Source organism: Hyperolius riggenbachi, chromosome 9 (genome assembly GCF_040937935.1).
Source record: "Hyperolius riggenbachi isolate aHypRig1 chromosome 9, aHypRig1.pri, whole genome shotgun sequence".
Classification (NCBI taxonomy): domain Eukaryota; kingdom Metazoa; phylum Chordata; class Amphibia; order Anura; family Hyperoliidae; genus Hyperolius; species Hyperolius riggenbachi.
This window is the reverse complement of record NC_090654.1, coordinates 29,841,752-29,985,930: the sequence shown is the minus strand read 5'-3', so window position 1 is coordinate 29,985,930 and position 144,179 is coordinate 29,841,752. Positions and strand designations below refer to the sequence as shown.

The following is a 144,179-nucleotide window of genomic DNA, read 5'->3' as shown; positions in this document are numbered from 1 at the left end:
TTTCTGGTGTCTGCTGCCCACATTACGATTTTCAGGTGTCTGCTGCCCACATTATGATTTTCTGGTGTCTGCTGCCCACATTACGATTTTCAGGTGTCTGCTGCCCACATTACGATTTTCAGGTGTCTGCTGCCCACATTATGATTTTCTGGTGTCTGCTGCCCACATTAGGATTTTCTGGTCACTGCTGCCCACATTACGATTTTCTGGTGTATGCTGCCCACATTAGGATTTTCTGGTCACTGCTGCCCACATTACGATTTTCAGGTGTCTGCTGCACACATTACGATTTTCAGGTGTCTGCTGCCCACATTATGATTTTCTGGTGTCTGCTGCCCACATTATGATTTTCTGGTGTCTGCTGCCCACATTATGATTTTCTGGTGTCTGCTGCCCACATTACGATTTTCTGGTCACTGCTGCCCACATTAGGATTTTCTGGTGACTGCTGCCCACATTGCGATTTTCTGGTGACTGCTACCCACATAAGGATTTTCTGGTGACTGTTGCCCACATTGCGATTTTCTGGTGACTGCTGCCCACATTACGATTTTCTGGTCACTGCTGCCCACATTAGGATTTTCTGGTGACTGCTGCCCACATTGCGATTTTCTGGTGACTGCTACCCACATAAGGATTTTTTGGTGACTGTTGCCCACATTGCGATTTTCTGGTGACTGCTGCCCACATTGCGATTTTCTGGTGACTGCTGCCCACATTGCGATTTTCTGGTGACTGCTGCCCACATTATGATTTTCTGGTGTCTGCTGCCCACATTACGATTTTCAGGTGTCTGCTGCCCACATTATGATTTTCTGGTGTCTGCTGCCCACATTGCGATTTTCTGGTGACTGCTGCCCACATTGCAATTTTCTGGTGACTGCTGCCCACATTGCGATTTTCTGGTGACTGGTGCCCACATTACGATTTTCTGGTGACTGCTGCCCACATTAGGATTTTCAAGTGTGTGCTGCCCACATTATGATATTCTGGTGACTGACTGCTGCCCACATTAGGATTTTCTGGTGACTGCTACCCACATTACGATATTCTGGTGACTGCTGCCCACATTAGGATTTTCTGGTGACTGATGCCCACATTAGGATTTTCTGGTGTCTGCTGCCCACATTATGATTTTCTGGTGTCTGCTGCCCACATTATGATTTTCTGGTGTCTGCTGCCCACATTACGATTTTCTGGTGTATGCTGCCCACATTAGGATTTTCTGGTGACTGCTGCCCACATTGCGATTTTCTGGTGACTGCTGCCCACATTGCGATTTTCTGGTGACTGCTGCCCACATAAGGATTTTCTGGTGACTGCTGCCCACATTAGGATTTTCAAGTGTGTGCTGCCCACATTATGATATTCTGGTGACTGACTGCTGCCCACATTAGGATTTTCTGGTGACTGCTGCCCACATTACGATATTCTGGTGACTGCTGCCCACATTAGGATTTTCTGGTGACTGATGCCCACATTGCGATTTTCTGGTGACTGCTGCCCACATGGCGATTTTTTGGTGACTGCTGCCCACATGGCGATTTTCTGGCCCACATTACGATTTTCTGGTGAACACTGCCCACGTTACGATTGTCTGGTGAATGCTGTCCACGTTACGATTTTCTGGTGAACGCTGCCCACATTACGATTTTCTGGCCCACATTACGATTTTCTGGTGAACACTGCCCACGTTACGATTGTCTGGTGAATGCTGTCCATGTTACAATTTTCTGGTGAACGCTGCCCACATTACGATTTTCTGGTGAACTCTGCCCACATTACGATTTTCTGTCCCACATTACGATATTCTGGTGAACGCTGCCCACATTACGATTGTCTGGTGAATGCTGTCCACGTTACAATTTTCTGGTGACTGCTGCTCATGTTATGATTTTCTGGTGACTGGTGCCCACATTACGATTTTCTGGTCACTGCTGCCCACATTAGGATTTTCTGGTCACTGCTGCCCACATTAGGATTTTCTGGTGACTGCTGCCCACATTGCGATTTTCTGGTGACTGCTACCCACATAAGGATTTTCTGGTGACTGTTGCCCACATTGCGATTTTCTGGTGACTGCTGCCCACATTACGATTTTCTGGTCACTGCTGCCCACATTAGGATTTTCTGGTGACTGCTGCCCACATTGCGATTTTCTGGTGACTGCTACCCACATAAGGATTTTCTGGTGACTGTTGCCCACATTGCGATTTTCTGGTGACTGCTGCCCACATTGCGATTTTCTGGTGACTGCTGCCCACATTATGATTTTCTGGTGTCTGCTGCCCACATTACGATTTTCAGGTGTCTGCTGCCCACATTATGATTTTCTGGTGTCTGCTGCCCACATTAGGATTTTCTGGTGACTGCTGCCCACATTGCGATTTTCTGGTGACTGCTGCCCACATTGCAATTTTCTGGTGACTGCTGCCCACATTGCGATTTTCTGGTGACTGCTGCCCACATAAGGATTTTCTGGTGACTGCTGCCCACATTAGGATTTTCAAGTGTGTGCTGCCCACATTATGATATTCTGGTGACTGACTGCTGCCCACATTAGGATTTTCTGGTGACTGCTGCCCACATTACGATATTCTGGTGACTGCTGCCCACATTAGGATTTTCTGGTGACTGATGCCCACATTAGGATTTTCTGGTGTCTGCTGCCCACATTATGATTTTCTGGTGTCTGCTGCCCACATTATGATTTTCTGGTGTCTGCTGCCCACATTACGATTTTCTGGTGTATGCTGCCCACATTAGGATTTTCTGGTGACTGCTGCCCACATTGCGATTTTCTGGTCACTGCTGCCCACATTGCGATTTTCTGGTGACTGCTGCCCACATAAGGATTTTCTGGTGACTGCTGCCCACATTAGGATTTTCAAGTGTGTGCTGCCCACATTATGATATTCTGGTGACTGACTGCTGCCCACATTAGGATTTTCTGGTGACTGCTGCCCACATTACGATATTCTGGTGACTGCTGCCCACATTAGGATTTTCTGGTGACTAATGCCCACATTGCGATTTTCTGGTGACTGCTGCCCACATGGCGATTTTTTGGTGACTGCTGCCCACATGGCGATTTTCTGGCCCACATTACGATTTTCTGGTGAACACTGCCCACGTTACGATTGTCTGGTGAATGCTGTCCACGTTACGATTTTCTGGTGAACGCTGCCCACATTACGATTTTCTGGCCCACATTACGATTTTCTGGTGAACACTGCCCACGTTACGATTGTCTGGTGAATGCTGTCCATGTTACAATTTTCTGGTGAACGCTGCCCACATTACGATTTTCTGGTGAACTCTGCCCACATTACGATTTTCTGTCCCACATTACGATATTCTGGTGAACGCTGCCCACATTACGATTGTCTGGTGAATGCTGTCCACGTTACAATTTTCTGGTGACTGGTGCCCACATTACGATTTTCTGGTGAACTCTGCCCACATTACGATTTTCTGGTGAACTCTGCCCACATTACGATTTTCTAAAGGCCCACATTACGATTTTCTGGTGAACTCTGCCCACATTACGATTTTCTGGCCCACATTACGATTGTCTGGTAAAATGCTGCCCACTTTACAATTAATTTACAGTGAAACGCTGCCCCATTATGATTATTTGGCACCTATGGGGGGGGGGCCCCATCCAAATATTCGCAGTGGGGCCCAGTGATTTCTAGTTACGCCCCTGCATACAGGACAAGAGAAGTGCTACTGTGCGGTGTTCATACATGCAGGACAGGGACAAATATCATGAATTAATGTTGATAATGTCATACCATTTCCCTACATACGAGTTTTTGTGCCATTTCCCCTAAACTTTGCACAGAGCTCTCCTGTTTGGTTTCCCCTTCTCTTAATATTTACATAGACTTTTCTCCGTCAGGTTCCAAATTATAATTGGATGCTGTGAAAATCGAGATATTGCTTCTCGCCGACATCTAATATCTTCTCTAGCGTATTGTTTAATTTTTTTTAACACTAATATTTCAGAGGCAATAGTAAGAGGAAGGTATTCATCTTTCTGCCTTATTTTTAGAGAAATATAGTGCTATATGCTGTAGGCCGGGCACAGTGGACAGAGTCATCAGCATAGTTCCATTTTTCCAGGTATTTCTGATCCAGCAGTTCTTTGGTGGGATCAGATCTTAAAGTGTATCAGAGACGAGGAAAGAAAAAAAGGTATACATAAGGGCTTCCTCCAGCCCCCTTCGGCCTAATCGCTCCTCTGCCACCTACAGCCTCCACAATCTGGCCCGGTAGATCGGTAAGTCGGGGCCAGTCGGCGCAGTGCGGCCAAGCGTGCTCCCTGTCTCGTTCCTGCGGATGGGAGCGTACTGCGCCGGCCACGGGAGTGTGATGGGAAGCGCGCGTGGCCGCGCATGCGCCGAAGGTCCCCGACTCATGCACTTACTGGACCTGTTTTTGGAGGCTGCAGGCAGTGGAGGAGGACGGCAAGGGACTAATCAGCGCAAAGGAAGCTGGACGAAGCCCCAGGTATGTATAGAACTTTTTATCGCATAGTCTCTGGTTTCCTTTTGGGGCCTGCGAGATGGGAGGAGGCGCCTCAGTTGTAATACAATATGTAGTCAGAGGAGGTAAGAAATAGGAACGGTCCTACCTCATGATAAGAGGTTAACATTTTTATTGTTAGACACCAATAAAAAGTCAACGCGTTTCAAGGGACCTGCCCGCTTCCTCAGGTCTATACGAGATAGTGTCTGAGATATTTATCTCCGTTTTTGGTGCTCTGAAATAGAGATACATAGCTCAGACACTGTCTCGTATTGACCCGAGGAAGCGAGTATGTCCCATGAGATGCGTTGTCTTTTTATTAGTGTCTAACAATAAAAATCTTAACCTCTTATGAGGTAAGATTGTTCCTATTACTTACCTACACTCACTACATATTGTATCACAACTGAGGCACCTCCTCCATCTTGCATTGTCTCCTCCCCTGTCCCAGGGGTTACCTCTGCGACTACATCCAGTGGCCCTTTGTTTTTTCTGGAGCACGACCCACGTTGACCCAAGCGAGTTATCATAACCGAAGGCAGACGGTTCTTCTCCACATGCCTGAAATTGTGCTAGCCTAGCAACCCACGGTTGTGAGTAGGGAGTTATTTCTTTACATTTCCCAGAAATACTACACTATTGGTGCTCCTGATGCTCTTTTTGTCTCCTTTTCTTACCAATACCTTGGTTTCCAAACCTGAAATTCTTATGCCGGACCACCCAGAACCTTGTAGGACCTGCTGTTTTGATGCTCTGACCCAGTTGTTTAGTCATTGCAATTGGCCCTTGTCACAGCTACGTAAGGTGGCCAAACATCTAGCGATGTCGCGGTCCGATCGACCATTCAATTTGATAAAATTGGTGCCACAACATGTCCATCTGATCGATGATTAGATTGATTTGGGGGCAAAATCAGTCAAATGCATCGATCGGACATGCTGAAAAATGTCAGTCCAATGGGTGCGTGGTGGTAAAAGCGTGTGATATAGTGATGATAGACATTCGCATGGACCCCGACTACTGTCCCCCCCAAGGGTAAAATGTCCCTCCCGGTGCTCATGTGCAGTCTAAAGTCTCACCTGTCCACGTCACACACTCGTCATGTGCAGCACAGCCTACGTGGTAGTGTTCGGAGGGTGACAGTGGAGGAGGCCAGGAGACTTGGGAGTAGGGCAGGTGATATTTACACCACATGGGGAGGGGGGCATTTACAGTTCGGAAGGCAGTCAGGCGGGGGAGGGGGTAGGGTCGCTGGGCTGATTCCAGGAAGAGATCAGGCTGAAATATATCAGGAATCGTCCTGCGGTGTATGAGCAGGAAATAGATCTCTCTCCGCTCTAATTCAGTTGGAGAGAGATCTGTCTTATGGTTGATCTTCCCATACATAGGTAGATGTATGGGCGCCTTTGTACTTGCCCATTTTTCCTGTTACCAACATATCACCTTCAACAAACAACTCTTCCATTGATGCCTTTATTTATCCCATGTGCTAAAAGGTGTCATTGTTCCTAGACCCCTCTCATCCTTCTCACTCCATCTTCCAACTTATGCCTTCAGGAGTTAGATACCAGTCAGTTGCAACAAAAACTTCCAGGCACAGGAACAGCTTCTTCCCTCAGGGGGTTGCCCTGCTCAATGCGGAACCACGCTAGATCTGCTAGGACTTGAAAGCATTCAGCACAGAACTGAAAATGAACACTTCTCACCCTGTTTGCTACCACTCGGCATCGGTGTTGAGGAGCTGGCCTATCTTTGGAGTCATATCTGGTCACAGCCATGCTCACACAACGATATGTTGCTGTTTTCTGCCACCGTGTAATGCTACATGTCATTGTTTGGGGTTAGGCACTCATGGCACACAACTGGGAGGCTGAAGGCCCGACAAGGGCATAGTCCAACCTCCTGTGAGACGAGGCCTTCTAGTTACGTGTGGTCTCCACATACGAGTGTGTTTGCTAATTGTGATATATACTGTATCATTGTTGGTACTCTCTAAAAATAGGCATTTGATTACAGCCCAATATACCAAGCACAACCCATAGTGATAGTTTCCCACACTATACTGCAAACTTAATCTCAATACATTATCAGAAGAGATCCATTAAAGCAAATGTTAAAGGTTACATGTGACATGTGACATGATGAGATAGACGTGTGTATGTACAGTGCCTAGCACACAAATAACTAGGCTGTGTTCCTTTTTTTTCTTTCCCTGCCTGAAAGAGTTAAATACCAGGTATGTAAGTGGCTGACTCAGTCCTGACTCAGACAGGAAGCGACTACAGTGTGATCCTCACTGATTAGAAATTCCCCCTTTTATCTCTTTCTTGCTCTCAGAAGCCATTTTCTGCTAGGAAAGTGTTTTATAGTTGGAATTTCTTATCAGTGAGGGTCACACTGTAGTCACTTCCTGTCTGAGTCAGGACTGAGTCAGCCACTTACATACCTGATATTTAACTCTTTCAGGCAGAGAAAGAAAAAAGGAACACAGCATAGTTATTTGTGTGCTTGGCACTGTACATACACATGTCACTTCGGGTATCCTTTAAGCGAACATAAAAAAAAATAGATACTCAGCTATGAAAAAGGAAGGTTCTGGAACCCATAGAGCAGGCTTGGGCAAACTTGGCCCTCCAGCTGTTAAGGAACTAGAAGTCCCACAATGCATTTGCCTTTATGAGTCATGACTGTGGCTGTAAGACTCCTGCAATGCATTGTGGGACTTGTAGTTCCGTAACAGCTGGAGGGCCAAGTTTGCCCATGCCTGCCATAGAGCCTTCCTGGTCCACTCTCCGTCTCCTCGTTCCACCGATGTTGAAATTCTGCACCTTTCGGAGTCCTTGGAAGGCTTCAGTATTACGCATGCTTGAGTGCGCGTTTTCGCCTGTGCAGTACCAAGCCACCTCTTCGGAAGCACTTGGTGACACGCCTTAAACCAGAAAGCGTATTCGACCAGTTGGTCGATTAACTTCAATGGGGAGGACCAGAGCCGAATCCTTCACAAGGCAAACTTCGGCAGTTGCCTAGGGCCTGGAGAGAGTCTAGGGGGCTGACGGATGCTAGCCCCACTATAAAAGCTACAAAAAAAAGCCAGGTGACCATCAGCGGTGGCCATAACCTGCTATCTTGCCGAGGACACCATTTCATCTTAATCCTTTTCTGGGGAGGAAATAGGTGGACCAAGGGTATGGAGAGAGGATTGGGAAGACTCTGAGATCCACAGCCTTCCCTCTCTCCGGAGATAAGTATCTAACTTTTTGGTTAGGGTCACTTTAGTTTTATTTTAAGGGCCGGTTCACACGGACGCTTGGGGGGCGACTACCGCTAGTGCCTGGGACTCATTGTTAAACGCTCCCATTCAAGTGAATGGGAACGATTGTATCGGGCGGCATGTATCGTTTACCAGTGTTTGCACAAATTCAGCGTTCCAATCCCGATTTTTACCGTCGATTCCTGGTGCCCCTGGACGCAACATGCGGCGTCCAGGGCCGATTACCGCTGCGTCTTCTTGTCCCCCTGCAGGGACCAAAAAATGCAGCTGAAAGCCTCCAGACGAGGCCGATGAACGGGACGCTGCTCGAAGCCGGGCAGAAGACTGTGAATAATAAAGGCGTTGTGCTGCTTTTATGTAGAGCGATACTATGCCGCCATCGATCACCCGCTGCACCTCCCCGGCCCGCTTGCAAGAAGATTTCAAACCCAACCAATCACACTTTCAATCGCTAAAATCAATCTAAAGTCAAAATTTAAGGATGAACTGCAGTGAAAATAACAAAATGAATAATATTGCTTATTTTTTTTACAATATTCATTTATAGAATATTTAGTCGGTGTTTGCCTATTGTAAAATCTTTCCTCTACCTGATAACTCCACACAGTTTATGAGTTATTTCCTGTGGAAATGTTTTATTTGACAAAATGTCACAGGCGTAGTATCCCTAATGGCAATCAGCAAAAATTGTGTTTCATTTCGCTAGTTCGTCCCTCCCCTCAGCACCCTCAAGAATGGCGGTATAGCCCTTGGCCTAAAAAGTTTGGCTACCCCTTTTGTAGGCGATCGCCTACAACCATTGTTTCCTACATAGGCCTCGATTCATAAAAGTGCTGTCGGTAAGGTAAAGTCGAGCTGGGAAACACCGCTGTCGGTATTTCCGCCTTCAGGGTGGTAATTCATAAAAATGTTGCTAGTTGTGACAGGCGTGCGGAGATATTCCGCTGTAGGCAGGCGTAAGGCTGTCGGGAGACATGCGGAAACAGGAGAAGCAGGCGGAGTCCCTCCGTGCGGTGTTCTCTCTGCAGCTGCTTGGGAGGTCTGTCCCATTCACTGCACTGTATTCCGCACGCTTCTCGCCACATCAGAGGTAGCGGTAATACCCGTCCGCATACCGCTACCTCTAATCTTTATGAATTGACTACTTGTTACTTTTGCTATGATAATCACCGCGCAAGGCGGTGATTTATCACTCTGCTCGCGAATGTCGGCTTTTCATGCGGAAAAAGCCTTTATGAATACAGATTTTGCTGTGTGGTCGGTAAAGTGAGCGGTTTTCAGCATTTCCGAATGCGGGAATGCTTTATGAATCGAGGCCATAGTTGCTGATCGGCTACTATCCGCTTTAGGCATCCTACTCACTGATTGGAAGCCTGATTACCGATAATTTACACAGGCGCAGGGTTGGACAGGGACACTGGGGGCCCACCAAAGAAATTTCAACCTGGGGCCAACACGTCCCATGATTGCAGTGAAAAAAGGGGCGTGACCATGCACCGGAAGGTGGGCGTGGTCATGATGTATTATGGACAGGGACAAATGTACATGATGTTAGCAAAACTTTGCATAGAGTCCCCTCCTTCAATATAAAGTAATGTCCTACTTTGCAGAGGTTGCGACCACAGAGGTTGCGACCGCATCAGGGCCCTTGGTCCAACAGGGCCCCGGAGGGCCCTCCCTCAACTACAGTATTACCTCTCTGTTGGTCCTGTGCTCATAATATTCACTTCTATAGATACTTTGAACAGTGGTAATCATTAACAAGCTATTTCCCATCCCCTTCTTGCACCTCGGACACTGTAGTTGCCATTGGCAGGTTTTGGTGCGCCGTATCAATTGTTATGTATAGAGTGCTTGGGGGGCCCCATTGTAACATTTGCATCGAGGCCTACAGCTCCTTAGCTACGCCACTGCTCTCAGCATGAGTGATTACAGCACTGAGAAGAGAATTTTTGTGCTGCAGGCAGCAATTGGAGCTCTGTCAGACAAGGAGGGGGGGGGGGGCCCACCAGAGTCCAGGAGGTGGGGCCCACCGAGGAAAAAAACTGTATTACTGTGGCCCAGTCCGACCCGGCACAGGCGTGTCATAGATGCCAGGCAGTTCCGCACCCAGATGACCTGATCCGAATTTATGGATTCACTAAAACGCATATGGCACTTTAAGAATTTATGAGAAGTCCTAGTCTTTTCCCCAGGCATGGTTTTATTTGAATTATTTGAATCCACTAACACCACTGACTCAATCTAGTACTTACATCACCTTGCAGAGGCTTTAAAATATAGACAGGGCCAGTGGGATCGAGTGGGAACATCGGTGCTCAAAGAGGACAGACAGTCTGCAATCAGCGTAGATGAAGAAGTTACGTGGAGAATATCTCGGCTTCAGTCAACCCAACAAGATTCTTCAAGCAAACAGACTGAAAAGTTTAATGAGGAAGATCTTAGCTTCAGTCAACCTGACAAGATTCTTCATGCAAGCAGACTGAGGACTTTGAGCAACAATGGAGAGGCGCAACTCAGCTGAGGCTGCGCATCTAGATGGGGTTCCAGAGGAGAACCCCCCAAAGCTTCAAGCAGTTTACAGAAGAAACAAAATATTACAGCAACGCTATGGGTTATTCTCCATGATTCTACTCTACTGGCAAATGGTTAAGGAGTACCTGTACTTACTAGCTGACTGGGAGTGCTTAGCTGAATGTGACATTATCAGGGCTGGCAACATAAATATTTGCCCCTTCTATACTGGCTTAATAGGGTATTAAGTCGGGGGGCTTAATAGGGTACTAAGTCGGGAGAGATCTGTAAAGCTCCTGAGGGCACAGAGTTTTGTCATTTTGTGGAGGAATGGGGGCTCTGCTCTTTATCAGTCGTTGTGACCTGCTGTGGAAGCCACTATATATAAGTGGGGGCAGAGATAGATTAACATTTAATGGGGCTCTAGGCAAGGTCGTAGATTTGAGCCCCCCGGTGCTCCTTTTGGTAAGCTGAAGTGAAGAGAGGCCCCTTGACACCCACTAGACCCCAAGCACGTGATTAGGTTTCCTGGTGGATAATCCTGTTTTTAGCGGGGGACCCTAACACCCCTTTTTTTGTGTCCCACTTTTTTCACTCTGCACCTTTTCTAGGAAGCTGGTCACCGACACAGTGCTATGCCAAGTATGGAACAGTGAATCAATGGAATCCAATCACGACTCCTGGTGGTTACACAGCTGCAAGAGCAGAGATTCCGCCTGGTGGTAGAGGACAAGTGAATGGTTGGAGGATCACTGCAAGTAGTACCTTGACCTACTAATTCAGGCCCTCAGTATCTTGGTGGAAGGTACACCATGAAGACCAAAGAGAATTCCTACAAGTCCATGACAATGAGAACATTCCCAAGTTGTTTAATATCCCCTGCAGAGATCGATTAAAGAGGCTCTGTAAAAAAAATTTCAGCCTTATTTCTTCTATCCTATAAGTTCCTATACCTGTTCTAATGTGGTCTGGATTACTGCAGCCTTTTCTAGTTACACTGTCTCTGTAATATATCTAATCTTCTTTTCTTTGTTAAGCTTTGTCGACCCAGGGAGGAATGGGCTGCCTCTGTTGTAATGAATACAAGTTATGCACGCCCCCTGCAGGCTCTGTGTGCTTTGTTTACTCCTCACACTCTGCTCTCAGTTTCAGCTTGTCTGTGTGATGCAGTTTGTGAAGCTGAAGGGGGGAGGGAGCTGCCTGTTACATGCTGAGAAACTGTGAGAATCCCAAACTGGAGTGCAGATAATACACTAGGTCATAAAAACTTGTAGTATAATATATATATATATATATATATATATATATATATATATATATACACGCACGCACGCACACACACAAACATCACTCCCTGGTTAGCAGCCATGCTTTTTGTTTGTAAACACTGCCTAAAACTGGCGATTAAAAGCCAGGATCGCAGCGGGGAGTGGCGGAAACGGCAAAGAGGGACTCAGGAGATCGCAGTGACTCGATTGTTATGTTTTTTATTGTACAAACCGGACAGTACAGATTCTCTTTAAAATGTAATGGTGCCCAAGGCAAGATAGTAGATTTGGAGCCCCCTAATGGTCCTTTTGGTAAGCTGAAGTGGAGAGAGGCCAGAGAAGGCCCCTTGAGACCCACTAGGCCCCAGGCACCTGCCTAGGTTGCCTGGTGGATGATCCTGCTCTGATCCCCTGGAGTGCAATTAAATCAATCATTAGCAATTGGAAAGAATATAGAGGAGCTGCAAATCTGCCAAAACCAGGGACAGTTTTGGTAAAACAGGGCGCAACAACATACCTCACAGCTTTTAGAGATAAGAAAGAGGGACACTTAAGCCACGCCTCTGCCACACCTCCAATAACACCCCTGACACACCCATAGTGACGTATACCATAAAGATTTCATAATAAAAAAATGTTTTACAATTCAAATCACATTTTCCCTTCAATTCTGGTTCAAATTTTATTCATATTAACTTTTAAAAATAAGAAATATATCAATTTAAAGTATAGAAATAAAGTTTAGAGTCAATTAAACACATTTTTCAGTAGAAAAATTGGCATTGCAAATGAACACAGATGAGCTGTCACATACAGTACATTATAGACATGAGAGGTTGAATAATGGCTTGAAAGGACATCTGAAAAGAGAGGGATACATGGAGGCTGCCATATTTAAAAAAATAAAATACCAGTGAGTGCGTGTATATATAGTGGCAGTTGGTGCTGTCTGTCTTTTTCATGTCTGCCAGTAGTAAAGATGATGACTGGTGCGTCAAACAACATGAGTGAATTACATGGCAGGTATCAGTCATTTCTTGATCTCTCTTCTATTTTGTAATTTCTCACTTTGCAGTGTATTGATCTCTTTGTTTTCCCCTACTACTATCTCTTGGTAAAGTTCCCCTTTAAGGAAGGTCTGTGAAAGCCAGCGGACGGACATTTGTGCTGTGATAAGCGACGGGCACACGTGGCTGCAGGACGGGCACAATGGAAGAGACATTGGCTGTGATGGTGAAGCTGGAACCGGCGAGTCCTGTCCTCCTGGTGCACATTGGCGTCCGCCTCCTGCCGCCTCCATCCCTCCCGGCAGTGTTGGCTTTGAGCAGTGATGCTCAAATACCCCTTTTTAAAATTCGAGTTTGGTCGAATTCGAATAGTAAATTATTCGAGGTCAGTCGAATATTCGAGTCGAATAATTTTTACTATTCGATTCGACCTCGGACTTCGAGCTCACTATTCGAGTCGGTATTCGAGCTCACTATTCGAGCTGACTATTCGAATTGGCCTTAAATAGCTTCCAACACTTGTTTTGAGGGTGAATGATGCAAGAAACATCTTTTTTTCCAAGTAACAACAGCAAGTGATTATGTGGGGATGTTCCTTTAAAAAAAAATGTGGAAAGAGAAGTTGTGTCCTAAATTTTGTTCAGTAGTGTTACTGTATATACTTGTTCTTCTTCTTCTTTATCTTTCTTCTTCTTCTAGATCTTCTTCTTCTATATCTTCTTCTTCTTCTTCTTCTTCTTCATCATCTTCTTCTTCTTCTTCTTCTTCTTCATCATCTTCTTCTTCATCTTCTTCTTCATCTTCATCTTCATCTTCTTCATCTTCTTCTTCTTCATCTTCTTCTTCTTCTTCTTCTTCATCTTCTTCTTCTTCATCTTCTTCTTCTTCATCTTCTTCTTCTTCATCTTCTTCTTCTTCATCTTCTTCATCTTCTTCTTCTTCATCTTCTTCATCTTCTTCTTCTTCTTCATCTTCTTCTTCATCTTCTTCTTCTTCATCTTCTTCTTCTTTTTCATCTTCTTTTTCATCTTCTTCTTCATCTTCTTCTTCATCTTCTTCTTCATCTTCTTCTTCTTCATCTTCTTCATCTTCTTCTTCTTTATCTTCTTCTTCTTTTTCATCTTCTTCTTCATCATCTTCACGTATTTCTCTTTTCAATTTTTTTTTAAAGAAATGCAGCTATTTTTGAGCGTAACAAATAGCTGGTGGGCGCACGCATGTTGGAAGCGCCATTGTATGTGCTCCCTGGCAGTGGAAACACAAAGACAGCAGGAGGTAAATTCAGCAGCAGGAGGAGGAGGATGAGTGTGTGGCAGCAGGCAGTCAATGAGGCAGGCAGCTCGCCGTGACATAATAGCCCTGGTACCTAGCGGTGATACCAGGGCTGTAAATAAACACAACAGGAGGTCCCAGACAGCGGTCGTGCAGCCCACATTGTGTCCAATACACAACTGGGACAACACAGTTTTCAACCCGGGCACCTCAGAAAAATTAAACCTTTTTTTTTTTTTAATGGTTTTTTGGTTTTTGGTTTTACAACCAATATAGCTATTGTTTGACGTAATAGCTGGTGGCAGAGTGGCAGCAGAAGAAGGTAATGCTGTGTACCCTGGCAGTGGGAAACACAGACAGACAGCAGCAGCAGGAGGAGGAATGGAGGAGTAGGCGAGCAGCTATTGTTTGACGTAATAGCTGGTGGCAGAGTGGCAGCAGAAGGTAAATCATCTGTGTACCCTGGCAGTGGGAAACACAGACAGACAGCAGCAGCAGCAGCAGGAGGAGGTGTGGAGGAGCAGTGTGAGTGTGGCAGCAGGTAGGCAGCGTGACATAATAGCCCTGGTACCTAGCGGTGATACCAGGGCTGTAAATAAACACAACAGGAGGTCCCAGACAGCGGTCGTGCAGCCCACATTGTGTCCAATACACAACTGGGACAACACAGTTTTCAACCCGGGCACCTCAGAAAAATTAAACCTTTTTTTTTTTTTAATGGTTTGTTTGGGTTTTGGTTTTGCAACCAATATAGCTATTGTTTGACGTAATAGCTGGTGGCAGAGTGGCAGCAGAAGAAGGTAATTCTGTGTACCCTGGCAGTGGGAAACACAGACAGACAGCAGCAGCAGGAGGAGGAATGGAGGAGTAGGCGAGCAGCTATTGTTTGACGTAATAGCTGGTGGCAGAGTGGCAGCAGAAGGTAAATCATCTGTGTACCCTGGCAGTGGGAAACACAGACAGACAGCAGCAGCAGCAGCAGGAGGAGGTGTGGAGGAGCAGTGTGAGTGTGGCAGCAGGTAGGCAGCGTGACATAATAGCCCTGGTACCTAGCGGTGATACCAGGGCTGTAAAACACAACAGGAGGTCCCAGACAGCGGTCGTGCAGCCCACATTGTGTCCAATACACAACTGGGACAACACAGTTTTCAACCCGGGCATCTCCGAAAAATTAAACCTTTTATTTTTTTTAATGGTTTGTTTGGTTTTGGTTTTGCAACCAATATAGCTATTGTTTGACGTAATAGCTGGTGGCAGAGTGGCAGCAGAAGAAGGTAATTCTGTGTACCCTGGCAGTGGGAAACACAGACAGACAGCAGAAGGGCAGTACACAGCAGCCCACTGTAGGTGTAAAATGTGTGGCTGCAGGCGACGTAATAGTCAAAGTGAACCAGGCTGGCTTAGTGAGCAGGAGCCAGGAGGTGGTAAAGGGTGGTAAGGCACATTAACGATGGTTCCGGCAGCCAGTTCATGTCCCCCTCTCGCCGACAACAGGGGCCAGGAACTCGCCTTCCACCCACGCCTGGTTCATCTTGAGAAACGTCAGTCTGTCCACAGACTTGTGAGACAGACGTGAGCGTTTCTCGGTGACCACGCCACCAGCTGCACTGAAGCAGCGCTCGGACAGCACGCTGGAAGGGGGGCAGGACAGCACTTCCAGGGCGTACTGCGCCAGCTCGCTCCAGATCTCCATGCGCTTGACCCAATACTCCATGGGATCAACAGGGGCATCGCTGTCAAGCCCGCTGTACGACCCCATGTAGTCAGCCACCATGCGGGTCAGGCGCTGGCTGTGACCGGAGGAGGATGCTGCTGCATGCATCTCCTCTCTAGTCACTGCTGCCGGAGCCTCTACAGTCCTGTAGAGCTCGTGGCTGAGAGACAGCAGGTCTGTGGGGCGCTTGCTGCTGCTGGATGCAGGCACCTGCTGCTGCCTCTGTGCTGGCTGCTGGACAGTGGGGGTGGAAGGCTGGGGGAAGGCTTCCTCCAAGCGCTCAACAAGGGCCTGCTGCAAGCTCCTTATTTGTTGCGCTGGGTCTCCTCCTGCAGGCGGCAGGAACTGGCTCAACTTCCCCTTGAGGCCTGGGTCCAACATCATGCTGATCCAGATGTCCTCCCTCTGCTTCATCTGGATCACCCTGGGGTCCCTGCGCAGGCACGTCAGCATGTGCGCTGCCATTGGGAAGAGGCGGGCCACGTCTGCTGGCACATCGACGTCAGTGCTGTCCTCATCCTCCTCCTCTGCCGCCTCATCCTCTCTCCACCCCCGCACCAACTCAGCTGCGCTGTGCTGATCCCCCTCATCAGCAGCCAGGTCAGGGACCTCCACCAAGTCCTCCTCCTCCTCCCCCTCAGAGGTGGACTGCGCAGCTGGTTGCCGCTCCTGCTGGTCCAAGGCTGCCGCTCCCTGTTCCAGCAAAGCATCGAGGGCCCTGTTCAGCAGAGAAACCAGGGGCACCCACTCGCAGACCATAGCATGGTCCCTGCTCACCATGTTTGTGGCCTGCAGGAAGGGAGCCAGCACAAAGCACACCTGCTGCATGTGCCTCCAGTCATCATCGCCGACGATGGACGGGATGTTGCTGGTCTTGTCCCTTCTCTGAGCTGCGGAAACAGTGGCCAGGGCAAGGTACTGGTTGACAGCGTGCCTCTGTTCAACCAGACGCTCCAACATCGCCAGGGTGGAGTTCCAGCGAGTCGGAACGTCAAGGATCAGCCGATGGCGTGGCAGATCCAGCTCCTTTTGCACGTCTTCCAGGCTCGCACAGGCTGCAGCCGAGCGCCGGAAGTGACGCACAACATTCCTTGCCGTTTCCAGCAGTTCGCCCATCCCCTGGTAGGTGCGCAGGAACTTCTGCACCACCAGGTTCAGCACGTGGGCAAGACAGGGGATGTGGGTCAGGTTTCCCCTGTCTATTGCGGCAACCAGATTAGCCCCATTGTCGGCCACCACCTCTCCGACTCTGAGGCCTCTGGGGGTCAGCCAAATCCTCTCCTGCTCCTGGAGTTTGGCCAACACATGGGTTGCCGTCAGCTTGGTCTTCCCAAGGCTGACCAAGTGCAGCAGCGCTTGGCAGTGGCGGGCCTTCACGCTGCTGCTGAGGCGGGGGGTTTGGCCAGGTGTGCCGGAGGATGGCAGAGGATCGGAGGAACCTGCTGCAGTTCCCCTGACCCTGCGGGGTGGCACCACCCACTGTGTTGCTGCTGCTGCTGTGCCCGCTGCTGCTCTCCCATCCTCACCCCCTTCCACCAAGCTGACCCAGTGGACAGTGAAGGACAGGTAGCGGCCTGTCCCGAAGCGGCTGCTCCAGGAGTCCATGGTGACGTGGACCCTTTCACCAACCGCGTGCTCCAGCCCTCGCTCCACATTGGCCATCACAAAGCGGTGCAGTGCAGGAATGGCCTTGCGGGCAAAGAAGTGTCTGCTGGGGAGCTGCCAGTCTGGGGCTGCGCAAGCAAGCAGCGCACGAATGTCGCTCCCCTCCTGCACGAGCGTGTACGGCAGGAGTTGGGAGCACATGGCCCGTGCCAGCAAGCCGTTCAGCTGCCGCACGCGACGGCTGCTGGGAGGCAGAGCCCTAACCACCCCCTGGAAGGACTCGCTCAAAAGGCTCTGGCGTGGCCTTTTGCTGGCACGGGAATCAGCAGACACAGCGGAGGAGGCCACTGAGGACTGGCTGCCAGAACAGGCCTCAGTGTCGGCGGCAGGAGTTGCAGAGGGGGGAGGAGCAGTGCGTTTCCGCACTCCTGCTGGTGCTGCTGGAGGAGCAGGAGGGCGGGTGGCTGCTGTTGCTGCTGCTGCTGCTGAAGGCTGTGCAGTGATGGGTGTGGTGCCACTGCCAGCACCAGATGCCTTCAGCCTCTGGAACTCCTCATGCTGGTGGAAATGTTTAGCCGCAAGGTGGTTGATGAGCGAGCTGGTGCAGAACTTTAAGGGGTCTGCACCTCTGCTCAACTTCCGCTGACAGTGGTTGCAAGTGGCGTACTTGCTGTACACAGTGGGCATGGTGAAATATCGCCAGATTGGTGACTTAAACATCCCCCTACGGCATGGAAGCGCTGCTGCCTGTCTCCCTGTGGTGGTTGGGGGGGGGGGCTTGGGGGGCTTGGGTGCGGCTGGTGGTGGTACTGGCAGATGCTGCTGCTGCTGCTGCTGAGCCTGAGACACCAGCAGGCTGTGGGACCTGCCTACTGCTGCTGCCAATGCTTGCAATGATGCGCCTCCTTGCAAGGCCCACAAGAGCATCCTCCTCCTCCTCCTCAGAGCTGCTGAGGACGACATCCCCTGGAGGTGGTGGCACCCAGTCTCTGTCTGTCACCGGGTCATCATCATCCTCCCCCTCCTGAAACATGTCCTGCTGGGATGAGGACCCCCCAAACTCCTCTCCTGATGCATGGATGGGCTGCTTGACTGTCGCCACAGTCTTGCTGTCCAATCCCTCATCCCCCAAAGTGCCCATCAGCATCTCCTCCTCAAGATCGCCAACAACAGCAGACAATTTACTCATGATGCCTGGGGTCAAAAGACTGCTGAATGACAGGTCGGCGAGTGACGGTGAACTGGCCTCCTCCCCAGACCCTGCTGGGCGGCTGCTGCGAACAGGGGTGGTGGTGGTGGTGGTGGTGAGGGTGGAGGCCTCGGATGCAGAGCTGATGGCGGGCTGCTCATCCTCCGTCATGAGTTGCACCACAGTGTCTGCATCCTTTTCCTCAATGGGACGTTTCCGACCCGGCTGGAGGAAAATGGGAGCAGGTGCTACACGCTGCTGCTGCTGTGTCTCTGCAGCGTGAGTTGCAGATGCTCCTGCTGGGCGGCGCCCAAGGCGTCCACGGCCAGTGGCTATGGGAGGAATGTTAGCCACTGACGCTGCTGCTGCTGCTGCGGAACTGTGCATGGTGGCGCGCCCGCGGCCGCGGCTTGCCACAATGCTGCTCCCTCTCCTCCTGATTCCCTTGCTGCCCTTCCCCTTGCCCAAACCGCGCTGGCTGCCACTTCCAGACATCTTCAATGTTTTGGGCGTATAGAGAAAAGTTTTTTAAAAGGGCGGCTGAAAAGTGGGGTACTTTAATGGAGTGGGTTGGTTGGTGAGGTGACTGAGTGAGTGTCCCCTAGTACAGTAAGTAAGTAGTAACAGTCAGGAAGTACAACTAGCAGTTACAATAATCAGTAGTAATCACAAGTAAATTTAGTGTGTGTACACTCAGACAGTGAGTGCACGCACGCAGGAGCTAGTAGCCTATGGACAGTGACTGAGTGTCCTAGACTCCTAGTACAGTAAGAGTAAGTAGTAACAGTAAGTAGAACTAACTAATTACGATAATCAATCAGCGATCAGAAGGAAATAGAGTGTGTGTTGTGTGTGTACACTCAGACAGTGAGTGCACGCACGCAGGAGCTAGTAGCCTATGAACACAGTGACTGAGTGTCCTAGACTCCTAGTACAGTAAGAGTAAGTAGTAACAGTAAGTAGAACTAACTAATTACAATAATCAATCAGCGATCAGAAGGAAATGGAGTGTGGGTGTGTGTACACTCAGACAGTGAGTGCACGCACGCAGGAGCTAGTAGCCTATGAACACAGTGACTGAGTGTCCTAGACTCCTAGTACAGTAAGAGTAAGTAGTAACAGTAAGTAGAACTAACTAATTACAATAATCAATCAGCGATCAGAAGGAAATGGAGTGTGGGTGTGTGTACACTCAGACAGTGAGTGCACGCACGCAGGAGCTAGTAGCCTATGAACACAGTGACTGAGTGTCCTAGACTCCTAGTACAGTAAGAGTAAGTAGTAACAGTAAGTAGAACTAACTAATTACAATAATCAATCAGCGATCAGAAGGAAATGGAGTGTGGGTGTGTGTACACTCAGACAGTGAGTGACCGCACGCAGGAGCTAGTAGCCTATGGACATTGACTGAGTGTCCTAGACTCCTAGTACAGTAAGAGTAACTAGTAACAGTAAGTAGAACTAACTAATTACAATAATCAATCAGCGATCAGAAGGAAATGGAGTGTGGGTGTGTGTACACTCAGACAGTGAGTGCACGCACGCAGGAGCTAGTAGCCTATGAACACAGTGACTGAGTGTCCTAGACTCCTAGTACAGTAAGAGTAAGTAGTAACAGTAAGTAGAACTAACTAATTACAATAATCAATCAGCGATCAGAAGGAAATGGAGTGTGGGTGTGTGTACACTCAGACAGTGAGTGCACGCACGCAGGAGCTAGTAGCCTATGAACACAGTGACTGAGTGTCCTAGACTCCTAGTACAGTAAGAGTAAGTAGTAACAGTAAGTAGAACTAACTAATTACAATAATCAATCAGCGATCAGAAGGAAATGGAGTGTGGGTGTGTGTACACTCAGACAGTGAGTGCACGCACGCAGGAGCTAGTAGCCTATGAACACAGTGACTGAGTGTCCTAGACTCCTAGTACAGTAAGAGTAAGTAGTAACAGTAAGTAGAACTAACTAATTACAATAATCAATCAGCGATCAGAAGGAAATGGAGTGTGGGTGTGTGTACACTCAGACAGTGAGTGACCGCACGCAGGAGCTAGTAGCCTATGGACATTGACTGAGTGTCCTAGACTCCTAGTACAGTAAGAGTAACTAGTAACAGTAAGTAGAACTAACTAATTACAATAATCAATCAGCGATCAGAAGGAAATGGAGTGTGGGTGTGTGTACACTCAGACAGTGAGTGCACGCACGCAGGAGCTAGTAGCCTATGAACACAGTGACTGAGTGTCCTAGACTCCTAGTACAGTAAGAGTAAGTAGTAACAGTAAGTAGAACTAACTAATTACAATAATCAATCAGCGATCAGAAGGAAATGGAGTGTGGGTGTGTGTACACTCAGACAGTGAGTGCACGCACGCAGGAGCTAGTAGCCTATGAACACAGTGACTGAGTGTCCTAGACTCCTAGTACAGTAAGAGTAAGTAGTAACAGTAAGTAGAACTAACTAATTACAATAATCAATCAGCGATCAGAAGGAAATGGAGTGTGGGTGTGTGTACACTCACAGTGAGTGCACGCACGCAGGAGCTAGTAGCCTATGAACACAGTGACTGAGTGTCCTAGACTCCTAGTACAGTAAGAGTAAGTAGTAACAGTAAGTAGAACTAACTAATTACAATAATCAATCAGCGATCAGAAGGAAATGGAGTGTGGGTGTGTGTACACTCAGACAGTGAGTGACCGCACGCAGGAGCTAGTAGCCTATGGACAGTGACTGAGTGTCCTAGACTCCTAGTACAGTAAGAGTAACTAGTAACAGTAAGTAGAACTAACTAATTACAATAATCAATCAGCGATCAGAAGGAAATGGAGTGTGGGTGTGTGTACACTCAGACAGTGAGTGCACGCACGCAGGAGCTAGTAGCCTATGAACACAGTGACTGAGTGTCCTAGACTCCTAGTACAGTAAGAGTAAGTAGTAACAGTAAGAAGAACTAACTAATTACAATAATCAATCAGCGATCAGAAGGAAATGGAGTGTGGGTGTGTGTACACTCAGACAGTGAGTGCACGCACGCAGGAGCTAGTAGCCTATGAACACAGTGACTGAGTGTCCTAGACTCCTAGTACAGTAAGAGTAAGTAGTAACAGTAAGTAGAACTAACTAATTACAATAATCAATCAGCGATCAGAAGGGTGTGTGTACACTCAGACAGTGAGTGCACGCACGCAGGAGCTAGTAGCCTATGAACACAGTGACTGAGTGTCCTAGACTCCTAGTACAGTAAGAGTAAGTAGTAACAGTAAGAAGAACTAACTAATTACAATAATCAATCAGCGATCAGAAGGAAATGGAGTGTGGGTGTGTGTACACTCAGACAGTGAGTGCACGCACGCAGGAGCTAGTAGCCTATGAACACAGTGACTGAGTGTCCTAGACTCCTAGTACAGTAAGAGTAAGTAGTAACAGTAAGTAGAACTAACTAATTACAATAATCAATCAGCGATCAGAAGGAAATGGAGTGTGGGTGTGTGTACACTCAGACAGTGAGTGACCGCACGCAGGAGCTAGTAGCCTATGGACAGTGACTGAGTGTCCTAGACTCCTAGTACAGTAAGAGTAACTAGTAACAGTAAGTAGAACTAACTAATTACAATAATCAATCAGCGATCAGAAGGAAATGGAGTGTGGGTGTGTGTACACTCAGACAGTGAGTGCACGCACGCAGGAGCTAGTAGCCTATGAACACAGTGACTGAGTGTCCTAGACTCCTAGTACAGTAAGAGTAAGTAGTAACAGTAAGAAGAACTAACTAATTACAATAATCAATCAGCGATCAGAAGGAAATGGAGTGTGGGTGTGTGTACACTCAGACAGTGAGTGCACGCACGCAGGAGCTAGTAGCCTATCAACACAGTGACTGAGTGTCCTAGACTCCTAGTACAGTAAGAGTAAGTAGTAACAGTAAGTAGAACTAACTAATTACAATAATCAATCAGCGATCAGAAGGAAATGGAGTGTGGGTGTGTGTACACTCAGACAGTGAGTGCACGCACGCAGGAGCTAGTAGCCTATGAACACAGTGACTGAGTGTCCTAGACTCCTAGTACAGTAAGAGTAAGTAGTAACAGTAAGTAGAACTAACTAATTACAATAATCAATCAGCGATCAGAAGGAAATAGAGTGTGGGTGGTGTGTGTACACTCAGACAGTGAGTGACCGCACGCAGGAGCTAGTAGCCTATGAACACAGTGACTGAGTGTCCTAGACTCCTAGTACAGTAAGAGTAACTAGTAACAGTAAGTAGAACTAACTAATTACAATAATCAATCAGCGATCAGAAGGAAATGGAGTGTGGGTGTGTGTACACTCAGACAGTGAGTGCACGCACGCAGGAGCTAGTAGCCTATGAACACAGTGACTGAGTGTCCTAGACTCCTAGTACAGTAAGAGTAAGTAGTAACAGTAAGTAGAACTAACTAATTACAATAATCAATCAGCGATCAGAAGGAAATGGAGTGTGGGTGTGTGTACACTCAGACAGTGAGTGCACGCACGCAGGAGCTAGTAGCCTATGAACACAGTGACTGAGTGTCCTAGACTCCTAGTACAGTAAGAGTAAGTAGTAACAGTAAGTAGAACTAACTAATTACAATAATCAATCAGCGATCAGAAGGAAATGGAGTGTGGGTGTGTGTACACTCAGACAGTGAGTGCACGCACGCAGGAGCTAGTAGCCTATGAACACAGTGACTGAGTGTCCTAGACTCCTAGTACAGTAAGAGTAAGTAGTAACAGTAAGTAGAACTAACTAATTACAATAATCAATCAGCGATCAGAAGGGTGTGTGTACACTCAGACAGTGAGTGCACGCACGCAGGAGCTAGTAGCCTATGAACACAGTGACTGAGTGTCCTAGACTCCTAGTACAGTAAGAGTAAGTAGTAACAGTAAGAAGAACTAACTAATTACAATAATCAATCAGCGATCAGAAGGAAATGGAGTGTGGGTGTGTGTACACTCAGACAGTGAGTGCACGCACGCAGGAGCTAGTAGCCTATGAACACAGTGACTGAGTGTCCTAGACTCCTAGTACAGTAAGAGTAAGTAGTAACAGTAAGTAGAACTAACTAATTACAATAATCAATCAGCGATCAGAAGGAAATGGAGTATGGGTGTGTGTACACTCAGACAGTGAGTGACCGCACGCAGGAGCTAGTAGCCTATGGACAGTGACTGAGTGTCCTAGACTCCTAGTACAGTAAGAGTAACTAGTAACAGTAAGTAGAACTAACTAATTACAATAATCAATCAGCGATCAGAAGGAAATGGAGTGTGGGTGTGTGTACACTCAGACAGTGAGTGCACGCACGCAGGAGCTAGTAGCCTATGAACACAGTGACTGAGTGTCCTAGACTCCTAGTACAGTAAGAGTAAGTAGTAACAGTAAGAAGAACTAACTAATTACAATAATCAATCAGCGATCAGAAGGAAATGGAGTGTGGGTGTGTGTACACTCAGACAGTGAGTGCACGCACGCAGGAGCTAGTAGCCTATCAACACAGTGACTGAGTGTCCTAGACTCCTAGTACAGTAAGAGTAAGTAGTAACAGTAAGTAGAACTAACTAATTACAATAATCAATCAGCGATCAGAAGGAAATGGAGTGTGGGTGTGTGTACACTCAGACAGTGAGTGCACGCACGCAGGAGCTAGTAGCCTATGAACACAGTGACTGAGTGTCCTAGACTCCTAGTACAGTAAGAGTAAGTAGTAACAGTAAGTAGAACTAACTAATTACAATAATCAATCAGCGATCAGAAGGAAATAGAGTGTGGGTGGTGTGTGTACACTCAGACAGTGAGTGACCGCACGCAGGAGCTAGTAGCCTATGAACACAGTGACTGAGTGTCCTAGACTCCTAGTACAGTAAGAGTAAGTAGTAACAGTAAGTAGAACTAACTAATTACGATAATCAATCAGCGATCAGAAGGAAATGGAGTGTGGGTGTGTGTACACTCAGACAGTGAGTGCACGCACGCAGGAGCTAGTAGCCTATGGACAGTGACCGAGTGTCCTTGACTCCTAGTACAGTAAGAGTAAGTAGTAACAGTAAGTACAACTAACTAATTACGATAATCAATCAGCGATCAGAAGGAAATAGAGTGTGTGTTGTGTGTGTACACTCAGACAGTGAGTGCAGTGCGCACACGCAGGAGCTAGTAGCCTATATGAACAGTGACAGTGAGTGTCCCTACGGGTACAGTAAGAGTAAGTAGTAAGTAAGTACAACTAAATAACAATAATCTATCAGTAATCAGAAGGAAATAGAGTGTGTGTACACACAGACAGTGAGTGAGTGCACACACGCAGGAGCTAGCTAGTAGCCTATAAACAGTGACAGTCAGTGAGTGTCCTACTCCTAGTACAGTATAACTACAATACTATTAGTAAAGGACAGCAGAAATACTGGTATAGATGAGAGAAATAAACAGAGGACAGCTGCCCACAGAGGCAAGGCCCCCCTGAGGCCTAAACCTGTAAGCTTGCAGCAGCTGCCTGTCTCTAATGTAACACACAAGCTACTAACTAAAATACAATGTCTATCTAACTAACAACAATATAGGTGTATATGGCAGGTGTAGGTGAGCAAAAACGCTAGGTAAATGATCACAATAGAGCACTTGCTAAGCCAAAGCACAAAGGAGCAACTCTCTCTCTGTACAAGTCTCAGGCAAGCATGGAGAAACGGAACATGGCGGCCGCTATTTATAGGGTAGGGGCTGGCCAGGGTCCCCCTCTGTGATTGGCTGCCGTCAGAGGGCCTGGGAGCCCTCTGATTGGCTCTAAGGACATCAATCTGGGCTATGACGCTATTCGAGCTCGGTACCGAGCTCGAATAGCGCCGGGTTGCTCGAATAGCTCGAATAGTGAATGGGCTATTCGAGTGTACTCGGATAGCCCATTCGAATAGCTCCAGCTATTCGGAGCTCGAATACCGAGCTCGAATAGCTGGAAAAGAGCTTGAATATTCGAGCTACTCGAATATTCGAGCTCTGCTGAGCACCACTGGCTTTGAGGCGATCCCACTTAATCCACGCTGTGACAACAACGAGCGGTCATACAGCAGCGCCTCGGAGGTGCTAAACGGCTGCGATTATGTGGCCGACTGACTCACAATGCGAGCAGGACTGTGTTGTTTCACCCACCATCTGCCTGGACAGTGGACACACCAGGCTCTGATGTCATGCCAGCCGCCAACTGCTCCAGGGAAGGCCTGCCAAGCCGCCACAGGCTGTGCCACCGCGCTGCACTCACTGACAGGGAATACACATGGGTCAGAGGAACTTCTGGGACAAAATCAACTCTGATTGTGCGTGGCTCAACTTTCCCAGTGTAAACAGGGCATGTTTTCTAGTTTATCATAAGCGCAGTAGATAAAATGAGGAACAGGATTGAACTTCATTCCAATCAGTAGCTGATACCTTCTTTCTTATAAGAAATATTTACCTTTTCTCAAATAGATCATCAGGGGGTCTGCATGGCTGATATTGTGGTGAAACCCCTCCCACAGTGTGATGTCATGACTATCGTCCTGACAGTTCCTTGTCTTTGAACCTCATTGCATTGTGGGAAAAAACAGCTTTTTCCAACTGCCAAGCAAGCAATATCTCCCTCTGTGCGCAGAACTCTCAGTAACAAACATTCCATACAGATCACCTGGCAGAACTAAAGATGTCACCACCAGTGATACATTTCAGATTTTTTTCAATTAGGCAGCATCTCGGACTCCCCCCACCCCAAACAAAGTCCCATCAAACATGAATAGGCAGCCTTATTCTATAAATATGCAAAGTGCTTCACAAACATAAATAGGAAGTGTTACTGTTACATACTGTAATAAGGCAGAGTCCCCTCACAATCATAAGTAGACAGAGTTCCCCTTAAAGAGGAACTCCAGCCTAAACAAACATACTGTCATTAAGTTACATTAGTTATGTTAATTAAAATAGATAGGTAATATAATCTCTTACCCACCCTGTTTTAAAAGAACGGGCAAATGTTTGATTTCATGAGGGCAGCCATCTTTTTGGTTGAAAGGAGGTGACAGGGAGCATGAGACACAGTTCCATCTGCCCTGTGTGCTGATCACCCCTCCCAGTTGCTAGGCAGCGTGAATAACAACATAGGAAATCCCATAATGCTTTGCACAGCATCAGGGAAAAAAAGCCCGGGCAGTTTTCTTTGATGGGTGGAGCTTAGCTAAAAATTCAGCTAAACATGATGCTTAGGTAAGAAAAACAAAGTTCTGATGCTGTGAAACTGTTAAAGAAACACCAAGCCTTTTCAGTGCTGCTGAGTAGATTTTTAGTCCGGAGGTTCACTTTAAGGACAGTGGCCCCCGAGCACAGTTTCCTACTTACCCCTCCCACAGAAAGCCCTCCTCCCCTCCCCATAGAAACAGAGGCAGTGTAGCATCTGTACAGGTCCTAGCGGGAGTTGCACACCATCCTGGAGTTTAACCACTTGCCGACCGCCCACAGCCCATGGGCAGCGGCAAAGTGGATGCCTTAAGGACCGCAATACGCCTTAGGGCGTTGCGTCCTTTTCCTATGCCGGGGGAGCGATCGCGTCATTGATGACGCGCGCTTCCCCCGGCAACTGGCTCCGCCCACCCGCTGTAACATCCCGCCGGCCATACGGAAGCGCCGGCGGGATGTTAACCCCGCGATCGCCGCTACAAAGTGTATAATACACTTTGTAATGTATACAAAGTGTATTATACAGGCTGCCTCCTGCCCTGGTGGTCCCAGTGTCGGAGGGACCACCAGGGCAGGCTGCAGCCACCCTAGTCTGCACCCAAACACACTGATCTGCCCCCCCCCGCCCACTGATCGCCCACAGCACCCCTCAGACCCCCCCCTGCCCACCCCCCAGACCCCTGTTTGCACCCAATCACCCCCCTAATAACCCATCAATCACTCCCTGTCACTATCTATCAACGCTATTTTTTTTTATCTCCCCCCCTGCCCCCTCCTGATCACCCCCCCACCCCTCAGATTCTCCCCAGGACCCCCCCCCCAGACCCCCCCCCCCCCCTGTGTACTGTATGCATCTATCCCCCCTGATAACCTGTCAATCACCCATCAATCACCCATCAATCACCCATCAATCACCCCCTGTCACTGCCACCCAACAATCAGCCCCTAACCTGCCCCTTGCGGGCAATCTGATCACCCACCCACACCAATAGATCGCCCGCAGATCCGACATCAGATCACCTCCCAAATCCATTGTTTACATCTATTCTCTCCTCTAAACACCCACTAATTACCCATCAATCACCCATCAATCACCCCCTATCACCACCTGTCACTTTTACCTATCAGATCAGACCCTAATCTGCCCCTTGCGGGCACCCAATCACCCGCCCACACGCTCAGATTGCCCTCTGACCCCCCCTTATCAATTCGCCAGTGCATTAATTACATCTGTTCTTCCCTGTAATAACCCACTGATCACCTGTCAATCACCTGCCAATCACTTATCACCCATCAATCACCCCCTGTCACTGCCACCCATCAATCAGCCCCTAACCTGCCCCTTGCGGGCAATCTGATCACCCACCCACACCAATAGATCGCCCGCAGATCCGACATCAGATCACCTCCCAAATCCATTGTTTACATCTATTCTCTCCTCTAAACATCCACTAATTACCCATCAATCACCCCCTATCACCACCTGTCACTGTTACCTATCAGATCAGACCCTAATCTGCCCCTTGCGGGCACCCAATCACCCGCCCACACGCTCAGATTGCCCTCAGACCCCCCCTCCCCCCCTTATCAATTCGCCAGTGCATTAATTACATCTGGTCTTCCCTGTAATAATCCACTGATCACCTGTCAATCACCTGCCATTCACCTATCACCCATCAATCACCCCCTGTCACCCCCTGCCACTGCCACCCATCAATCAGCCGCTAACCTGCCCCTTGCGGGCAATTTGATCACCCACCCACACCAATAGATCGCCCGCAGATCCGACATCAGATCACCTCCCAAATCCATTGTTTACATCTATTCTCTCCTCTAAACACCCACTAATTACCCATCAATCACCCCCTATCACCACCTGTCACTTTTACCTATCAGATCAGACCCTAATCTGCCCCTTGCGGGCACCCAATCACCCGCCAACACGCTCAGATTGCCCTCTGACCCCCCCTTATCAATTCGCCAGTGCATTAATTACATCTGTTCTTCCCTGTAATAACCCACTGATCACCTGTCAATCACCTGCCAATCACCTATCACCCATCAATCACCCCCTGTCACCCCCTGTCACTGCCACCCATCAATCAGCCCCTAACCTGCCCCTTGCGGGCAATCTGATCACCCACCCACACCATCCGATCGCCTGCAGACCCGCAGTCAGATCACCTCCCAAGTGCATTGCATCTGTTCTCTCCTCTAAACACCCACTAATTACCCATCAATCACCCCCTGTCACTGCTACCCATCAGATTAGACCCCCATCTGCCCCTAGGGCACCCAATCACCCACCCACACCCTCAGACCCCAGCCCTGATCACCTCGCCATTGCATTACTTGCATCTATTCCCCCCACTAATCACACCTTGAGACACCCATCAATCACCTCCTGTCACTACCTGTCACCCCCTAGCACACCTACCCATCAGATCAGGCCCTAATTTGCCCCGTGTGGGCTCCTGATCACTCGGCCAAACCCTCAGATCCCCCTCAGACCCCCTTCTGATCACCTCCCCAGTGCATTGAGTGCATCTATTTACCCCTCTAATCACCCCCTGAGACACCCATCAATCACCTCCTGTCACCCCCCTAGCACTCCTATCCATCAGATCAGGCCCAATACAACCTGTCATCTAAAAGGCCACCCTGCTTATGACCGGTTCCACAAAATTCGGCCCCTCATAGACCACCTGTCATCAAAATTTGCAGATGCTTATACCCCTGAACAGTCATTTTGAGACATTTGGTTTCCAGACTACTCACGGTTTTGGGCCCGTAAAATGCCAGGGCGGTATAGGAACCCCACAAGTGACCCCATTTTAGAAAAAAGACACCCCAAGGTATTCTGTTAGGTGTATGACGAGTTCATAGAAGATTTTATTTTTTGTCAAAAGTTAGCGGAAATTGATTTTTATTGGTTTTTTTTCACAAAGTGTCATTTTTCACTAACTTGTGACTAAAAATAAAATCTTCGATGACCTCGCCATACACCTAATGGAATACCTTGGGGTGTCTTCTTTCTAAAATGGGGTCTCTTGTGGGGTTCCTATACTACCCTGGCATTTTAGGGGCCCTAAACCGTGAGGAGTAGTCTAGAAAACAAATGCCTCAAAATGACCTGTGAATAGGACGTTGGGCCCCTTAGCGCACCTAGGCTGCAAAAAAAGTGTCACACATGTGGTATCGCCGTACTCAGGAGAAGTAGTATAATGTGTTTTGGGGTGTATTTTTACACATACCCATGCTGGGTGGGAGAAATCTCTCTGTAAATGGACAATTGTGTGTAAAAAAAATCAAACAATTGTCATGTACAGAGATATTTCTACCACCCAGCATGGGTATGTGTAAAAATACACCACAAAACACATTATACTACTTCTCCTGAGTACGGCGGTACCACATGTGTGGCACTTTTTTACACCCTAAGTGCGCTAAGGGGCCCAAAGTCCAATGAGTACCTTTAGGATTTCACAGGTCATTTTGCGACATTTAGTTTCAAGACTACTCCTCGCGGTTTAGGGCCCCTAAAATGCCAGGGCAGTATAGGAACCCCACAAATGACCCCATTCTAGAAAGGAGACACCCAAAGGTATTCCGTTAGGAGTATGGTGAGTTCATAGAAGATTTTATTTTTTGTCACAAGTTAGCGGAATATGACACTTTGTGAAGAAAAACAATTCAAATCAATTTCCGCTAACTTGTGGCAAAAAATAAAATCTTCTATGAACTCACCATACTCCTAACGGAATACCTTGGGGTGTCTTCTTTGTAAAATGGGGTCATTAGTGGGGTTCCTATACTGCCCTGGCATTTTAGGGGCCCTAAACCGTGAGGAGTAGTCTTGAAACAAAAATGACCTGTGAAATCCTAAAGGTACTCATTGGACTTTGGGCCCTTTAGCGCAGTTAGGGTGCAAAAAAGTGCCACACATGTGGTATTGCCGTACTCGGGAGAAGTAGTATAATGTGTTTTGGGGTGTATTTTTACACATACCCATGCTGGGTGGGAGAAATACCTCTGTAAATGACAATCTTTTGATTTTTTTACACACAATTGTCCATTTACAGAGTTATTTCTCCCACCCAGCATGGGTATGTGTAAAAATACACCCCAAAACACATTGTACTACTTCTCCCGAGTACGGCGATACCACATGTGTGGCACTTTTTTGCACCCTAACTGCGCTAAAGGGCCCAAAGTCCAATGAGTACCTTTAGGATTTCACAGGTCATTTTTAGAAATTTCGTTTCAAGACTACTCCTCACGGTTTAGGGCCCCTTAAATGCCAGGGCAGTATAGGAACCCCACAAATGACCCCATTTTAGAAAGAAGACACCCCAAGGTATTCCGTTAGTAGTATGGCGAGTTCATAGAAGATTTTATTTTTTGTCACAAGTTAGCGGAAATTGATTTTAATTGTGTTTTTTCACAAAGTGTCATTTTCCGCTAACTTTTGACAAAAAATAAAATCTTCTATGAACTCACCATACTCCTAACGGAATACCTTGGGGTGTCTTCTTTCTAAAATGGGGTCATTTGTGGGGTTCCTATACTGCCCTGGCATTTTAGGGGCCCTAAACCGTGAGGAGTAGTCTTGAAACGAAATTTCTCAAAATGACCTGTGAAATCCTAAAGGTACTCATTGGACTTTGGGCCCTTTAGCGCAGTTAGGGTGCAAAAAAGTGCCACACATATGGTATCGCCGTACTCAGGAGAAGTAGTATAATGGGTTTTGTGGTGTATTTTTACACATACCCATGCTGAGTGGGAGAAAGATCTCTGTAAATGGACAATTGTGTGTAAAAAAAATTAACAAATTGTCATTTACAGAGATATTTCTCCCACCCAGCATGGGTATGTGTAAAAATACACCCCAAAACACATTATACTACTTCTCCTGAGTACGGCAATACCACATGTGTGGCACTTTTTTGCAGCCTAACTGCGCTAAGGGGTCCAAAGTCCAATGAGCACCTTTAGGCTTTACAGGGGTGCTTACAATTTAGCACCCCCCAAAATGTCAGGACAGTAAACACACCCCACAAATGACCCCATTTTGGAAAGTAGACCCTTCAAGGTATTCAGAGAGGGGCATGGTGAGTCCGTGGCAGATTTCATTTTTTTTTGTCGCAAGTTAGAAGAATTGGAAACTTTTTTTTTTTTTATTTTTCCTCACAAAGTGTCATTTTCCGCTTACTTGTGACAAAAAATAATATCTTCTATGAACTCACTATGCCTCTCAGTGAATACTTTGGGATGTCTTCTTTCCAAAATGGGGTCATTTGGGGGGTATTTATACTATCCTGGAATTCTAGCCCCTCATGAAACATGACAGGGGGTCAGAAAAGTCAGAGATGCTTGAAAATGGGAAAATTCACTTTTTGCACCATAGTTTGTAAACGCTATAACTTTTACCCAAACCAATAAATATACACTGAATGGGTTTTTTTTTATCAAAAACATGTTTGTCCACATTTTTCGCGCTGCATGTATACAGAAATTTTACTTTATTTGAAAAATGTCAGCACAGAAAGTTAAAAAAATCATTTTTTTGCCAAAATTCATGTCTTTTTTGATGAATATAATAAAAAGTAAAAATCGCAGGAGCAATCAAATAGCACCAAAAGAAAGCTTTATTAGTGACAAGAAAAGGAGCCAAAATTCATTTAGGTGGTAGGTTGTATGAGCGAGCAATAAACCGTGAAAGCTGCAGTGGTCTGAATGGAAAAAAAGTGGCCGGTCCTTAAGGGGTAGAAAGCCCTAGGTCCTCAAGTGGTTAAGTTGCAGGACCGAAACATCAATACAGCATAATCCAAAAGGTCCTCACACTCAATGCACGTTCAACGTGATTTATTCACATAACACACTATAATTTCATTCCAATCACCACGACCGTTTCGGGGCCACGGCGGGTGCTCTTTGTCAAGGTTATCATTCTGTTATATACCTTGACAAAGGGGACCCGCCGTGGCTCCGAAATGGTCATTGGTCACTGGAATGAACATATGGGGCTTGATTCACAAAAGGGCCTAAAAGCCTCTTAGCATGCCTAAAGCCCTTTAGGACGCGTAAAGTTCCACGCGCTAAGTTAGCACGCTCAAAGTTTAGCGCTGCGCGGTGCGCGCAAAACGTTGCACAGGGTGCCGCTAAAACGTTACGCCGTGCGACATTTCGGACGCACCCATTGCGACGTTTTAGGCGCACCCAGTGTGATGTTTTGTTTCGCGCGCAATCAATAAAAGCTTTTAGGCGTGCTAACTGAGTTAGCACCCTTTTGTGGATCGAGCCCATGGTGTGTTATGTGAATAAACCAAGTTGAACTTGAGTGTGCGGACCGTTTGGATTATGTAGTATCTGTACAGGACTTGGCCCCCAACTATCACCCAAAGGGGTCGAGACCCAATCCCTGCGGGCAACTAGAGTTCTGCGTGTGTACATGCCTTTGCTGATTAAAGAGGAACTTTAACCCAGGATTGAGCTTCATCCCAATCAGTAGCTGATACCCCCTTTCCCAGGATAAATGTAATCCTTTTCTCAAATAGATCATCTGAGGGATCTGTATGGCTGATATTGTAGTGAAACCTCCTCCCACAGGTGAGGTCATGATCACGGTCCTGACAGTTTGCTGTCTGTGAACCTCATTGCATTGTGCAAGCAACATCTCCCTGTGCATAGAACTCTCAGTAATGAACATTCCGTACAGATCACCTGGCAGGCCTAAAGATGTCACCACCAGTGATACATTTCAGAATGTAAATCAGGGAGAGGAAAGATTTTACAATAGGCAAACGCTGACTAAATAATCTATAAATATTGTAAGAAATAAGCATTTGTATTCATTGTTATTTTCACTACAGTTTGTGTTTAACTGGTTGTATTTGATCCCCTCGTCAGGCAAATTATCTTGTTAGAATGATTTGCTCCTGACAAGGAGTGAGACAACTAGAAAAACTGTGCTTGTTTGGGCACAGGTGAAATATGTGAAGAATGTGCAGTAAGTGAAGCAGTATAGACTATGGAGGAGACACACAGTGAAGACGAGGAGGGAACATGACAGTGATGGGCAGGAGATTGAAGGACTAAAAGGAGGCAGAGACATAGCTCGGGTTTTCAGCACCCGGGGACAAAGTCAGTTTTTGCGCCCCCTTGTGACAAAGTGTGAACCATATGGGGGTCCATCATGCGTTCCCAGAGATGTTTGAGTTTTAGAATAATTTCCTGCAAGTCCGATCTGCACCTGATTAAGATCAGTATCGATTTTCAGATCAGCACTGCACAACATTGATCCTGTGCTCCATCAGTAGCAGATCGGACATGCCGGAAATGATCAATTTGACCCATCCACCTGGCAGGAAATTGCATCGTGTGTACCAGGCATTAGTAAGTTGGGAGATAACGCAGAAATATACATCACCTACTTTGCTGATGCAAACATGGCAAGCGCTGATTACAGCAGAGAAATAAAACAAAACTCTGGGACAGAGAGCAGGAGGAAGCAGGGGAGAAGATTGGATCCTTCCACCGTCTTTCATAGACTCTTCGACGGGGACGCATCAGGGAAAGTAAAACCCGTAACTGCACCCCCCAGATGCTGTGCCCGGGGACAGATGTATTCCTTGCCCCCCCCCCCCCCCCCCATAGCTACTCCTCAGAAAGGAGGAAGGATGGACAAGGGTTGCTAAAATTAGGGGTTGCAGACAAAGAAACAGTTACCAGTTTCCCAAAGGATCTACTTTAAACTTCTCACGCTTGCATACAAAGCTCTACACAAGCTATCGCCTCCATACATTTCCTCTTTAATCTCCAGATACCTCTACGCCCGGACCCTTCGTTCCTCACAGGAGACCATTTTATCCTCCAGCCTAGTCACCTCCTCTCACTCTCACATCCAAGACTTCTCACGGGCTGTCCCTTTGCTTTGGAACTCTCTCCCTCAGCCGGTTCGTCATGCCACGAGTCTGGAAACCTTCAAACGTACTCTGAAAACACACCTCTTCAGACAAGCCTATAATCTGCTATAGGCAGCACTGAAGGCACACTGGCTCACCCACTAACCCCTGTGTTTCCTTCCCTATTGCTTCCTCCCCACTACCCTGTAGATTGTAAGCTCGCAAGGGCAGGGACCTCCTCCTAGTGTTTCTCATACCGCTGTAATTTTAACATATGCACATGTACCAACTACACATCAACTATGTATGTATTTGTATTTATTCTATTTAATGCCATGACTGTACAGTGTCTTTTACTTCTCATGTATATTTGTTCCCCATTATTTGTTTGCACTATGTACAGCGCTACGGAAGATGTTGGCGCTATATAAATAAAAAATAATAATAATTGAAGAGGCAGAAGATGCGAAGAGCAGATCAGGTCAATTGGGCGCCATGATCAACAGGCATCTCATAGATTCCGGTGTTCATTTTCATGACTTGGGTGCCCGACAGAGCCGGATCATCCACAAGGCAACCCTAGGCAGTTGCCTAGAGCCCGAGAATGTCTAGGGGCCTAGTGGATTTTATTCTCTGTGTAGTCGATCATAGGCTATTGGCTACAACTGTCAGTTGTTTGGGCACCGGAGTTTCCTGGTTAGTTTTAGGCACTTACTGGGGAAGGGAGGGGGGGGGGGGGTGTTAAAGAGAATCTGAAAGGATTGTATAGGGTACTTAGCTTGGGAGGTGGAAGCCTCTGGATTCTAATGGCTTTCTCCCTTCCTCCTGTCTAGCCCCGATCCAGCACTGGCTTCCCCAGAAAATCTGCCGACAAGCTTGAGATCAAGTAGGCGATATTTACCTTTAGGATCCAGCGCAGGCGCAGTACCAACTTCCCCCTCGGGCTCAGGCGGGAATGGCCATGCTATGCAGGCAATTTTATTGACCTGAGGAAGCGGGCCAGGACCCATGAAATGCGTCGTCTGTTCATGTAAAAAAATGTGCTTTCTGCTATTGGTTTGTCCTTCTGAAAAGGTAAGACGTTACACTTCTCATCTTTATAACAGTTCATAGTTGTTAAAGAGAACCTGTAACAAAAAAAAAAAGTTCCCCTGGGGGGTACTTACCTCAGGAGGGGGAAGCCTCAGGATCCCAATGTGGCTTTTCCCTCCACTGTAGCTGCAGGCAGTCCAGCGCTGACTCCCCCGAAGTGTCCGGCAATCCTCCCTCGACAAGCCTGACAAGCGCTGATTTATGTACCGTTCCTGGCTCCAGCGGGGGCGCTGTTGCGGCTCTCAGCACGGACATAGGCGAAAATAGCCGATCTCTGTTCGGTCTGCTCTACGAGAGCGGAGGAGATAGAGCGGAGGAGACTTGCACCTGCGCAGTAGAGCGGCCCGACAGCGATCGGCCATTTCCGCCTATCTCCGAGCGGAGAGCCGATACTGCGCCTGCGCTGGAGCCGAGAAGGTAAATATTTACATCCCTGCTGGTCGTGGAGCTTTATCTCCGCCACCTTGGGACACAGGAGGACGAGGGAAGCCTCAATAGGATCCGGAGGCTTCCCCCACCCGAGGTAAGTACCCCCCAAGGGAGTTTTTTTCGTTACAGGTTTTCTTTAAAGGGGAACTGAAGTAAGAGGTATACGGAGGCTGCCATATTTATTTCCTTTTAAGCAATACCAGTTGCCTGGCAGCCCTGCTGGTCTTTTTCTCTGCAGTAGTATCTGAATAACACCAGAAATAAGCATGCAGCTAGTCTTGTCAGATCTGACTTTAAAGTCTGAAACACCTGATCTGCTGCATGCTTGTTCAGGGGCTATGGCTAATAGTATTAGAGGCAGAGGATCAGCAGGGCTGCCAGGCAACTGGTATTGCTTAAAGAGACACTGAAGCAGAATTTTTTTTATGATATTATTATGATTTGTATGTGTAGCACAGCTAAGAAATAAAACATTAAGATCAGATACATCAGTCTAATTGTTTCCAGTACAGGAAGAGTTAAGAAACTCCAGTTGTTATCTCTATGCAAAAAAGTCATCAATCTCTACGACTTTCAAAGTCGTGGAGAGGGCTGTCTTCTGACTTTTATTATCTCAACTGTAAGTGAACAGTTTTCTTTTTATCTGCCAGAGGAGAGGTCATTAGTTCACAGACTGCTCTGAAATAATCATTTTGAATGCTGAGTGTTGTGTAATCTGCACATATTATAGAATGATGCAATGTTAGAAAACACACTATATACCTGAAAATAAAAATATGAGAATATTTTCTTTGCTGCTTATCTTCTAGTAATTATTCATAGTACACAACCAATTCATTATATCATATAAATTTTTTTCGCTTCAATGTCTCTTTAAAAGGAAATAAACATAGCAGCCTCCATATACCTCTCTATTAAGTTCCCCTTTAATGATCAAGGGTGCCTCCACCAGTGTTCTAGTTGAAAACACAGGAACATTAGCAAGAGAGATGGGCAGAGTTATGGAGGGAAGGTGAGAGAGGGAGGCATTGGAGGCGCATACAGCTGAGGCAGTGACTGGAGGAAGACAGAGAGGTGCTGGAGAGACAGATGGCAGAGAGAGAGGGTAAGAGTTGGCGGACAGAGTAAGATATGGAAACAGTGAGGAGACAGGCAGAGGATGCTGGCGGGGAGTGAGAGACTGAGAACAGATGGACAGACAGAGAGAGCTAACAGGAATGACGTGCTGTGTAATATCCTGGCAATACACGCCACTCAGTTAATTGGCTTCCCCCAGAATAAGCCCTAGTCTGTGGCATTAGCGTGTGAGGCACACCGCGGGACACCTAGTGAAATGGATCGTACAACACACTCTGTAAGCGTACATTCGAAAACGCTGCATGCTAATTTGGGCGTGGCGTAAAATAGTGATTGTAGAATATCAATAAATTTACTGATATTCTACTACTTAAAGAGAACCCGAGGTGGGTTCCAACAATGCTATCAGCACACAGAGGCTGGGTCTGCATATACTGCCCAGCCTCTGTTGCTATACTGATCCCCCCTAAGCCCCCCCTGTGCTCTGCTATGCCCCCCATAAATCACCCAGCCAGTGCTGGCACACAGTTGACACACAGCGTGTCCCGGCCGGCTGTTTACCTCTGGCCCCAACCGCCAATCACGCTGCCCACCGTCATTGGGGCCAATCACTGTGCACTCTGCAGTGATTGGCCCCAATGACAGAGAGATGGTCTCGCCCTCAGGACCAGCGCTTCCTATTAGGAGAGGAACCAGGAGCAGTGGGCAGAGTGATTGGCGGTTGGGGCCAGCACCCCTCGCTTGATTGGTAAGTGTTCATTGAACATTATCAGTAGTAAAAAAAATCCAAGCATCTGTAAACTTGCTTTGCCAGCTTGTACTGATAAAGAAGACTGCAGGGTTTTGTGCAAAGAGGAACTTGCAGATTGCCTCTGAACAATTTAGGTCCCCAGTATCCGGCACCGGCGGGGATCAGCTGATGCCAGATACATGTGCTTGGCGGTTGCTTGAGCAACTGGATGAAAAAGCACAAACCTCCCCTCTTAAAAACTCACCAAGCCTCCAATGACGTCTTGTAGCCTTCCTTCAGCTTGGCTTTTCGACGTCCTCCGTACGTGGAACCTGGTGTGTCACCTGACCCGCATCAGGTCACGTGACTCCCCGCCTTCCGTTCACAGCGCTGGAAAGCCGATAGGAGCTGCAGGAAATCTACAAGACATCGCTGGAGGCTCAGTAAGTATTTTAATACCCCCTCAAACCAACAGTCCCCGTTATCCCCTCAGGCATGCCGGTTAATTGAGGTTTTCGATTACCTGAGTTCTGGATAACGGGGACTTTGCTGTATGAACAAAATTACATTGGCAAATTTCATGCATTTTTACAATTTATGGGTGCCATAAATTTGCCTGTATTATCTTAAAGCCCAAGTGAACCCAATCCCGACTTTAAAGGCAACCAGAGGTGACATGATGAGACATACAGTGCATATGTGTATGTACAGTGCCTGGCACAGAAAGCACTTTGCTGTGTTCCTTTCTTTCTTTCTCTGCGTGAAAGAGTTAAACATCAGGTATGTAAGCGTCAGTTCCTGTATGAGTCAGGACTGGGTCAGACTACATGTGACCCTCACTGATAAGATATTACAACTATAAAACACTTTCCTTGCAGAACATGGCTTCTGAGAGCAGGGAAGACAAAAGGGTCAATAGTTCATAGATTTTAGCTCTGACATACTTCAATGAATGTGTCATTGAGCAAAAACAATAAAACAGTAAATATTTAAAAAGTAGATTTAACTATAAAATAAAACTTTGGAATTTCTTAAAGGGGAACTGAAGAGAGAGGTATATGGAGGCTGTCATGTTTATTTCCTTTTAATCAATACCAGTTGCCTGGCAGCCCTGCTGGTCTATTTCTCTGCAGTAGTATCTGATTAAAACCAGAAACAAGCATGCAGCCAGTCTTGTCAGATCAGACTTATAAGTCTGAACCACTGAAACACCTGATCTGCTGCCTGCTTGTTCAGGGGCTATGGCTAATATTAGAGGCAGAGGATCAGCAGGGCTGCCAGGCAACTAGTATTGTCTAAAAGGAAATAAACATGACAGCCTCCATATACCTCTTTCTTCAGTTCCCCTTTAAAGTCATTTTTAAAGGGAACCAAAGACGAAGCACCCTAATGTATTTTACAATATATCAATGGGAACATGACAGTAAACACCTACCCTGCTCTCTCTTTCATTTTCTCTGCTAAATCTGTATGTTATCAGCCCTGATAAGAATTCCCGACTGAGCATTCAGTCTAGCTTTTCCCGGAATGATTATAGCCGAGTCAGTCTTCTGTGATGTCTTTTCAAGCCCAAGTCTGCCCCCTTGTTGCTCTGCTTTGCTGCTATTTATCCTCGAAGCAGCAAAGCACAGCCACAGGGCAGATTTAGCAGAGAAAAATGAAACAGAGAGCAGGGTAGGTGTCTACTGTCATGTTCCCATTGATATACAGTATATGGTAAAATACATGAGGGTGCTTCGTCTCTGGTTCTCTTTAACCTCCCTGGCGGTAAGCCCGTGCTGAGCACGGGCTATGCCGCCGGGAGGCACCGCTCAGGCCCCGCTGGGCCGATTTGCATAATTTTTTTTTTGCTACACGCAGCTAGCACTTTGCTAGCTGCGTGTAGCATCTGATCGCCGCCGCTACCCGCCGATCCGCCGCAATTCCTCTCGCCGCGGCCGCCCCCCCCCCCCAGACCCCGTGCGCTGCCTGGCCAATCAGTGCCAGGCAGCGCTATGGGGCAGATCGGAGTCCCCTCTGACGTCACGACGTCGATGACGTCGGTGACGTCATCCCGCCCGTCGCCATGGCGACGGGGGAAGCCCTCCAGGAGATCCCGTTCTTTGAACGGGATCTCCTGATCTCCGATCGCCGGAGGCGATCGGAGGGGCTGGGGGGATGCCGCTGAGCAGCGGCTATCATGTAGCGAGACTTTGTCTCGCTACATGAAAAAAAAAAAAAAAAATTAAAAAAAAAGATTTGCTGCCCCCTGGCGGATTTTTTGCAAACCGCCAGGGGGGTTAAGAGAAGGATAGATAGATTTGTTTTTTTCATTCGTTTTCACCTCGGGTGTCCTTTAAATAAAGCCTGGTACACACAACCAATTTTATCTCTTACATGTAGTATGAAAGCTTAACTGCACCATCTGTTCATAGTATTCAAAATCTGTTGTACCTCATTCTACATAGAGGTGGTAAAATTGGTTTAGTCATTGGCCAATCAAAATTGGTAGCTGGTAGCAGGAGTTGCCTGAAAATTTTTTTCACCAGCATTACAGTTGAAACTATGAGTTTAGATGATGTGATGGGACTTTGTAGTTCACAGGAAGTTGGTGTGATCATTTGCAAAACCTTGTGTCCTTTAAAGAGAACCCGAGGTGGGATTTAATTATGTTAGTGGGGCACAGAGGCTGGTTGTTCACACTAAGACCAGCCTCCGTTGCCCCATGGTGTGCCTCCAGGACCCCCCTGCGCGCCGATATACCCCCCGCAGTGCTGGCGACACGCAGCGTGTCGCCAGCACAATGTTTACCTATGCCGTGTCAGTCAGCGCCGCTCCCCCGCCTCCTCCGCATCGGCGCTACCCACCCGTGTGCCTTCCCTCCTATCAGCGGGAGGGAAGGGACACAGACGGGTAGCGCCGATGCGGAGGAGGCGGGGGAGCGGCGCTGACAGACAGCGCATAGGTAAACATTGTGCACTGCGGGGGGTATATCGGCGCGCAGGGGGGTCCTGGAGGCACACCATGGGGCAACCGAGGCTGGTCTTAGTGTGCACAACCAGCCTCTGTGCCCCACTAACATAATTAAATCCCACCTCGGGTTCTCTTTAACAGGAAATAGCACTAGAGGTCTTAGGGCTGTATGGAGAGTATACAGCTGCAGCAAGCACAGCTACACAAAGGATTTTTCACGTGTGACAGTCCAGTAGCCAAGATAATACAGGCTTCAGAAATTTCATCATTTTGGGTTAAGTTTGGCTTTCATTCCCAGGAAGTATAGCAAGTCCACTTACTTCAGCTAAGCAGTCCAGCTAATTGATACTATTATGCAGATGTTAATTAATTAAATGGAAGGTGTGAGCAGGAAAAAAAATGATCTACTTACCTGGGGTTTCCTCGCCGCAGCTCCAGTGTCATTGCAGATGCCAACCTCCCCAGGTCAGCAGCTTCTGCGCCTGCAGAAGCGCGCCGCTCATGACTGTGTTCACATGGTCTGGAGCGTCCTGCGCAGGCACGGTGCTTCTGCGACTGCACAGAACGCTCCAAGCCACTTGAGCGCGAGCAACGGGGCCACGCAGGTGCAGAAGATGCCGACCTGGCAATGTTGGCATCTGCAACGGAAGGTATCCCGGGACACCGGAGCTGCGGTAAGGGACAGATAGGCTGCCAGGGGCTGGAGGAAGCCCCAGGTAAGTAGATGTTTTTTTACCCTGCTCGCATGTTCCCCTTTAAGTACAGCTGAACTAAAATTAAATGTACAAGGTGACCATACCTGAGGCTTTTTCAGAGCTCCCATAATCTCCATGGATCCTAAACATCAATGGCCTCTCCTCCATCTTCATGCTTTGCCCAATCGTTCTTGTGTGAAGGACACATGCTCATCCCACTCTTGTGCCTTCTTTGCGTGTACTCCCTGATAGGCTGTGTGCTGGAGCGCTAGCTGGGAGTGGCCTGGGTACCAGGGCTGTGAAGTCGGTACAAAAATCATCCAACTCCTCAGTTTATAAAACCACCGTCTCCGACTCCCAACTCCGGGTACCCAAAATGGCCCCGACTCCTTAGTCTAAAACTTGCCAGGGCTGTGGATTTGCTTCAAAAATCATCCGACTCAGACTCTTCAGTTTATGAAACCTCCAACTCCAGGAACCCAAAATTTCTCTGACTCCACAGCCCTGCTGGGTATGGTTACAAACATATATACGAACTGCGCATGCCCAGAACACTTCTGGCTGTGGCTGCTGTGCAAAACTGTTTGGAAATGGCAGAGAGGACAAAGTGTGTGCCTTTGCTCTGATCTGCTTTGTTAAGCTTTCAACAGGGGAGCAAGATCATGGGGACAGACGGGAGACGAGCTACGGGGCACTGTAGAACCCCCCAGGCATGGCCAGCACTTATATTTATTTTATGTTCAGGTACCCTTTAAGTTCCTGCCTGAAAGTGTGTGTTGACTCCAAACGATGAATGTAAACATAAAATCACATTGGCCTCAATTCTGTTGTCCGTTTTACCACATATGTGGTATTTTGCCACATTTGGTAAAAGCAGTTTGCTATTCTGATTTTAGTCATAATTTTGTAATATTTTACCAAAAATAGGAATTGTCCTGAAAAATAGGGGACATGTTAGCACATAATTTACCGATCAGTTAAAGACCTGCTTGTACCCGGCTGTAAAGTCAATTTGTGTACGTTTTGCAGTTTTTAGTCGAGTGCCTATTGCTGTTTTAGTGGAGTTCCTATTCAGGCTGTGTAATAGAAAAGTAGAGTAGAAATGAAACTCCAAATAGTTACTGAATTATTCTTTTACTAGCCAACCCGCGTCCTAGCATACGCCGCATCTATCTATCTAATAGAGTACGTGCCTCAACCTTGAAGCAAGAAGAAGTAGGCTTTCCATGAGAAAATGTATGCGTGCTCAAACACCAAGTTTAACCCTAGCAAGTCTGGCTTTGCAAATCCGGCCTAATTGGCTATTCATGAGGCAATGCTCATGCAAATATGCATTTGCTTTCGCATGCCAAACTATGCAGGGTCAAAAAACCAATACTGCAAAGTGCTCTCTCGCTGCCTGAGAACCACAGCGGCACCCCGGAGTGGGAGGCTGGGTGGCGCAGCCGCCCCCCCCCCCCCCCCCAAGCGTGGCCAGCGCTGGGGAGAGCCGTCCGCACCCACCTCCTAATATTAAAAACGGCCACTTACCTTAACGTCCATTGGGTTCTGCTACATGCGCATTAATTTTCTCATGGAAAGCATTTCGTGCAGTTTGTATCCTTTGGAGGCAGGTGGTGGATGGCTTGCTCCGATGGTGTGAACCCTGGAGTGAGTGCGCCTGTCCTCCCCCCCCCCCCCCCCCCCTCTGGAGTGCTGTATGTGAGCCAGCCCTGAGCTCTAAAGCTCGGGGTGACCCATGCTTCTCTCCTTTCTCATGTGGTGCCCCCAAATTAATGCGCATGTAGCAGAACGCAATGGACGTTAAGGTAAGTGCCTGTTTTTAATATTGGGAGGTGGGTGCAGACGGCTCTCCCAGGCGCTGGCCACACTTGGGGGGGGGGGGGGGGGTCGTCCACGCCACCCAGCCTCCCCCTCTGGGGTGCCGCTGTGGTTTCCAGGCAGTGAGAGAGCCTGGGACCCTGCGGTCCCCCCAGTTGTATAAAAAGGGGGCATTGGGAATCCTCCCCGTGGCGCTCCTGGAGGCCTGGAGCACACCAAAAACTGCTAGCAGATCCGCAAAATGCTAGCAGATTTTGAAACGCTTTTTCTTATTTTTCTGTAGCATTTCACCTAGCATTTTGCGGTTTTGTAAAGCGTTTTTGGTGTAGTAGATTTCATATATTGTTACAGTAAAGCTGTTACTGAACAGCTTCTGTAACAAAAACGCCTGCAAAACCGCTCTGAACTGCCGTTTTTCAGAGCGGTTTGCGTTTTTCCTATACTTTACATTGGAGGCAGAAACTCCTCCGCAATCCAAAAAATGCCTCACCTCGGGAGTATGCGTTTCAGCAAAACGCCTCCCGCTCTGGTGTGCACCAGCCCATTGAAATACATTACCCAAGCGTATCCGCAGCCGCAAGTGGATCGCAAAACGCTGCCGAACCGCTCTGGTGTGCACTAAGCCGGATAGTGCTAATGTAGCATGTAGCAGGGGGACTGCTTTGTGGTATTGGTTTGTGCATGCATTTGCATGAGCATTGCCTCTTGAATAGCCAATTAGGCCAGATTTGCAATGTCAGACTTGCTAGGGTAAGGCCTCTTTTCCATGGACTGTGAATAGGCAGTGAAATGGCTCTCAAACTCTCACAACTGCCTGGTAACTGCTCACTGCTGCCTGGTAACTGCTTGCTGCTGCCTGGTAACTGCTTGTTGCTGCCTGGTATCTGCTCACTGCTGCCTAGTAACTGCTTGTTGCTGCCTGGTAACTGCTTGTTGCTGCCTGGTATCTGCTCACTGCTGCCTGGTAACTGCTTGCTGCTGCCTGGTAACTGCTTGTTGCTGCCTGGTATCTGCTCACTGCTGCCTGGTAACTGCTTGCTGCTGCCTGGTAACTGCTTGTTGCTGCCTGGTATCTGCTCACTGCTGACTAATAACTGCTTGTTGCTGCCTGGTATCTGCTCACTGCTGCCTGGTAACTGCTTGTTGCTGCCTGGTATCTGCTCACTGCTGACTGATAACTGCTTGCTGCTGCCTGGTAACTGCTCGTTGCTGCCTGGTATCTGCTCACTGCTGCCTGGTAACTGCTTGCTGAGCACACAGCTCAACAGTCCGTGGAAAAGAGGCCTTAAACTTGGTGATTGAGCACGCATACATTTTCTCATGCAAAGTACTTCTTCTTCTTGTTTGAAGGTTGAGGCACTTAGTCTATTATATATATAGAAAGTACTTCTTCTTCTTGTTTGAAGGTTGAGGCACTTAGTCTATTATATATATAGATAGGGGATGCCTATAAATATACTTTTCATATATTGCTACACAATCAAATACACCTTCCACCAAGCCCCCCCCCCCCCCCCCCCCCCCTCCTCTTTTTCACACTTTCTGCATTTTTTCGGAAAGATTTTTCGTAAATGAGGAAAAATCTTTCAGGATTTCCTAAAAGCTGAAAAAAGTGGTTTGCAGGATTTTACCGACAAAATGTTTTTACCGCATAGCTACCAGAATTTAGGCCTTTGTGAGATTATAATGGTCTTCAACCAATTAGAGATGGTAGTTTCTCATTTGATATAGATGGCCTCTTTAAAGCCAGTTTTCACCCAGAGTTTGCATGCTTGCACTTCTCAGTACACTGGACTGTATCCACCATCCAGTTATTTTGCTTATGTTAAGTTGTTGGGTGCTTAGGATGTATGTTCTTGTCTCTAAGTGTTTCTGGATTTGAGATGGGCAGATTGTAAGGTCCCAACACCTAAACACACAACACAAGTAAGGCAGCTTGGTGTATGCAGTCCATGAACTGAGGGGTGTTTCAAATGCAGGTACTATTATCGGTCTGCCACTGGAGTGTTCCTTAAAGGGACACTGTAGGGGGGGGTCGAGGGAAAATGAGTTGAACTTACCCGGGGCTTCTAACGGTCCCCCGCAGACACCCTGTGCCCGCGCAGCCCACTCACCGATGCTCCGACCCTGCCTCTGGTTCACTTCTGGAATTTCAGACTGAAAACCACTGCGCCTGCGTTGCCGTGTCCTCGATCCCACTGATGTCATCAGGAGCATACTGCGCAGGCCCAGTATGGTCTGTGTCTGCGCAGTACGCTCCTGGTGACATCAGCGGGATTGAGGACATGGCAACGCAGGCGCAGTGGTTTTCAGACTTTAAAGTCTGAAATTCCAGAAGTGAACCAGAGGCGGGGCCGAAGCATCGGTGATTGGCTGCGCGGGCACAGGGTGTCTGCGGGGGACCGTTAGAAGCCCCGGGTAAGTTCAACTCATTTTCCCCCGACCCCCTACAGTATCCCTTTAAAGAGAACCCGTAAGAAAAAAAGTGCCCACTTTGGATACTTACCTCCAGAGGCTTCCCAACTCCCCCTTGACCTTCCAGCATCAGGAGCCCCATTGCGAACTGCCTGCGTACTAGCACGGAGCCGAAAAGGTTTGTTTTCCTCCGCCAGGCCCAAGCGGCTCCATGCTACTGCGGTGACACTCATGCTCATCGAAAGTATGGGTGCTAACTTCGGTGGTCCCGATGCTGGATAGGACAGGGAAGCCTCTGAAAGACCTAGAGGCTTCCCACTCCCAAGGTAAGCACCCAAGTTGGCATTTTTTATCAGAAGTGTCTAGAGGTGAGGGATAAGTCAGGAGGTAGAACTTCATGATTGTTTTAATCAATGGCCATCAAGACACTACAAACCCCCACCCCAGCAGCTTTTTTTTTAGATTTGATAAACATCTGCATGTTTATTTTTTGCCCCAAGGCTGGCCAAATACTGTATGACTTTTGCACAATGCTACCAAAATCATAGAGAAGGTGACACACTGGGTCAAACACCAACATGATGCAGTTTCCACAGATCTAAAATATCAAAAAGGCTGTTTTGCCTCTCACAGTTTTTAAATCCAGGACCTCCAGCATTATTACTGATGTCTTACCATACCCACTCCAGCTAGATGCCAGGATGTCAAACGCCAGTCCTAAAGGGCTGAGGTCCTCACACATTTTTGGACCAGCTCAAATGAATTGATGGACTGAATCAAGAAAGGTGTGGTCCATTGAGTGGAACACATTTCTCCATTTCACTGGCATGGATATGGACTGGAGTTCGAAACCTGCTAGAGAGACTACCATTCGCCAACAATAAAAAAAAGACAGAGGCCAGACTGTTTAAGTAATAATACTTTAATAAAATTAAGTTCTTAATGTCAATTCAGCACATTTAATACATTAACCCTTCCCTTCTTTGTTTTCTACAAGTTGTGCAACATCATGTATGCTTTAACTATCTGAATAAAAAAAAAAATCCAAAAACATCCATAAAACAGGACTATATCTACTTTCTGCAAACGGCTCATGGGTTTCTGTTTTTTTGGGATGGATATGAGTGGTCGGTTTAAAAAAAAATCCCCCCGACTGGGACGATTTCCTGATATTCAGACGTGATATCAATATTTTTAATAAACACCTTAAAAGGAAGTAAGCCCTCAGAGAACAAGGGTAGAAATGTTTATCTTCATTACAGAGAAAATAAAAAAAAAAATTCATAGAATCTTCTCAAAAACTCATGGGAAACAATCGTACTTTTAAATTTTACACCAAAAGCGACATGATACAATTGTGAGTTTAATGAAGGAAAAACAATATGAGTGAATGATGGGTGCACTATGGAGCACCAGTTGTATTAGACCAACAATTATCATTTTACTATCACTTAGATAACCGAGGGAACAAATTGAAATGAAAAGACATTTTATTCCTCCCAAATCAACTGCGAATTGGGTGGCAGAATAGGACTATTTAATCTTGCCTTATATTTTCAAAAAGATTTCAAGAACAGCGCTGTAAGTATTTTATGCATATACATTGACCCAATAACCCCCTTTCTCTTCCCATTTGTATAACTTTTTTTTTTCACATGAAATGTATTTAAAGAAAAAAAAAATATAAAGTGCATGAAGTATGATTATACATCACAAGATGAGTTTTAGTCAGTCTTGTTCAAGTTAAGAAGAAATGGGGGCAGCAAAGTTGATGCAGAGCTTAAATTCTGTCAGCCTCTAAAATTAAATCAAGGTAAAAAAATCAAAAAATAAAGATCTGAAATTAAAATATGTAGTAAGACGCCAACAAGTCATCTATGTCATAAACTTTCCCATTTGATACAAGTATTCAATAGCCATCCAGATTTGTTATCTCTATATAAAGTTTTTTTTTTGCGTTTGTTTTAATTAGAAAAAAAAAAAGGAAAAATATTTTCCTGTGGTTTACCTTTCCACCTATGTATTTTGGCTCAGATTGCTTACTGTTTCCTGGGCCCTAAATGTTAAAGCTATTTGCAACATGCTATGGAGCAAAGCCGAGAAAATACATATTCTCAGTTTGCCCTTTCTTTTTGAATATATTAAGTGCTATATTAGGAACCTTTTTTGTTTATAATGTGAAATAAAATGTAAAATAACCCACCTTTTTGCAGAAGAAAACTGAAAGAAAAACTAAACAAAAGAAAAAAAAAAACACCACTAACTTTTTTGGTTTTTAAAGTAAAAAAAAAATCTGGACTTTTAAGGGGTGAGAGGAGGGAAAATTACATTTGGACTTATCCCCTCTTAACTCACACACAACACATTTATTTCATTTTAAATATCAGCCACAAAAAATATAAAAAATTATAAGTCCCTTGATAAAATAAGCAAAATGTCACACGCTCTTCTGGGACTATTTCTGCAACATGTACCCCTTAAATAATATAGGGATTGACAATAACCCCATAATTAGCATTTGGCTATAAAATTGCTAGCAATTCTCTCTTTTAGTGCACAAGTTTATTGCTAGGCTGTTGTTTTTGTTCATTGTTATAAACAGCAACACAGATTAAAAAATAAATGAAATTAAAATACTTTCATAGTCCCTAAAACTGTATAAATGCATCTCATTAACAGAAAAAAAAAGAAAAAAGTTTGCTCTAATATTTTGGTAACAATGCTGAAAAAGAAATACAAAATAATGCTTATTTAAATATTTGTTTAGTTAATTTTATTTACCACCCGTTTCCTCCAGAGGGCAGAAGATCCAAATGGTCCTACAACAATGAAAGCACCAAGCAAGTTCTTGCTTAACTCATTAAAACTCTCATAAAACAGCAACAGGTCATTAAAATACATGCATTTCTAATGTAGTCCAAACCTAAGTCAGATTGTAAAAACTCTCGATTGAAGAGTGTGAGCACTACCTTCCTCTCTTACGAAAACAGACTTTTTAGCTTTAATGGACTGCCAAATCTGTTACATGTAAACAAATGCCAGGAGTTTGTGGATGGCTAGGAAGAGACACTGTGCAACTGGGAAATCAATGTCATCTCACATATGGCCAGTTTTGGAGAAAGATTAATAAGAAAAATGTTTTTTTTAGAAAAGATTTGGTGACAGTATCATGTCATAAATCATCCAGATTGTATCCTGTTTAATGTACACCCTTAAGTGTCCACAAATAACTGTTAGCAACATAAAGCTGTTCCCCCCCCCCCCCAAAAAAAAAATATTGGCGTGTTGCATAAAAATGTAGGCAAGTAAATTAAACTGACCATTGTCTTGTGACATAAAGCATGCAAGGGGCATAATGGCTGAACCCAATTGTGATTTCATTTAAGTGGGACAGTATTAATAATGAATGAAAGGACATCAGCCTCGAAGATGGCATCTGGTCCGTTTTCAGCCTCTCCCATCGCACATGTCCTCTGCTCCATCTGTTGTGTCTTGAAGGAACTTGGATCAGTAGAATTATTTGGGTGTTCGCTCCAGAGGGACTACAGGGGCCTTATTGTATTTTGTGACATAAATGGAACCTCGCCTTACTCATGACACATTGCAGTCAAGTCATAGATAAAGAAGAACATTAGTTCTGCATATATTTATATATATATATATATATATCTACTAGGATAAAATGACTGGTAAACCCTCCTCAACACAACAAAAACATTTCATAATAAAAAAAAGATAAAACCCTAAATAATACAGAATCTGTGGCATTTTAGAACCGTTAAAGCAACAGAATTTTTGCTGGACTATCCAAAAATGAAGCGTACAATGAGCTACCTAAGACACTGTAAAAGCTTCTAAAATCCCCAGCTACAAAATATTGCATTTACATCACTAAGAACAGCACAAGGTGTATTAAAGCCCCTTTTTTTTCGACGGTGGTGAGTCATACTAACTCCATAATGGTCGGTAGGCCCAACGATGCATTGCTTTGCAGCGATCGGTGGACTCTTCTATGAAAAAGTAACCAAAACCATTTTGGGAAGTTATTTTTAGGCATAAAGGCATTAATGTTCAATACTCTAAAACACAACGATGTGAGAACTCACTAGACAAGGCATTTATAGCTAATAATCCATCAACAGCAAAAATGTTCGGCACACAAAGGAAACATTTATTTATTATTTTTTAAAAAAAGAAATACTTAAGTTTAAAATCTGGCTACAAAAAGTTTTTAATGTTTTTTTTTTTCCTGTCTACATATCTATGTTTCGAAAGCTTAAGGATTACTTTATCATAAAATAAAATCCTTTATTTTAATAAATTACCCAATAAAAAGTATTTTTTTTCTTCAGCGCATGTGTCCTGCTTACCTTTACATGTAATAAATGCATTTATTAAAATAGATTATTAAATTATAAAGAAATGATCTAATTTTTAAGCAGTGTCATTTATTTTCTGCCTCTACATTTTATTTTTTTTTTAATTTTCCATTTTGATTAAAAATGAAATAGTTACAGACTTATTAACAGTCATGGCCTCCTTGTGGGTCAGAAATAGACTCTTAAATAATTAAAAAAAATCTCTCCCCTCCAAAAACCGTTTTTTATATCTTTTTTCTCATCATGGGGCAAATTAAAACTATTTTATACTGCTTCCTTAAATATAAACAAAATTTGGTCTTTGTGTAGAATAAAACATACATTTATTTATATAATTTTTGATGACCATATCACAGTATATTTTTTTGCGTTATTATGTATATTCTATATCTCTCTTTTTTAGTGTCTATAGCTGTAAAGTCCAGCAAGGTATTACATTCTTGAATGAAGATGGATAAACTTGGATTGGAAAGGAAAAACGAGTTGTGATTGAACGCCAGTACTGGACAGTCGTTCACTCTAGCACTAAGAAGGGTAAAGGCAACATATATAGCATTCATAATCAGGTAAAGTTTAGCTTCTCACAGTCCTCAAGAAAAGAACCCAAAAAGCTAACCGAGTCCATTTTTTTACAAAAAATGTCAATCAGCCAGATCGTCAGTTAAAAATTCCTGAAAGTAGAAATTGTAGCATAAGTCAAAGTTTTTGAAGCAACCTTCTGTGCTCCATCCTAAGCTTCTGTTACCTTTAAAAAAAAAACATACATGGAGGTGGAACCATTTAATACTAAGAGTCAGCAAACACCCATTTGCAAATATTTCATTGGTATAGCATCAGCTTAGAACATATTCAGCTTGCCTAAAAACGTACATTTACTAGAGTTGGAGAAAAGTAGAAAAAAAGCGGAAAGCATGAGTGATCCATAAAAAACTAGAACATTTTTTAATTGTCTGCTATTGGGTGGCAAAACACTGAGACCTTTGACATTCACGATCACTGTTGTGAATAGCTGAAAGGTTAGTGAATAGGAGTTTGCGGTCTTTCAATCTCAGGTATGCATCCACCCACGGCAAGAACAAAGCTTAAAAGAGACCCAGAGATGAGTCATATTGCCATTTTTTTTACTTACCCGGGGCTTCCTCCAGCCCCATAAGCATGGATGGTCCCTCGCTGTTCTCCTTAGTGCCTCCGTTAAGCCGCAATTTTCTCCGGGAAGCGGCTCAGTGATGTCAGTGGGGGGCCTTCTGCGCAGAAGGTCCCTGCTGACGTCACTCAGTTAGACTGAGTCCGAATGAGCCGTGTACCGGGGGTTTACTGCGGCTGAAGGGAGGCACTGAGGAGGACGGCGAGGGATACATCTGAGCTTATGGGGCTGGAGGAAGCCCCGGGTAAGTAAAAAAAACAGCAGTATGACTCAGCTCTGAGGAACACACTAGGCAGAATGGCATATGTGTTTTCCATAGCACACAGTGGAAAATGCATATGCGATTCTGCCTAGTGTGTTCCTACCCTTAATAATGCCAGTTCAGCCTGGATTTATCTAATGTTCTCACTACTCATCCTTGCACAACTTGTTCTGTATGTTGTGGAGTGAGGGTTGAAAACCTTTGCCACCTAAGAGCAGACAGGTTTTTTTTTAAAGAATCCGGGTTATTAGATTCCTTACATTCTTCAGTGTTCTTCACAGTTCTCCAATTCTAGTAAGTGAAGACAACAGTGTTCTTTACTGAGCATCACTTGGCTCTTTAGGCTGGCTATGACATTGCGATGTCTACCTCTTGTGGTCTATAGCAGGTTTTGCACTAAATTAGTTATGGATAATATTCAGTTCTAACTTGTTGCTACAAATCACCGAACATTCATGGTGGAATTGGAACATCTTCACAGAAGCATCTCTTTTTCATTTAATTTATGCAACCTGAAGTATGACCTAAGCTGAAACTAGGAAGACTTCATAACTCTATGACCTGTATCAATGTCTTCTGATTTTATTCACACGGGTTCATTTGAAGACACAGGTCCTCAAGGAGACTGTCATTTTGTGACCTCGTTAACATTTTTTTTTTAATAGGGCCACTTTGTGGGCCGATGTAAGCATGAGTCTTATTACTTTGTAGAGCAATACTAACATCGCCCATTCTCTTGACTCATCAAGTGGTTTCATGTCATAAGCCACTTGCTATAAAATAACAGTCCAGCCCCAATAATGTTTTGCTGAGTAAATCTCCACGACACTGAAAAACTACCACCACTTAAAAATGTAACATTTAAGTGGCCTGATGATGCTAGAGACCCCGGGATCTTTTTTCTAAACCTTCTTATCCAAGCAAGAGATTGCTTGTAAAACAGTTTATCAAAATTGAAATGAAAAAGAATTTGTAATCCTACGGTTCATAGGGGGAAAGATGTGATCCTTTCAGATAAATCTCTATGGTGCCTGTAAAAAATACAAATACCTCACGTGGGGAGGGGGAGCGGTATAGTTAACAGGCGCTCCGAAGTGCCATATGTTAAAAAAAATAAAGGAAAGAAACTGAATTCACATGTAAAATGATCTTGAAATGCACTGATGCAACAAATGCCATAAAGTCTTGAAAGATGGTGCAGGCTATACAAGTGTGATGCAACCCACGGCAACCAGGTCCTAATTGTCATTTTTAGTGCAGTTTAAAAAGGAAGGAAGCATTGGATTGGTTAATCTGGGTTACAGAACCTCTGTTCATCAAGCACCATATCGTGAATTACCAAGGAAAGGAGTCATTTGAGAGAAAGTCAAACCTATCAATGAGGTGCCAAACTTTGAGTCCATAAGCCCGCTTAACTAAAGTCTTCTTGAGCTAGACAACAGTGGAGAACCTCTGTGATTTGCCAAATCTGATCTGGTTTTCTTAAAAAAAGAAAATGTTTGCTGTTACCGGTTTAAGTGGCTTAAGTTTGCAAATCTCATCTCGGTCATCAGTGAAAGAGTTGATAAAGTTTGTGAACCACAGTTTGAGTGATTGCAGGAATTTGCACAAACTTCTTTTTTAATAAATCCAGGCCACCATGCAGTCATTCTCATTGAGGGTGGTGCACGTGGCTGCAGTAGGTCAAACTCAAATGGACCTTCTGGCAATTCTGGCTCTGCTCTGAACTGAACTGAGGGTTAAAAACTTCTGCCACCTAACAGTTGAGAATTGTAAATAAATTTTCCATCTTCATGTGCATCTGATTTTGTTGGATCTTTTAGGTTCTCCAACGTTTTCCAACTTGTAAGAACATTAGTAGTTCAGACTTCTTATTAACCTTACACCTCTGTGTGCATCTCATTCACAGATAGCAAGTACCCACATGGTTGAGAGACCCATTTTGCAGTATTTCTGAGAATGCAGCCTATCCATTCGTTGGAGAACAGTGACATCACTGACAATGTAACCGACTGTTTCTATAAATTGTGCCGATTTAGCAAAGTTATGGCATATCCAAAGAAAAATAAGGTGGCTACAACTAAAGCCTTTTTCTGTCCTACAAATCGTCTCATCACGATTATCAAACAACTTGAAGAAGTTGAACAACTTTTGTCAAGTAAAAGATGTGCAAACGACAAGGCGTTATCACTTATAAGAGGCGACCAACGACTGATAAGCAGCTCAAGTCAATCTAACTGTTGGATTGACTTGAGCTGCATGTTATCAGTCGTTGGTAACTTCTTATCAGTGGTAATCCCTTGTCGTTTGTACATCTTTTACTTGACAAAAGTTGTCCAACTTCTTCAAGTTGTTTGATAATCGTGCATTTAAAAGACTTTTGTTGAGCGTGTGTACGAGCCTTTAGGCATTTATAGAGACACTTCATCCAACTTTCCAGCTAACTGATACTACTATGAAGATAAGCTTGGCTGAAGGTGTGTCCCGTCTCCAAACCCTCTTGGCAACTATGACAATTTTACTTGACAAATGTTGTCCAATTTCTTCAAGTTGTTTGATAATTGTACATTTAAAGAAAAAACTTTTGTTGAGCGTGTGTATGTAGCTTTAGAATCTCCTTCACTACTGCAGTATAATCTCGTTATAGTAAACTCCAAAAGACCAGGAAAAGTGTTTTACTATATCATAAGTTTATTATAGAAGAAATTGTCCTAGAAATTGCCCAGCATGCCCTGGTACATTCTCTGCTGCAAAGGAGCAACGCTTTCCTCCCATTGTAGGTACAGTTCAAGCACTTGCACATTTGGTGGACTACTAGGGTAAGTATACCTTAGGGCTGCCTAGCCAGGCTGGACATACTGCTAGTACAGTATCCAGGGCTCCTTAAAGATTGCAGCTGTCACTGAATAGAGGCAGCCACTCGCTTCCTGTGGGTGGCTCCAATACCTACATGGGCGGGACTTGCAGCACAGCCTGAAGAGTGCAGCCGACCATGGGTTTCATACTGACATATGACGCATGCACCGCCCACTGTTTACTATATCCAGAGTCAGCGTCACGTAGGGGCGAAAAAACATGTTTACTATAACAGAAGTTTTATTACATCCGGGTTTACTATACCAGGCGTTGCTCCCACAGATTTATAATGGAGATTGGGCGGGTGCTGGAGAGGTAATTTACTATACCCGAATGTTTACTATAGTGCGATTATACTGTAATTAAGTGAGGAGGTTACTCTGTAGGAGCTGTGAAAGGTCTTTTTGAATGGAAAAATTGACCAGTTCAGCGGATGTATTTTTCTTTGGATATCTCTGAGGATGCAGCAACCATTGCAATCCCTAGAAATCAGTGACACGACTGAGAACACAGCCTGTTCATTTCCTAGACACCAGTGACATCATTGAGAAAGGGCTTATTCTTTTCTAAGAGACCAGTGACATCACTGAAAATTCAGCCTATCCACTCCCTATTCATCACTGACACTGCTGCCACTGTAGCCTATGCATTCAATAGAAACTAGAGGCTTGACAAGAATGCTGCCCATCTATTCAGTAGAGTCTATTGACATCACCAAAGCACAATGGATGGCATTATTTAGTTCGATATTTACGGTTTAGTGGTTCGAGAGCCTCCTGATGTTAATAGGGTTTAGCTGAAACAGTGCTTCTCATTGCAAAACGAGTCCCTCAACTTCTATTTCACAACAGGTTACCTGTACGTGAAGTAAAAGTAACTAGGAGCCCCAATTGCCCGTCCCCTGAAGCACACAGCTTACACCATAAAGTGACAGGTGTGTCAAATACTGACCCTTTGTTTTCCTGATATTCCACTCCTCACATTCAAATTTTAAAATCTGAGGGAGTCCAGATTTGCATATGACCACTGACCTACCACGCTCCAACCAGTAATTGATCACTAAAGGTGCCAGGTGATGTATGGGCAGGTTGAATCTCTATCTGATCGAAGAGAGATCTGTTGCCTGTCCGAAATTTTCCAGCATGTCATATTGATGCTTTTGACCTACTGTATCTCACCCTGAAAATCGATGGAATCATCAACTGAGTGGACATGTTTTGACACTGATCTTCATCTGATTTGATAAAATTATTGAATAGGATGGTTGATCAGGCTGTAAAACTGGGAGATTTATGGCCACCTTAATGGCCACAGTGAACAGCTCTATAGGCTGGTGAGGTGGAAACAGCTGGTGGCTGCAGAAAATAGTTAGTATAGGACACCTGTACTGGGGAGAAGCAGTCAGTGCTCCTAGTCAATCTTAGCTTGGTTTCACTCAGGAATCAACTCAAAACAGACGTTCTTAGCAGTATGGCTGTGCAGTAAAATTTGGTTAGTTTCAAACATCGAACTAAGCAACTTCTTAATGGCTTCAATAGAGAAATACATTTTCATTTCACATCATACGCGATGCCAAAATGCATAAGATCATGGCAATTCTCTACCATAAAGCAAAACCGCCCGAGTGAGAAGGCTCTGCTTAAAACAGTGGCCCATGGGTCACACCATGGTCCACTCCACAGACCTGGAGCTTATCAAGGGGCATGAATACAAAAACAGCTCTTTCAGCTTGGACCTAAACACTTGGTTGTTTTGCTCAATGCTAGATTATCCTTAAACAAAAAAATAAAGTGAGACTGATTTACAAAGATGGCACAGATTAAACTGAAAAAATAGCGAAGAGTTCACCCATAAAACTTGAATTTTTATTTCATTTAAGGCAGGGGTCTCAAACTCGCAGCCCGCGGGCCATTTGCGGCCCTCGATACAATATTTTGTGGCCACCGGCAAAAGCTTCCTTATAGTTCGCTTCAGTGCTCCCAAGTAATCCGCCGCATATCAAGGGCTGCAGAGCCCCCAAATCGCCCGGGGGGCAATCCGCCGGCATTTCCTGGAAGGGGCAGAGCTTTCAGCTTCAGCTCTGCCCCTCCTGATGTCAATCGCCGCACGGATCGCCGCCTCTCCCCGGGGTGGGCAGAGGCGGCGATGCGCTGCGATTGACGTCAGGAGGGGCAGAGCTGAGGCTGAAAGCTCTGCCCCTTCCAGGAAATGCCGGCGGATTGCCCCTTGGGCGATTTGGGGGCTCTGCAGCCCTCGTTTTGTGGCGGGGACACGGCGGATTACTTGTAATGGGAGCACTGAAGCGAACTATAACTGGCGGGGATGCCAGTTGGTTGGTTATGCTGCTTATTGTAAAATCCCTTATGCGGCCCAGCCTCATCCTGACTTTGCCTCCTGCGGCCCCCAGGTAAATTGAGTTTGAGACCCCTGATTTAAGGGGTGAAACCTCTCTGATTTGTTTAGGACACACCTGCAATTTCGCTCCAGTTCTTTTAGTATCCAGCTTTGTATATCACCTCAAATCAAGTTTCTATAATGTTTAACATACCGCTCAGGTTTTTGTAGACTCTTAAGTAACCGTGACTGTAGTGGGAAGCCAACCAACTTGAAAAGGGGGTTACTGTCCCACCCTAGAGAATGACCCACAACCAGAAAATTGCAAGACAACCTTTAAAAAAACACCTCCAGAATCCACAACATTGATTGTTCAAAAGTGCCTTTCTCTTGAAATGTAGAAACCACTGGAGGACGTTTGGAAACAATTTGTGGTTGGCCAACTCTGAACATGTAGTTGGCTATGAATAAGCAACCTTTACAAAGAGTTGTAAGACTGATAGTAAATTGTAAATTCTTCAGTGCAGCAAATACATTCCTACTGAAGACTTTCAAAATAAAGACCTTAGAAGCTTTGAGAGCGGAATTAAATAATTCAACCAAACTCTTGACCCTGTAGACTCATGCAATCAAAAAGTCCCATCTCGAGCCTATCCTGTCCTTTGAGACCTGACTAAGCAGTTCCCCATGACCGACCTGAAATATTATTTCCATTAGGTCCCTTTTTTTGTCATAAAGTAAAATTGCTACATTTGATTCAAATAAAAAAAAAACAAAAACGAAAATACTGCTAATTCATAATAAGCTATAAAGAGTGCTACATAAGATTAAAACCATACATTTTCAAAAGAAAAATATATAAAAATGCTGAGATACTTCTTTTTTTTAAATATATGGGTCAACTTTTTTTTTCCTATCATACTCCATGATATCCCAAAGAATATTTTTTACTTTTTTTTTATTGGGGGGAGATATTTTCCTCCACATTCAAATGCATTAAATGCAAGCGATGATGATTTTGATGGGAAGTGTCTTTCACTGGTCCAATGTGAAGAGGAAGCCTGTCCCAATGTCCCAAGTTGTAACAAAGGACAGGGTCTCTGTTAAAATGGAACACATCACCACTGGATGATGGCACAAGGAGAATTTTTGGAATCTTCGGCTATATTAGTTTATGATTAAAAAAAAAAATATTGTGGGACTCCTATTTTTGAATCAATGCCATAATATAGTATCGTTCTAGCCCCAAAGTACTGAGGAATACAAAAATTTAGGGCTGTGTCATCCAGGAAGCACCAAATTTTGGAATAAACCAACCCTACTTTAAACTGGAAAGGGCTGAAAAAAATATTTGTTGAGATGAGAGCAACATGACAGGGCAGTCTTTGTATCATAACCCCCCTGGTTAAAGTGCTGCCCTGTTAATTTGATCCAAAGAGTAGTAGGAGACCCTAACACATCAAGTGGTCTTAAAAATCAAAGGCTGGAGATTAAACATGGCACCCTCTAAAAACAATTGTTTTTTTTTTCCAGCAAGTAAAACTTTGGTCCAACATTTTCTGCATTTTCATTGAAATGTTCTGTCTGGTCCAGTTACTAGGAAGAAAATAGCTTTTTTATAGCATTATTTTTTTTCTTTGCATTCACGTGAAAAAGTCCTGTGGACACAAGTGGAAGCGGTCCTCTGTTTTCTATCACGTTAGTTGCTCTCCCGTCTAACATTTTTTATTTACTATTTTTGTTATGATGACCTTAGACACCCGACAGATACAGCGGCAGTTGTCTGAGATAGGGAGGACCAGAATTATTGGTGCCTCAGATTCAGTGCACAGTAAAACCAAAGTCAATTTTTTCTTTTCTTTTTTTTTTTCTAGAAAAAAACAAACAAAAAACAAGACCTCCATGCATATAAAGTCCTGATAGTTGTGTTTTTGTTTTTAGTTATAATTCTTTCTTTTGTGGTGCTAAAATCTGATCCTGTTAAGAGTTATTTTATTGATAGTAGAATAAAAAATAATAATAAAAAACAAAAACAAAAAACAGCAAATGACAGTAAAATTGCAAATGGTAGATTGAGCTGCATTTTTGTTGAGAGTGAGGTATTTGTTGTGTCCTCATGTTGCAGGTTCCCAGAGTTTTGATAAGTACAGTTTAATGTTTTTTTTTGTTTTTTGAATTTTTTTTTGTTATTTTTGCTAGAAATGATAAACAGATTCCTGTAGTCAGGCAGAGAGAAAAAGGCATCATTGGTGCAGGTGGAGGGGCCTGCATCTGCCTACATTTTCAACCTGGCTAAAAGTAACCCTGAGTGCCCAAAAACTCTTTTGCCAATAATCCTTGATTTAGTCCCTCTGCAAATGCTGCCTGCTTCTTCTTCTTAGCGGAAAACAAGAACAGCACACAAGAAAAACGTGACCTTTGACCACAGTAGGCGATTTTATCCAGGAAATTCTGATGTGGTAGAGGTCAGATTCTACTTTCTAGGTGCACATGATCCTTCTTTGACAAGAGGTCAGGAAAATTCTTGCTTGATCAAATAACAGTATTGGGGAACTTTCAAGGTTTGGACAGCGTCAAAAAATCACTCCTCTCTCTGATCACTTCTGTTCTCATTATCCGCTCAAAATCCACCTTTTTGTTTTTGTATTCTTGTACATTTTTTTTTCCACAACCCAAAAGTGTCATTTAAAGGAATACCTGCTCTGGAAATATTCTGTAAAAAAATAAAAACAAAAAAGAAAAAGAACAAAAAACAAAAATAAATACACGTATATCTGGTACTGAAAGATTGGTGTCTTTTGGGCACCAGCAACCCAGAAAAATAGCTGTAATTTGTGGTAAGGGTGGCGTAAGTTCTGTTTGTAACCAGTAAACATATCTGTCCACATTCTCATTGAAAAAAGTTCCTGGTTGGCGATAAGAACTGACAAAAGTTTAAAATATTGGTTGTTGACCTTAATGCACCACAAGTCCTGCACCCTTTGCCACCTGTAACCCCTAAATGTCTTTTAAGAAAATATTCTGATAGCTTGAGTGGCAGACGCATGGCATACCGGGCACTCAGGCTCATTGCGCTCACATATACGGACAGCGCACTCCATGCAGAATAGGTTGTGTCCACAGGGGACCAGTGCAGCTGTGACCTCACTTTCAAAGCAGACCATACACTCCCGACTTCCTGAAACAGAGGTCCGAGTGGCATTGATCTTGGTGAAGCCTTGAAGGGCTTCTCCTTGGCTCCTTCTTGGCAAACTAGTAAGGCTGGAATCAGGGGACCGTTGCGTAGAGTTAGTCTGGATCGTACCGCTGCTCCCGGAACGTTGTTGCTTAGTGAAGATACTCGGTGTTGGGCTGTTGTTCTCTTGACCGGCCCACATGGGACCTCCGGTTTCTGCGACATTGTAATATACCTCTTGCTTGTAGTTTGGAAAGAGATATCCGTAGTTGAACTCATTCTGGTCGTTAAGTCTTGGCGTTTCATAAACGGGTTCAGTCGGACAGTCTCCAATGCAGCCGAGACTGTTCTGCCGAAAGGTGGAAAGTGGTTTGCATCCAGCCGCTGTGTTATGCACTCTCCAGCTCTCTGGGTATCGATTTTCCATGCCAGAGTCTGGGCTACTGGATAAAAAATCGTTCTCGTTGTTGTACTCGAGGATTTTGCCAGTGCGTACCGCAATATGTGTCTCTATTTCCTCCCGTGCACGTTCCACGTTTCCTGGTGCCCCCGTGATCTCAAACACAGGGTCTCTGTCACGGCTTGGGGTGATAATGTAAGTATTTGTTTGTTGCTGAATCCGTTTAATAGTAGCACCTTTGGGTCCTACCACCAGGCCCACTACTCTATATGGAACTCTCACGCGGATAGTCACTTGGCCAGGCAAAGTCGGGGCGCTGCCAAACGCAGTGCCGGCTTTATTTCGGGAAGCCCTTATCATGGAGAAGTGTTCTGCGGCAGAAATGATCTCCCGTCTCGCCATGGCCACGTCCTCTCGTCGTCCGGTCACCATGAATACTGGCTCTTCTCCCCGGACCGGCGTTTTGATATATGTGTTGGTTTTGGCCCTTAGCGCTTTAATTTTGCATCCTGAAAAAAACAACAACAAAACACAAAACCGAGAATTAGAAAAACATAAAGGGATAAGCTGTAACATCAAAAAGACTATAAATGTTTAATACTAAAGATAACAACAGTCAACCACGAACATCACTTATTTCGAGGACAAGTCAGCCATAAAATCGAATTCCATTTACCCACTGCTCTGTTTATTATGCAGTCTGCAACCTGACCCTGCATTGCAAGCATTCCAATATAATATAATGTTTCTGCTGAAATCAAACTTATCTCAGTCAGCCTGGCTCTATTTGGTACATTGTCAAGGAGAGGGGAAGCATGTTATCTCCCCTCCCACATTCCTGCTTCTCACTGATTGGCTGAGGGCAGTTCAGTGCGACACAAGGCCTCTCAGCAGAAGCTGCTGAAATATCTAAAAATATTGTAAAATTTAAAATATGTGCAAACATATACAAATAAGAAGTACGTTTTTTTCCAGAGTAAAATGAGCCATAAATTACTTTTCTCCTATGTTGCTGTCACTTACAGTAGGTAGTAGAAATCTGACAGAAGTGACAGGTTTTGGACTAGTCCATCACTTCATAGGGGGATTCTCGGGGATTTATTTATTTTCAAAAGCACTTAGTGAATGGCAGTTGTTCTGTCCAACTGCCCAAAAAAACTGTGTGGCGAGCAGGGTAGCTGGCCAGCATCATTGTTTAAATCCTTTTTAGGGAATATCTTTATAAAGAATAAAAGCTTTACTGAGAATCCCCTATGAAGAGATGGACTAGTCCAAAACATGTCACTTCTGTCAGATTTCTACTGCCTACTGTAAGTGACAGCAACATAGGAGAAAAGTAATTTATGGCTCATTTTACAATGGAAAAAAAAAACATACTTCTTATTTGTATATATGTTTGCACATCTTTGAAATTTTAATTTTTTTTTGCCATAGCACCCCTTTGAGGTGGAATTGAAACGGACATCTAAATGAAGATGAAACAAAGTAAGCGTTAGATTAGAGTGGCCAGGACAGCACCAGGGATCCGTTAAACAAGCTTACGTAACGCCAGATATCACGAGGGGTAGATTAGAGAAGACCGTGCGTAATCGGGGCAGATTAGTCAAAACAGACACAACAAGAGGTCTATTAGACAAAACAAGGTATAACGGGATCTCTCAGCTGGTGGCGTCTGCGAAATCACCACAATCAAGACATGAAAAGACAAATGAGACAAGAATACGCAAAGTGAGGTACAGATGGGGGCCTCGTTCACATCATATGCATTTGGACGCGCGTATGATGTGCTGAAAACGCAGGAACGGCAGAAGGGCATAGACAGCCCTTCTACCGTTAACATCTACTGCGCTGCGCAGCAGTACAATGCGCTAGGAAGCACTTGTGTACTGCTGCCTGCATTTTGCCCGCAAGCGCAGAGCTGATCCCATCACTGTCAATGGATGTGATCAGCAGCGGGCAGTGGCGCAGATGGCGTGCGATCATATGCGTTGCGTTCGGATAGCACAGCTATCTGCGCTAGCTAGATGTGAACGAGGCCTAAAGGGCCACAATCCCAAACAATTTTAGAATTTAAGATACAAAAAACACAAACAAATAAGAAGTACGTTTCTTCCAGAGTAAAATGAACCATAAATAACTTTTATCCTACGTTGCTGTCACTTACAGAAGTTACGAGAAACCTGACAGAACTACTCCATTTGACTAGTCCATCTCTTCATGGGGTATTCTTTACAAAAGCCCTCCCCGGAAAGTGTTTTTTTTTTTAAGGGATGAAACGAATGCCAGAAAATCTTGCTGTTTGAATCTCTCAGGATTGATGGACTGTATCTGTGACCACCAAGCCAAAATCAGAGCACAGCTGGCCTTGTGTTTGATGGACAATAAAACGGCCTGTAGTGACTGTTGGGTAAATAAGTAAAGTGCTCCTAAAGATAACGGTATGCTGGGTATTAAATAATGGAGAATCTGGTATCGTAAAGAAACTTTCTATTTTGTCTACGATAAAATCTTCAGCTTACAGAGAGGGTTTAAGCTAAGTACTACCCACCAGAAGACTGCGGAAGATGGATCGGGGAGATACGTAGCGGTGAATGATTCGATGAATGATCGTTTCCGGATCCATCTTCTGCAATCGAACGTTAGTACAAGCAACAGGTGCGGACGTGTCGTTGGACAAAACGCAGTAATTAGCACGATTGGACCCGTCATGGTGGTCGTTCAAAGCGAATGATTCTAGCACGCAATAAGCCGTCGTTATAGGACTACTGTTGGGGGGGGGGAAGAGTTGAACTTACCTGGGGTGTCCAATGGTCCCCGGCAGACGTCCTGTGCCCGGGCAGCCACTCACAAATGCTCCCTCCGGTTCACTTCTGGAATTTAGGACTTTAAAGTCGGAAAACCACTGCGCCTGTGTGACTGTGTCCTTGCTCCCGCTGCCGTCAGACCGTACTCGGCTTGCGCAGTACGCTCCTGGTGACGTCAGCGGGAGCGAGGACAAGGCTGAACAGGTGCAGTGGTTTTCTTACTTTAAAGTCGGAAATTCCAGAACCGGAGCATCAGTGAGTGTCTGCGCGGGCACAGGATGTCTGCGGGGGACCATTAGAAGCCCCAGGTAGGTTAAACTCTTTTTTTCCCCGACCCCCCTACAGTATTCCTTTAAACATCGTTGAACAAACTTTTGTTAAATGATGTTGCGTGATATCGCAAAAGATCGTTCAACGTGAAACACTGTCCGGGTAAAAAAACGTTTGGTGTGTACATAGCTTTATGGTTTTGCCTCCTTTGGACAGGGACGGATCTAGACCAAGTTGCCCCAAGTTGCGCCTGGGGCAAGGTCAGGTTTTGGCGCCTAAACTGCCATTTCCCACCCACATTTTGCCGCCTTTTTAAGAATTCAACAAACTGCGCCTGGGGCAAGAGACCCGCTTGCCCCCCCCTAGATCCGTCCCTGCCTTTGGATTAAGTCTGTCAGAAACCACCTGACAGCCACGGGGATCCTGGAGACCTTCCTCCGCACCTCCTTTCTAACTACATGTTGCCAGACTTGATAAGTATACTGGTTCTTATGCTGTTCTACCGTGTTGTGAAGAAATAAAGTTGTGACATTTTCTATTGGCAAGTTGACATGTTGCTCCCCGATGCTTTTCTCCATTGAATATTCAGTTTCTACGCATGATTGTGTTTTTCTCTATAGGTCAATAGTTTTTCTTATTTAAGCCCTACCTGGAAGGTAAGTGGTTAACATATACCGTAGGTGTATTCGAGGACTCGGCCTATGGGGGAGCTATTAATCTCCTATCACCCCCTCCCCTCGCACAGAACCCAGCCTAGGTCTCTTGCAGAGCAAACAAAGCTCTTATTGTTGGGTCTCCACTCTCTAGGAAATGAAGGCTGCTTTAATAATCTTCTAAAAGCCTCAAGATTTTTATTGTAAGGGTGGTCACCATTCTCCCGGTCCCCCCTTAGCCATTAACAGAGTTGAGGGGGAAAAATTGGAGGTGGGAGGGAGCCAGAGAACTTGTCCCCATACCTATATAAAGTCAGGCTCATAAAGTCACCTCTCAAACAGCGCATTCATAACCCCCAGAAAATAATGAGACAGTCCAGTGCATGTCGGTTTCACGCGGGGGTAAACAGAACCGCCATTAAGCGCCGCAACCGCTCATAGTCTGCAGAGGGGCTCAAAATATTCCAGTGTAACCGCACATTTGAAAGCTACCCCAAGCCACTTCTATAAATAGGGCAGCCAAGCCAAGAATATATTTGCAGTTTAGTGCAATGGCCCAACCGTCAAAATATACCCCCCCATTATTTTTTTTTTAAAATCTTCCTTAAAGAGGAACTCCAGCCTAAACATACATACTGTCATTAAGTTACATTAGTTATGTTAATTAAAATAGATAGGTAATATAATCTCTTACCCACAATGTTTTAAAACAACAGGCAAATGTTTGATTTCATGAGGGCAGCCATCTTTTTGGTTAAAAGGAGGTGACAGGGAGCATGAGACACAGTTCCAACTGTCCTGTGTGCTGAGCACCTCTCCCAGTTGCTAGGCAATGTGAATAACAACATAGGAAATCTCAGCATGCTCTGCACAGCATCAGGAGAAAAAAGCCCGGGCTTTTTTTTCTTTGATGGGTGGAGCTTAGCTAAAAACGCAGCTAAAAATGATGCTTTGGTAAAAAAAACAAAAAAAGTTCTGATGTTGTGAAACTGTTAAAGAAAAAACCAAGCCTTTTTAGTTCTGCTGAGTAGATTTTTAGTCCGGAGGTTCACCTTAAGGAGGAACTTTAGCGAGAAGGGGAATAAAATAAATCAATACATTGCAAAGTGAGAAGTTGAAAAATAAAAGAGAGATCAAGAAATGTTTGATATTCACCATGTACTTTGTTCACAATCAGCCTGCAAGTCATCATCTTTAGGCCCTGTTCACACAAGAGCGTTTTGCCGACGATTTTGGCAAAACAACCAAACGCTAGCGCCTTTGAAAGCGCTAGTGTAATAAAACCCTACGGGCCCGTTCTTACTTGGGCGATTTGCGGTAATCGCCGACGATTAACGCAAATCGCCAAATGCAAACGCGTGGCCTGCAGCATTTTCAGGCGATCGCGTTTCAGTGCTATAGAAGCGCTAAACGCAATCGCGGGTAAATCGCTGCAGTGTCCAGTGATTTTTCCGCTGGAAATTGCAGGAAAAATTACTCCCGCAAAACGCAGGGGGTTTTGCGCTGTTAAAACCACTTAACGACCGCCTAACGCCTATAGGCGGCGGCTGGTCGTTAGTGGTTTTACATGGATTCGAGCGGCCTTTCCATGTCAGTTCACGGAGGGTACCTCCGTGAACAGTCTGCAAGCCGTCGATTGTGGCTCACAGGCTAAATGTAAACACGCGGGGAAGTAATCCCAGCTTTTTACATCATACGGCGCTGCTGCGCAGCAGCGCCGTAAAGGAGATCGGCGATCCCCGGCCTCTGATTGGCCGGGGATCGCCAGCATCTGATAGGCTGAAGCCTATCAGAGGCGGCTCAGGACGGATATCCGTCCTGCGCCGCCGAGGGGAAGGATGGAAGGTAGAGGGAAGGCGGAAATCGCTGCGGAGGGGGGCTTTGATGAGCCTCCCCGCTACCCACAAGTAGCCGGCGGCGATCAGACCCCCCAGCAGGACTTCCCCCTAGTGGGGAAAAAAGGGGGGGGGGGGGGAAGTCTGGTCGCCCTGGCTGCAACAGGATCTGTGCTGTGGGCTGGAGAGCCCACGCAGCACAGATCCTTCAGAATTGGCCCGGTCCTTAACCACTTTCCCCACCACTACAGTATATTTACGTCAGCTGTGGCACCCTCCAAGCCACAGCCACGTAGATATACTGACCTCCTTGCAGCCCTGCTGTGCACGATCGGGTGCGCTTCAGAGCGCACCCTCCGGCACTGTCAGCTGCAACTGTCACTGTCAGCTGCAGTACTAAAACATGTTCCCTTTTGGCCAATTAGTCCACCCCCCTCCCATGAACGATCGCTGCAGTAGTGAACTGCAGCGATCCTTCATCTGTCCCCCTCGGCGCACAAATAGTAAAAAGAAAAATCAACCAGAAAGCAGCCTCACTCACCTTACCTCGTTCCTGCGACTATCCTGAAGCCCGAGCCTCCGATTCCTGCTCTGCAGTCAGCCGCATATTGCCGGAAACCTGGGTCCCGGCTTGATGACGTCATCAAGCCGGGACCCGGGTTACCGGCAATATGCCGCTGACTGCAGAGCGGAGAACAGAGGATCGGGCTTCAGGATAGTCGCAGGATTGAAGTAAGGTGAGTGAGGCTGCTTGCTGTGGGATTTTTTTACGATTTCTGCACGGAGGGGGCTGCCCTTATGGGGGGGGGGGGGGGGGGGCATCTGGCTATCGATCCTGGGGGGGGGCAGAATATGTAAAAGGGGGTGTTCATGTTTGCTGGGGGGCATCTAATTGACTAAGGGGAGGGGGTGATTTACTAATTTGGTGCATCTGGGCACCTGGGGGGGGGGGCAATAATCATATACTGGGGGCACATTTGGCTATAATGGGGGGCAGTACTAATCCTGGGGGTACATCTGGCCATAATGGGGGTAATTCTGATCCGGGGACACATATGGCTATAAAGAGGGGCACTATGTCTGGGGGTGCGTCTGTCAATCTATTCTGGGGCTGGCAAACGCAGGGGACATATGTGGCTATGCTAGGGGGCTAATATTGGGGACACATCTGGCTATACTGGAGGAGGCGGTGATACTGGGGACACATCTGGATATCTATACTGGGGCAACTTTAACTGGCGGCACAGTTTTTATGTCAATCGCACTTTTTATTTCCAAATAGAAATTGGTCAAAATGTAGAAATAATGCATTTTTAAAAAATATTCCCACTTTGTCCCATTAAAATGCATAGAAAGGAACATTTTACTTCGTACCAAATACCCCCCAATGAAAGCTTAGTTTGTCTTGAAAAAAACGATATATAGATCATTTAAGTGGCACGAGTACAGATGAAGTTATTGCTGATTAAAATGGGACACCGCTAAAGCGTCAAAACGGCTCTGGTCAATAAGGGGAAAACAAGGTCTGGATGCGAAGTGGTTAAGTGTGAATAGGGCCTCACTACTGGCAAACATGAAAACTACACAGCACCAATTTCCATTATCTATAACTATACCCTCATATGCTAAAAGGTGTTTTTTATATATACACATATGCACAGAGAGAGCTACTTGTTGCTTGGCAGTTGGAAACGACTTATTTCCCACAATGCAACAAGGCCCATCGACAAGAGACTGGTAGGACCTAGGTCCTGACATCACACTGTGGGAGGGGTTTTACCACAATATTGGCCATACAGATCCTCCTGATGGTCTAACTGAGGAAAGGTAAAGCCTTGGTTACAGTGCCTCTATAATAGTATTTCACTATGAGCCTAACATAGCTTGTATCAGCAACAGATGTACACTATATTAATGCTGCAATAGTCACCATCTTGGATTTTTCAGTGTATAGGTCAGAGCCAGATCATCCACAAAGCAACATAGGCAGATGCCTTGGGCCGGGTAGGTGTCCAGGAGCCCGTCTGCCACCTTTTCTGACCCCCATTCCCCATCTTACCGTACCAAAGAAGCCAGGCAACCAGCAGGAGGCGATACATTTAGTATCTTGTCTAGGCCAGATTTCAGATTAAAGAGAACCTGTAACCAAGAATTGAACTTCATCCCAATCAGTAGCTGATCTTTTCCTTTTCTCAAACGGATCATCAGGGGGGGGTCTGTATGGCTAACATTGTGGTGTAACCCCTCCCAGTGTGATGTCAGGGCCATGGTTCTGACATCACACTGTGGGAGCCTTGTTGCATTGTGGGAAATAACAGCTGTTTACAGCTGTTCCCAACTGCCAAAAAAGCAAGCAGCATCTCCTTCCAGTGACATCACCTGCTAGCAGTAAAAATGTCACCATGTGATAAATGTCAGAATATAAATCATGGAGAGGAAAGATTTTACATCTGACTAAATCATTTATACATAATTATTGTAAAAATGAAGCACTTTTTATTGCATTATTTTCACCGGAGTTCCTCGTTAAGCCTTCTCTGGGTACAGTAGAATCTCTTTATAGTAAACTCCGAGGGACCAGGAAAAGTAGTTTACTATATCAGAATTGGTCATACATTGTATATTTATGCAGATACATTTCAGGGACCTGGGGACTGAGTTTTTTATATCCAGAAGTTTACTATATCAGAGTTTATTATAATGAGATTCTACTGTATAGGTGACTATGCCATAATTCACACAATTCTCATATTTAATGCAGAAGTTCCTAGAGGAATTTCCTAAAAACTCAGAAAACGAGAGGTCTGTGCAGAAGGCATAGAGCTGCCAGCAGAGTGGGAGTGTCTTCCTCAGCACAGAGCCATCAACTGACCACGCCCACCTCCTGTGGGTGGAGTCAGCTTTGTGTTCACAGGAAAAAAAGTGCCTACTGCCTCTCAGCTCCTCCCCTCATGTGCAAGATAATGGATAGGGGAGGAGTTGGACACTGTACAGACTGCTGTTTAGTTCAACCAAGCATCATCTAACTTTGGCACAGGAACAGAGCCAGCCAGAAACCTGAATTAATTTCTAGAGGGTACTTTCATTGGAGAACTGTTGAAACAGCAACCAATCACGTAACCAGAACTTTCCTAAGAGGTTACCTGGTGGGTCGACTAAACCTACTAGTGCCAAATACTGAGCAAAAATTAAAGTAAAATAAAGGGTCTTCAGGATAGGAACTCTCAATCCTTCTTTACTGCAGTAACAGTTGTCATTTGAACTCAGCGATGCATCCACAATAGCCCTAGTTCATTAAGTCCTACTCTATCACGGCATTTTGAGTACGACTCGTTAGATCGGGAGAAGGTTAGTTATTTTAGCACTAGTTTGACTTCTCAAGCCACCGGCAAGCAGACATATCGGGCCGCATACTGGGAGCTTTACTGTACTATTTGCTATTAGGTCCCGTTTCCACTGTGGCTAAAGGTATTTGGATGCGCGACGCAGAGAAATGTAGCATGGCTTCTGATTTTTTTCCAAGCATGTGAATCGGACGGCAGCTTTTTGATTGCGAAAGGCAGCGTTTTCTGTAAAATTCACTCCAGTGGAAGTGGGCCCTAATAGTGATCTCTCAATCCTGAGTCCAAAACTGTCTTCATCTGGTTGCCCTGCTAGCTAATGTCCAGTTCCAGCAATACAATATAACTAATGCCCTCCGAACTAAAAAGAGACAAAGAGCACACGTTCAGGGCCTGTTCTCACCTGAGCGGGAATCGCGCGATTCCTGCTCACGGCAAAGCGCTAGCGGTTTTGCAAAAACCGCTACACACTGTAGCGAGTGGCAGTGTTCTCACTGCCGCGGTTAGCGATAAACGCAACCGTGCTGCATGCAGCGGTTTGCCGGCGACAAGGGGAGGAGGCATGTCCTGCATAGCTTGGCTAACAGAGTACAGGAAGTAGTCCATGCGCAATGGCGGTCACAAGATTTTTAAACATTAAATACAGTAAGGCCCCATTTACACTTAATCAGTTGCTCTCAGTTATAACTGAAAGGACAACTGATTTTCAAAGTAATGCCCATGTTTTCCTCTGGCACAGTTCACACTTAAAGAGGAACTCCAGTGAAAATAATGTAATAAAAAAGTGCTTCATTTTTACAATAATTATGTATAAATGATTTAGTCAGCGTTTGCCCATTGTAAAATCTTTTAAATCCCTGACATTTATTACATGGTGACATTTTTACTGCTGGCAGGTGATGTAGCTGCTGCATGCTTTATTGCCAGCTGGAAACAGCTGTAAACAGCTATTTCCCACAATGCAACAAGGTTCACAGACAGGAAACTGCCAGGAGTACCACGGGCCTCAGTTTATTGTACCACGGTCCTCAGTTTCAGTGTTTGCCCATTGTAAAATCTTTTAAATCCCTGATTTACATTCTGACATTTATTACATGGTGACATTTTTACTGCTGGCAGGTGATGCAGCTGCTGCATGCTTTTTTGCCAGTTGGAAACAGCTGTAAACAGCTATTTCCCACAATGCTACAAGGTTCACAGACAGGAAACTGCCAGGAGTACCACGGCCCTCAGAGTTTCTTGTGGGAGGGGTTTCACCACAATATCAGTCATACAGCGCCCCCTGATGGTCTGTTTGTGAAAAGGAATAGATTTCTTATGTAAAAGGGGGTATCAGCTACTGATTGGGATAAAGTTCAATTCTTGGTCGGAGTTTCTCTTTAACGCGTTTAACTGAAATCTTTTTTCACAATGCACTGCTATGGAGAAGAAAAAAAAATGCATAACAACTGATTAAGTGTAAATGGGGCCTTGGGATGCACATTTTTTGCCTGGGTGGGAGGAGGAGGAAGTAATGCAGAGAGTTGATTAGCCATAATCCTTGACTTTCGCACCACAAGATGCTACGCGATTGTGTTTGGAATTGCAAGTGTGAAATGCCTTAACACTGCAGGGTGGCCTATTGAGCGCGCACTTAGCGGCTGTAGCTTTGAGTCTTACAGGAGAAAAGGGCTTTAAAAATGTTAGCATTATTATTATTTTAATTGGCAAGGTAGTAAAAGCTTAAAAAAAAAAAACTAAAAACTGTGTCTCAACAGTAAAGATGGGATCTCACTTCCTGTTGTCAGTAACATAATACTTGGACCAGCAGTTAGGAAGTGATATCTTTTCATAATGAATCTATAGAGCAATAAAAATCTCTAAAATGTTAAATTTAAAAGAAACCTGTAAGGAGGTGAAAAAAAAAAAGTCACTTACCTGGGGCTTCTACCGGCCCCCTGCAGACGTCCTGTGGCCAAGCCAGGACAAACCGATCCTGTGGTCCTCTGCCACGGCTCAGTTTCATTACTGCCGACTCACAAGACGACGGCCACTGCGCCTGCACAGCCCTGGCTGCAGGCGTCCTCACAGTACGAGAACATTGTACTGCGCCTGCGCAGGACGCTCCCGGAGCGAGCAAGCAGGAGTGAGGATGCAACACTGCCAGGGCCGCACAGGCACAGTGGCCCGCCGACTGAGAAAACTAAACTGAGCTGCGGCGGGGGACTGGAGGATCGTTTTGTCCTGGCGCAGGCTGGTAGAAGCCCCAACTTTTTTTTTCCTCCTTACAGGTTTCTTTTAAGGTTAGTGTGAGGGTTCAATAAATGTGAGAGTTAGGGTTAGTGTAAAAGTTAGAAAATATTATACAGTATTTGAAAAAGGATTTTATCATAAATTCTTCTTAAGGCCTTGTTCACATTTGTTGGGCTGTTTTTGAGGCGTCTTTTTTTCCGATTCCTGGCGCTTGGGTGGGAGATTCGTTTTTGTGCTTAGCGGTTTTCTAAGCGCTTTCTTCAAGCGGTTTTGTAATTCACTCCCTGATGCAAGTCAGGAAGTGAACTCTTGTATTTATTCTTAAATTCGCGAACACAATCACTGCACAAAGCGATTTTGTGAGCGTTTTGCATTTCTCCTATACCTTCCATTGAGGCATAATCGCCTCAAAAATGGTACTGGCACCGCTTAATTGAACGGACAACACACGACCCGCGCTGATATGAACCTTCTCATAGACATTCATTGCCCATGCGGTCGGGGGGGGGGTGCTTTTTTAAAAACGCACGCGGTGCAGTGTGAACAAGCCCGGGTGCATACTTATCCCTGCATTTTTCAGCCGCGTTTTGTATTGGCGATTGTACGTTTTGTAATCGTTTGCATCCAATTCTCCTTTTATTTGTTCACGGTTTTGATGTGAATTTTAGCATTCCATGAATTTATATGTAATGGACTTGGAATGTAAACATTTTCATCGACTTGCATTGTCTGTGATTCGCATGTCAGTTCCCCACAAAAAAGCATACGTCTAGGCCCGTTTTTTTTTCTGGAGGAAATTCTGTTGCGAACGTTTATATGCACAAGTGCGATGCCGTTCACTTGCGCGGGATGTGCAGCGAACGCGAATTCGGAAAAACGCAATTCGCATACGATTTCTGTCATGTGTGTAGGAGGCCTAAAGGGTACCTGAAGTGAATTTTAAAGAAAAATTTGGATACTTACCTCAGTAGCGGAAAGCCTTAGCGTGGTCTAGAGCAGGCATGGGCAAACTCGGCCCTCCAGCTGTTAAGGAACTACCAGTCCCACAATGCATTGCAGGAGTCTGACAGCCACAGTCAGGACTCATAAAGGCAAATGCATTGTGGGACTTGTAGTTCTGTAACAGCAGGACCGAGTTTGCCCATGCCTGGTCTAGAGCAAGAATGTTAAACTGAATCGCGCAAGGGGCCAACACAGTCTAAGTCGTGGGCCAAATTGTTTAGTAAGATTTAACATTTATTAAACAATCTCAAACTAAGTGATATTACCAGGGCTGTGGAGTCGGTACAAAAATCATCAGACTCCAACTCCGACTCCTCCGTTTATGAAACCTCCGACTCCAACTCCAGGTACCCAAAATTGCTCCTCTGCGCTACTCCACTATGTGGGGAGATTGGAAGGGGGGGGAGGTGTGTGTGATTTATCATTTGTCAGTAACTGGGGGGGGGGGGGGGGGGGGGCATGCTAATTTTGCAGGGGGGGGGGGGGGATGTCTTATGGTTTATTGCTGCGCCCCGGATCAATCTGACGATGTTTTAGTGAGAAACTCTGTCACCACTTTGTTCCTCTGGATGGGAAGGCAGTGCGCTGTCTTTCTCTTGCTGATTACAATGATGAACTTTGGAAGCTTTCCGAGGGCCACCTAAAATGGCAAGGAGGGCCCCCTTCGGCTGTGGGCCTTGTGTTTGACACCTGTGGTCAGGTTTCCTGGACCTTCCAACAGCTCACTGTCCCAGCATAGGGTCCCTTTATAACTAGTCGAATCAGGACAGGGCAAATAGGTTTCGTCTGCCCTTGAGCGTGGCGTTGACAAGTGCGTACCGAATGGGCATAGGCAAGTAAGGTTCACTTATTCGCGAAAAACAAAGGAACTTCGCCACACCACGGGTACTTCCAGGGCTGGATTTACCATAAGGGACTGCAGGCACGTGCCTACAGGCGCCTGATGATGGAGGGGCAGCTCTTTCCTTCGTTCCCTATTCAGAGTCCTGATCAGAGCGGAAATGAGACGTTATTCACCCGGCTCTCAGCATTCCACTGAGGAGACCTCCCTTCAGTCAGAGACACCTCTAGCTACCGAATAATAAGGTTCCTCTGGCTACCTAATACTAAAGGGCACCTGTAGCTACCTATGATGGGCAAGAGAAGTAGGGAAGAAGTGACAGCTGGGCCAGCCAGCACACTTGCAGTACAGTTAGGGGGTTTGTAGGTTCATGGAGGGTGAAATCTAAGGTGCCAGGACATCTGTGCTTATAGGCTCCTGTGAGGTAAATCCGGGACTGGGTACTTCTGCATGTCTCATAGATATTATTGGCCATTGCCATGAGCTGCAGCAGGGGAGAGCTTCTTGTTGAAGCCATGATCGCTAACGAGCACGTTGATTGGTTCAGGGAACACTTTTTTCCTTTTCAGGCAAGGCGGCCGATAGTTGATTGAGCATGCATGCAGGCCTTTGGTGACAATTGCTTTATCTATAAAGCAACTGCCTTGTAGTTTATCAAATAGTGTTTGCCACTTTGAAAGTGAAGAATGCTATATCAGTGGATCAGTGTAACATTTTAATTATTTATATATATTTTTTAAAGTGGACCTGAACTCTTGCACTGGACAGAAGGAACGCAGAGAGACATGCACTCTGTATGTAGAGCGTTTAGTCTGTCTAATTCCCCCTCATCTAATCACAACTGTGATTTGATCTCTCAGCTGTGTCAGCTGGTTGCCTCAGCAGAGCAGCTAATTTGTAAACACACAGATGTTAACCCTATGTCTGCTTTCCATGAAAGCAGGGAGTAGACACACTGCATATTTATTGCAGGATTTGCATCAGCTGTAACAAAGATTAGATGAAATGTTTTTTAAGGGTTATTATGCTGTTGCGTATCTTTTAGAGCAGAGAGGAAGTTCTGAGTTCAGGTCCGCTTTAAAAAAAAGTCTATTGGGTTTATCTGAACAGAATGTCATTGATCGTCTTTTGGTTCTAGGGGGAAAGATTATCCTTCGTACACACAACTTCCTGTCTGGGAATTCCGTTGAAGAGCAGGGTAGTGTCTGGTGAGCCTGTACCAGCCCAAGATGGATGAAGCCACCAGGCTGGAAGTCTACAAATGTAAGTAAATGTACGGTACTTATGGCAGTGATCTCAAGTTTTTCCTTTTTTTTTTTTTTTACCCACTTTCCATTTTGTCTTGTTATGATGATTACATTGTAGTAAGATTCCCTCTTAAAGCAAACCTGACGTGAAAATAAACTTTAAACATTAGTAGTAAAGAAAAGAGTCTCATATTGTTTTCCAGTACAGGAAGAGTTAAAAAACTTCAGATGTTATCTATGTAAAAGAGCTTACCTGAGCTCTCCCACCCACTGGGTGGAATATAGTCCTGTTTTCTGAAGCATTTAAATAGCCAAGAAACAGTAAGAGAAAGCTTTAGGTAAGGTTTTACTGCAGTAAAGTTCAAAGGGTCACTTTTTTGGCTTTGTTTTATAGCATAAAACAGGGGTCCCCAACCTGGGGGCCGCGGCCCCCTTGGTGGTCCCTGGGCAGTTTTTCTGAGGGGCCGAGTGTATATACTACACTCACAATCGGGGGAAAAAAGGCAGGAGGGGGACTGCCGCCGCCACTAACCACGACCCCCAAATCCCCGCCCCCCTCCCCCGGGCCCCAGAGAAAAGTTTGGTCGGTATAGGGGGCCCCGGGCTCAAAAAGGTTGGGGACCCCTGGCATAAAAGACAGAGGGCCTGATTCACAAAGCGGTGCTAACAGTTAGCACGCTGGTGAAAAGCCCTTTATCATGCCTAAACTTAGTTTAGGCATGATAAGTTTAGGTGTGATAAGTTTAGGCATGATAAGTTTAGGTGTGATAAGTTTAGGTGTGATAAGTTTAAGCCGCAACTGGGTTAGCACCGCAGTGCACAGCTGATCAAAAGTTTTACGCTAGCAAAGTCTGGTGCACTTCGTATAAAGTTTAATGGCGCTGCTGTGCGTGCGGGACTTTGCAAGTGATCTAAACTTATCTAAACTTATCATGCCTAAAAACTTATCACACCTAAACTTATCATGCCTAAACTTATCACGCCTAAACTGGCTTTTCACCAGCGTGGTGCAATGGTTATCATGCCTAAAGTCTCTAACTGGGTTAGCACCGCTTTGTGAATCGAGCCCAGAGTGTGGTTTCTAAACTGCAACTGAACAGAATGATGCAATGTTATAATAAAAAAAAAGTCAATTTCCAGCCAGGGTGCGATATCTTAAATTAAATTATACAATGTATTATGCAACGCCTTGTACCGTGTGTAAAATGACCTATATAAGAGGCACGGCAGGCGATACGTTAGTTCCAGAGGGCGTCTGCGGTGTGAAGTCACGTTCGTAAGAATGATGAAGGTTTTATCCACGATACGGGATGTGTAAAGGGTAAGGCACTCGCAACAATGTTCCTCGTCCGCAACAGCTGCTGAAAAACCGGCCAAACTGATGGTCCTCGGGTTCCCATCTGTCGCAGCCATTAGGAGGGGCGCCCCTCCCCCGTCAGGTCTTATTTTTTGTATGATGGAGAATGTAACGGGAGATTGGGGACACATCAAGGTGAGCTGTGACAAGGCCAGAAACGATGGCAGGGAAATCTCAGAGCCTGCGTTCCCAAGAGATCGATGAAACCAATGTGTGACTCAGCCAGACTGATTCCACCTCTACATATAATATCACTTCTGGATGGAGTAGCCATGTTAAAGAGGAGCTGTCAGCCATACTATCTCAGAAAAAAAACCCACATATATAAATACTTGCTCTAATTACATAACATATGTATTTCACTGTCCATGTTTAGATTTTAGTGATTTTTTCTGCAGTAAAAAAAAGGAAAATCCTTAGCAGTTCCCATTTTAACTGTGGCTATTTTGAAGCCAATCCTGATGTCATTTCCTCCCTTACTCTCCTCTGCCTGATTTGCCTGCCTTTCACTATAGAAAGTGCATTGTCTCAGCATTAGAAATATTGGCCAATCAGAGAGGAACAGAGGTGTGGGAGGGGAAAACAGGAGGGAAAGAGGCTTCAGCCAATCAGGCTGCATTAGTTAAGTCTGAGGGGAAGTAGAGAAGCAAAAAAGGACAACCCAGCATGCCCTGCAACTTCCTTTTTGTGTAGCAAATTTTGTGTGTACCAAATAAGAGTCAGGTAAACTGGGGAATGATCATTTATCAACAAGTAATAGCGATTTTAACTTTTGGATTGCCTGGTTAGCATCCTTATTACGTGTTTACCAGATAAATATACAGAATTGATTTTTGATTTTATGCCCGACAGTTACACTTTAAGGAAAATTTCACTAACGCCACATAATACAGTACAAAGCTGCGTACAGCACTGGTTTGAATTCGGCAGTAGTGGACAATAAAGACCGGTCCCACCGAGTATTGGGAGGCACACCGGCGTCTCTACAGAATGCTGGATCTTTAGCAATCCCCAACGACTGCTGTTCAGTCCACTCCTCTGCCCCAATGGAATCCGCTCCACCATGCGCAGTGTTGGCACTACTCTGTCGCTCAAAGTACTGATCCCTGCTGGGCAAAAGAAATCCCCCGGTGTGTTCGGGGCTTAAAGTAAACCAGGGATCAAACAATAGCAAGAATCAGGATGACATGTTTTGAGTCCCTCGCCGTCCAGCCTCGGTAACTGGTTTAGTCTCGTCAGTTGGGGCGCAGAAGACCCCGACTGACGCAACTGAACCAGTTACCGAGGCTGGTTGCGGCTGAACGGCAGACCACGGGAGGACGGCAAGGGACTTACTCGTGCTTATGGGGCTGGTGGAAGCCCCGGGTGAGTATCCATTCTTGCTATTGTTTGATCTCTGGTACACTTTAAAGCAGACCTTAATAGTATTACAAATTGGGGATTTTAACTTACCTTGGGATTCTTTTAGCCCCTCCCCCCGTAGTCAGTCAGGCGTCCTCTGCTCTCCTGCTGTCAGCTCTGAAATTCCTGCAACTGGAGCTCCACTGTGCAAGCGTCCTCCCGTCCGCGCACGCTCCACGATTGCACCTCCATCACCAGGAGCATCCTGTGCACGCGCAAAGCGACCGGAGCGCGCTCAAACAAGACTGCGCATGCACAGACGGTGCGACTGGAGCCCCAGTGACAAAAATATCAGCGCTGTCAGCGCAATGGAGGGGCTCAGAGGACGCCAAGCGACCCGACACACTGAAAGTAGCCGCAGGTAAGTTAAAGTCCCCTTTTTTAGTTTAGTTCAGGTGTGCTTTAGGGGCCCGTCTCCACTAGGGACAATATCCGGTCCCGAATCTGCAGCGTTTCCCCACAGGCGAGTTAGGCGGAGAAACACTGCCTATTTCCAATGGCTTTCTATCTGAAGCGCACTGCAGTGCCATTCTGAAGGGCATTCCCTGTGCAGAATCTTAAAGGACACCCGAGGTGAAAATAAACTAATGGAATAAACAATTGTATCTATCCTCCTTCTCCTAAAAATTATTTTTTAAGATATTCCACTGTTTTATATTTAAATCTACCTTTTTAAGTTTTTACTGTTTAATTGCTTTTGCTCAATGGCACAATCAATGAAGTATGCTAGAGCTAAAATCTATGAACTATTGACCCTTTTTATGTCTTTTCTGCTGTCAGACGCCATTTTCTTGTAAAGTGTTTTATAGTTGTAGTTTCTTATCAGTGAGGGTCACACTGTAGTCTGTAGTCCTGACTCAGACAGGAACTGCCACTTACATACCTGATGTTTAACTCTTTCAGGCAGAGAAAGAAAAAAAGGAACACAGCATAGTTATTTGTGTGCTAGGCACTGTACATACCCATGTCTATCTCATTATGTCACATGTCACCTTGTGCTTATTGCGTGGGGGCCTGTTTCATTGGCCAGCATACCACAGTGGTCTAATTTAGAAAAATAAAAAATTCACAGGGCAATACAAGCATTCTCTACTCCGGTCTTGCATAAATTAGGGTGTGAGTTGGTACAGTATAATGGAGGGTTCAGACAACACTTAGTTTGTGCGAGTGTCAGGTACTGTGTGTACTTTACGAAAACACAGGACATGTTAACAGCTCCTCAAATAACATCTTTTGGACTAGTATTTGCGTTTAAACCATCTTTTGCTTCATAACTGAAATTCTCTCTTCATAATTTTTTTCTTTAACTGTACCCATCTTCTTGACGCCTTTCCCTGACTAGCAATGGGCCGACAGCTACCAGCCAACGTTTCTGGGTAGGCCACATGACAAAATGGCTGCCTCGCCTATCAAATCAAATAGAAGCAGGACATATTCGGTGAGGCGTTTTTAGTTTTTGGTTTTTTTGGTAGCAAATGTCCAACGTTTCCAATACTTCAGATTCTTTTTTTCCTCTTTAATGATTTTGCCCCCATCCTCGAATTCCTGTACGATTTAACCCTTTTCGCCAACGGAAATGGCCACCGCAGACTGGCCCGAGCGTGGCTGCAGTCCTGACCGAGCCACAAACAGGTTAACTGCGACAGCCTGAGAGTTTCAGCGGCTGCAATAATCTCTTGTGAAAAGGCCTCATTCTCCGGGGAGGGCAGGGCGAGGGGGGCCGCCACAAAGGATTTCTTAGAATCTTGCTCAGGCCTGTCTTGTGGGCCGGGGTCTGGCTCCCCACATGCTGCGTCTGTCCCCTTCTCTGTGCATCGCCCATATGTGACAGGGCCAGCCAGGGACTGGCATCCGCGGACTGTCAACAACAACATATGCCGCAGATTGTCTGTTGCGATTAGCCAGCAGTTTTATCTGACTTCTGCTGCAACTTACACGTTTCACAAGGAGGGGGTAGAATATGATACCCCCAGCTCTCACACGCCTCTTAAAGGAGCATCCCGATTTTGTTCCTTCTAAAAACAGCTTATTACGACTTTGTCTAATCTTTGTCTGTGGAGAACACATTCTTAAAGTGGGACCTGAACTCTTGCACAGGACAGAAGGAAAACAGAGATAAATGCACCCTGTATGTATGTAGAGAGAGTTTAGCCTGTCTAATTCCCCCTCATCTGTGACTAATCACGAGTGTAATTTTATCTCTCAGCTGTGTCGGCTGTCTGTAAACACAGGATGTTAACGCTATGTCTGCTTCCATGAAAGAAGGAAGTAGACACACTGCAGATTTTTTTGAAGGATTTGAATCAGCTGTAACAAATAAATGTTTTTTTTTAAAAGATGACTATGCTGATGCTTATCTTTTAGAGCAGGGAGGAAGTTCTGAGCTCAGGTGCGCTTTTATCACATCTGAATAAATTCTTATCCACTTGAGTTTATCCAGCCACAGCAAGTCTTAGGCCTCTTTCAGACGGGAGGCTGATTTGATCGCTTGTTGGGCAGTTCAGTGTCTCCTCTGCTGCCCGTGAGCGGCATTCAGGTGCAATTAAAACACCACGCGTGCCAGCGCTTGACACATGGTGGCATACCTAGCGGCAGAGACATGTCACGGCTGTGATCAGATGTGACTCCATGGGGAGTGGGGGGCACACCTGTCCACTGCTGGTACAAAGCGCTAACAAGCGCCCAGCCAATGCAGGAGAGCAGCTGACAGGTGGCGAATTCACCGCCATCAGCTGCCCATATGAAAAAACCCTGGGGCAGCTCGTGCATGTTTGGCTTGGATAAGCTGCATGAGCTCTCCTGTGGAAAGGGCAGGGGAAGAAGAAGCAGGGGACTGCTCACAGTGTCATTTTGAGACTCTGCTGAGCTGCAGTGCTGACCACAAAGAGCTGATCTCTCACCAGCAGAGTTAGGTTTTCTGTGCTGGCAGAAAGAGACTTGATAGCGCACCCTCTTCATGTGAGTGATGGGGGGATTGCCAGCCTTTTATCCAACAAAATTGAAATGTGTACATATGATCTGGTCGCTGGCGATTTAGGCACAGGTAGAAGCTGAAGGACGGCTCTCCCTGTGCTAGGTAGATTTGGAGAATATATTAAATATACTCCCCTACTGATTACCTAATTCCCTTCCTCTGGACATGTAGTTCGGGGCTATTGCACCCGAATTACATTCCTTTGACAGAATCCAGGCTGCTATAGACATTACTAACATTATGGTCTATGCCAGCTCCAATATCAGACGTTGCATTGCACCGAGCGGGCAGGTTATTGCAGACATGCAATAATCAAATCTTTGTGCACTGATAATTAATACCAATTTAGTATTGTATGCTACTAACTTGTGTTTGGCTAACTTTAAGCTAAGTAAACACAGTAGACTTAACTCAACTTTAGTGTCATCTCAGCTGAGAATGCAGCAAGTGTGCAGGTGTCTCCCACGGTCGCTAAAACGTCCGGATATCCTGGAGTGCATTGTTCCCCTCTGTAACCCTCCCACCTACAGTGTGTTCCACATCATTGCCCCTCCTATCTGTACATTACTCGTACGCTGCAGCGTCACCTGCAGGATTGAGTTCTATATTAGTATTATTATTATTATTTAGTATTTATATAGCGCCAACATATTACGCAGCGCTGTACAGTGTATATATAACAATAGCAATAATATTTATATAGCGCTTTTCTCCCTGGGGACTCAAAGCGCTGTGACCCTGCATTATGCAGTCTCAGAGGCTCTGGAAAAGAGGTGAGTTTTTAGCCTTTTTTTTTAAAGCTGTCCAGAGAAGGAGCCTCTCGTACTGATTGTGGAAGTGAGTTCCATAGAGTAGGGGCTGCATAGGAAAAGGCCCGAGCACCAAATGTTAAGTGTATCCTGGGAATAACCAGTTTCATCTTGTTGGCAGAGCGGAGGGTGCGTGGAGGGGCATAAAGTTCCAATAGATCCGCTATGTATTTGGGTCCCATGTGGTGTAGAGCCTTGAATGTCAGCAGGCAGATCTTAAAATTGATTCTCCATTTTACTGGCAACCAGTGAAGAGTTTGCAGTACTGGGGTGATGTGTGAGCTGCGGGGGGCATTGGCTAGGAGTCTGGCTGCAGCATTCTGTACTAGCTGTAAGGGGCGCAGAACCTTATCTGTAGATCCGATGAACAGGGAGTTGCAGTAGTCTAGGCGGGAGGATACAAATGCGTGAACCAGGGCAGGTAGGTCTTCAGCTGGGATAAGGTGTTTGATTTTCGCTATATTTCTTAGATGGAAGAAGGAAGACTTGACGACAGCTGATACCTGCTGTCTGAGTTTTAGATTTCCATCCAGGATCACCCCAAGGTTTCGCACAGAGTCTTTATACTGTACAGTATCTCCCCCAATTGATAGTTTGAGGTTGTGAGCGTTTTGAACTTTATCCATCATGTGTGGACCACCTCTACCACCAACACCTCTGTTTTGTCAGAGTTCAGCCTCAGCCAGCTGGTGTTCATCCAATTTTGTAAATCCACTAGACACGCATTTATGGATGCTGATGGGTCTTGGGTGCCAGGCTTGAAGGACAGATACATTTGTGTGTCATATATATATATATATATCTTGTCACTAACTGTCCCTCAAAGGAGCTCACAATATAATCCCTACCATTGCCATATATCTATATTATGTAGTGCAAGTACTGTAGTCTAGGGCCAATTTTAGGGGGAGCCAATTAACTTATCCGTATGTTTTTTGGAATGTGGGAGGAAACCGGGGTGCCTAGAGGAAACCCACACAGACACGGAGAGAACATACACCTCTTTGCAGATAGTGCCCTGGCTGGGATTCGAACCAGGGACCCAGCGCTGCAAGGCGAGAGAGCTAACCACTAATTGATTTATATATGAAAGAGGATATGACAGGCAAGCAGTCAGGGACACTTATGGGGTAACATGCATCTCACGTGTATATGTAGCTGTAAAAAAACGTCTTTCCAGATCTTGGACCAGTACTTTGGAAGAATGACTGGATAAAACACAAAAAAGTTACAACTTATGGGGCCATATGCAATTAACTTTTTCTCCTGAGTTTTCTCCTAGGGGATAATTTATCATCTTCAATTTAGAATAACTTTTCAGGACTTTGCAATGGAAAAAGTACGAAAAAGTAGATGAAAGAGAACTGTCAAAATTATTTGGGGTATTTTTTTTCTTTGCAGGTAGCTTAAAGGGAAGATCCGCGCAAACTATAAAAAACAAACTGCACTCACCTGGGGCTTCTTCCAGCTCCTGGCAGTCGATCGGTGCCCTCGCCGCAGCTCCTCTCCCTCCCGGCGTCCAGCGGTGAAGAAGCTGACCTCACCGGGTCGGCTTCATGTGCGCTCCACGGCGCGTCACGTGGTGTAAGTGACGTCATCGGGTCTCTACTCTACTGCGCCTGCGCAGTGGAGACCCTATGACGTCCCTACACCACGTGACCCCCCCCGGCGTGGAGCGCACATGAAGCCGACTCAGCGAGGTTGGCTTCTTCACCGCTGGTCGCCGGGAAGAAGCCCCAGGTAAGTGCAGTTTGTTTTTTATAGTCTGCGCGAACCTTCCCTTTAAAGGGACTCAGAGCGCCTCTCATGGGCACGCCTTTAATGCTGGGCATACACGGGTCGATCCAGCGGCCAATTAGCCGCCGGATCACCCCTGCCGTGTGCCCGCCGCGTCCGCGCGGATCGATTAGCGCTCGTCCCCGCCGGCGGTCCTTATCAGCTGCTCGATTCCCTGCCATTGTCCGCCGGCGGGAATTGAGCGGGCGCGGGTCAAGCGGCATGATCGGGCCAGCTGAATATTATCAGCTGGCCGATACACGGTACAGAAATGTACCGTGTATCCCCAGCATAAGACTCTGACCAGTACTGCAAAGTACTTACAGATGCATACCTTTCTGTAGCTTGTGCTCTCCTCTTTCATTTGATGCATGAATCGCCATTCTACACCAAATAGTTTTCATTCGATTTCAATGTAAAAATCGCGGCTGCCATCTTGGCTATGTTATAACTTTCGGGTCACCCCTGTCTTCTCTGTTAGAGAAGTGCATCACTGAATGAAGCAGGAAGAGGAAGTGACACGCATGGCCATTGCAAGAGGCTCCTCCAGAGGGGTCATAGCACGACTTTGTTGGAAGTCGTCTGGCTTAAAGGCATGCCCATGAGAGGTGCTCGGAGTCCCTTTAAAAGGCATTTTATTAAAAGTTTGAAAAGATCACCTAGGAGAAAAAGTGAATTGCACATGGGCCATGGTGTCAATCGACATAGATCACCTCCAATCAATTCTAATAACTAAAATAAAAGATCGTAAATTCAATAACACTAATGGCAAAAGAATCAGTCGGTGAATTAGAAAGCAAAGATCTAAATTTTCCAAGCTTTCTGATGAGTTATTATCGATTTGATCTGTCTCAATTGATCATTGTCCATCGACTGCAGCATTTCCGGAGTCACCCCTTAATCAAAAAGAATTGAAAAATCAAACGATTTGGGTCACGGACCATACATCATTCATCTTCCGAAAATGTTGAAACTCCCCACATGTAAGTGATTGAGCTGGGTAATATTAAACAGACAACTGAGGGGTTTTTACAGGAAAAAAACCACACAGGTGTAATGGGGCATGGCATTTGCCGGTTAGGCCTAGTCCACACTAGGTTCGGAAACTTATCCGTGGCTCCATTTTTCAGCCCTGATTAAAAATGTAGCCGCAGATACTAATGTTAAAAATAGCAGCCGTCTTCATCCAAAGAATAAAACGGATCCGTCTGCGTTTGCAGGGACCCGTTTTCAAATCCTGAACGGAGGGTCCGGATCTGCTGCATTTTCACGTAATGGATCTGGACCCTGATACCCGGAGGGGTAGTGGCAGGCAATGGGAAAACGGATTTCCCTCTATACAGGAAAATTTTGACACAGAAACGGATCAATTTCTGTGTCACAGCCAGGACTGGGCGCCATGCTGGAGGGCGATAGCAACCAGGACGGGGGTGGCAGCGGTTGGCGGGGGGGGGGGGGGGTTTCCCTTCCCCGCTACCCCTCCAGCTAGTTTCAAAATCGTTTAAAATCAAGATAGCGTAGCAGGCGGCGAGCGGGGAACTTACGGCCTTGCGCCCCACCACTGCCGCGTCACTTCCTGTAATGCCGTCCTCTGATGTTCATTGGACGGCATTACAGGAAGTGACCCAGCGAGCGGTGGAGCGCAAGGAAGTTCCCCAATCGCCGCTTGCTACATTATATTGATTTTAAAAGATTTTTTAAACCAGCTGGAGGGGGAGCGGGGAAAGGGGGACCCAGGTGAGGGAGGGGGGGGGGGGACTGACCCACCTCCCTACCGCTGCCCCCTTCCTGTCTGCTCTCCCCTCCAGCATGGCGGCCCCCCCACCCACGGCAAGGACTGGGGATGTTTCCACGGACTGGAAATGTTCCAGCAAAAATAGCCATTTTCTCTCAAAACGGAGAGAAAAAAAATTGTTTACAAAAACGGATCCGTTCTGCAGGGCACAAGTGTGGACCTAGCCTAATTCCAAGTTTGTGAAAATTTTACGTCAATATTATGGAAATGTATGCAGCACACTGCTACTGTTGATTGGTTAATCACCAGCATGCATAGATGTCCATAGAATCTGCATCAACTATTATTATTAGCATCTCATTGACCATTTCTAGATGTAAAAGTATACTGATCGGTGTTCATTATGCAGTCTGAAACCTGAACCTGCATTGCAAGCTCTCCATTCTAATGATAAATGTGTCTGCTGTAATAAATCTTATCAGTCAGACGGGCTCTATTTGGTACATTGCCGAAGAGAGGGAAACTTGTCATCGCCCCTCCCATATTCCTGCTCCTCACTGATTGGCTGAGGGCAGTTCAATGTGACACCATACTGAAATCTGATCTTGCTGTGCTCACAGGTTTACAAAGCAAGCTAGCAATGACAATGCAGATTGTAGGAGAAAAAAAAATAAGGAAGGAAATTACATCAGGAGTGGCTTCAGTCAGAGGGATCAAAACGGCAAATGCCAGGAACAGAATTTTCTTTATTTAATATATAAAATGAACTGCAATCAAAACATGGACAGTACAATACATGTTATGTAAGTACAACAAATAGTTATTTACTTATATATGTGTTTTTTCCTGGCATAGTATGCCTGTCCCTGCTGCTTTAAATAGGAACTTTAGCAAAAAGGGGGGGGGGGGGGGGGAGTCAATACATGGCAAAGTGAGAAGTTAAAAAATAAAAGAGATCAAGAAATGATTGATATTCACCATGTAATTTGTTTAAATTGTTTGATCCACAATCAGCCTGGATGTAATCATCTTTACTACTGGCAGACATGAAAAAAAAACAGACAGCACTAACTGCCATTATCTATAACCACACACCCTAACAATGCGATAGGCTAAAAGATTTTTTTTTTTTTATAGATATACATATGCACAGATGGAGATACTGGTTGCTTGGCAGTTGGAAACAGACGTTATTTCCCACAATGCAACAAGGTTCACAGAAAACTGTCTGGACCTAGGCCCTGACATCACACTGTTTCACCACATTATCAGCCATACAGACCCTCCTGATGATCTATTTTAGAAAAGGTAGAGATTTCTCATGGGAAAGGGGGTATCAGCTACTGATTGGGATGAAGTTTAAGCTTTGGTTACAGTTCCTCTTTAAATGTCCTGGTGACGTGAGAAGATTGCTTGTGTTTGTAGACTTTCGACTAATCCTTTGACGGAAAACCATACATTTCATTAGGTTTTTGTCACACGACTGTGGCCAGCTAAACTTGTCCCGCTCATGTCTGACAGATTTCAGTTAAACCACTGATGCCTACAGGGGGAGGACTTTTTTCATAATTATTTCTTGGATATATTTTTTTTTTAAACCGCGTTCACGCAGTCAAGAGATTTCACGACGGGCTGCCTGGAGCAAGTTCACAATTTTTTTTTTTTTGCCCTTTGCGATAACATCTGAAGTCAGCCGGATAGTAAAAGATGTCAAGTATGTTTAAATTTCTTAATTGATGTTCACTTATGTTTTTTGCAATAGAAAACATTTGATCCATCCATGATAAAAAAAAAAAAAAAATGGAGGCGGGGTGTAAATGACTAGCGATGATGGGCAAATTTGACCAAGAGACAAATCTCCCTGTAATCAAATTTGACTAGAGAGGGATGTGTCGGCTGCCCATACACCGCAGATCGAATCCCGATTCATTTCATCCTGATATCGATCCAGAATCGGCCATGTGATGCCGCATTTGCTGCCCCGCCGCTTTTATCCCAATTGTACCCCGCCCTGGTGCCCACTGCACTCTACGTTACCTGCCCAGGGACGCCGCTGGCGCAGTCCTTGGTCCATACACACGCCCCATGTGGCTACCAGCCTACGCATGGGCACGTGTGTGACTTTACTCCACCCACCACATGGGCAAGTGTGGGACTTTACTCCACCCACCACATGGGCAAGTGTGGGACTTTACTCCACCCACCACATGGGCACGTGTGTGACTTTACTCAACCCACCACATGGGCACGTGTGGGACTTTACTCCACCCACCACATGGGCACGTGTGGGACTTTACTCCACCCACCACATGGGTACGTGTGGGACTTTGCTCCACCCACCACACATGGGTACGTGTGGGACTTTACTCTACCCACCACATGGGCACGTGTGGGGACTTTACTCCACCCACCACATGGGCACGTGTGGGACTTTACTCCACCCACCACATGGGCACGTGTGTGACTTTACTCCACCCACCACACATGGGTACGTGTGGGACTTTACTCCACCCACCACATGGGCAAGTGTGGGACCTTACTCTACCCACCACATGGGCACGTGTGTGACTTTACTACACCCACCACATGGGCACATGTGGGACTTTACTCCACCCACCACATGAGCACGTGTGGGACTTTGCTCCGCCCACCACATGGGACCAAGGAGTGCGCCCAGAGCCAGCGGCGGACACGGACTGCTAATGTATAGTGTACCGGGCATCTGCGTTTCGTCATGTTCGTCGCTCATCCTGATATTGCTCGCCATTACTGCCGCGCACCCGATCAAGCAAGCCGCCTCTTGCAGCATGTCTGACTGATTCATGCAGCCAATTTTAGGCCCAAAATTGGTTGCATTGTCGATCGGGCATGCACTGGGTGGCAGCGATTTTTTTCATCCATTTTCATACTATTCGATTATAATAATTGAATCGGATGGTCGATCGGCCACCAGACCACCTTTACAATAAAACAAAGTTAAGATTAGGATGGGCCAACACTACAAATCTCCAGTATTGCTTCAGATCGTCTGAATCCCATCTTGTAGGACAAAGAAGCTTTTCAACCCGATGTTTCCCCTTTCTGTGAATAAAATGGAAGGAAGTCCTAACAGCAAAATCACAGCTTCTGCACATCGGCCAATTTGCAAAGGATTCTGGTAGTTTGAGTCTGACGGCTGGCACTACTCCAGTTCCTCAATGGAATGTGACCATCTCTTGTTACCCTTATTAAATTATTCAATTCATGTAAAACAACGAGGAGGTGGTAAAGGAAGTAACCTATAGCAACCACCACGTAACTGACTCCAGTAGAGACCGGTTGCTATGGATGACTTCACTCTGGCTATTCTCACTGCAGTTGGCTTGACCTTTCTGCTTTTTCTGTTGACTTAATTGTTTTGTGGAAAGCCTGAAATGAGACTGTATTCTATGGTATCAGCGTAAGGATGAGGGATCACGCAAAAGGCATTGGGGCAAATTTATCAGAACCGTTGCTAGGAACATCAGAGCAATACCGGCCTGAATCTGGAGCAGAGGTCCCGATCAAGGGTTCAGACTTGTCACTCTGAGCAATGGCTCCACTCTTGCTACTTTTTTGGCCCAACTTGCCGTGGGCTGATTTTAATAAATCTGCCCCATTCTTTTTTTTGTGGTCTACAACAGTTGTGATTGTGACTTGTCCTTCAGAAACTTACTAATCAAATGAAAAAAAAAAAAAGGACTGTGTGTTTTTCCGTGGACTCTCCTTTAGAATAAGATGATCATCTCTGTTCCACAGCAGTGGTTCAGCTATGTGCAGGAGCTATACCAAAGTCGCCCAAGTCAGTCGCTTGGTGCCACCTCAACCAAATTTAGTAGTGTGTGCACAGGTGTCTCCAAACTTGCTTAAAGGGAACATTAACTGAGGGGGAGATAGGTGTTTCCTTTTAAACAATACCAGTTGCTTGTCAGTCCTGCTCATCTCTTTGTCAGCAGTAGTGGCTGAATCACACACCTGAAACAAGCATGCAGCTAATCCAGTCTGACTTCAGTCAGAGCACCTGATCTGCATGCTTGTTGTAGGGCTGTGGCTAAAAGTATTAGAAACACAGGATCAGCAGGAGAGTCAGGCACCTGGTATTATTTTAAAAGGAAAAATCCATATCCTTTTCCATTTAGGTTCCCTTTATGGAGGAGCTGTCAGCCATACTATCTCAGAAAAAAAAACACTTATATAAGATAAATACTTGCTCTACTTACATAACATATGTATTGTACTGTCCACGTTTTGATTTTAGTGATTTTTCTACAGTAAAAAAAAAAAAAAAAGATAAAATCCTTTTTAGCAGTTCCCATTTTAACAGTGGCTATTTTGAAGCCACTCCTGATGTCATTTCCTCCCCTTACTCTGCCTGATTTGTCTGTCCTCCACTATAGAAAGTGCATTGTCTCAGCATGAGAAATATTGGCCAATCAGAGAGGAACAGAGATGTGGGAGGGGAAAACAGGAGGGAAAGATGCTTCAGCCAATCAGGCTGCATTAGTTAAAGAGATCTGTATTGTTAAAATCGCACAAAAGTAAACATACCAGTGCGTTAGGAGACATCTCCTATTCCCCTCGGTCACAATTTCGCCGCTCCTCGGCGCATTAAAAGTGGTTAAAAACTGTTTTAAAAAGTTGGTTTATAAACAAACAAAATGGCCACCAAAACAGGAAGTAGGTTGATGTACAGTATGTCCACACATAGAAAATACATTCATACACAAGCAGGCTGTATACACCCTTCCTTTTGAATCTCAAGAGATCATTTGTGTGTTTCTTTCCCCCTGCAGCTATCTTCCACTGAAGTGTCAGGCTGTTTCTTCCTGCAGAGTGCAGACAGCTCTGCCTGTATGTAATTCCTCAGTATGTGAAAGCCCAGCCAGCTCAGAGGAGGATTTATCCAGCTTGTAAAAGATAAGAGAGAAGAGAGAAGCTGCCCTAATCTAAATAATACACAGGCAGTGTGCAGAGAGGGGCCTGGAGGGGGGAGATGCATCACAGAACCACAACACTGAAGAACTTGGCAGCCTTCCAGACACAGGCTGACAAGTCTGACAAGAGAGAGATAAGTTGATTTATTACAGAGATGGTGATAGTAGAACGTGCTGCAGTAAGCCAGAACACATTAGAATAGCTTTTGGAACTTGTAGGATGATAAAAAACAGGATGCAATTTTTGTTACGGAGTCTCTTTAAGTCTGAGGGGAAGTAAACAACCCAGCATGCCCTGCAACTTCCTTTTTGTGTACAAAATTTTGTGAGTCAGGAAAACTGGGGAATGATCATTTATCAACAATAAAAGTAATAGTGATTGTAACTTTTGGATTGCTTGGGTAGCATCCTTATAACTTGTTTACCAGATAAAAATAAAGAATTGATTTTTTATTTTATGCCCGACAGTTACACTTTAAAAGTCTACCTGTAGCGAACAAAGTGCCCCAAAAGGTGTTCACCTCAATAGAGGGAGCAGCACATCCTCTTCACCTGACTGTTCCTGCGCGGTCCTCCCGAAAACTGCCTGTACAGTAGTATGGACCTGATCGGGCTCGGCTTTGTCCACTGAAGCCTGAACGGGTCCATGCTACTGCGCAGGTGCAGCGCGACCGCACTCCGTCTCACAAGGAAGCATGGCCATGATCTTCAGGAGGGCGCAGCACTGGAACGGTAAGAGGGAGGAAGATTGGGGAAGCCTCTGGGAGATCCAGAGAAACCTTACAGGTTTGCTTTAAACAAAAGTGACCCCCGAAAGCGTCGCTTCCCTCCTTACCCCGCCTGCCGCAAACCTGCTCCATCCTGTGTCCCGCTCTGTCATTCCTTTGCCCCCTCTCCATTGCAACAGCACGCTATACAAGAGTGACGCGACTGCACGGCCTTTGTTGCTCACAGTGCCACCTGCAGGATCGAGCTTGGGCTACACGAAAGGTACATGTCCATACCTTTACTCTTGTCTCAGTTAAGCTGGCCACTAACGGTCCAATTTGTAGCGAAAAATAGTTCGAGCGATCAGAAATTCTGATCGGATTGGTTGTAAATAATCTCTATTGGTGGACACAATCGATTATGAACGAGTGAAAAAAAATGTCGCCCGAATGAATTTTCGTCAAACGAAAATTTGGATTTTCTTGGTGGTCGTGATAGATGGGAAGCAACAATTGGTTAGTTGATGGTGTAGTGAACGATTTTTCGTCCGATCAGAATTTTTGATCGCTCGAACGATTTTTCGCTACAAATTGGACCGTTAGTGGCCAGTTTAAGTGTAATCTGAGCAAAGGGAAGTCAGACTGGCCGGAAACAGCTCTTATTGTGGCGGTCCAATTTTTACTAGATGAAGAGCTCCCACTGCTGGTGCTCTGCTGTATGACATTTTATATAATAAAAGGGAAATAAATGTAGCAGATCAGACCAGCTTTACCATGTACGGTTTGCAGGAGCTAGACACCTGCAGTGATTTTGCTGCCAAGGTATTACTTGTTTTGAAAGTATAGCAGCTTGTCACTAAGGTGGCGGTGACTGATTTCATGTGTGTATTTTATATTTTTTTTTACAAAGCCTGATAATAAAGGCCAGGATACTCCAAGATGTGTTGGTTTCTCCTTACGTAGATGTGCATTATGTGTTTAAAAAAGATCCTTACTTATGGTGAGGGGGGGAACCTACAAGCCTTAAGAGATTTTTAGTGGGGATGGGTGGGGGGGCGGGGTTGAGATTTACTTATTTGGGGCTTCTTTCAGCTACTGGCAGTCTGTCAGCCCCCCCTCCACACCATTGTGCCCCCAACTAAAGCCTGTGACTGCTTGATTGCTGAAGGCAATCTGTGTCAAGACAGCGCATTCTTTGACAGCGGCACAGCGCAGTGGACCAGGAATACGGCAGGGGACCCGAAGGACTACATAGGGGCTGGAAGAAGTAAATCTCCTTTAGGCCAGTTTTACACCTGGCCATTGTGTTGCAATGCTCCGCCCCATCGCATTGAGAAAAACTTCATTCATGTGACCCTGCGGCAGAGTGTGCTGGATCCCCGGTGTTTTTCCGTCGCCGCAACATATTTAAAATACCTGCGTCGCCAATTGACTTATATTACTTCTGTTGCTGCAGAAGTCCGACAGTAACACGCTGTTGACATTGCGGGGGAGGGGGAAATCGGCGGCCAATTGGACATTTCTGGCGCAATGTGTCTCGCATTGTCATGGCGTTACGCAACGCACACTTGCAAGGCAGTGGAAAAGGGCCCTCATTCTGAATACATGCCCACTTTCAGCTCCATCAATACCATCAAATGGTGCAGAGTATAGTTCTCTCTTAAGTTTCCAGTACCTTCCTACTTTAGTGATATGCTAAGGCGGGGCTGGACAAATCCCAGGAGAAAGGTAGACAGGGCCTCTAAAAATGTTTTTTTTTTTTTGTAGTTTTTCTTAGTGTTAGGTTTTAGACACATTCACTATTGAATTCTATATCTGCCCACCCCAATTCTAATGGCATTTACAGTATTTGACACAAACTGATAAAATTTGCTGGCTAGTTATTACATCTCTATAGTAACCAATTGGTGGCATCTCTACACCAGTGTTCCTGACTACCTGCCATGACCATTCGACGAGATCTCCCTCTCCATAATCACTGCTTATGGTTTACATTATGGGGTTTGCAGCATTTGGAGATGCTGCTTGCTTTTTTGGCAGTTGGAAACAGCTGTTATTTCCCACAATGCAAGAAGGCTCCCACAGTGTGAGGTCAGTACCATGGTCCTGACATCACACTGTGGGAGGGGTTTCACCACAATATCAGCCATACAGAGCCCCCTGATGATCCGTTTGAGAAAAGGAAAAGATTTCTCATGGGAAAGGAGGTATCCATCAATTCTTGGTTAAGGATTCTCTTTAAGTACATAGCCTAGCGGGTTTTCGGGGCTGTCTCTGCCAATAGTCTCCATATCAACGGATAAACGTCCCAGTAAACACTGGTACGTCTCAGACCTGGCGCCCACTGCAGGGATTTCAGCAGCGTTCTGGGATCGTCGACAATCCCACAAAAGCGCTATGACAATGAAAGTGGTTGCAGGTAATACCACTGGTGAAGCAGATCATTGCAGCGCCCACTCGGCACCAGCGCTGAGCCGGAAAAGGGCACCGCAATAAAAACACTGTAATTCAGATGCCAGCGATAGCCAAACCACAATTTCCATGCCATGCTCCAAGGAGGAAATGACGTAATCAGTAGAGTATATATATATATATATATATATATATTTTTTTTTTTTTACATTGCTTGAGATTACCTAGGGCAGGCAGAGCCATCTTCCAGCTTTTTGCTGCAGCCAGAAGAAACGCAGCTTGAACAAATTTACTCCCCACTGACTAAATTTACAATTGCGGTTCCAAGGGGTCGCAATTCCATGTTAACCTCGGGCTAGCCGCCAGAGAGGATCACATGGCCCGGGAGGATTGTTTTTAATAAAATGTGACTTAAATGCTTAAGCTTGCACTTGGCTAGCTATCTATGCCCCCCAAGTCCCTCCGCTCTCCCCCCCCCCCCGATCGCCGCCGAAATACGTACCCCCCACGAGGGATCCCACGATGGCGAAGCCTCCCAATCAGCTCCCGGCTTCGCTATTGGGGAGGATCGGGACTGCGCATGACGTTGATGACGTCAGACAACATGTCCGAGCGTCGTCATAGCGACGAGTGAAGTTGAATGGAGAAGCTGCGGTTCTCACGGGATCGCAGAGGTGTAAATATTGCCGGCGGCGATCGGGGGGGGGGTCGCAGAGAGGTGCGGCGGGGCTTGGGGCACATGGTTAGCTAGCGCAGTGCTAGCTAAAGCATATAAATTACATTTTAGTCAAAAAAATCCTCCCGCGGATGCAGCCTCTGAAACTGCGTAGCGCCAGGGAGGTTAAGTATAGGAGCTGAGAATGTCCAGGGGTACTGCCCCTGACTGTGAAGCATAAGGTCATGAGTTTGACTGCTGGTTTAGAAAAAAAAAAACAAGTAAAGGAGTGTCGCAAAATCGCTTTTTCTTCCGCCATACATGGTGATTTTACAGTACTTGTACTACCCAGAAACCACCAGCTTTCCCAAAATCCCTTGCAGAACGTGAAAACTTAAATCGCTAATCACAATTGCTTTTCTTTAAGTGCTAGCACTAAAATAAAATCGGTACAAAAACACCGGGCACTGCTACTGAAATCGCCTTACAAAACACTGAGTGATTGCGGCCAGCGAGCTGTAGTGGGCCCCAGGCCGTAATCCAGGCCCACAATCTCCGATAATCAAGTATTATTCTAAAAGGCTACAAGAAACACAACACAGCTACCAAATACATACATTAGGTTAAAGGTTAAGAACTTTTTGGCACTATTTAGCACTAGGGCCAGTGCTCCTATAGTATTTAATAACTCCAAACCATAACAGCAGAAAAAAAGTTTTGAATACAGGATTAGCATCTTTATCACTTAATACACTCAGACCAGTTGCTGTTGAAATTTGATTTTTATGGTGACAATACCGCTTTAAAGCGGGCCAGAACTCTGAATTTCCTCTCTGCTTTAAAATATAAGCAACAGCATGATAACCTTTAAAAAAAACATTTCTTTCTTACAGCTGATACAAATCCTGCAATAAATCTGCAGTGTGTCTACTTCCTGCTTTCATGGAAGCAGACAAAGCGTTAACATCCTGTGTTTACAAATTAGCCGCTTTGCCAAGGCTGCCAACATTCCTGAGCTGACACAGCTGAGAGATCAAATTACACCTGTGAAGATGAGTGGGAATTAGACCGACATTACTTGGAGATGAGGGGGAACACACAGGGTGCATTTCTCGGTGTTTTCCTTGTGTCCTGTGCAAGAGGTCAGGTCCACTTTAAAATGCAGGGATAGACAGATAAATATAGAACTCAAAATCCATTGGCAATTGTGCCAGGTTTAATTTTCAAGTTAAATTCCCAGGTAAAGAAGACTCAAGGAGTCTCCTCTACCTGGGCCAACTCGATCATCATGACTGAATTTAGCAGATATCCATTTCTGACCAATCAGGCATGTCTTAAGATCTTGGTCACAGGGGCTCAATCGGGTGCGAGGCGGTAACTGCAATCATTTCTCAAATTCCCAATGGCCGAAAGATTCCTGGCCGTCTCCCCCCGGTGTATACGTGTATGCATCAGCCATTTAAAATACCTGTTTTTATCCAGCATCCACATTATAATCCAAACTGATTTGCCGCAGGGCCGAGGCAGAACGAAGTTGGGGGCAGCACGGTGGCGTAGAGGTTAGCTCTCTCGCCTTGCAGCGCTGGGTCCCTGGTTCGAATCCCAGCCAGGGCACTATCTGCAAAGAGTTTGTATGTTCTCTCCGTGTCTGTGTGGGTTTCCTCCGGGCACTCCGGTTTCCTCCCACATTCCAAAAACATACGGATAAGTTAATTGGCTCCCCCTAAAATTGGCCCTAGACTACAGTACTTACACTACATAATGTAGACATATGGCAATGGTAGGGATTAGATTGTGAGCTCCTTTGAGGGACAGTTAGTGACAAGATATATATATACACTGTACAGCGCTGCGTAATATGTCGGCGCTATATAAATACTAAATAATAATAATAATACCCCTGAAATCCCCGGGGGGAAATTCGGGGCTCCTTCCGGATAGAGGCAGAGCTTTGTGCAGTAGCTCTGCCTCTGCTCGCGTCAATCTCCACCGATCTCCGCCTATCCCCGCCCCTCTCAGTCTTCTTTCACTGAGAGGGGCGGGGAGAGGCAGAGAGTGACGCGAGCAGAGGAAGAGCTACTGCACAAAGCTCTGCCTCCCCCAGGCAGCAAAATCCACGACCTGGAACGTTTTCATGGGGATAAAGACCTCATTCTGCTGCGTCACCGTGGCAAATCAGTTTGTACTGTATTTCTGAAGCAGCCTGCTGGATAAAAACACGTATTTTAAATGGCTTCAGACTCTCTTTAAAGGCCTGGTATTATTTCCATTGTTTTGTATTTATACTGTAAAATGCTGACATCTTCCGCAGCACTGTACTGAGTACATAGTCATGTCACTTACCTGTCCCTCATAGCAGGGCTGTGGAGTTGGTACAAAATCATCGGACTCCGACGCCTCAGTTTATGAAACCTCAGACCTCCCAAGTACCCAAAAATTCCTCCGACTCCTCAGCCCTGCCTCAGAGGAGCTCACATTGTACTGTATTTTTCGGATGATAAGGCGCTCCGGACTATAAGACACACCTAGGTTTAGAGGCCAAAAATTATGGGGAAAAAAAATAAAATTAAATTAAACCTGGTACGTCTATAGTGCAGGGGCGTCTTTTGGTCTCTAAGCTACTCGGTATCTACATCGTTCCACAAATGTTTTGATTTGTTCAGGTGCAGCTTTGCAAACCTATGCCAAGCTAAAATCTTGTATAAAAATCAGGGTGGTACAGTAGTCGCAGAACAGGTAGAAGATCGATATATGGAAGATAACGATCTCTTACCTGATCTACAACAAATGTATCTAGTGTATGGACAGTATTAGGATAACAAATTACAAATATAACTAACTTTTGGCCACTAGTGTACCTCTTAAATCTAAAAACACATGCATTAGTGCAATTTGCGTACAAAAAGATTTTCTACTAGAAGAGAAGTTGAACCTTCTATTCCGTATCAACCAGGTTTTGTTTAGGTGCCCTGGCATATATCTTTTTAAAGCACCACCTCCACCAAAATTCCCACCAAACCCAGTCCACATCATATGTCTAAGAGTAGACGGTCTCTTTAAAGTGGAATTATACTCTGAAGACTAAAATTTCAGATACATAAAAGAACATTTGAAAGCATTCTCAAAACACTATTTTCAGTACAGGCTTGTTTATCCCTGGCTAATCACACTGCCAGCCAGGACATACTCTCTGCCTGTGTCTTCACTCTGCCCCCTTTTCCCTCAGATGAAGCGACTCAGCTGTTGTTTCTATTCAGTAGAGAGAGGGAGGAGGGAGCAGAATCAAGACACAGGCAGAGAGTGTCTTCTTGCTGGCAATTATTACATTTGCCGATTAGCCAGAGATAAGCAAGCCTGTACTGCTCTCTGCAGCGAAAGTAAAAGTTTTTACACACCGGGAATGCTTGGGAATGTTGTTCTGTACCTAAAGCTGGCCATACATCTGTAGGTTTATCGGCCGATCGACCATCCGATTTGATAATTATTATTGAATCCAATAAAAATGAGTGCCGGAAATGATCGAAGATGCGACCGATTTCGGGCCAAAATTGGCCTGACATGCTGGAAAATCTCGGGCCAACATGCTCGATCGGGTAACAGCAAGCGATAATCACGATTGACTAACGTGATGGAAACCCTCAGACGTTTGCTTTCTCCCCAGAGTACACATACCCCCGGTAACCCTGCATTAATACTTTACCTGTTCAACGCTGGCCACTGTGTCCGGACTCGCTCCCCACCTGCTTGCTGGCGCATTGCACACAGGGCGCGTGTGTGACGTCACTAGGCCGATTGCTAACAGATTTTATGCTGAAATCGGTTAGGAATCGGCCTGAGGTTTATGGCAGCCAACAGATCTCTCCCCGATCAGAGAGACATCTGTCTATATCAATCGGCCACCAGCATCATATCAGAATCGGCCTAGTGACCAGGGCTGTGGAGTCGGAGTCGAAGCAATTTTGGGTACCGGTCGGAGTTGGAGTCGGTGATTTCATAAACTGAGAAGTCGGGAGTCGGATGATTTTGTACAAAATCCACAGTCCTGGTAAGTATTAGACTAAGGAGTCGGAGCCATTTTGGGTACCCGGAGTCGGAGTTGGAGGTTTCATAAACTGAGGAGTCGGAAGATTTTTGTACCGACTCCACAGCCCTGCTAGTGACGCCCACCTGCCTGGCTGCCCCCCCAAAGTATAAAGTGTTGTCCCCCCACTCTTTAAATTCTCATCTGTCTCCGCTGTCACCCCTGTACTAAATGACGAGTGTACCACGTGGCGTGCGTGTCATGTCACACACCTGCCTGTGCCACGTGGTAGGCAACCAGGGTGAGGGCTGGTTCAGACGGACGCTTGCAGAGCGTTTACTGCCAGCGTTCGGGGCTTGGCGTTAAACGCTCCCATTCAAGTGAATGGGAGCGTTTGTGCCAAGCTTTTACGCGTGTTTACACAAACGCGGCGTTCGGGTCCCGATTTTCACTGGCGTTCAAGAAGCCCCTGGAAGCTACATGTTGCTTCCAGGGGCAGTTAACCGCCACGGCTAATGTCCCCCTAGGGGAAGAAAAAACGCGACCGCATCCGAACAAAATGCAAACGCTGCTGAAAGCCCGAACGCATTTCCGCCGCGACGCCAACGAACGTGACGCCTCCAAACGTCCGTCTGAACTAGCCCTAACAGGGATCACAGCAGAGGATGCTGGGAGTTGCGCAAGTTACTAAACACGGGCGCCGGGGGCATTTTACACTTGATGGCCAAGGGGTGTGTTGCAATATCGAATGCCATTACCGGAGCGCACCGTATCGAGCACTTTCAACCGAGATTTTCCAGGATGCCCGATCACTGCATTTGACCGTTTCAGACCCGGAATCAATAGAATCATCGATCGGGAGGAAATGTTGCGGCACCGATTTTCATCTGATTCAATAACATTATCAAATCAGATGGGCAATCGGGCCACAAAATCGCTAAATGTACTTCTACCTTCACAGTGCTCTCCTTAGTTCCATATGTGTTTGTGCCTTACACAAGACATGCTCTTTGCAAATACTAGCTCATTCACCCGTTCACATCGTTTTAAGAATAATTAAAAACACAAACAGCGGTTAAAGCGGACCTGGAATCTCTGCTCTAAAAGACGAGCAACAGCATAATAACTTTTAAAGAAAAAACATTTCTTTGTTACAGCTGATATAAATTGTGCGATAAATCTGCAGCTTGTCTACTTCCTTACTCATGGAAGCAGACATAGGCCTCAATTCACTAAGATCATGCTGGAGATAATAAGGCAAGAGAAAACTTACCTCCACATAGTGAGAGAGTTATCTTATCTCTTCCTTCTTTACGTTACCTCTTCTGTAGTTAATTTACCTCCTCTGTAGTTAATTTACCTCCTCTGTAGTTATTTTCACACACAGTTATTGAACAGCCTGTCTTTAACTCTGGAGTTATTTTAAGGATTGAAGAGTTAAAGACAGAAGTGTTAACTTTAGGTTTGCCTGAGGTAAAATGTTTCCTGAATACTACATGCCTCATCACCATGGTAACAACTCTAGAAGAGTTATTAAAGACAGGAGATAAGCTTAGTGAATTGAGGCCATGGTGTTAACATCCTGTGTTTACCAGTTAGCTACTATTGCTGAGGCAGCCAGTTGAGAGATCAAATCACAGTTGTGATAAGTCACAAATGAGGGGGAATAAAGCCTCATCTACACGGTACAATTTTCCGTCAGATCGGATCTATTAGATCATTTCCAACTGGTCCAATTGGATTGCGTTATATTTTGCAATAGATTGCGGTTACTTATCAAAGCAAAATCTATTGCAAAATTGATCTGAAGCAATTTGGACATCTACACACGATGCAATTTCTTATTAGATCCATGAATCTGTACCGTGTAGATGAAGCTTAAAGTGAACCTCCAGACTAAATATCTACTCAGCAGCACTGAAAAGGCCTGATGTTTCTTGAACAGTTTCACAGCATCAGAACTTTGCTTTTCTTATACAAGCCTCATTTTTAGCTGCTCAGAAGAAAACTGCCCGGGCATTTTCCCCCTGATGCTGTGCAAAGCATGATGGGATTTCTGATGTTGTTGTTCTTCTGCTGTTTTGGCACAAATTCGTTTTTTTTAATTTTGAATTTGAGAATCGAAGCCTAGCGTGTGCAGCTGGGAGGGGTGATCAGGACACAGGACAGTTGGAACTGTCTCATGCTCCCTGTCACCTCCTTTCAACCAAAAAGATGGCTGCCCCCATGAAAAAGATGGCTGCCCCCATGAAATCACAAACATTTGCCTGTTCTTTTAAAACAGGGTGGGTAAGCAATTATATTACCGGTCTATTTTAATTAACATAACTAATGTTTAGGCAGAAGTTCCCCTTTAGTCTAAACTCACTAAATACATACATGGTGCATTTCTCTGTTTTCCTTCTGCTCTGTGCAAGCGTTCAGGCCCACTTTTATTGGGTAGTAAAAATGGGGTAGGATTTAGGCAGATTAAAGAACACATTTTTGGTGAATGTTTTGCAACTTCTACCACTTTATAAATATTGGGAATATTTAAACACGAGCATTTAACATGGGAGGAAGAAAGAAATCAGACGGAGCTGCGTTTAGGAGGAAGCCGTACGGTAACGCCAGAGAGCGCGCTTTATAAATAGGAGGGTTTTTCAGTCGATGAATCCGCCATTCAGCCCCGTTTTTAACAAGACCCCGAAGAGTTGAGTAATCAGTGCTAGCGAGTGCGTCATTTCATCCACGCTACCAGAGCACGGTGCTTTGGGATTATTTGTCTCAGTCGAGGTGAGATCTGCCTATATTTGTGTAACCTAAAAATTTAGGGAGTATTTAAAGAGAACCCAAGGTGGGTTTGAAGAATATTATCTGCATACAGAGGCTGGATCTGCCTATACAGCCCAGCCTCTGTTGCTATCCCAAACCCCCCTAAGGTCCCCCTGCACTCTGCAATCCCTCATAAATCACAGCCACGCTGCTGACAAACAGCTTGTCAGAGCTGGCTGTGTTTATCTCTATAGTGTCAGTCTGCTGCTCTCCTCGCCTCCTGCAGAACTCCAGTCCCTGCCTGCATCCCTTCCCTCCCTGCTGATTGGAGGGAAGGGACGGGGCAGGGACCGGAGCTATGCAGGAGGCGGGGGAGCAGCTGAGACTGACACTACACATGTAAACACAGCCTCACAGCACGGCTGTGATTTATGAGGGATTGCAGAGTGCAGGGGGACCTTAGTGGGGTTTGGGATAGCAACAGAGGCTGGGCTGTATAGGCAGATCCAGCCTCTGTATGCAGATAACATTCTTTAAACACACCTCGGGTTCTCTTTAAAGTGGAATAAACTGGGAATCAATCATTAATCTTTCAAAGATTTAGAAAAAAAAATAGATTTTGATTTTCCTAAAGGTGACCATAAACGGTACCATTTTTCCTTCAGATTCAATCTTTCAACGCCAGGTTCAAATCCCAGCCGGGGCACTATCTGCATGGAATTTGTATGTTATCCCTGTGTATGTGTGGGTTTTCTCCGGTCACTCTGGTTTCCTCCCACATCCCAAAAACATACAGATAAGTTAATTGGCTTCCCCCTAAAATTGGCCCCAGACTACGATACATACATAAACATAGGACTATGGTAGGGATTAGATAGTGATCTCCTCTGAGGGACAGTTAGTGACAAGACAATATACTCTGTATAGCGCTGCAGAAGACGTTGGTGCAATATAAATATGAAATAATAATAACTAATTGGAAGGCAATTATCGAATGTTCCCATTAACCGAACGATTTAAGAAAGTTTTACATTCTGATTCGATCATAAAATCCAACTTTCAAATCGATATTGCGGCCAGGAGGCCGCAATAGCAGCATTTGGGGCGAAATTGTGGCTGGGAACGCGAAGACTCACTCGCGTTCCCATGCCTGTCGGGTCCTGGCGGCGAAACCGGAAGTGGTCGCCAGCGGGGATGGGAGGATCAGAGAGACACGGCGAGGGCACCGATCAGCTGCAGGGGGCTGAGGGAAGCCCCAGGTGAGTATAACTCTTTTTTTTATGACTTAAGTGCCTCTTTAAAGTGGACCTGAACTCTTGCACAGGACAGAAGGAAAACAGAGAAATGCACCCTGTATGTATTTAGCGAGTTTAGCCTGTCTAAAGGGGCCCATACACTGGTCGATTTCAGCCATTGATCAACAGACGATTCGACAGTTCTGATTGAATCGGCTAGAAAGCGAAGCAGCAGGAAGCATGATCGATCGGCCGTTCCATCCATTTCCGTCCAATTTTGATCAATTTGCTCAGTCGGTCAAGATGGAAAATCTAGGTCGACGGCTGCTGGCAGCAGATCGATGTCCCATAGAATTGCATTGTATCGAATGGTTCAATAATGCATTTCGATTGATTTTCAATAGATTTCATTCTGAAATCTATTGGAAATCTGTTCCTAGTGTGTGGCACACATCAGATAGATTTCTGTCAAGATTCGACCTCACAGGCATCTGACAGGAATCTATCTGATGGTCGAATCTGGTGCAAATCTATAAGTGTATGGCCACCTTATTTCCCCCTCATCTGTGTCTAATCACGAGTTATAATTTGATCTCTCCCCTGTGTCACATGACTGCCGCAGCAGATATGGCAGAGAGCTCATTTGAAAGCACAGGATGTTAACAATATGTCTGCTTCCATGAATCAGGCAGCAGAAGCACTGGAGATTTATTTTAGTATTTGTACAACGCAGAAATGTTTTTTGTTTAAAGGTTATGATGCGCAGAAGATGTTCCAGTCTTGCTGAGTTTCACATCTTCTAGTGCGTAGTATGACACAGCAGCGCATAATGGCCAAAGAGCATGTGATCATTTGATCACACCATACCCAGCACGTGCTGCAACCCCTCAGAAGGACACCAGGCCTCCCGGAGGTCACACAGCTTGACCTCATGCAAAAGAAGGACTCTGTTACCATCAAAAACATACACCCTCGGAACAAAGGCCCAAGGTCCTGAGGACCCAACAATTTGAAATGTCGTTACAGGCATCCGTTCCCGATAAACACCATTTAAGTGACTTGCAATTTCCAATCTCCCTTCTTTGCAGAACATCACTGGCTGGGCAAAGGAGCTGCCAAGCGATCCGACTCTCTTTCACTAGCAGACGCGGGTTGCAAATGCTTTGTGTCGAGTCACTTCTAAATGCTAAAATTGGCTTTGCACAGGCTTGGCTCGCCGCCAACAGAAGAGTACGGAGAACAGGATAGCGCCGGGGCGATGGGGAGAATGGGTGGGGTTGCCCAACGCACAACAAAGAAATTCTCTCACCTTTGTCCTCAAGACCTTGGAAACAAAACCCACTGCTTCAAAATTTTTGAAATTTAGATTGAAAATTCTATAGGCAGAGACTAGGATGATTTTTAGGCCTCTTTTTGATTCGCAGTCAGCCTCTCTGAATAGGAATACATGTCAAATAATATTTGGGCGACACAATGCCAGTTATAAGTTGACCTAATCAAGATTTATTTTTTAAATTGGTGGGTAAAGCTAACTGTACACAACTTGTATTGTAGATCTTAGAACATTTTTAACTGGGAAACACCGACTAAATTAATAATGGGCATTATGACACCTTTAAATGTTGACTTCCTGGTGGACAGATATACAAGCGTCAAACCACACATCAATCCCTGCAAGCGAGGATTCCCGTGAGGCCGCAAACCTGCTCAGAACCTGCTTATGACCAGCTTTGGATCAAAAAGTTTGTTTTGGTAATAAAGAGCATTTTCAAGCATTACTTAAGAGATATTTAAGGAATGGGTACCTTAAAAACAAAACAAAAAAAAGACAACAAGAGCCTTGATGATGCAGTATGTTCAGTCGGTGGAGAAATTGAGTAAAGGAGTACTCAGGTTGCTAAGATGGGCAACCAACCAGTTGGGCTTTTGAAGTACAACCATCTCCACACAGTTACAAGGGACTTGGATGTACTTTATTCACTCTCTCTCATGGTGCCTTTACATGGTACAATTTTTTCGATTAGATGTTTTTGCTCGATTATTCTGTTATATCGAATATAGATTTTTTCCAACATGTCTGATCAGATTTTTATTGAAAAAACAAAATAATCAGTTTTTTTTCGACCGAAAACAAAGATTCTTTTTGACTTTCATTAGATTCGACCATTTTAGTCGAATAAACTGGAAAATCAAACTTTTTTTATTTTACTGTGTATGGGCACCATTAGAAATAGGGCTAAAATCTGTCAGCTGTGAAGTGCTGGCTGATGGCCATCCTCCAACGGAGGGTGAAGGAACATCATGAGGGGTGGAGCTGAATATTCACCTGACGACAAGGAAGATGGACCTGAGCAACATCCCTCAGCAACATGCGCTCCCCAATCCATCTTCCTGCGGGCGGTACACTCAACGTCACACGACGGGCATGAATGATAAGTCAAGCGATCACGGTACTTTGTGCGGAGCGATGGGGATCTTAGCCGTGACGGTCGTTATGGCCACACATCGTTCGGGTAATTGCGTGCCTGTGAGATCACGCGAGCAATCGCTCGTCGCTCAAAAAAAAAATTGCTTGTCATCAGAAAAATCGCATAGTGGGTCTGGGCCTTAAAGTGTACCAGAGATCACAAATTATAAAGAATCGGTGCTTACCCGGGGCTTCCTCCAGCCCTATAAACAAGTGCGAGTCCCTCGCCGTCCTCCCGCGGTCTGCCGTTCAGCCGCGATCACCCCCGGTATCTGGCTCAGTCTGGGTCTACTGCTCATACGCGGACCTCCCATGCATGTGCAGTAGACCCAGACTGACGCGACTGAACCTGGTACAAGGGCTGATCGCGGCTGAACGGCAGACCGCAGGAGGACGGCGAGGGACTCACACGTGCTTATGGGGCTGGAGGAAGCCCCGGGTAAGTACAGATTCTTTACAATTTGCGTATATCTGGTTTACTTTAAGAGGCACCCAGGTGTAGCAAAACACATAAAAATCCTTTGAAACAAAACCAGGAGGTGACTTCACCTCAGACATGACGCAAAGTTTGGAAAGGGAAAAGTTTATTTGCACCAAGGCAACGCGTTTCGTGAGTTCATCTGTCTCCCTTCAGTGGCGGCACTCTGTAGCTGAGCTTTGAGCGCCTCTGCTCAGCCCCCCCCCCCCCCCCCCCCCCAAGCATTGGAAGGTCTTATTTTTGTGGATAGTGTTTTTATTCTCATTCTTGCTGGAAACTCTCTGTATAAGTTGGGGCCAACTTATCTTTTTACGTGAAGAAGTCTGCGTAACGAAGAAAACCACCTGTGGTCCCTCCAGTGGCAGCTTCGAGGGAAAGCACAGAGAATAACAGTGTACTGCTTTGGTAACGTATCTACTTGCTCTGATCAACCTCTAGTGTAAGAAGCGCAGACTTTAAGAGGAACTCCAACCTGAATTGTTGGCATCACCCCCGTTCTGTCTATACACTTATCAGACAAGGCGGTAAAACCACCAGCCTAGTGCATCGTATAGGCCCCCCTTATGCTGCAAAAATGGCTTTGGACCCCACAAGACCTCCAAAGGGTGCTCTGTGGGTTTTGGCACCAGGCTGTATCCAGCAGGTTCTTTAAATCATGTAAGTAGCAAGGTAGAGCCTCTACAGTCCATTTCCCACCACAACCCTAAGATACTCAGTGAGATGGAGATCTAGGGGTATGACGTCCTACTTCCATTACTGCATAGTCTACTTCTGTCATTTACATGCCCATTATAAGGACTTTCGGTGCTGGACATGGAAAAGCATGTGCAGTGCAACTGGTTTGTGGCTAAGCAGCCTCATGCGCAGCAGGCTGCAATGCACAGAGTGTTTTTGACACCTTTCTGTCAGGGCCAGTAGATTTCTTTTAGCAATTCAGCAATCCTTCACACTCATTTCCACCACCTCTCATTGGTGCTTAGGACAGGGTCGAAGTGCCATAACCTTGCACCATTCCTCACCTGCTTTTCAACATGACATGCACATTGTTTTTGGTGACCATGCATGTGCAGCTTACAGAAGATGCACCAAGAATGAAGGTGGACATGGAGCAGCCTCCTCCCAATGAAGAGGAATGGGGGAGGGTTTGTGGACTATTAGGATGATCAGTCAGAGCCTTAAGCCTTGCCTGACTGTTCTTAGCTGAGATGGCCAACAATGGCCGCCTCTGCCGAGAATGTAGTGTGTGGCCCTCATCAGTGCATTGATGAGCGATCAGCCTGGTGAACTGTCTCGCTAGTGGGCAATGTTCTAGCACTCACCCCTCCCACTCCGTGCTGCTCCGTCATGTGCCACACCACCAGCCCTCCTGCCCCCATCATAGCAGCAGAGCACTTTGCCAACCAAGAGGCTAGTGATACGTCATCACAGCATTGGTCTCCGAACTGCCGCCCAAGAAATTGAAGCCCAATCTCGGCAGGCGACAGAATTTGAATGTGCGCATGAAACTTAACTGTACCTCTCTTTAGTTTGGATTGGGAAGCTTAGAACTTTAAGACTGGGGGCCAGAATTTTCCACCGCACCCAATCCCCCCCACGCACACACCTGCTCCAATCACTTTAATGCACTTTGTGCACTGAGCCACTAGCTAGCCTTGGTCTACTTTTAGAATGTGTGATAGACGATTCCACTAAAAACGATTTTGAGAACTATTTGGTAAGAAACATAGGCCTCATTTAACCATACAAAACACCTACGGTTTTGACTGTCACAGCAAATTTTAGATGATAAAGGATTGATGTTTTGTTTCCTAACCGTTCATGGTAGCAAATCTGAAGAGACTGGGTGATTCCAGGCAGATTTACATGACCGAATTTGGCTACCTTTACTTAGTTCAGGGCAGGTATGTCGAACTCCAGTCCTCATGGGCCGAGGTCCTCACACATTTTTACGACGGCTTAAAATTAATTGATGGGACGAAATCGGGAAATTAGTGGTTCATCAAGTAGAACATATTTCTCGGTTTGGCATGGATTCGGCCCTTGAGGATTGAAGTTTGACATCCATGGTTGGACAGATTGGATTGGCAGAGGCCACAATTAAAGATGCTGGATAAATGTTTGTCTCATCTTTTGCAAATGGGCATTTTTAGTCCTTTTCTTTAAATGAAGAAAAAAAGAACATGCTGGTTGGCAGAACTTTTTGAACGAGATAAATCTAATTTGACAAAAATGGAAGAGGTGCTTTATAAATTAATAGAATTTTAGAAGAGGTTAACGTACACTTATCCAGCATTTGCCTTTTTACTAACAGACCCCAAGGCCTTGCACAATTATATTTTCAGTTTGGCCTTTCCTGGTATTATGTGGCAACTATCCTTCTATTCCTGCCTCAAGTATCCTATTCATCGGATAAGCTGGCCATGCGTGATACAGAGATAGAAAAGGGAGAAAATATTAAGTCGCCGAAACAATGGATAGGGTCAACAAGGGCCCTCTTGTCACCGAGGTGGGCCTTGCTTTTCGGCTGCGTTTGGGTGTCTCTTCCAAGTAACCATATCCCAAGCAACAGAGATAACCCACAAGCTCAAACTTCTCGTATGGCAGGACGATAGAGCGCATTAACCAGATGGCTCAGCACCATTGGCCTTTTCGTCCGGAGAAAACTAGAAACAAAAGTTCTCGAAGCTAAGAAAAAAAGTACGGTTTCCTTAATTACTAAAAGAAGAAGAAACATTTAGAAAAAAATCGTAACAAAATACCTACAAATCACTGAGCGTACACGGGATGTCAAAAAAGGCAAAATGAGATTTAACCCCTTCTGTGGCCTACGGACGTCTACAAAAGAACAATACCTAGCAGGATCTTAAACAGGAATTTTTTATTCCTGCTGCCTGAAACAAGCACACAAAAATAGAACGATTGAGACAAGCTATACTTAAAACAATGCAATTTGAGTCGGTCAGATTTAATGACCACAAACTTTTCCCCATTGTGTAAAAAAAAAATTGAATAAAAATATATGCCTTTTTTTCCCGCTAGAATGCATTGTACGGGCTCAAAAACGAAATATTTTTAAAATATTATGGCACCGATGTGGAGCTGATGCATTGCTGCAACCCTGGCTTGCAAAAATTTTAGACGTGTCTTTTTTTGACAAGGGGTGTGATGCTTAAGGTGAGAATTTCGTGCACCGATAAAAGTGAAAAAATTAAGTCAATGTACGGTAGAAGTTCAAGAAGTTGTTGCACACAAATTTGATTGTGGTGGCAGGATGCTAAAGAGGTGGTGTTTTTTGGCACATGCTGAAGAGTTCCTAAAAGAATAGAAGTAGGTGTTCCTCCTTCCCGTCAACATATCTCACTATGCCAAAATGTGCCGTGTGTTTACCAACACTGCGCCTGCTCACAGGACCGCGTGAGACTGCCGCTGCCAACAATCACCCCGCCCCTCAAAGCCACCACCCCATCCGAACATCCAATAGCATTGCCCCTCTGCTCAGGAAGATGAAAGATACAAAGGCTTGTTTCTAGGTTTGCAAGAGGGGCTGCAGAGTCATGGATGGTCCACAGACGCAGCGCAAAGCCACGTGCCTGCCAACGCTGGCAGAATCGCAAATCTCATGTTTAGTCGACATGCCACACGTTTAGATTTCTACCCACCGCAAAAACCGAGGCAGGCGAAGCATTTTAGTGATCATATAGTTTTTCCACATAAATCTGACCTTTTCAACAACAAAAAAATTCTGGCTATTGCCATCTCCTTCGCTGGGTGCATCGTGAGGGCACAAAGGTCATAGGGACATTAAATTATCCTGTTCATTGAACAGCAATGCCTAGTTATCATTACCCAATACATGCCCCTTATTGTCTGTTTTATCGACACACATCACCATCTTGGGATTGATAAACGAAACGAGCGTTACAAAAACATTCAAACGTAGCCAGATTTGTGGACGGTAATCCTGTTGCGGATTCAACAAAAAACAGCCCACGTCTTAACAAAAGGCTAGTCAAATCCCCCCTTCAAAATGGAACCTTCTCCCGCCATCTCTCAAAAATATAGAGAAATAAAAACCTCTAAAATTGAAATATTTCAAAAATAAATGACCCAGCTCCCTTTCAACCATGGTGTGGGTGGTTGTGGTAGCCCCCCCACCCATCTCAATTTTGACATGCCAGCCCCCAACCCTCTGCAGTGTCTCTCTAGCATCTGAAAGCAGAAACACGCATGGCTCTGTTCGAGACTGTAAAATAAGGACCACACCCCCCCTAACTGTTTTTGCTACAACCTGCGCATTTCGCACGCTGTGCTTTCCACGCAGACACAAAAGCAATAACTGGTGCAAATTTTCTTTTGTCTGCTGCCCAAAAATTTCTCAGGAATAACAAAAAGGCCTTAATCCAGACCAGAAAAGGATTGATAAAGAGCACATTATATTCAGCCTTTGCCTTCCTAATCAAAGTGCAGCGAAAGTTCATTTTCCAAAAATTCAACAAAATACAATTTTTCCTTTTTTTTTTAGGAGGACAATCATTTCCCGATTGCAAAGTGAAGGGTTAATACATAGTTAGGCAAGTTCTCAAAGCCTTTCGCCCACTTTTTGTGTCCCAGATATTAGATGTAACCCCAGTTCTTTTGTTTGGGACAACACAGACATGGCTGAACGTGAAAAAGCAAAAACTGTCATGTTTTAGTAAGAAACAAAAAAAAAAACACTGAGTCTTGCTTTGGCACGTTCCCGAAGACCTCAAATTTCGCTGAGTGTTGCTCAGTCAAGAGTTAAATATCCCTAAGATTTGGCTATGAATTATTTAAATTAAGGAACCGTTAGCTTGCACATTGCTTTGGTGCTCTGATTCTTGGAGAGAGTCCCCCATGACGGCACGGGCTGGAAGGAGCACAGAAAAGCAGTATGGGTTTTTTTTGTTGTTCCAGACAAAAGATAGGACAAATTGTGCAGCTTAAGGAAGCACATGTGCAGGAGAGAGAAAGTCTGGATCCTCAGACAAAGAGCCTGCAACAGAACACTTTCTGCACCAAAGCAAAATTCACGATGCAGCATCTACTACACACACATACACACACAGGTGGTGCCTCAAATTTAGGACAACCACAACACACAAAAAACAACAAAAATAACAAAAAGACAACAAGAATAACGTGAAAAGGACACTCTGGCTCGACACTGTCTCGACTCTATGCAGTTACATAATTTGACAATTGACACGATTTTTTTTTCTCGCAACCCTTTGAAACTCCACGTCTCCCAGGTTCATTAGCAAGAGATGTAGACATTAAATTTGTACCATTGTGACCATGGTGAGCTGGGTTGTCTGAGAATTGCCTTTGAGGCAAGACCAACATCCCTCCATGCTGGGGTGCTTGGATTTGGTGAGACTGTCTGGTCTGAAGCTTTGTTACGAATGTCTGTCTGAAGCACATGTTGGGTATAGTCGTTTTGTGTTTTGGTACGCAAATGCAACCAAGTCCTCTCCAGCCACCCATCTTTCCCTCTCAGAAAGGCAACAATCGTTATTCATGGGGGTCGCTAAGCACGAGGTTGAGAAGGTTAATCAGCCCAGCCATATAATCTGTTGTTATTGTCTGGATTTACTCGTATAAACAGACAGATTTTATTTACCATGAGCGCGACACGTGCGCTGCTGAACAAAGACACAACTTGACAGCTTAGCGAGGGCAATATTTCAAGTTTATAACTACACTCTTTGCCAAAAGAGTGCAAGTGCAGCCCCCATCATAAACTTAAGGGTCGTCTCCTACCCACTCATGGGGCCATCCTACCAGAGCAGATTAAGGGGCAGAAGGAAATTCTAGATATACTAGAGGGTAGAAGTCCAAAACCATGTGTCTGTTCGACTCAATAAGGTGCCACAGATCATAAGCCCACCTCAAAAATAAAACAAAAAACTCTCAAAAACATCAGGCTAGGGGCAAATCTAATATCCAAAACAATGGAGGCTATGGAATTTTGGTTTGTGCCAGTGTGGGATGGATTCAAGAACAATGCGAAAAATAACCGTGATGTCATTTCATTCATTCTAAACATGGCAGGTTTTGGAAAGAGGAGGGGGGCGTGTACGCAAAATGGGGTACAGCGCCTATCACTGCGGCCGCAAGCGTGCAGGGAACGCAGACGTCTACAGATATCTGCAGAGGGCAAAGGTTACTTAGCGTATTTGGTGCAGTCACACTTTGTAAAAACTCACTTTGCCAGATAGCAAGATGATTCCACAGGCTGAAGTGCTGCTGACCCCCGACCCCTCCAATTTAAAAAAAAAAAAAAATTTATTATTTCTTTTTTAAAAAAGAGGCCCAATATTGAAATGATCACTCGTGTAAAAAAGTTGGACTCAACTGGCTACCATTGCTAGCAGAATCTATATATTCTATTTAGAACTGCAGCGTCTCGCCGTAGTCCTCTAGCATCATGGCAGCGCGCACACACCCACCACAAACTTATTTGGGAAACATGGTCTGCGGTATCTTTATGTCCAACCCCACCGCTCTAAACAAACACAGATATGGGTTATGCACATTTTTTGAAGACCTAATTCTCCGGGCATCTCTGACTTTCTTCATTTTTTGGTGGAGATCAGCTCTCAACATGACTACAACCATTAGATTGCTATCTCTTGGGCACAGTAACTGTCCTATTTGCATGCGCAAACTAAACCTGCTTATTTACTTGCTTATTGAGAGCTAGCATAGTCCAACGTACGTTGCAACCCATACCCCAAAAACCATGCAAGGGTGCATCACTATATCTACGTTGTTAGAAATGCAAGACAGCCAAAGAGGTTCACAAGTGTTTCCAAGAGGCACTACAAGAGTTAGTCGACTCTAAAGAAATGTTACTATTGCCAGGGTGGGCAAGGGGGTATCCGTAAGCGAGTCGGACCGCCGCGCATCCCCAAACACATCTTAGGGACCGCTGGTTGAACGAGTAAAGGTGGGTGTGGTATCTCTCAATTTAACCCTACTGGTCCTCCCATAATCAGCGAAACAGAGAACAAAGGCTAGATGGCAATCGTCTGGCTAACGGGCACAGCTATCGTTGCACGAACAGCACATAAGTTTACGTACAAACTTAGCACAAGCTGCCTCACATGGAAGAGGAAGTTGTGCTGGTCTGCCACTAATCTGGGACAAGATCCCTTTCCTGGACAGCCAAACCCCCAGGCCACTCTCGCGAGTCGCTACCTAAACAAAGGCATGAGGGCTGTTCTGTCCCCCCCTTCCTCCTTAGCAAGCATGCTGCCTTCTCCAGCGGGGCAAAGCTTCCAGGGGAGGGTGGGCATTACGGTTCCCTGCCCGGGGTAGGGTGCTGCAAACTTCCACTGCATGTCACCACAGACGACTATACATTGCACGCTATAGACGCCAGACTGCAGCAGCAAGCTATCCTTACATAAACTTTCCAGCCAGCATCACTCAGGAAGTGCCCGAGCGCAGCAGACAATAGAATCCGTACGGGAGACAACAAAAGGCTGCGCCAAGGGGGTGCACCCGCATGGCTGTACCCACACCAAAATCTCTTCGCCCCAAATCTCAAAAAAATAATAATAAATAAAAAAAATAGAAAATCAGTATGAAATCGACCACAGCTGGTTCCCCCCTCTTTCCCCCCCTCCCAAAATCAAACAAAGACGTGTGACTGGCACATGCAGCTATGCCTCCTGAGCCAGCCTCAGCAGTGGGCGAAGGGGGTGTGTATGTGACAAGGTCCCAAACAAAAGGGCCCTGCAAGCTGGCGCCCGTCAAAGAGGCGCTTGGCTTTAAGGGGTGCGCTGAACTTTGACCTGCTGGAGGGTAGGTTAGAGGGGGGGGGGGGGGGTCATAACAAAGACAGGTCAAAAAAAGGTAGGAGTGCTGGGGGGAGGAGAGGGGGTGTCATCATGCCAGCCTGGATGCCCAGGGGTAAAGTAATAACCAAGGGGGTAGAATGTCTGAGACCCAAACAAAAGAAAGGAATGTTTTTGTGTAAAAGAAAAAGTGCAGCCAGGCACAGGCATGGAACAAAGGATGCCCCCCTTCCCCTCCCCAGCCAGGTAAGAGGGGTGGGTGGGTGTGTGTGGCATGCTGGCAGTGCCCACTGTGTTTGGGATGGAGACAAAGGAAGTTGCCTTACCTTGTCTGCCCACAATCTCAGCCACGTGTTCGGAGCTGGGCACTGGCACACACTCTGTAGTGTTGGAACTCTTCAGGCGCAGCTCTGCCTCCTTGTAGAGGGCACACAGCTTGCTCTCGCCCTTCTGGCTGTTGGTGCCCAGGGTGGCAGGGCTGCTGCTGCTGTTGTTGTTGTTGTTGCTGTCCTCCTCGCTCTCTCCCAGCCCCAGCAGGCAGAGTTGGTCCAGGGCGATCTGCAGGGCTCGGTCGTCCTCCAGCACCCGGTCCTTGGTGAGGTCTGCCATGCCCCCATTCCTCTCCATCATCACCCCTGGCACCACCAGACTAGGCATGGCTAACAAAAGGCGAGGGAACAAAGAAGGGGCAAGAGAGACGGGAGCAGAGGAGAGAGGGAGAGAGAGAGAGAGAGAGAAGGGAGAGGGGGCAGCGCTCAGTCTGTGCCCACCTCCTGGACAGCCCTCTCCGCCGCGGCTCCGCCTGGCACACACACAGCACAGCCTGCCTGACTGCTGCCTTACTGACTGCTGGGGGTTGTAGTGCTGCCCGGGGGAGGGGCTTCGCGCTGGGGGTTGTAGTGCTGCGTGGGGAGGGCGGGGCTGTCTGTAGTAATGCGTGGGGAGGGGGGAAGGAGAGGGAGAGAGTCTGCACAGGTGGCTTCTGCTGGGAGTTGTAGTGTAGTAGTGGGGGTCTGCCTGCTGGGAGTTGTAGTACTTTGTTCTGGGGGGCTTGCTGCTGAGTTTTATGTGGGGTCCTTTCTGCTGGAGGTTTTAGTACTTTATTAGGGGACACTTGTGTGGTTTGTAATGAAGCATGGATTCTGTGCTGCTGGGAGTTGTAGTGTTGTTGTGGGGGTCTGCCTGCTGGGGGTTGTAGTACTTTGTTCTGGGGGGCTTGCTGCTGGGTTTTATGTGGGGTCCTTTCTGCTGGGGGTTGTAGTACTTTATTAGCAAGAAGTTTTAAATCAGGATGATACCATTTATTGGCTAACTACAAATGAATAAGAATAAACAAGCTTTCGGCCTTGCAGCCTTCGTCAGGTTTATATCCTGTTAGTTTGCAAGCTGGTGGTACAGACAGCTTATATACATGCAACATCAAAAGGAAAAACAGATATTTTTTTCAAGCATAAATACATCATTAAGATGCCTTAATACAAACAGACCATCTAAATGGGGTAAGATAAGGATCCTTGTTTACTTTATTGCTCCCAGACCTGGTATTAGGATTGACCCAGAGGTATCGTAAATTCTTAGTTCACAAGTTCAGCTAGGGTGGCTGAGACAGTTCATATATCATCCATCTCATACCAATATAGAAAGTTGTTGTCCTTATTCAGACCCTTCTGCACAGCTTTGAAACAATTTATAAATTTTGTTTCTGCTATTAATCGGTCATTTGACGTTTTGAAGCCGCCCTTCAGGGCAGTGACACGAAGATCATCCATGCTGTGTCCGTTGGACCGAAAGTGTGTAGCAACTGGGAGTCCAGATTTGGTATCATTAATAGTGTGCCTGTGTCCATTCATACGTTTGCGCAGAGTTTGTCCAGTTTCTCCCACGTACATAACATTGGGGCATTTAGCACACATGATCAGATATACCAGATTGGTGGACCCACAAGAAAATTTACCTTGTATTCTGTACTCCTGTTGTGAACCTGGTATCGTTACCCTGTCAGTGGAGTAAATGTGTCTGCAGGTCCCACATATTTTTTGTCGGCAGGGTGATGTTCCGTTTTGTTGAGGCCTATTCAAAGAGCTCCTGACAATCATCTGTTTTAGATTGTGTGGTTGCCGATATGACAAGAGTGGAGGTTTAGGGAATATCGTACTTTATTAGGGGACACTTGTGTGGTTTGTAATGCTGCATGGATTCTGTGCTGCTGGGAGTTGTAGTGTAGTAGTGTGAGTCTGCCTGCTGGGGGTTGTATTACTTTGTTCTGGGAGGCTTGTTGCTGGGGGTTATGTGAGGGAGTGGGGTTCTGTCTGCTGGGGGTTGTAGTACTTTATTGGGGGTTAATCTGGTTGAGGTTTGTAATGTAGCATGGGTTCTGTGATGCTGGGAGTTGTAGTGCTGTATTGGGGGTCTGCCTGCTGAGGGTTGTAGTACTTTGTTCTGGGGGGCTTGCTGCTGGGTTTTATGTGGGGTCCTTTCTGCTGGAGGTTGTAGTACTTTATTGGGGGGGGGGGGGGGGCACTCTTGTGTGGTTTGTAATGTTGCATGGATTCTGTGCTGCTGGGAGTTGTAGTGGAGGCCTGCCTGCTGGGGGTTGTAGTACTTTGTTCTGGGAGGCTTATTGCTGGGGGTTATGTGAGGGAGTGGGGTCCTTTTTGCTGGGGGTTGTAGTATTTTATTGGGGGACACTCTTGTGTGGTTTGTAATGTTGCATGGGCTCTGTGCTGCTGGGGGTTGTAGTGCTGTATTGGGGGTCTGCCTGCTGGGTGTTGTAGTACTGTTGTTCTGGGGTGCTTGCTGCTGGGGGGAGTGAGATACTGAGTAATGTTGCTTGGGTTCCGTGCTGCTGGGAGTTGTAGTGTTGTTGTGGGGGGTCTGCCTGCTAGAGGTTGTAGTACTTTTTTCGGGGGGGGGGGGGGGGGGGGCTTGCTGCTGGGGGCTATGTGGGTGAGTGGGGTCCTTTCTGCTGGAGGTTGTAGTACTTTATTGGGGGACACTCTTGTGTGATTTGTAATGTTGCATGGTCTCTGTGCTTCTGTGGGTTGTAGTGCTGTATTGGGGGACTGCCTGCTGGGGGGTTGTAGTGCTGTATTGGGGGACTGCCTGCGAGGGATTTAGTACTTTGTTCTGGGGGCTTGCTGCTGGGGGCTATGTGGGGGAGTGGGGTTCTTTGCTGCTGGGGGTTGTAGTACTTTATTTGGGGACACTCTGGTGGGGGCTGTAACATTGAATGGTTTCTGTGCTTTTGTAGGTTGTAGTTCTGTATTGGGGGTTCTGCCTGCTGGGGGTTGTAGTACTTTGTTCTGAAGGCGGCTTGCTGCTGGAGGTTATGTTAGGGAGTGGGGTCCTTTCTGCTGGGGGTTGTAGTACGTTATTTGGTTACATTCTGGTGGGGGCTGTAATGTTGCATGGGTTCCGTGCTGCTGGGGGTTGTGGTGCTGTATTGGGCGTCTTCCCATGGGCGCCTTTAGGCATAAGCAGTACAGGCCATTGCCTGGAGTGCCATTGGTCCTGGTGGCACCATGTTGCTGGATTAAGCCCCACCCTCCAAATGAAGCCCCGGACTAAGCCCTGCCCCATAGGTGTTCTATTACTTGCTTCTGCTGCATCTACTTAACGTAAGTTTCAGGCAGCTGCCACATTTGTGCCTTGTGCATCCTTCTTTCACCCTTTTTGCCTCCATCTGTCCCTTTTGTGCCTCCTTCTGTCTCCTTGTGCCTCCTTCAGTCCCTTGTGCCATGTCTGGCCCCCTGTTTGTCCTTCTGTCTCCCTTTATGCCTCCTTATGTCCCCTTTGCCTTTCTTTGACCCCTTGTGCTACCTCTGCCCCCCCCCCCTTTGTTCCTTCTTCTGTCCCCCTGTGCCTCCTTCTGTCTCCATGTGCCTCTTCAGTTCCCATGTGTCACCTCTGTCTCCTGCGCCTTCCTCTGTCCCCCTGTGCCTCCTTCTGTGCCCCTTTGTGCCCTCTTTTGTCTCCCTGTGTCTCTGTATGTCCCCCTCCGCCTCATTCTGTCTCCCTGTGCCTTCTTACATCCCCTCTGCCTTTTTCTGACCCCATTTGTGCCTCCTTCCATCCCCCTTTGTGCCTCCTACTGTCTCCCTTTGCCTCCTTCTGCTCCCCTGTGTGCCTCCTTCAGTCCCCCTGATCCTCCTTCTTCCTTCTTCTCTACTTTCCGCTGCCCCTCTGTGTACCTCCTTCTGTCCTCCTTTGTGTCTCATTTTGTCCCCTATTGTGCTTCCTTTTGTCCCCCATTGTTCTTCCTTCTGTTCCCCCGAGTGCCTCTTTCTGTCCCCTTGTGCCTCCTTCTGTCCTCCTTTGTGACTTTTTTTGACCCTCGTGCCTCCTTCTGTCCCCCTGTGCCTTACTATGTCCCCCTGTGTGCCTTCTTCAGTCCCCCTTTGTGCCTCCTTCTGTCCCCCTGTGTGCTTCCTTTAGTCTCCCTGTGACTCCTTCTGTTCTTCTTTGTGACTCCTGGTGTCCCCCTTTGTGCCTCCTTCTGACCCTCTTGCAGAAGCACCTGGTCCACCAGGCCGATCAGGCAGTCACAAGTGCTGTCCGCAGCCACCCCTGCCAGATGGTGTGTCTCCAGGCAGTGAACTGGCTTCCGCCATCTACTAGACGCAGTGCCAGTTCACTGGCCTTAGCCCATAAGCTCACTTCTGCAGCCTGCGGAGTCTGTGGGTTCCGGCAGGCAGAGCAGGGCTACGGGAAAATGGTGTCTGAAACCCTGCACTGGAGACTATTTGTGTCTCCAGTGCAGGGCTTTGGGTGCCATTTTCCCATAGTAGATTCTGTGATGCTGGGGGTTGTAGTGCTGTATTGGGGGTATGTCTGCTGGGGATTGTAGTAGTTTGTTCTGTGGGGAGTTATGTGTGGGAGTGGGGTCCTTTCTGCTGGGAGTTGTAGTGCTGTAGTGGGGGTCTGCCTGCCGGGGGTTAATACTTTGTTCTTGGGGGCTTGCTGCTGGGAGTTATGTTCGGGAGTGGGGTCTTTTCTGAAGCGGGTCTTAGTACTTTGGGGGACACACTGGTTGGGGCTGTAATGTTGCATAGATGGGTTGTAGTGCTGTAGTGGCAGGGTCTTCCTGCTGGGGGTTGTAGTACCTTGTTCTGGGGGCTTGCTGCTGGGGGTTATGTGGGGGGGTGCTTTCTGCTTGGGGATGTAGTACTTTATTGGGGACATTATAGTGTTCCGTGGGATTTATCTGTACTGCTGAGGGTTGTAGTGTTATAAGGTAATAATCCTGTGCTGCTGAGGGTTGTAGTGTTACATGGGGAGAATCCTGTACTGCTGTAGTTCTTGGTTACATTGATGCAGTGGCGTGAACAAGGACTACGATGGTCCGAAACGGTGGACCGTAGCCACGTTGCAGCTTTTTAACGTTTGTCTTTTTTAAGATCCAATAAAGCAATTTTTGTAAAAGAGCTGTGCTGGATTACCTTGGTGGAATTAAAAAGGAAGCTGGACAATTGGGGAGCCAGTAGCGTGGTTAGATGGGACGTTGGGTGGTGAGTCCCTCCTTCTGGGCGGTCACATGCAGCACGGGAGGCGGAGACTCCAGTTTTGGCTGCATAGGCGACTTCCTCTCATGCATGCGCAAAGTTCCTGGTCACAAGCACCAATCACATCTCATCAATGTAAGTGTGTAGAATCAGCAGAGAAGTAATCTGTAGGTTATTCTTTGTTATACTCCTAGTGATTGACCTGAGAGCGAGTCTTTGTAAGTGAACTCAGCAGAGTGGGGCTCTCATTGCATCTCCTTCATAGTGAGCACTGTTATCATGACTTTGCAGGGCTGTGAAGTAGGAGTCGTGAAGTCGAAGCAATTTAGGTACCTGGAGTCAGGTGATTTTTGAACCAAATCCATAGCCTTTGTAAAAATTACAATTATGGGATAGAGTCGCCCTGGTGTAAATAAAACTATTTAAAAGGACCTCTTTCGCGAAAATCTTAAAAATTAAAATACATGTTAACATATACAAATAATACGTACGTTTCTTCCAGAGTTATATGAACCTTAACCTTCCTGGCGGTAAGCCCGAGCTGAGCTCGGGCTATGCCGCCGGAAGGCACCGCTCAGGCCCCGCTGGGCCGATTTGCATAATTTTTTTTTTTGCTACACGCAGCTAGCACTTTGCTAGCTGCGTGTGCAATCTGATCACCGTCGCGCCGCAGCCGCCCCCCCAGACCCCGTGCGCTGCCTGGCCAATCAGTGCCAGGCAGCGCTGAGGGGTGGATCGGAGTCCCCTTTGACGTCATCCCGCCCCGTCGCCATGGCGACGAGGGAAGCCCTCCAGGAGATCCCGTTCTTTGAACGGGATCTCCTGATCTCCGATCGCCTCCGGCTATCATGTAGCGAGACCTTGTCTCGCTACATGAAAAAAAAAATTGTACAAAAGACGGTTCTGCTGCCCCCTGGCGGATTTTAATAAACCGCCAGGAGGGTTAAATTACTTTTCTCCTATGTTGCTGTCACTTACAGTAAGTAGTAGAAATCTGACATTACCGACAGATTTTGGACTAGCCCATCTTCTCATAGTGGGTTCCTAGGGTTTTATTTATTTTTAAAAGCACTTAGTGAATGGCAGTTGCTCCGTTCGACTGCCAAAAAAGTGTACAGCAAACAGGGAGGCTGGCCAGCATGTGTATAAATCTTTTTCAGGGAATGTCTTTATAAAGAATAAAGGGCATGCTGAGAATCCCCCATGAAAAGATGGACTAACCCAAAACCTGGCAGTGATGTCAGATTTCTACTACCTACTGTGAGTGACAGCAACATAGGAGAAAAGTAATTTATGGCTCATTTTACTCCGGAAGAAATGTACTTCTTATATGTGTTTTAAATGTTAAGATTTTTGCGACAGTTCCTCTTTAAAAACAGATAAAATTGAGAAAAATTAGGTGGTGTACCTCAGTAACGAGATCTTAGTGTAAGCAAAGGGTTTTTATTTAACACAGTCAACTTGTTTCGTGGGTCTGACCACGCTTCATCAGGCCAATACCAGTGCCTAAAACAGAACTGCCTCAATACATACGTTCCCTTCCAGAAACAACATGTATGGTAGCAGGGCCCGGCCGAGGCATAGGCTGGAGAGGCTCCAGCCTCAGGGCGCAGTGTAGGAGGGGGCGCACAATTTATTCAGCTGTCATTCCTAATTGTGTATGAAGCAGAAAGAAATAAGAGAAGGGGATACATAGCAGTGACTGCAAGCCTGATAACTAGAGATTAAGGTGTTGGGGAGGTTGTGGGCCCATGGGGGCCTCTTAGTCTAATAGCAATCAGTGTGTGACGGCTGGGGTGGGAGGGATGGGGGAGGGGCCTCTTAGTCTAATAGCAATCAGTGTGTGATGGCTGGGGTGGGAGGGATGGGGGAGGGGCCTCTTAGTCTAATAGCAATCAGTGTGTGATGGCTGGGGTGGGAGGGATGGGGGAGGGGCCTCTTAGTCTAATAGCTATCAGTGTGTGACGGCTGGGGTGGGAGGGATGCTGGGCGCACTTTGGTGTCTCAGCCTTGGGTGCTGGAGGACCTTGTCCCGGCTCTGCATGGTAGTCAAATGTATCAATAGTTGATATGTTAAAAATGCAAAGTGGTTTCATATGATAATTAGACATATATAATACATTTAATACATTATATAGAAGCTGAGAACCTATATGTTCAGTACTGCACTATTGGGCTCCCGTTTTTTTTGTTTCCTGTATTTTTCTCTCTAGGGTGTCAAGACACCCCCACTCCTTCACTTTGTAAGAGTTACACTAAGGCGTTGGAGTCGGAGCCATTTTGGGTACCTGGAGCCGGAGTCCGAGTCGCTGGTTTTATAAACTGAGGAGTCGGGGTCGGATGATTTTTGTACTGACTCCACAGCTTTGTGACTTTGTTGTTATTTTGTAGGGCAGGTTATGCGTTTACCACAATAATCTCACTTCTGGCCCATGCTGGTGATCTCATCTGTTCACATCACTTGACTGATGATGTCATCCCTTCATACTGCTGTGCTGACCATCTCCTCTCCAAGCTCCCTGCTGACATCACTTTCTATTCCGTTTCCAGTTACACATCAGCAGATAGAGCTAAACGCAAATTTCAATATTGCTGTCAGAATGTCAGTATAGAGAGCATGTCAACACTGCAGGTGAAGCACACTGCTGCAGGAGGTGCCTGTGTCCTGCTGCACAAGGTGTCTGTAACTGCTGCAGGAGGTGTTTGTGTCCTGCTGCAGGAGGCGCCTGACCTGCTACAGGTGGCGCCTGTGACCTGCTGCAGGAGGTGTCTGTAACCTGCTGCAGGAGGTGCCTGTGTGCTGCTGCAGGAGGTGCCTGTACCCTGCTGCAGGAGGTGCCTGTACCCTGCTGCAGGAGGTGCCTGTACCCTGCTGCAGGAGGTGTCTGTACCCTGCTGCAGAAGGTGTCTGTGTCCTGCTGTAGGAAGTGTCTGTGTGCTGCTGCAGGAGGTGCCTGTACCCTGCTGCAGGAGGTGCCTGTACCCTGCTGCAGGAAGTGTCTGTGTGCTGCTGCAGGAAGTGTCTGTGTGCTGCTGCAGGCACCTCGCCTGTGTCCTGCTGCAGGAGGCGTCTGACCTGCTGCAGGAGGCATCTGTGAGATGCTACAGGAGGCGTCTGTGACCTGCAGGAGGTGTCTGTACCCTGCTGCAGAAGGTGTCTGTACCCTGCTGCAGGAGGTGTCTGTGTCCTGCTGTAGGAAGTGTCTGTGTGCTGCTGCAGGAGGTGCCTGTACCCTGCTGCAGGAGGTGCCTGTACCCTGCTGCAGGAAGTGTCTGTGTGCTGCTGCAGGAAGTGTCTGTGTGCTACTGCAGGAAGTGTCTGTGTGCTGCTGCAGGAGGTGCCTGTGTCCTGCTGCAGGAGGCGTCTGACTTGCTGCAGGAGGCATCTGTGAGATGCTACAGGAGGCGTCTGTGACCTGCAGAAGGCGTCTGTGACCTGCTGCAGGAGGCGACTATCCTGCTTCAGGAGTTGTGTGTGTCTAGACTTTGCCTAAAGTAAGTGAATTTACTTATAAAATGGCACCACTGAGTTGGTCACTGAGATGCAAATAATATCAGATTGTATGCAGATCGGAATTGGCCCAGTTAAAGTGGCAATTTAAAGAAACCTGAGAATTTAACCACTTATAGACCAGAGTGATTTTCACCTTTCAGTGCTCCTCCCATTCATTCCCCAATAACTTTATTACAACTTATCATACTGAAATGATCCATGTCTTGTTTTTTTTTCGCCACCAATTACCGTAGGCTTTCTTTTGGATGGTACTTTTTGCTAAGAAATACTGTATTTTATTCTAAATGCATTTTAACAGGAATAATAATAATAATAATAATAAAAAATTGAAATTATTTCTCAGTTTTTGGCCCTTATAGTTTCAAAATAAAATGTATTACTGTAGATAAAACTCACACATTTTATTTGCCCATTCGTCCTGGCTATTACAACATTGAAAGAGACTCTGAAGCAACAATAAATAGTTATTTTTTCCCGTGGCAAAAGAAGGGGTTTTGACACCCCCCCCCCCCCCCCCCCCAAATCCCAGGGCAAACATCCATGACTTTTAAAGTCGTGGATTTTGCTGCCCTAAGAGGCAGAGCTTTGAGCTGTAACTCTGCCTCACTGAAGTCAATTTGCCCGCGGATCTCCGCCTCTCCCCGCCCCTCTCTGTGAAGGAAGATTAAGAGGGGAGGGGAGAGGCGGCGATCAGCAGTGATTGACTTTATTAGCTCTGCCTCTTACAGGAAGCGCTGCCCAGATTTCACCCCGCGGATTTGGGGGGTCTAAACCCCTCATTTTGCTGCTGGAATGCAGCGTTTCACCTCTTCTTGTACTTCTTAAGTAAACTAGCAGGTAAAAATAACTATTCTCACTTAAGACTCTCTTTAAATTATGTCAATAGTACAATGTATGGCAACAGTATTTTATTTGGAACCAAAGGTGTATTTTTTTTCCAGTTTTGTTGTTAGTTTACACTCTATCACTAAATTATAAGCACTTATTTGCGAAAAATAACAGTAATATACCCTCATGATATACATATTAAAAAGTTGAGTCCCTAAGGTAACTATTTATGTATTTTTTTAAATGTCACTTTATTTTGGTAATTATGGGGGGAGGGGTGTAAGGGGTTAATTAATGGGGGATTTTTTTTAAAAAAATTTTAATTTAATATATTGTGTGTGTATTTTTATTGTTTGGCCACTAGATGTCGCCCTTCTTATTTCCGGTGTACTGTGAACCGGGGGGAAATCAGGGCCTACGGTGGGCTGGAGGAAGCCCCAGGTAAGTACAAACTGTGATTTTACAAACCTGCTCGGTATCCCTTTAAGTGCTCAGAATCGCAAAACGGAGGAAAATATTGTACTGTTAAGGGCCCTTTTCCACTGGGACAGTAATGCGAATGCGGCTATCTCGCTGCATGGCGTCATTTCCGCTGCTAGCCGCGTCACTTCCGCATGCGGCTGTGCGAGATTCTGCAGCATGCTGCAGATTCTCAGATCGCGCCGCACCGCTCCGCACACAGTGCACGGAATGGCAACTTCCATTGCTGTGCATTGGGATCAGGATACCCGTGGCGCGATGCGGCTATGTAGCCGCATTGCACCGCTTCTAACGGAAACGGGCCCTAAAGTGCACCTTTAAAGAGGAACTCCAGTGAAAATAATGTACGGTAATAAAAAAAAAAGTGCTTCATTTTTACAATAATTATGTATAAATGATTTAGTCAGTGTTTGCCCATTGTAAAATCTTTTAAATCCCTGATTTACATTCTGATATTTATTACATGGTGACATTTTTACTGTGGGCAGGTGATGTAGCTGCTGCATGCTTTTTTGGCAGTTGGAAACAGCTGTAAACAGTTATTTCCCACAATGCAGCAAGGTTCCCAGACAGGAAACTGCCAAGAATACGTACTCAGAATTTCTTTGTGGGAGGGGTTTCACCACAATATCAGCCACACAGCGCCCCCTGATGGTCTGTTTGTGGAAAGGAATAGATTTCTCATGTAAAAGGGGTATCCGGTACTGATTGGGATAAAGTTCAATTCTTGGTCGGAGTTTCTCTTTAACACTAGTCCTAACCTATACCCTATTGCAGTATTTAGTATTTAGTTATTTACTATGTTATAGCCAACCCTGGTGCCCATAAATTTAATATATATTACATATATAACAATATTAATAATATGTATAATGCTATATATAGTAGCTGTGTTTGGGCACCCCTGCCGCATAACACACCAATATCCAGCGTTCAGCAAAACTCTGGTGCCCAGCTTAATCACCGAATGCCGCATAACCATTAAAGTGGACCTGAACTCTGCACAGGACAGAAGGAAAACATAGAGAAATGCACCCTGTATGTATTTAGAGAGCTTAGCCTAATTTCCCCTCATCTGTAACTAATCACAAGTTGTAATTTGATCTCTGTGTCAGCTCAGGAATCTCCTCGGCAGAACAGCTAATTTGTAAACACAGGAGGTTAACCCTATGTTTGCTTCCATGAAGGCAGGAGGTAGAAACACTGCAGATTTATGCAGGATTTGTATCACCTGTAACAAAGAAACATTTTTGTTTAAAGGCTATTATGCTGTTGCGTGTCTTTTAGAGCAGAGAGGCAGTTCTGAGTTCAGGTCCGCTTTGATTGCTTTGGTCTTCATTTGACTGCTAATGAAGAGATTAACACTATTTCTATCATGTACAATGAGTGGCGATTAGCGGCCTTAAAAGTGTCGCAGAAATTATACAGGCGGAGCCAGGAAAAATGTTATTTCTATTTCCGTAAGTACAATGTGACGCCAAAATGATCTGGCTCTATTACCCTCCGTCTCAAGGTGCGTACACACATGCGACTATAGTCGTTTGTAACAATCGTTCCCCGATCTTTACCAACGACTATCGTTACAAAAAACGAACCACCGACTATTAACCACTTGCCGACCGCACACTCATAACGTGCGTCGGCAAAGTGGCAGCTGCAGGACCAGCGACGCAGTACTGCGTCGCCAGCTGCAGCCTAATTAATCAGGAAGCAGCCGCTCGTACGAGCGGCTGCTTCCTGTCAAATCACGGCGGGGGGCTCCGTGAATAGCCTGCGGGCCCCCGATGGCGGCTCGCAGGCTAGATGTAAACACAAGCGGAAATAATCCGCTTTGTTTACATTTGTACGGCGCTGCTGCGCAGCAGCGCCGTAAGGCAGATCGGCGATCCCCGGCCAATCAGCGGCCGGGGATCGCCGCCATGTGACAGGGGACGTCCTGTCACTGGCTGCACAGGACGGATAGCCGTCCTGTGCAGCCCCGATCACCGGGGGAGGCAGCAGGTAGGAGAGGGAGGGGGGAATTTCGCCGCGGAGGGGGGCTTTGAGGTGCCCCCCCCCGCCACCCACAGCAGGCAGGAGAGATCAGACCCCCCAGCACATCATCCCCATAGGGGGGAAAAAAGGGGGGCAATCTGATCTCCCTGCCTGCACCCTGATCTGTGCTGGGGGCTGCAGAGCCCACCCAGCACAGATCAATCAAACCAGGGCTGGTCCTTAAGGGGGGGTAAAGGGTGGGTCCTCAAGTGGTTAAGGCAAATGACAAACGAGCCAAATCGCTACAAAAGAAAGTTCTGTCTCGGCGGATTCTAACCAACGACGATCGTTTGCAAAAGTAGTACATCGTTGGAAACGGTTGTGCGTACTAGGCTTGACATGCGCATTTCACTATTTCTCCCTGAAACTTCTCATTTTTATGCGCAGGCGCAATAGTTGCTTTACGTGATGTAACATTCGTTCTAACAATCAGATCGTTACACACCTTTTAAAACTATCTTTACTTAGGTCGTTCTTTCATCAATTAAAAGTTTGTTCGTCTTTCTCAACGAACGATCGTTGTCGCATGTGTGTACGTAGCATTAGTCAGATGGACTTCCTGACGATGATTGGCCCAATTGCACGACGCATACAATTTGCATGATATTAACATAGAAGGCAGAATAATCAGCATTTTATTGGCCATCCACACTCGGTAGGAGAGGCGAAACGTCTCGAAAAGTAGAAATAAGCTACCTGGTGTTTCCTTTTTCTCCCCTTGCTTATAAAGCTGGCCACTAACGGTCCAATTTCTAGCGAAAAATCGTTAGAGCGATCAGAAATTCTGATCGGATTGGTTGTAAATAATCTCAGTTGATGGGCACAATTGATAATGAACGATTATAAAAACAATCGTCCAATTGAATTTTCGTTGAACCAAAATTTGTATTTTCTTGTTGGTCGTGATAGATAGGAAGCAATGATTGGTTAGTTGATGGTGTAGTGAACGATTTTTCGTCCGATCAGAAATTCTGATCGCTCTAACGATTTTTCGCTAGAAATTGGACCATTAGTGGCCACCTTAACACCACTTGAGAAAGAGAGAAGACCACCTTAACACCACTTGGACAATTAACAACGTCAGGACCACAGGCTTCACCCTCCATAAAGACCAGGCCATTTTTCCCAAAAATGGCCACTGCAGCCTGCGCAGTAAAGCTCGGAGGACGTCCAATGACGTCAGCGCGCCGCCGTGAGGCGCATTTTGGAACGCGGAAGGAGCCCGACCTGGCCGCCGGCCAGGTCGGGTCGGCCACCGGAGACCACCGGCAGCCTGCGGAGCGGCGCCGAGGGCACCTCCTGCCTGCCACGGGCTGGAGGAAGCCCCAGGTAAGTGGATGCGGATTTTTATTTTTTTTAAACAGTCCCTGAACCTTCCCTTTAAGGGCTCGCTGCAGGGCCGCACCACACATCACACAAGTGACCCCCCCCCCTTTTCTCCCCACCAACAGAGCTCTCTGTTGGTGGGGTCTGATCGGTCCCCCAATGTTTTTTTTTTTTCACAAATATTTATTGTATTTTTTATAATAAATTTCCTTTTTTTCCCCTATCAAACCCTCCCTCCATCCTCTAGCCAATCACTGTGATCGGCTGTCATAGGCTTTAGCCTATGACAGACGATCACCCCTGATCCCCTGGAGGGGACAGCCGTGTCACATGGCTGTCCCCAGTACAGTGCTGCCTTAGATCGCAGTGCTGTACAGGCTTAAAAGTCAGCAGCTGTTTCGCCGTCTAACAGTCTCCTAGCGGCGATCGCCACTGGGAGACTGAAGGCGGAGCTGAGCTCCGCCTACCAAATGGAGATGTGCGTGCGATCTCCTGCTAAAGCCAGCGCTAGGACTTAACGCCAATTGCCGTTAGCCGGTCCTGGGGCTGCCGCCGCAGTCACGCCCATTGACGTGACGCGGTCCTAAAGCAGTAGTAGATAAAAAAAAAAAAATCAGATACTTACCTAAGGCGAGGGAGGGCTCCGGGTCATATAGAGCTTTCCCGTTCCTCTCACGGACCCCGCGTTCCACCGCTGTCACCCCCCATAGCAGTACCTGTGTAATGTCTGATTGCCCTGCCCGGAAGCTCCCTTCCACACTGAGTAGCACGCATGCTCAGTGTAAAGTTAATTATGCTGCTGATGGTAAAATAATAAATCTCTCCGCTTCAACATATCATACACTCACCAAATTTTCAGGGTAGGGAGGGGACCCCCCGAACTACCTCTATGCCAAATTGCAGCCCCCGAGCCCCGCTGGTTCAGGAGATAGATTAGAGAAACCTATCTCGGGAACCAGTGGGTCTCGGGGGCTGCAATTTGGCATAGAGGTAGTTCAGGGGGTCCCCTCCCTACCCTGAAAATTTGGGGAGTGTAGGATATAAAGAAGCAGAGATATTTAATATTTTACCATCAGCAGCATCATTCAATAGGAAATGTGGCCGCACAGTCTCCTACTGCGCATGCGGGGCAGCGCAAATCCACAGGCAGCGTAATCACAACACCTGCATACCTCCTAACTTTTTGAGATGGGACACTTAAGCCACGCCCCTGCCACACCCCTGATCACACCCCTAGTCACGCATGCCATAAAGATTTCATAAGAAAAATATGTTTTATAATGCAAACCACACTGGTCCTTTCTATCTTGGTTCATTTTCCTTCATTAACATTTTAAAATTAGTAATATATCAATGTAAAGGATGGGAATACAGTTTAAAGACAATCACATTTTTTAGTAGAGAAATATATATATTTACATAGAAAGAAGGACTTGGGCCAAGTTCACACCAGAGCGGTTCGGTCGCGTTTTCAGATCCGCTTGCGGGTGCGGATCCGCTAGGGTAATGTATCTCAATGGGGTGGTGCACACCAGAGCGGGAGGCGTTTTGCAGAAACGCATACTCCCGGGCTGCTGCAGATTTTGGATTGCGGAGGCGTTTCTGCCTCAATGTTAAGTATAGGAAAACCGCAAACCGCTCTGAAAAACGGCAGTTCAGAGCAGTTTTGCAGGCGTTTTTGTTACAGAAGCTGTTCAGTAACAGCTTTACTGTAACAATATCAGAAATCTACTACAACAAAAACGCTTCACAAAACCGCAAAATGCTAGCTGAAACGCTACAGAAAAAGAAGAAAAAGCGTTTCAAAATCTGCTAGCATTTTGCGGATCTGCTAGCGGGTTTTGGTGTGCACCGGGCCAAAGTCCTGAAAGAGGGACAAATGAGGAGGACAGAGGGACAGTTGGGAGCTATGGTATCTGACCAATCGTTCAATAACTGCTTTACACCACGGCAACAAGCTTTGGAAGTCTTTGGGAGCTCAAGTCCACCTGAAGACGGGCCGCTCCATATTGCGCGTGCGTGAGCGCCCTCTCGCACACACTGGCACATGCGCACTTTGGAGCCGCCCATTTTTGGAGCACTTGGGCTTCCGAAGCTTCCTGCAGTGGCGGAGACGAGCACTATTCGACCGATAGGTCAGATTTGGGAGATTTAAACTATAGGGCCCAGAGCCCTCCCTCTCCTTGGGTAAGCAACCCATATTTTTTCTTTAAATGGAACCTTAACTGAGAGGGATAAGGATGTTTCCTTTTAATTAATACCAGTTGCATGGCAGCCCTGCTGATCTCTTTGCTTGCAGTAGTGGCTGAATCACACACCTGAAACAAGCATGCAGCTGATCCAGTCTGACTTCAGTCAGAGCACCTGATCTCCATGCTTGTTGAGGGGCTGTGGCTAAAAATATTAGAGATACAGGATCAGCAGGAGAGTCAGGCAACTGGTATTATTTTGAAAGGAAAAATCCATATCCTTCTCAGTTTAGGTTCCCTTTAAATCCCCTTGACATTAGCTTTAAGCCGTGACAAAAATAATATTGCGAAATATAAACTTTTAACTCCTTGTCCATCAGTATTAATGTATGAATGAAGAAGCTTTTAATTTTGGGGTCTGTAAAATGAACCCAGCAGGGAGGGGAAGAGTTAACAGGTGGATAGCGCGGGGGGTGGGGGGGAGCGCAGGGGGGTGTTTGGCCCCGCCTGTACGGCGAGCCCTGGGAGCAGCAGATGCTGTTTCCTCTCGTAGGAAATCATTGTTGCGCTGTCTGCCTGATTAAAACTTCTTGCAGGATTTGTAAGGAAGGGCCAAAAAAAAAAACGCAGACAAAAAAAAAAAAAAAAGAAATTGTCCCATCATCTGTTTCCTCCCCGAATTGTAAGTGTGTGCTGAATAGCAAGATGTCTCGTGTGGGCCAGCACCGGCCTTGCTCAGCGCCCTGAACCAGCATGTCACAGTCAGACTTTAATTGGGCGGTTGTAGGGAGTGGTGGAGGCGCGGAACGCAGTCCCACGAGAGGGCTCACAAGTGATGTTTTCTGAGGTGCTACAGCATAAAAAGAAATCTTTTTTTCAGCTGGTAAAGGACAGGTTGTCAGATTGGCAACAAGAGAAAAAAGAGGAGGTGTGTACATGTATATATATATGTATATATATATCCTAGAGATGGTTAAAGTGGGTAACTGTTCAGCCTCCACTATTATTATTATTACTAGTAGACCTAAGCCTGTTTAAAAACAGGATCTTGGTCTCTGTGACACCGCCACATTTTAGCGCGCATGCGCTAGCATCCACTGCACGCGCACATGCCCGCCCAGCTCCGTCCTGTCCCACCGCTGTCCATACTGCACATGCGCACACACGGACACAGGGTCAGTTAAGGTGCCCATACACTCGTCAGATTGGCAGCAGATAGATAAGAAATGCATCTGATGATCTATCTGATGCGTTTTTAGAAAATTTTTTACCAGGATAGAATTCCAATAGATTTCAGTTTGAAATCTATTGAAATTCGATCTGATGGCATTTTTTTGCCATCAGATTTCCATTAAAGGGAAGGTTCAGGGAGGGTGGGTAAAAAATAAAAATCAATTTCCACTTACCTGGGGCTTCCTCCAGCCCGTGGCAGGCAGGAGGTGCCCTCGCCGCCGCTCCGCAGGCTCCCGGTGGCCGACCCGACCTGGCCAGGCCGGCTGCCAGGTCGGGCTCTTCTGCGCTCCAAGGCCCAGAACTTCTGCGTCCCACGCCGGCGCGCTGACGTCATCGGACGTCCGCCGGGCTGTGCTGCGTAGGCGCAGAACTACTGCGCCTGCGCAGTAGACCCCGGAGGACGTCCGATGACGTCAGCGCGCCGGCGTGGGACGCAGAATTTCCGGGCCTTGGAGTGCAGAAGAGCCCGACCTGGCAGCCGGCCTGGTCGGGTCGGCCACCGGAGACCACCGGGAGCCTGCGGAGCGGCGGCGAGGGCACCTCCTGCCTGCCACGGGCTGGAGGAAGCCCCAGGTAAGTGGAAATTGATTTTTATTTTTTACCCACCCTCCCTGAACCTTCCCTTTAAGGCCAATGCAAAGTGATAAGCAATCTCATCAGATCGACCTAGATTTTCCACCCTGCCAGTTCGATGGAAATCCATCGAAATCGATCGAAATCCGCCATCGATCGGTCGGCCACAAAATCGGCTGAGTGTATGGGCCCCTTTAGGGTTTTATATATGTTTTAGTATTTATATCGCACCAGCAGCATCTTCCGCAGCGTTGTACACAGTATATTGTGTTGTCACTAACTGTCCCTCAGAGGGGCTCACAATCTAATCCCTACCATAGTTCTATGTCTTTGCATGTACCATAGTCTAGGGCCAATTTAGAGGTAAGCCAATTAACTTACCTGTATGTTTTGTGATATGGGGGGAAACCAGAGTGCCCAGGGAAAACCCACACAGACACGGGGAAAGCACACAAACTATTTTAATTTATTTATTAATGACCTAGTAGATGCAGTAGTGAGCAATGTTGCTATTTTTGCAGATGATACAAAATTGTGCAGAATCATCAACTCTCAGGAAGATAGTGTCATATTGCAACAGGATCTGGATAGGATGGCTATATGGGCACATACATGGCAGATGAAGTTCAATGTTGAAAAATGTAAAGTCATGCATTTTGGTCGTACCAATGGTCTAGCAGCATACAAAATAAATGGGATACAGTTGGGGACATCAAACTTGGAGAAGGACTTAGGAGTACTCATTGATAACAAGTTAAATAATCGTACTCAATGCCAAGCCGCTGCAGCTAAAGCTAACAAAATTTTGGGATGCATTAAAAGGGAAATAAAAACTCGAGATGCTAGCATAATATTGCCCCTGTTTAACTCTCTAGTAAGGCCACATCTGGAATATGGAATTCAGTTCTGGGCACCACATTACAAAAAAGATATTGCAGTTTTAGAGCAGGTGCAGAGACGAGCAACAAAATTGATACGTGGGATGGAAGGTCTCACTTACCAAGAAAGGTTAGATAAACTGGGTTTATTTAGTCTAGAGAACAGACGCCTTAGAGGGGATCTAATTAACATGTATAAATACATCAGAGGGCAATATAATAGCTTGGCGGATGAGCTTTTTGTCCCTAGGCCTTCTCAAAGGACTAGAGGACATGATCTGCGCATGGAGAAAAAACGTTTTAGCCATTTATTTAGGAAAGGGTTCTTTACAGTAAGAGTGATTAAGATGTGGAATGCATTGCCACAGGAAGTTGTTATGGCAAACTCTATACCTGCATTTAAAGGGGGCTTAGATGCTTTCCTTGCGTTGAAAGACATCCATGGCTACAATTACTAGGTAATCAGGGGCATAGCAGTAGGGGTTGCACAGGTTGCGACCGCATCAGGGCCCTTGGTCCAGAGGGGCCCCAAAGAGCTCTCCCTCATCTACAGTATTAGCTCTCTAATGGTCCTTTGCTCATAATAATTACTTCTATAGATACTTGGAATAGTGATAATCATTAACAAACTGCTTCCCATCCCCTTCTTGCACCGCTGTCACTGTAGTTGCCATTGGCGTATAAATTGTTATGTGAGTGCTTGGGGGGCCCCATTGTAAAACTTGCATCGGGGCCCACGGCTCCTTAGCTACGCCACTGTAGGTAATGCCTAATGATGTTGATCCAGGGATTTTATCTGATTGCCATCTGGAGTCGGGAAGGAATTTTTCCCTTTTGGGGCTAATTGGACCATGCCTTGTAAGGGTTTTTTCGCCTTCCTCTGGATCAACAGGGGTATGTGGGGGACGGGCTGGAGTTGTACTTTATACTGGTTGAACTCGATGGATGGATGTCTTTTTTTCAACCAAAATAACTATGTAACTACATGCAGGTAGTGCCCTGGCTGGGATTGGAACTGGGGATCCAGCACTGCAAGGCAAGAGAGCTATCCACTACGCCACCATGCTCTACTAAACACTGAGATAACAACACTAGCTCAACTATTAGGTAACTCTTTTAGCAGCACAGTGGTGTAGTGGTTAGCGCTATCACCTTGCAGCATTGGGTCCCCGGGTTCAAATCCCAGCCAGAGCACTCTCTGCAAGGAGTTTGCTTGTTCTCCCCGTATCTGTGTGGGTTTCCTCCGGGCGCTCAGGTTTCCTCCCACATCCCAAAAATAGATAAGCTAATTGGCTTCCCCCTAAATTGGCCCTAGACTAGAATACATACACTACATGATACATATGTAGACATATGACTATAGTAGGGACTAGATTGTGAGCTGAGGGACAGTTAGTGACAAGGCCATATACTCTGTACAGCGCTGCGTAATATGTTGGTGCTACATAAATACTTAAACAAAAACTTGTAGTGGGGGGGGGTAAAAAAAAATCTACTGCATATATTGCAAAATGAAAAGGTTAAAGTATAAAAGATATATCTGCAAAGAGGGAAATTTATTTGTAAAAAATGTTTGGAATGATGTATGATTTTCAATCCACTTCTCATGTGTACACCACTTTGTGTTGGTCTTTCATGTGGAATTCCAATAAAATTGATGCATGTTTGTGGCAGTAATGTGACAAAATGTGGAAAACTTCAAGGGGGCCGAATACTTTTGCAACCCACTGTATATACGTCCTTTGTCATGAAGTGGTTAAGTGGATAAACAATTTTTAATAATTTTACACATTCTTTGGGAAACCACCCTCCCCTCCGAACCCCCATGGGAGTCAGTTTTTAGTTTGGGAAATTGTTTGTTTTTACATTTTCCCATCTTCTATCCTTTTTTTTCGGAGTGCAACCCAACCACACCGAAGCAAGTCAACCCTCTAACGTCAATCCTCTCTTGGTAGTTGGTGGACAGCACTGTCATGCCAAAATCTGTGGTTTGTCGTTCTGCAACCTGGTTTTGTGAGTACCCTACTTGTTTTCTTTCCTTTCTGCATTGCTTTACATACTACACCATAAGGGGTTTCCAGTTATTGCCCGTTTTCTTTTTTTATCTTCCCCCTGGAAGAATGACAGGTACTCCATAAACCTCCATGAAGGATAACTTCATCGCTGTGTAAGGTACTAGTACGGGACACTCTGCATGCTGTTTTTTGGAAGCTAACATCCTCCATTATGTTCATTTTGGTGCATCTGTTTTGAATGCAAGTTGTGTATGTTGCCTATAATTGGGCTCTGCACATCTATGCAGCTAGTCATTCAGATGCAGCCTGTCTTGGGAGGCGCTGTTACCTCTCCCTGCTGTATAACAAAAGTGTATAGGTTTACTTATGGCTAGCTGCGCCTATTTGCTGTTTCAAGTTTGCATCCCATTTTTATTCTGAGTGTAGGGATCTAGTGTGTAGTTTAGCATCTGTTTTGAATACAAGGGGCTTGATTCACTAAAGGGTGCTAAGTGTTAGCACACCAGTGAAAAGCCCCTTAGCAAAAGTTTGCTCTTGCGCAATTTAAACGTCGCACCGTTGCGCGCGAAACATCGCACCGTTCGCGTGCTAAGTGAACGGTGCGACCCAAAGTCATACCCAGAGTCCACCTGAAAACTTTTGGTTCCAGAGCTTTCTGTCATGCTGCTCCTATGTTATGGAACTCCTTACCTCAGCAGATCAGGACAGCTCCATCTCTGGACGTGTTTAAATCTAGACTGAAAACCCACCTGTTCAGTTTGTTATTTGCAGAAATATAACTTTTGTTGTGTGAATACTTCATCCTACTACCAACTACTGAATCTGAGAAAGCCTGAGGCCCCATTCACACTAGAGCGCTTTTCAGTTGATTTCAGCATCTCTGAAAATTACTAGCGTTTTGAAAAGCGCTTGGTCAATGTTAAGTATATGTGGCTGTTCTCACTTAAGTGTTTGCTGAAACGCAAACTCGTAACCTGCACCATTTATAATCGATTTTGAGCGATTAGCGCTTCAATGTTAAAGATAGGAGCGCTTCAAAATCGCCCAAAAGCGCTGGGTTGTTCACAATAATCAGCGTTTTTCCAGCACTTTTACTCAGTAAATATAGCAGATTAGCCACAAGACAGAGCAGATTACCCAAAAAACACCTCTGTTTCCTGGCTAGCAGCCAACTCCTGACTAGCGGCCATCTCCTGGAAACCGCTGAAAAACGCTATTCCATACAGTGAAAAAACGCTCAAAATACTATTGAGAAAAACGCCAGAAAACGCTTCAGTGTTTGCTTTCGCGTTTAGCGATTTGTAGTGTGAACATAGCCTGAGTGCTTTGAGTCCTATGGGTGAAAAATGCTATAGAAATGTTATTGTTGTTATTTGCCCCTAGGGGGCTCTACATGCCTCTGTTGGTGGTCATTTCAGATGCTGCCAGGTTTAGGAGTGCTGCTAATTTTTCCCAGGTACTCCACCAAAAATTCAGACTTGCTTGCTGATTTCATGCAGCTAGGAACAAGGCCAATGCATCTTATTGTCCATCTGTCGTCATAAGGCTAGCTTTGGGTCTGCACTTCTGAAGGAACACATTAGGTGTCCTGTTTGGTTTGGAACGCATTATAGCAGACTGACACCCTTGCCTAGCGTTTCTTGCTGCGAGTTTACTATGGTAGTTTTTGACAAAATTAGAGACACCCCTTATTTGAAAGTAAACCAGTCCAAAAGTGACGTAAGGAACTGTCAGCTTTAGACGACGTAGTTAGTTATCACGAAAGTTAACCATTTCAGCCTTCAGTGTTTTTTCACCTTATGCATCATTTCAGCTCCTCCCATTCATTCGCCAATAACTTTATCACTACTTATCACAATGAAATGATCTATACCTTGTTTTTTCCGCCACCATTTCGGCTTTCTTTGGGTAGTACATTTTGCGTAGAATTTTCTTTTCTAAATGCATTTTAACAGGAATATTAAAAAAAAATGGGAAAAAATTATTTCCCAGTTTCTAGACATTACAGTTTCAAAATAATACATGCTACCATATTTAAAGAGACTCTGAAACCTCAAAAAACCCAGTTTTTACTTAACAGTCTTCATTAGCATTAATGCCCTACCTGAAACGCCTCATCCACGCGGCTAAACTCTCAATTAAAACCCCTGAAATCCTGGGGCAAAAATCCATCGCCTTTCCAAGTCGTGGATATTGCTGCCTGGGGGAGGCAGAGCTTTGGGCTTTAGCTCTGCCTCCAGACCAATCAATCTGCGCAGATTCATAAAATACTTTTGTAGGTGTAATTTTACTATTTTGCCACAAGATGTCCTCGCACATGTCTTTCTGCTGCATACAATTAGTACGCTAAACAGCAAGTAATGTGTGGATGTGTTACTTCTGACATCGCAATGACCAAGGCATCTCATTGATGCCGGCGTTCATTGACACTGAATGGAAACTGCGTTCCCATCCATTGATCTCCAGGCTAACGGACAGCGGGGAGTACCCCCGTGGGTGATTGTGTGATCGGACACGGCAACAGGTGTTTTCATGGATGTAGCGCCTACATCCAGCATGCATCCAAAAAGATAAAGTGGTTAATGTCAACATGGGTAAGATGAAAGATTTACGTGAACCGGCGACTCTTTCAGAATTTTCTTGCCCACCATTATCTCGGGGGTTTAGAAAGTGGCAGTTAAGAAATAAAAACTTCAAGCGATAAGGACTATTCTAGTTGAAAACGGCTGGTGAATGAGAGAGGTGAAAGGCGAGTACCATAGTCTGCAGCAACAGAAGGGCAACAACACGGTAAATGACAGCTGAGTTCAATGCAGGTGCATCACAGAGCATATCCCAACGTAATACAAGATGGCCTTTGCAACGGATGGGCCTTAGCAGCAGGAGACCATCAATAGTGCCTTTGGTATCACAGAAAAATAGGAAAGGACGCCTGCTGTGGGCTCTTGCCACCATGTTCGATCGGTCTCAAACTGGTTTGAGGAACATCATTCAGAGTTTAACCTGCTTCCGTGGCCAGCTCAGTTCCCTGACCTCAAGCCTATTGAGCATTTGTGGGGCGAAGTAGAAATATCACCATCCAATCTGACCCAACTAGGAGCTGCCATTATGTCAGCATGGGCCAACATTCCTCAGCAACGGTATCAGCATCTTGTGGAGTCCATGCCGAGAAGACTATCGGCTGTGATCAGAGCTAAAGGTGGACCCGCTCGTTATTAGAGGGTGTCTCTCATTTTTGGCCACTCGGTGTATATACACATTAGAAGAAGGTTAGACTGTGTAGTGATTTTTTTTCAAGGAAGGTGGAATATCACTTTAAATCCACCTGCGTCCGCCATGAAAGATCGCAGTTCCGCAGAGACCTCCTGTTGTGCAGGACTGCTGTCTCCAGCTCATCTCACGGGGGATTCCAGCAGCGGCGCTACAAATTAACCCACCAGGTGTCCCCCCCCCCCCCCCTCCCCTCCTCCCACCCCCTCCCCTCCTCCCACCCCTTCCTCTGGGAGAGCTGGAGCTGTGTGTATTGATACACAGTGTCTGATTACATTCCTACCTGAGAGGTGAGAGACACTGAGATCCCCTCCCAGCCATGTGCGCCCCCCCCCCCCCACACACACACGCCCACCACCTATGTGTGCAAATAGCAATACCATGACAGGAAGTGCTCTGCTTGCATGGAAAACACTCTCAGTCTCTGCACCAGAGGAGCTTACACTCTAATGTCCTCACCACAGTCACACACTATTATTATTATTCTACATTTATATAGCTCTGACATATTCCACAGCGCTGTACAGAGATCACTGATCCATTCCCAGCAGTCTCTGCACCAGAGGAGCTTACACTCTAATGTCCTAACCACAGTCACACACTATTATTATTATACATTTACAGTGGGTTGCAAAAGTATTCACCCCCCTTGAAGTTTTCCACATTTTGTCACATTACTGCCACAAACATGAATCAATTTTATTGGAATTAGACGTGAAAGACCAATACAGAGTGGTGCACACGTGAGAAGTGGAACGAAAATCATACATAATTCCAAACATTTTTTACAAATAAATAACTGCAAAGTGGGGTGTGCGTAATTATTCAGCCCCCTGAGTCAATACTTTGTAGAACCACCTTTTGCTACAATTACAGCTGCCAGTCTTTTAGGGTATGTCTCTACCAGCTTTGCACATCTAGAGACTGAAATCCTTGCTCATTCTTCTTTGCAAAACAGCTCCAGCTCAGTCAGATTAGATGGACAGCGTTTGTGAACAGCAGTTTTCAGATCTTGCCACAGATTCTCGATTGGATTTAGATCTGGACTTTGACTGGGCCACATAGTATGAGGAACCAACAGACTTTGAATATTGTGAACATATTATGTAGGTAAGCTCTCATACTACATAAAGGTGATACAATTGGCCAATCACAATTGTATGTGTGTACCAGGTGAAGCCTCATTGAATCGTTGTTACTATCGTTTCTGATTGTCTTGCGCAAAAAAATCTAGCATCTGTACTACAGCTGTCCCACAACACCATCTAGCGATCGGCTATAGAGTGCCACTTGCTTGTTCACCGATTGTTTTTTACTCCCCCTACCCCTTACCATGGACCAGGAAAGACTGTTCAGATATAGTCTAGCCCAGGCATGGGCAAACTTGGCCCTCCAGCTGTTGAGGAACTACAAGTCCCACAATGCATTGCAGGAGTCTGACAGCCACAGTCACGACTCAAAGGCAAATGCATTGTGGGATTTGTAGTTCCCTAACAGCTGGAGGGCCAAGTTTGCCCATGCCTGGTCTAGCAGCATGTCTGTACAAAAGTTGTTCCCAAAACCTTTTCCATAAAACCTAGTACACACCTTCAAATTTGATTGGCCAATCACTGATTAATTTTACTACTTTCATGTACCGGTAGTATGAGGGTTTACCTTCACAATCTGTTCATAGTATTCAAATTTTGGCCCTCATACTACATAGAGGAGGTAAAATTGGCCAATCATTGGTTAATAAAAAATTGAAGGTGTGTATGAGGCTTAAAGGGGACCTGAGACACAAGAAGTCTCCACCCCCCTTGAGGTTGCTCGTCCCTCGCTGTGTCCCCGGGTCGCTCCTTTCCTCTGCTGGACAGCCTGGTACTCTGGCTGAGTCACGCTTCATCGCGCTTGCTCAGCCTGGCCTTGCACGCTCCCGTAGCCTGGCGTGTACTGCACAAGTATTTACTGCAGAGGTGCAGATTGCTACCGGCCACGGGAGCACGACTAAGGTTACAAAGTGTGACTCGGCCAGAATACGAGGCTGTCCAGCGGGGTACAGGAGCAGTCCAGGGAGATGGAGAGGGACAGAGCAACCTCAAGGGGGCTGGAGGAAACCCCAGGTAAGTATAAAACCCAAGACTTCTTCCGTCTCAGGTAAACTTTCACAATCACTAAACATGGACCAGAACTATGTTCTTTGCATCCTGACATGCCTCTGTGTCCCCACAACGCTGCTCTCTGTCCCCCCACCCCCACCGAGGGACTATATAGCCCCAGAGATTGGCGACATTTTTTGTCGCCATCTCGGAAGTAAACACAAGGAGAGGGGTTCCCTGTTCAACACGCCTGCCAGGGGCATTCCTACAGGGTTTCCAGAGCTGCTCTCTCTCCCTGGCCGTGCCCCCTGCCGCTTCCCCGCTCTGGTGAGAGACACAGTCTCTCCTTGCAGTGTCCTGACCCTGAGGTCACGAAAGGGAAAGTGGGCCAGTGCGGCCCACAGAAGCGGCAGGAAGCAGCGTTTTTTGCGGCTACCTGATCCGCTCAGCACCGCGGATCAGGAATCCTACTTTTTTTTTTTAAAACATTTTCTGAGCCCACCTCGGGCTCTTTTCTTTAACCTCTTGCTGACCGCGTCACGCCGATGGGCGTGGCTGCGGCGGCAGCCCCAGGATCGCCTAACGCCGATTGGTGTAAAGTCCTGGGGCTCTGTTTTGCAGGAGATCGCGCACAGGGTGCATCTCCTGCTTGGGGGGCGGAGCTCTGCCCCGCCTTCAGTCTCCGAGCGGCTATTGCCGCTCGGGAGACTGTTAGACATGTACAGCGCTGCGATCGGCAGCAGCGCTGTACTGGGGACAGCCGTGTCACACGGCTGTCCCCCTGGGGGACAAGAGAGCGATCGGCTGTCATAGGCAGAAGCCTATGACAGCCGATCGCCATAATTGGCTGGCTGTGGGGGAGGGAGGCTTTTTAAAGAAACAGGTTTAAAAAACAAAAGTAACAATAATATTTATTTTAAAAATAATAAACATGGGGGGAGCGATCAGACCCCACCAACAGAGAGCTCTGTTGGTTGGGAGAAAAGGGGGGGGGGGGGGGGGGGGGAATCACTTGTGTGCTGTGTTGTGTGGCCCTGCAGCTTAGCCTTAAAGCTGCAGTGGCCTATTTTTCTAAAAATGGCCTGGTCACTAGAGGGGTTTAGCACTGCGGTCTTCAAGAGGTTAAAAGATACGCAACAGCAGAATAACCTTTGTAGAAAAACATTTCTTTGTTATAGCCGATTCAAATCCTACAAAAAAATCTGCAGTGTGTCTACTTCTTGCTCTCATGGAACAAAGCACACATATTGTTATCAGCCTGTGTTTTCAAGTTAGCTTCTCTGCTGTGGCAGTCAACTGACACAGCTGAGGGATCAAATTACAACTTGTGATTTAGTCACAGATGACGAGGAATCAGACACTTTCTAAATACACACAGGGTGCATTTCTCTATTTTTTCCTTCTGTCCTGTGCAAGAGTTCAGGTCCACTTTAACAAGCTTTTGAGAAATCAGTTTAAACCGAAGGACCCTTATTGGCGACTTCTCCACCGCTGCCTGTTTTGTGGCGGCAGCATGAATGGAAAACACAAACGCCGTTTCTCCGTACTTCTAGTAAGCTTTACAACACTGTCCCCTGCTTTACGTGGAATACATAATGGGGCCAATTTATATAAAAATTGCCGGCGCATTTGTCGGCCGCGATAACCACGTTCGGCCAGTGTTTTTCACTGAAAGAGTGCCAGTCGCGGCTCGGAGTGTTTACGCGGCAAATTGATGCTTTGAAAATTCTCACAGCCGGTCTCCATAGTGAATCGCAGGATACAGAAAAAGATCCCTGCGGCCGGGGTGGCAAAAATTCTCCCAGCGAATCGTAAACCAGCAAACGTAACTAAAATCGACATTTACCGCAAGAATGGGAATCTTTTTCTTTTTATCTATATCATTTTCTTTTTAATTTACTTTTTGTGGCTTTTTTTGTGCGCCGTTCCCCCTCGCAGTGGCGCTGATGTGCGGCGTCAGGCGATTAGACGGCCAGGCTGCGGTGTCAATCTACGACGCTAATAAATAATGAACGGTGGTGCTGTAAGGTAGCAGAGCGCGCTGGTGTGTTTAGGCAGAGCGATGCACGTGCGGCAGCGACAGGAACGTGAAGCTGGAGGCGGACAGTATAGGAGGTGATTCCTAGCTGCGTGTCAGCTATATAGGGCAGCGGCTTATATTCTTGCGGGAAGGTGCCTCGGATGCCTGTCTAGACTCCGTGTACGCCAGAGCGCACTCAGCGCGGTCATGTGCCGTCCTCCGATGCTCCTCTCACCACTGCTGCTCGGGGGAAGCAGTCACATTGCCTACATGGGAAAGAGGGTCAACCTTTGGCTTTAAAGGACACTTGAAGTGAGAGGGATATGGAGGCTGTCATATTTATTTCCCTTTAAAGTGGACCTGAATCTTGCACAGGACAGAAGGAAAACAGAGAAATGCACCCTGTATGTATTTAGATAGTTTAGCTTGTCTTATTCCCCCTCATCTGTGTCTAATCACAACTGTAATTTGATATCTCAGCTGTGTCAGCTGGCTGCCCTGGCAGAACAGCTAATTTGTAAACACAGGATGTCTGCTTCCATGAAAGCAAGAAGTAGACACACTGAGGGCTTGTTTCCACTATTGCGTTGTGAAATCGCTGCGGCAAAATTCGCATGCGGATGTGAATTTCGCATGCGTGTCCATGCGAATTTTCATGCGAATTCACATGAAAATTTGCATGGACGACGATGTATACGAATTTAACCATGGCAATGCCGGTGTGCTTTTCCATTGATTTCATGCAAATTCGCATGCGATTTCGCATGAAAATTCGCATACCAAAACAGTATGCGAATCTCCTATTAAATACATTAGCGGCGATTCGCATGCATTCCACTCGCAGGCAAATTCTGCGACTCTTTTGTGCGTTTTTTCACTGCTGAAAAAAAGCACCTCAACAACGCTGCAGTGGAAACAGGCCCATCCACTTGCATTACATGTGCGAATCCGCATGCGTTGGACGCATGCGGATTCGCGATAGTGGAAACGAGCCCTGAAGGAAGTGCCTTATTTGTGGCAACAAGCACTATTAGGCACTGCTATTTGGCCTGAGGAAATGGGTATGCACCCACAAAATGCGTTGCCAGTGCAATAAAATTCTATTAATACATGAATTTGTCTTCATTGAGGTAAGCCACCTCCCTTTTTTTCATTTTATTTGTTTTTAACGCATTTTATCTTCTCTGGGCGCCTCTTGCCCCTTTATACACTGCGGATTTACTGCAGGATTTGTATCAGCTGTAACAAAGAAATTTTTTTTTTTCTTTCAAGGTTATTCTGCTCTTGCTTATTTTTTAGAGCAAAGAGGAAGATCTAAATTTAGCTCCAAATGTCTGTCCTGCAGATCCTCTGCCTCTGAGGGCTCATTTCCACTATAGCGAATCCGCATGCGTTGTCCGCATGCAGATTCGCGCAGCCAATACAAGTGGATGGGCCCGTTTCCACTTGTGCGTTGTGCGGAGCGTTTTTGTGTGCGGGGAAAATCTGCACGGCAGAGCCGTCAGAATTCGCTCCCTGCACACCGCTAAGTGAATCGCATACAATGTATCTAATAGGGAAATCGCATGCGGTTTTGGCATGCGTTTTTCCCCGCGATTTCGCATAGGAGGTAATGTTAATTTACAAAGGCAGTGACATGGTTAAAATCGACCACCTACTACCCTATGCGAAATCGCGGGAAAAAACGCATGCAAAATCGCACCCGCATGCGATTTCGTCTGCAGTGATTTCCCGGCGATTCCGCACCGCACAAGTGGAAATGCAGCATAATACTTTTAGCAAAAGCCCCTAAACAAGCATGCAGATCAGATGCTCTGACTGGAGTCTGACTGGATTAGCTGCATGTTTGTTTAAGGTGTATGATTCAGACACTATCAGTTGCATGGCTTTTCTGCTGATCTTTCATGCATTTGTAAAGGACGAAAATATGTCAGCCTCCATATTACTCACATTTCAGGTGTCTTTTAGGCCTGATTCACACTACAAGAGCTTTTTCAACAACGCTAGAGATTTAAAAAGCTCTTGCTAATGCAAAGCTATGGGGGATGTTTACAAAATCACATAACTCCAGTGTGAACACACACACAGAATAACATTAGCGAGAGATTAAAAAAGTGCTCAGAAAAGCTCTTGTAGTGTGAATGAGCCCTTAAAGTGGACCTGAACTCTTGCACAGGACAGAATGAAAACTCCCCTCATCTGTGACTAATCACTAGTGTAATTTGATCTCTCAGCTGTCAGCTCAGGAATCTCAGCAGAGCAGCTAATTTGTAAACACAGGCTGTTAACCCTATGTCGGTCTGCTTCCATGAAAGCAGGAAGTAGACACACTGCAGATTTAGTGCAGGATTTGTGTCAGCTGTAACAAATAAATGTTTTTCTTTAAAGGTTATTGTGCTGTTGCTTATCTTTTAGAGCAAAGATAAAGTCCTGAGTTCAGGTCTGCTTTAGGTCACAACAAGATATATTCACAAAGGCCTAGTGCACACCGGAGCGTTTCCGCTGCGGTTTGCGATCTGCTTGCGGGTGCGGATCCGCTTGGGTAATGTATTTCAATGGGCTGGTGCACACCAGAGCGGGAGGCGTTTTGCAGAAACGCATACTCCCGGGCTGCTGCAGATTTTGGATTGCGGAGGCGTTTCTGCCTCAATGTTAAGTATAGGGAAAACGCAAACCACTCTGGAAAACGGCAGTTCAGAGCGGTTTGCCAGGCGTTTTTTGTTACAGTAGCTGTTCAGTGACAGCTTTACTGTAACAATACATGAAATCTACTACACCAAAAACGCTTCACAAAACCGCAAAACGCTAGCTGAAACGCTACAGAAAAAGAAGAAAAAGCGTTTCAAAATCTGCTAGCATTTTGCGGATCTGCTAGCATTTTTTGGTGTGCACCAGGCCAAATAGAATGTGAAATATACTTACTTAGGCCCAGTGCACACCAAAACCCACTAGCAGATCCGCAAAATGCTAGCAGATTTTGAAAAGCTTTTTCTTATTTTTCTGTAGCGGTTTCAGCTAGCGTTTTGCGGTTTTTGGAGCGTTTTTGGTGTAGTAGATTTCATATATTGTTACAGTAAAGCTGTTACTGAACAGCTTCTATAACAAAAATGCCTGCAAAACCGCTCTGAACTGGCGTTTTTCAGAGCGGTTTGCCTTTTTTCTATACTTTACATTGGAGGCAGAAACGCCTCCGCAATCCAAAATCTGCAGCAGCCCGGGAGTATGCGTTTCTGCAAAACACCTCCGCTCTGATGTGACCCACCCCATTGAGATACATTGACCAAGCGTATCTGCAGCCGCAAGCGGCTGCAAAAACTCCAAAAAGCCCGCTCGGTGTGCACCAGCCCATAGAGAGCGCACATGCCTTCTACCAGACACGAAGCAGGCTACGTAAGGCCCAGTGCACACCGGGCAGATCCGCCGGCCGAATTCGCCTGAAAATCCGCATGGCTAATGTATTTCTATTGGCTGGTGCACACCGGCGGTTTGAGGTTTTTAGCAAACGTGCCTCTTGCTGCACGTTTGCGGTTTGCTAAAAACCTCAAAACGCCGGTGTGCACCAGCCAATAGAGATACATTAGCCATGCGGATGCGGCCGGTGAACACCCGGCGGATCGCATCAAGATCCGCCCGGTGTGCACTGGGACTAATTTCTGTCATTCGCACCCAAAACCGCTAGCGTTTTGTGGATCTGCTAGCGGTTTTGGTGTGCACTAGGCCAAACACACTTTACATAGTTTGTACATCTCGCGTTGTACATACAACACGTTAACAATAACATGCATGACGTTGTTGCGCAATGTTCACTGCGCACATTTACTTTAACAACCTTTTGTGACTACACCCTAATGTTTATTTTATTTTTTTAATATATCAGTTCAGCCACAGCTTTTTATAGACATTTGACAGAGCAGAAAATATGCGTAAAGATTAGCTAGCGGGCGTTATGCATGCGTTGCGTAGGAAGCACATCGGTGTAGTGGATAGCAAGCTTGCCTCTAGACTATGATGGACATATCACAATGGTGGGGATTAGACTGTGAACTCCTCTGAGGACAGTTAGTGACATGACTGTGTACTCTGCAGGGCCGGTTTAAGCAACAATGGGGCCCCAGGGCAAAATAAACCAGGGGGCCCCCCAACATATACCCCGGAACAAAAATCGGCATTAGGGGACCTTTTTTGCAGCTGGTATAACAGGGTG

At 45.9% G+C, this 144,179-nt stretch overlaps 1 protein-coding gene across 1 annotated transcript; it reads right to left on the bottom strand.

Annotated features, from left to right (window-relative positions):
• Positions 1–58,692: 58,692 nt before the first annotated feature.
• Positions 58,693–112,870, bottom strand: MEX3A (mex-3 RNA binding family member A). The gene is made up of 2 exons (XM_068252312.1): positions 112,363–112,870; positions 58,693–60,764 (listed from the first exon to the last, which is right to left on the bottom strand). The coding sequence occupies exons 1-2, from the start codon at positions 112,691–112,693 to the stop codon at positions 59,689–59,691; spliced, it is 1,407 nt and encodes a 468-aa protein (XP_068108413.1). The 5' UTR covers positions 112,694–112,870; the 3' UTR covers positions 58,693–59,688.
• Positions 112,871–144,179: the final 31,309 nt, after the last annotated feature.

Bases quoted from the DNA above. Each gene is read 5' to 3' on its own strand.
- MEX3A (XM_068252312.1), bottom strand. From the start codon at position 112,693: ATGCCTAGTCTGGTGGTGCCAGGGGTGATGATGGAGAGGAATGGGGGC. The intron at 60,765-112,362 runs GTAAGGCAACTT...TGTTTTTTTCAG, and splicing joins TGAGATTGTGGGCAGACAAG to GATGCAAAATTAAAGCGCTA.